Source organism: Pan troglodytes, chromosome 22 (assembly GCF_028858775.2).
Source record: "Pan troglodytes isolate AG18354 chromosome 22, NHGRI_mPanTro3-v2.0_pri, whole genome shotgun sequence".
Classification (NCBI taxonomy): Eukaryota; Metazoa; Chordata; class Mammalia; order Primates; family Hominidae; genus Pan; species Pan troglodytes.
In genome coordinates this window covers 4,301,638-4,445,816 of record NC_072420.2, presented here as the reverse complement: position 1 = coordinate 4,445,816, position 144,179 = coordinate 4,301,638, and the positions used below count along the sequence as shown (strand labels likewise).

Sequence of the window (144,179 nt, the reverse complement as noted above, 5' to 3'; positions counted from 1 at the left end):
GAAAGAAGGACGAAAGGAAGGAGAAAACACCCGGTGTTACTGCAACCCCCCAAAAAATGGTTTCCCCCTGTGGGTAAGCCTACAATGTGGATGAATCTTGAAAATATTGTGCTACGTGTTGTGTCAGTCATAACAGCTCACCTACTGTGCAATTCCGTTGATAGGAAATGTCCACAATATGGAAATCTATGCATATGGGATTGATCGCACTAGGTAGTTGCTACCTAGGGCTGAGGGTCAAGGAGAGGGTTTGAGACAGAATGAGGAGTGACTAATGTCTACAGGGATTTTCTCTGGTCGGGGGTGATAAGACGTTCTACAATGGATTGCGAATTATAATTGAATGTGCACAACCACAGGTATACTAAAAGCCACTCAATTCATGACTTTTAATGGGGGAATCTTATGTGGCGCACTCTCATGGAGACCACGGCAGACATAGTGAGAGAGAAAAAGGTGAGTAAATATCTGAAACGGAGGCAGAAACAGAGAGAATGCAAAGCCCTGTGAATGGAAGGGAGAGCGCAAAGGGAAAATGGTCCTATTTACAAATGACAGATGTGAAACTGGGGTTCACATCAACAGTGTCACTGCCAGGAAGGAGGGTCATGCTAGCCATGTCACCGGTAGTGTGGCCCGCAGGGACGCCGACCTGCTGGAGCGTGGTGCCAGCATGGGCTCTGGCAGCCACGTGGGCCAGCAGGAGGGTCCCGCTGCACAGCTGTGGGGTGAGGATAGACTGGGTGGTGTTATCGGCCGTTACAGGGGCCTCTTCTGCTGGCAAGAGTGTGACAGTAGCAAGTAGATGGACAGGCCTGCGTGTGAGGACGGAATGCAGGAGGGGCTCTTGTGCGGCTGGGTGTGGGGCCCTCACGGGAACCGTGGAGAAATGGCCAGGTAACTGCGTCATGTGGGCTAGTAGATTGGCCAGGGCTTCGAACTGAAGGACAATAACGGGGAGTAGCTGTCAGGCCCTGGGAGTGTCTGAGTGTAAGTGGAGATGGGTTTGGGGTCACTGAGGGATGCGTGGGAGCCATCCCTGTATAGGTACAGGTCATAGGGAGATAGCCTCGTGAGGCCTGTGAGTGTCTAGGGTTGTCCTGGGTGCCTGGGGCTGACTGTGGCAGAAATCTGGGGAAGGCTGGAGAGAAGCTGGGAGACCCAGGAGAGTCCCTGAAGGCAGGGGGTGAAGAGGTGAAAGAAATGGGGGAGGGTTGCAGTAAGGTCCGTGAGTTTGTAGGTGATTCCTGGGTGCGGGAAGCTGACTCCAGGTGAAATCTGGAGATGGTTGGAGAGTAGCTGAGAGAGACAGAAGAGTCCCTGAGGGCTGGGGGTGAGAACATGAGGGAGACTGGGGAGTAAGTCAGTGAAATTCGTGAGTTCGGTGGTGTATCGTGGGTGCCTGGAACTGACTCCAGCTGGAATCTAGCGAAGTTTGGAGAGTAGCTGAAAGAGACACAAGAGTCCCTGTGGGCTGAGGGCAAAGACCTGAGAGAGACCAGGGAGGACCTCAGTGAAGTCTGTGAGTCTGTAGGTGATTCCGGAGTGTGGGAGGCTGACTCCCGCTGAAATCTGGGCGTGGTGGGAGAGTAGCTGGGACAGACAGGAGAGTCCCAGGGGGCTGGGGGTGAAGACATGAGAGAGACTGGGGAGTAACTCAGCGAAACTGCTGAGTTTGGTGGTGATACCTGGGTGCCTGGAACTGACTCCCGCTGAAATCTGGGCATGGTTGGAGAGTAGCTGGGACACACAGGAGAGTCCCTGAGGGCTGGGGGTGAAGACATGAGAGAGACCGGGGAGTACCTCAGTGAAACTGGTGAGTTTGGTGGTGACTCCGGGGTGCCTGGAACTGACTCCAGCTGAAATGTGGGCGTGGTTGGAGAGTAGCTGGGACACACAGGAGAGTCCCTGAGGGCTGGTGAAGACATGAGAGAGACTGGAGAGTAAGTGAGTGAAATTGGTGAGTTTGGTGGTGCTTCCTGGGTGCCTGGAAGTGACTCCCGCTGAAGTGTGGGCGTGGTTGGAGAGTAGCTGGGACACACAGGAGAGTCCCTGAGGGTTGGAGATAAAGACGTGCTAGAGACTGAGGAGTAACTGAGTGAAATTGGTGAGTTTGGTGGTGATTCCGGGGTGCCTGGAACTGACTGCAGCTGAAATGTGGGCGTGGTTGGAGAGTAGCTGGGACAGACGGGAGAGTCCCTGAGGGATGGTGAAGACATGAGAGAGACTGGGGAGTAACGCAGTGAAATTGGTGAGCTTGGTGGTGATTTCTGGGTGCCTGCAACGGACTCCCGCTGAAGTGTGGGCGTGTTTGGAGAGTAGCTGGGACAGACAGGCGAGTCCCTGAGGGTTGGAGATAAAGACGTGCTAGAGACTGGGGAGTAACTCAGTGAAAGTGGTGGGCTTGGTGGTGATCCCTGGGTTCCTGGAACTGAGCCGCGCTGAAATGTGGGCGTGGTTGGAGAGTAGCTGGGACAGACTGGAGGGTCCGTAAGGGCTGGGGGTGAAGACGTGAGAGAGACTGGCGAGGATCTCACTGAGGTCTGTGAGTTTGTAGGTGTTTCTGGGGTGTGGGGTAGAGACTCCCGCTGAAATCTGGGCGTAGTTGGAGAGTAGCTGGGACAGACAGAAGAGTCATGGGTGGCTGGGGGTGAGCTGCTGGATGATGGCAGTAAGAACATATGGTATATTATTGATGAATGAGGTAACTGTGAAGAATCTCCAGAGGAGGACTCGGGAGAACACAATGACATGAGTGACTGTCCTGCTTGGTTAGGAAAGGGAAACGTAAAGTTGTGGAATTGTGTTGATGGTGGATGTGAGAGTGGTGAAGCCCTGCGGGGTGATGTAGAGTACTTCCACATCCCTGGTGAGGAGCTGCCCCTTGGGTCTGAGTTTCTGGGAGGGGAGAGGGAGAAGCTGGGTGAGGCAGGCATGAATCTTGAGGAGTCAGGGCTGGGGGACCGCTGATATTCTCCCGAGACCTGTGAGTCTCTGGGGGACCCCTGGGTGCATGGGGCTGACTCCCGCAGGAACCTGGGGATGGCTGGAGAGTAACTGGGAGCCACAGGAGAGTCCCTGAGGCCTGGGGGTGAAGAGATGAAAGACACAGGGGTGGAGCACCGTGAGGCTCGTGAGTTTGTAGGTGATTCCCGGGTGTGGGGGGCTGACTCCAGCTGAAATCTGGGGTTGTTTGGAGAGTAGCTGGGAGACACAGGAGATCCCCCGAGAGCTGGGGGTGAGCTGCTGGGTGATGGCAGTAAGAACATGTGGTATATTATTGATGAACGTGGGGACTCTGAGGAATCCTCAGAGGAGGACACGGGAGAGCCCAATGGCTTCATTGATTGCCCATCACGGTGAGGACAGGGAAATGGGAGCTTGTGGGATTCTGGTGATGACAGAGGTGAGTGTGGTGAAGCCCTAGGGGATGGTGAATGGTAGCTCCGGATCCCTGGTGAGGAGCTTCCCCTTAAGCCTGAGTTTCTGAGAGGGGAGAGGGAGAAGCTGGGTGAGGCTCGCATGGAGCTTGGGGAGTCCGGGCTGGGGGACCGTTCATAAGAAGAGCCAGACAAGACCCTACTGTTCTTAGGTGCAGACAGGATTAGGAAACCTGCAGCTCCCAGGGGCCCCTACTAATTTTCTAACTCGCAGAAGGAAGGAGTGTGTGTGCGTGTGTGTGTGTGTGCGGTGTGAGGTATGTGCCCCTTAAGAAAATGGAAATCAACCAACCAATGAGACAGACAGACAGACAGACAGACAGACAGACAGAGATTCACTTGCCCAAGTGTTCTGTCCTGTCCTCTGAATCTGCTTCCAAGTCGCAAGACGCTGTGAGCTCCAAGTCCACGCAGAGTCCGCCAAACGCTCCGGCCGCTGATCCGCTCCGCGAAGATCTGAGTACAGGCCAGCCGGGGTGGGTTTAAATAGCCCCGGGCGCAGCCTAGCAGCGGAAAGGGCGGAGCTTCACTCCTCCTTTCCATCAGTCACCCCCAACTTTCCCAGGCTACCCCTCGTAGGAAACTGTTCTCCTGCTTTGATTTCATGCGCCACCTTTGGGACAATCTAAGAACTTACAAGTTTTCTTGGCCAGATATATTAGGAATTGTATGCACTGAAACACTGAAAAGCAACTAGTGGTTCTGTGGTTCCCACGTTGTGGTTTTGACACCAGCAGCATCCTTGCCACAGTCAAACCCCGGAGATCCACAGATCTGTGTTGTAACAAGACCTCTCCCTGACCCTGATGCATGGCAGTTTAAGAAGTCTTTCCGTGTAAGCGAAAAGACTTTGAAGAAAAGGTGGAGATATGCGTTGTATAAACTTTCTTTTGCTCTGGAACCACGTAGAGACTTGGGAGCCAGTTGGGTGGAGCATTCGTTGGATGCGGGTGCTCGGGTTGGGAATATCAAGGTGTGGCTCCAGATAATCCAATCATCTAATTAAGATTCCAGTTATGCTCATCTGTTTTAAAATTCCGTTTGGGTAAATTCTTTTAGTCAGACTGAGAATGGCAAAGCCTCAACCCCAATTTCCAGGGAGGGTTGAGAGCCTCAGGTGGAGTTGATCACCAATAGCCTATGGTTTAACCCATCATGCCTATAGAATGAGGTCTCCATAAAAACCCAAAAGGACTGGGTTCAGAGAGCTTGTGGATAACACTTCCTGGAAGGTAGTGCGCCCCTCCCCACAGGCCGGGCCCCACATTTATTTCTGAACTTTTTGCAATGTCCGCTAAAATACAACGGCAAATGTAAGTGTTTCCCTGCGTGCTGTGAGCTCTTCCAGCAAATGAATGCAATTAAATCTGGGAGTGGTGGCAACCTGATTTATAGCCAGTTGCTGAGAAGCACAGGTAAAACAACGTAGGGCTTCCCATTGTTATTAGTGTGGGAGGCCTGTCTGGCGGGACTCGGCCCTTTGGAATCTAATGCTATGTCCCGGTAGATAGCGTCACCATTGAATTAGAAGACACACATATGTTGAGAATAATCTTTCTGGTCATTTGCTGCATGTCTTATTTACAATATGTAATCAAATTCTTTATCCTGACCTTATGGCACCTGGGTTGAGAACCAAGATTTGAACCAAACATTGGTCTGTCACGTTCTGAGTTTGAAACTTTAGTTTGCCTTTAGCGTTTTGCTATTGCTTTTTCGTTTTCTTTTGTTTCGTTTCGTTTCTAAGTTCTGGGGTATATGTGCAGGATGTGCAGATTTGTTACTAAGGTAAACGTGTGCCATGGTGGTTTGCTGCACCTGTCAACCCATCACCTAGGTATTAAGCCCAGCATGCAGTAGCTGTTTTTCTTAACGCTCTGCCTCCCGAAAGGCCCCAGTGTGTGTTGTTCCCCTTCCTGTGTCCATGTGATCTCATTTTTCAGCTCCCATTATAAGTGAGAATGTGGCGTTTGGTTTTCTTTCCCTGGATTAGTTTGCTGAGGATAATGACCACACATCACCACTGTTTTTGTTTTTTAGTATAAAGAGTAGTATTTTATTGAATAAGATTTGCTCACAGAAAAATAAGCTTAAATCTACAATGCATGCCAGACTCTACAGCAGAAAGCAATTTTCTCACTTTTCCACACACAATGGTTCCTCCTAAGTGAAAAAACTTCATTCACAAATGTACTACTCTGTCTCAAAACATCTCACATAATCATGCACTGTACTAAAGCCATTAGATCAGTTCTTCAGTCAGGTTACAGAAGTATCCCTCTAATAACTGACATTTATAATGCTATCAATATCCACTCCCAATCAGTCTGCCATTGTTAATGGTGTACAGCATTACTGAATACAATGGAATTGATGACGCCCATATCCACGGACACACCGTGACTTATGGTGGTTTGATTTATGATTTTTCAACATTATGATGGGTTTATTGAAATATTAGATGCGTTTCTGAGTTACAGTGGGTTTATGAGTATGCAACCCTATACTCCAGAAACAGCTGTATAAGGAAAAACAGGTGTACCTAATAAAAATATGCTTAGTGACTTGGGATAAACCAATAGATGTTCACAACTGATGGAGAGCCGTGAAAGAGAGATAGCGGTAAATAGTTACAATAACACAATTTTCATGCACCTGTCGAGGATTTCCCCCAAAAAACGCAGAATGTGGGATGCACCTAAGGCATATGAAAGAGAGAGGGCAGAAAGAGTAAGAGAGAAATAGGAGGAAGGAAGGAAGGAAGGAAGGAAGGAAAGAAGGAAGGTAGGAAGGAAGGAAGGAAGGAAAGAAGGAAGGAAAGAAGGACGAAAGGAAGGAGAAAACACCCGGTGTTACTGCAACACCCCCAAAAATGGTTTCCCCCTGTGGGTAAGCCTACAATGTGGATGAATCTTGAAAATATGGTGCTACGTGTTGTGTCAGTCATAACAGCTCACCTACTGTGCAATTCCGTTGATAGGAAATGTCCACAATATGGAAATCTATGCATATGGGATTGATCGCACTAGGTAGTTGCTACCTAGGGCTGAGGGTGAGGGAGAGGGTTTGAGACAGAATGAGGAGTGACTAATGTCTACAGGGATTTTCTCTGGTCGGGGGTGATAAGACGTTCTACAATGGATTGCGAATTAAAATTGAATGTGCACAACCACAGGTATACTAAAAGCCACTCAATTCATGACTTTTAATGGGGGAATCTTATGTGGCGCACTCTCATGGAGACCACGGCAGACATAGTGAGAGAGAAAAAGGTGAGTAAATATCTGAAACGGAGGCAGAAACAGAGAGAATGCAAAGCCCTGTGAATGGAAGGGAGAGCGCAAAGGGAAAATGGTCCTATTTACAAATGACAGATGTGAAACTGGGGTTCACATCAACAGTGTCACTGCCAGGAAGGAGGGTCATGCTAGCCATGTCACCGGTAGTGTGGCCCGCAGGGACGCCGACCTGCTGGAGCGTGGTGCCAGCATGGGCTCTGGCAGCCACGTGGGCCAGCAGGAGGGTCCCGCTGCACAGCTGTGGGGTGAGGATAGACTGGGTGGTGTTATCGGCCGTTACAGGGGCCTCTTCTGCTGGCAAGAGTGTGACAGTAGCAAGTAGATGGACAGGCCTGCGTGTGAGGACGGAATGCAGGAGGGGCTCTTGTGCGGCTGGGTGTGGGGCCCTCACGGGAACCGTGGAGAAATGGCCAGGTAACTGCGTCATGTGGGCTAGTAGATTGGCCAGGGCTTCGAACTGAAGGACAATAACGGGGAGTAGCTGTCAGGCCCTGGGAGTGTCTGAGTGTAAGTGGAGATGGGTTTGGGGTCACTGAGGGATGCGTGGGAGCCATCCCTGTATAGGTACAGGTCATAGGGAGATAGCCTCGTGAGGCCTGTGAGTGTCTAGGGTTGTCCTGGGTGCCTGGGGCTGACTGTGGCAGAAATCTGGGGAAGGCTGGAGAGAAGCTGGGAGACCCAGGAGAGTCCCTGAAGGCAGGGGGTGAAGAGGTGAAAGAAATGGGGGAGGGTTGCAGTAAGGTCCGTGAGTTTGTAGGTGATTCCTGGGTGCGGGAAGCTGACTCCAGGTGAAATCTGGAGATGGTTGGAGAGTAGCTGAGAGAGACAGAAGAGTCCCTGAGGGCTGGGGGTGAGAACATGAGGGAGACTGGGGAGTAAGTCAGTGAAATTCGTGAGTTCGGTGGTGTATCGTGGGTGCCTGGAACTGACTCCAGCTGGAATCTAGCGAAGTTTGGAGAGTAGCTGAAAGAGACACAAGAGTCCCTGTGGGCTGAGGGCAAAGACCTGAGAGAGACCAGGGAGGACCTCAGTGAAGTCTGTGAGTCTGTAGGTGATTCCGGAGTGTGGGAGGCTGACTCCCGCTGAAATCTGGGCGTGGTGGGAGAGTAGCTGGGACAGACAGGAGAGTCCCAGGGGGCTGGGGGTGAAGACATGAGAGAGACTGGGGAGTAACTCAGCGAAACTGCTGAGTTTGGTGGTGATACCTGGGTGCCTGGAACTGACTCCCGCTGAAATCTGGGCATGGTTGGAGAGTAGCTGGGACACACAGGAGAGTCCCTGAGGGCTGGGGGTGAAGACATGAGAGAGACTGGGGAGTACCTCAGTGAAACTGGTGAGTTTGGTGGTGACTCCGGGGTGCCTGGAACTGACTCCAGCTGAAATGTGGGCGTGGTTGGAGAGTAGCTGGGACACACAGGAGAGTCCCTGAGGGCTGGTGAAGACATGAGAGAGACTGGAGAGTAAGTGAGTGAAATTGGTGAGTTTGGTGGTGCTTCCTGGGTGCCTGGAAGTGACTCCCGCTGAAGTGTGGGCGTGGTTGGAGAGTAGCTGGGACACACAGGAGAGTCCCTGAGGGTTGGAGATAAAGACGTGCTAGAGACTGAGGAGTAACTGAGTGAAATTGGTGAGTTTGGTGGTGATTCCGGGGTGCCTGGAACTGACTGCAGCTGAAATGTGGGCGTGGTTGGAGAGTAGCTGGGACAGACGGGAGAGTCCCTGAGGGATGGTGAAGACATGAGAGAGACTGGGGAGTAACGCAGTGAAATTGGTGAGCTTGGTGGTGATTTCTGGGTGCCTGCAACGGACTCCCGCTGAAGTGTGGGCGTGTTTGGAGAGTAGCTGGGACAGACAGGCGAGTCCCTGAGGGTTGGAGATAAAGACGTGCTAGAGACTGGGGAGTAACTCAGTGAAAGTGGTGGGCTTGGTGGTGATCCCTGGGTTCCTGGAACTGAGCCGCGCTGAAATGTGGGCGTGGTTGGAGAGTAGCTGGGACAGACTGGAGGGTCCGTAAGGGCTGGGGGTGAAGACGTGAGAGAGACTGGCGAGGATCTCACTGAGGTCTGTGAGTTTGTAGGTGTTTCTGGGGTGTGGGGTAGAGACTCCCACTGAAATCTGGGCGTAGTTGGAGAGTAGCTGGGACAGACAGAAGAGTCATGGGTGGCTGGGGGTGAGCTGCTGGATGATGGCAGTAAGAACATATGGTATATTATTGATGAATGAGGTAACTGTGAAGAATCTCCAGAGGAGGACTCGGGAGAACACAATGACATGAGTGACTGTCCTGCTTGGTTAGGAAAGGGAAACGTAAAGTTGTGGAATTGTGTTGATGATGGATGTGAGAGTGGTGAAGCCCTGCGGGGTGATGTAGAGTACTTCCACATCCCTGGTGAGGAGCTGCCCCTTGGGTCTGAGTTTCTGGGAGGGGAGAGGGAGAAGCTGGGTGAGGCAGGCATGAATCTTGAGGAGTCAGGGCTGGGGGACCGCTGATATTCTCCCGAGACCTGTGAGTCTCTGGGGGACCCCTGGGTGCATGGGGCTGACTCCCGCAGGAACCTGGGGATGGCTGGAGAGTAACTGGGAGCCACAGGAGAGTCCCTGAGGCCTGGGGGTGAAGAGATGAAAGACACAGGGGTGGAGCACCGTGAGGCTCGTGAGTTTGTAGGTGATTCCCGGGTGTGGGGGGCTGACTCCAGCTGAAATCTGGGGTTGTTTGGAGAGTAGCTGGGAGACACAGGAGATCCCCCGAGAGCTGGGGGTGAGCTGCTGGGTGATGGCAGTAAGAACATGTGGTATATTATTGATGAACGTGGGGACTCTGAGGAATCCTCAGAGGAGGACACGGGAGAGCCCAATGGCTTCATTGATTGCCCATCACGGTGAGGACAGGGAAATGGGAGCTTGTGGGATTCTGGTGATGACAGAGGTGAGTGTGGTGAAGCCCTAGGGGATGGTGAATGGTAGCTCCGGATCCCTGGTGAGGAGCTTCCCCTTAAGCCTGAGTTTCTGAGAGGGGAGAGGGAGAAGCTGGGTGAGGCTCGCATGGAGCTTGGGGAGTCCGGGCTGGGGGACCGTTCATAAGAAGAGCCAGACAAGACCCTACTGTTCTTAGGTGCAGACAGGATTAGGAAACCTGCAGCTCCCAGGGGCCCCTACTAATTTTCTAACTCGCAGAAGGAAGGAGTGTGTGTGCGTGTGTGTGTGTGTGCGGTGTGAGGTATGTGCCCCTTAAGAAAATGGAAATCAACCAACCAATGAGACAGACAGACAGACAGACAGACAGACAGACAGAGATTCACTTGCCCAAGTGTTCTGTCCTGTCCTCTGAATCTGCTTCCAAGTCGCAAGACGCTGTGAGCTCCAAGTCCACGCAGAGTCCGCCAAACGCTCCGGCCGCTGATCCGCTCCGCGAAGATCTGAGTACAGGCCAGCCGGGGTGGGTTTAAATAGCCCCGGGCACAGCCTAGCAGCGGAAAGGGCGGAGCTTCACTCCTCCTTTCCATCAGTCACCCCCAACTTTCCCAGGCTACCCCTCGTAGGAAACTGTTCTCCTGCTTTGATTTCATGCGCCACCTTTGGGACAATCTAAGAACTTACAAGTTTTCTTGGCCAGATATATTAGGAATTGTATGCACTGAAACACTGAAAAGCAACTAGTGGTTCTGTGGTTCCCACGTTGTGGTTTTGACACCAGCAGCATCCTTGCCACAGTCAAACCCCGGAGATCCACAGATCTGTGTTGTAACAAGACCTCTCCCTGACCCTGATGCATGGCAGTTTAAGAAGTCTTTCCGTGTAAGCGAAAAGACTTTGAAGAAAAGGTGGAGATATGCGTTGTATAAACTTTCTTTTGCTCTGGAACCACGTAGAGACTTGGGAGCCAGTTGGGTGGAGCATTCGTTGGATGCGGGTGCTCGGGTTGGGAATATCAAGGTGTGGCTCCAGATAATCCAATCATCTAATTAAGATTCCAGTTATGCTCATCTGTTTTAAAATTCCGTTTGGGTAAATTCTTTTAGTCAGACTGAGAATGGCAAAGCCTCAACCCCAATTTCCAGGGAGGGTTGAGAGCCTCAGGTGGAGTTGATCACCAATAGCCTATGGTTTAACCCATCATGCCTATAGAATGAGGTCTCCATAAAAACCCAAAAGGACTGGGTTCAGAGAGCTTGTGGATAACACTTCCTGGAAGGTAGTGCGCCCCTCCCCACAGGCCGGGCCCCACATTTATTTCTGAACTTTTTGCAATGTCCGCTAAAATACAACGGCAAATGTAAGTGTTTCCCTGCGTGCTGTGAGCTCTTCCAGCAAATGAATGCAATTAAATCTGGGAGTGGTGGCAACCTGATTTATAGCCAGTTGCTGAGAAGCACAGGTAAAACAACGTAGGGCTTCCCATTGTTATTAGTGTGGGAGGCCTGTCTGGCGGGACTCGGCCCTTTGGAATCTAATGCTATGTCCCGGTAGATAGCGTCACCATTGAATTAGAAGACACACATATGTTGAGAATAATCTTTCTGGTCATTTGCTGCATGTCTTATTTACAATATGTAATCAAATTCTTTATCCTGACCTTATGGCACCTGGGTTGAGAACCAAGATTTGAACCAAACATTGGTCTGTCACGTTCTGAGTTTGAAACTTTAGTTTGCCTTTAGCGTTTTGCTATTGCTTTTTCGTTTTCTTTTGTTTCGTTTCGTTTCTAAGTTCTGGGGTATATGTGCAGGATGTGCAGATTTGTTACTAAGGTAAACGTGTGCCATGGTGGTTTGCTGCACCTGTCAACCCATCACCTAGGTATTAAGCCCAGCATGCAGTAGCTGTTTTTCTTAACGCTCTGCCTCCCGAAAGGCCCCAGTGTGTGTTGTTCCCCTTCCTGTGTCCATGTGATCTCATTTTTCAGCTCCCATTATAAGTGAGAATGTGGCGTTTGGTTTTCTTTCCCTGGATTAGTTTGCTGAGGATAATGACCACACATCACCACTGTTTTTGTTTTTTAGTATAAAGAGTAGTATTTTATTGAATAAGATTTGCTCACAGAAAAATAAGCTTAAATCTACAATGCATGCCAGACTCTACAGCAGAAAGCAATTTTCTCACTTTTCCACACACAATGGTTCCTCCTAAGTGAAAAAACTTCATTCACAAATGTACTACTCTGTCTCAAAACATCTCACATAATCATGCACTGTACTAAAGCCATTAGATCAGTTCTTCAGTCAGGTTACAGAAGTATCCCTCTAATAACTGACTTTTATAATGCTATCAATATCCACTCCCAATCAGTCTGCCATTGTTAACGGTGTACAGCATTACTGAATACAATGGAATTGATGACGCCCATATCCACGGACACACCGTGACTTATGGTGGTTTGATTTATGATTTTTCAACGTTATGATGGGTTTATTGGAATATTAGATGCGTTTCTGAGTTACAGTGGGTTTATGAGTATGCAACCCTATACTCCAGAAACAGCTGTATAAGGAAAAACAGGTGTACCTAATAAAAATATGCTTAGTGACTTGGGATAAACCAATAGATGTTCACAACTGATGGAGAGCCGTGAAAGAGAGATAGCGGTAAATAGTTACAATAACACAATTTTCCTGCACCTGTCGAGGATTTCCCCCCAAAAACGCAGAATGTGGGATGCACCTAAGGCATATGAAAGAGAGAGGGCAGAAGGAGTAAGAGAGAAATAGGAGGAAGGAAGGAAGGAAGGAAGGAAGGAAGGAAGGAAGGAAGGAAGGAAAGAAGGAAGGTAGGAAGGAAGGAAGGAAGGAAAGAAGGAAGGAAGGAAGGAAAGAAGGACGAAAGGAAGGAGAAAACACCCGGTGTTACTACAACCCCCCCAAAAATGGTTTCCCCCTGTGGGTAAGCCTACAATGTGGATGAATCTTGAAAATATTGTGCTACGTGTTGTGTCAGTCATAACAGCTCACCTACTGTGCAATTCCGTTGATAGGAAATGTCCACAATATGGAAATCTATGCATATGGGATTGATCGCACTAGGTAGTTGCTACCTAGGGCTGAGGGTGAGGGAGAGGGTTTGAGACAGAATGAGGAGTGACTAATGTCTACAGGGATTTTCTCTGGTCGGGGGTGATAAGACGTTCTACAATGGATTGCGAATTAAAATTGAATGTGCACAACCACAGGTATACTAAAAGCCACTCAATTCATGACTTTTAATGGGGGAATCTTATGTGGCGCACTCTCATGGAGACCACGGCAGACATAGTGAGAGAGAAAAAGGTGAGTAAATATCTGAAACGGAGGCAGAAACAGAGAGAATGCAAAGCCCTGTGAATGGAAGGGAGAGCGCAAAGGGAAAATGGTCCTATTTACAAATGACAGATGTGAAACTGGGGTTCACATCAACAGTGTCACTGCCAGGAAGGAGGGTCATGCTAGCCATGTCACCGGTAGTGTGGCCCGCAGGGACGCCGACCTGCTGGAGCGTGGTGCCAGCATGGGCTCTGGCAGCCACGTGGGCCAGCAGGAGGGTCCCGCTGCACAGCTGTGGGGTGAGGATAGACTGGGTGGTGTTATCGGCCGTTACAGGGGCCTCTTCTGCTGGCAAGAGTGTGACAGTAGCAAGTAGATGGACAGGCCTGCGTGTGAGGACGGAATGCAGGAGGGGCTCTTGTGCGGCTGGGTGTGGGGCCCTCACGGGAACCGTGGAGAAATGGCCAGGTAACTGCGTCATGTGGGCTAGTAGATTGGCCAGGGCTTCGAACTGAAGGACAATAACGGGGAGTAGCTGTCAGGCCCTGGGAGTGTCTGAGTGTAAGTGGAGATGGGTTTGGGGTCACTGAGGGATGCGTGGGAGCCATCCCTGTATAGGTACAGGTCATAGGGAGATAGCCTCGTGAGGCCTGTGAGTGTCTAGGGTTGTCCTGGGTGCCTGGGGCTGACTGTGGCAGAAATCTGGGGAAGGCTGCAGAGAAGCTGGGAGACCCAGGAGAGTCCCTGAAGGCAGGGGGTGAAGAGGTGAAAGAAATGGGGGAGGGTTGCAGTAAGGTCCGTGAGTTTGTAGGTGATTCCTGGGTGCGGGAAGCTGACTCCAGGTGAAATCTGGAGATGGTTGGAGAGTAGCTGAGAGCGACAGAAGAGTCCCTGAGGGCTGGGGGTGAGAACATGAGGGAGACTGGGGAGTAAGTCAGTGAAATTCGTGAGTTCGGTGGTGTATCGTGGGTGCCTGGAACTGACTCCAGCTGGAATCTAGCGAAGTTTGGAGAGTAGCTGAAAGAGACACAAGAGTCCCTGTGGGCTGAGGGCAAAGACCTGAGAGAGACCAGGGAGGACCTCAGTGAAGTCTGTGAGTCTGTAGGTGATTCCGGAGTGTGGGAGGCTGACTCCCGCTGAAATCTGGGCGTGGTGGGAGAGTAGCTGGGACAGACAGGAGAGTCCCAGGGGGCTGGGGGTGAAGACATGAGAGAGACTGGGGAGTAACTCAGCGAAACTGCTGAGTTTGGTGGTGATACCTGGGTGCCTGGAACTGACTCCCGCTGAAATCTGGGCATGGTTGGAGAGTAGCTGGGACACACAGGAGAGTCCCTGAGGGCTGGGGGTGAAGACATGAGAGAGACCGGGGAGTACCTCAGTGAAACTGGTGAGTTTGGTGGTGACTCCGGGGTGCCTGGAACTGACTCCAGCTGAAATGTGGGCGTGGTTGGAGAGTAGCTGGGACACACAGGAGAGTCCCTGAGGGCTGGTGAAGACATGAGAGAGACTGGAGAGTAAGTGAGTGAAATTGGTGAGTTTGGTGGTGCTTCCTGGGTGCCTGGAAGTGACTCCCGCTGAAGTGTGGGCGTGGTTGGAGAGTAGCTGGGACACACAGGAGAGTCCCTGAGGGTTGGAGATAAAGACGTGCTAGAGACTGAGGAGTAACTGAGTGAAATTGGTGAGTTTGGTGGTGATTCCGGGGTGCCTGGAACTGACTGCAGCTGAAATGTGGGCGTGGTTGGAGAGTAGCTGGGACAGACGGGAGAGTCCCTGAGGGATGGTGAAGACATGAGAGAGACTGGGGAGTAACGCAGTGAAATTGGTGAGCTTGGTGGTGATTTCTGGGTGCCTGCAACGGACTCCCGCTGAAGTGTGGGCGTGTTTGGAGAGTAGCTGGGACAGACAGGCGAGTCCCTGAGGGTTGGAGATAAAGACGTGCTAGAGACTGGGGAGTAACTCAGTGAAAGTGGTGGGCTTGGTGGTGATCCCTGGGTTCCTGGAACTGAGCCGCGCTGAAATGTGGGCGTGGTTGGAGAGTAGCTGGGACAGACTGGAGGGTCCGTAAGGGCTGGGGGTGAAGACGTGAGAGAGACTGGCGAGGATCTCACTGAGGTCTGTGAGTTTGTAGGTGTTTCTGGGGTGTGGGGTAGAGACTCCCGCTGAAATCTGGGCGTAGTTGGAGAGTAGCTGGGACAGACAGAAGAGTCATGGGTGGCTGGGGGTGAGCTGCTGGATGATGGCAGTAAGAACATATGGTATATTATTGATGAATGAGGTAACTGTGAAGAATCTCCAGAGGAGGACTCGGGAGAACACAATGACATGAGTGACTGTCCTGCTTGGTTAGGAAAGGGAAACGTAAAGTTGTGGAATTGTGTTGATGATGGATGTGAGAGTGGTGAAGCCCTGCGGGGTGATGTAGAGTACTTCCACATCCCTGGTGAGGAGCTGCCCCTTGGGTCTGAGTTTCTGGGAGGGGAGAGGGAGAAGCTGGGTGAGGCAGGCATGAATCTTGAGGAGTCAGGGCTGGGGGACCGCTGATATTCTCCCGAGACCTGTGAGTCTCTGGGGGACCCCTGGGTGCATGGGGCTGACTCCCGCAGGAACCTGGGGATGGCTGGAGAGTAACTGGGAGCCACAGGAGAGTCCCTGAGGCCTGGGGGTGAAGAGATGAAAGACACAGGGGTGGAGCACCGTGAGGCTCGTGAGTTTGTAGGTGATTCCCGGGTGTGGGGGGCTGACTCCAGCTGAAATCTGGGGTTGTTTGGAGAGTAGCTGGGAGACACAGGAGATCCCCCGAGAGCTGGGGGTGAGCTGCTGGGTGATGGCAGTAAGAACATGTGGTATATTATTGATGAACGTGGGGACTCTGAGGAATCCTCAGAGGAGGACACGGGAGAGCCCAATGGCTTCATTGATTGCCCATCACGGTGAGGACAGGGAAATGGGAGCTTGTGGGATTCTGGTGATGACAGAGGTGAGTGTGGTGAAGCCCTAGGGGATGGTGAATGGTAGCTCCGGATCCCTGGTGAGGAGCTTCCCCTTAAGCCTGAGTTTCTGAGAGGGGAGAGGGAGAAGCTGGGTGAGGCTCGCATGGAGCTTGGGGAGTCCGGGCTGGGGGACCGTTCATAAGAAGAGCCAGACAAGACCCTACTGTTCTTAGGTGCAGACAGGATTAGGAAACCTGCAGCTCCCAGGGGCCCCTACTAATTTTCTAACTCGCAGAAGGAAGGAGTGTGTGTGCGTGTGTGTGTGTGTGCGGTGTGAGGTATGTGCCCCTTAAGAAAATGGAAATCAACCAACCAATGAGACAGACAGACAGACAGACAGACAGACAGACAGAGATTCACTTGCCCAAGTGTTCTGTCCTGTCCTCTGAATCTGCTTCCAAGTCGCAAGACGCTGTGAGCTCCAAGTCCACGCAGAGTCCGCCAAACGCTCCGGCCGCTGATCCGCTCCGCGAAGATCTGAGTACAGGCCAGCCAGGGTGGGTTTAAATAGCCTCGGGCACAGCCTAGCAGCGGAAAGGGCGGAGCTTCACTCCTCCTTTCCATCAGTCACCCCCAACTTTCCCAGGCTACACCTCGTAGGAAACTGTTCTCCTGCTTTGATTTCATGCGCCACCTTTGGGACAATCTAAGAACTTACAAGTTTTCTTGGCCAGATATATTAGGAATTGTATGCACTGAAACACTGAAAAGCAACTAGTGGTTCTGTGGTTCCCACGTTGTGGTTTTGACACCAGCAGCATCCTTGCCACAGTCAAACCCCGGAGATCCACAGATCTGTGTTGTAACAAGACCTCTCCCTGACCCTGATGCATGGCAGTTTAAGAAGTCTTTCCGTGTAAGCGAAAAGACTTTGAAGAAAAGGTGGAGATATGCGTTGTATAAACTTTCTTTTGCTCTGGAACCACGTAGAGACTTGGGAGCCAGTTGGGTGGAGCATTCGTTGGATGCGGGTGCTCGGGTTGGGAATATCAAGGTGTGGCTCCAGATAATCCAATCATCTAATTAAGATTCCAGTTATGCTCATCTGTTTTAAAATTCCGTTTGGGTAAATTCTTTTGGTCAGACTGAGAATGGCAAAGCCTCAACCCCAATTTCCAGGGAGGGTTGAGAGCCTCAGGTGGAGTTGATCACCAATAGCCTATGGTTTAACCCATCATGCCTATAGAATGAGGTCTCCATAAAAACCCAAAGGACTGGGTTCAGAGAGCTTGTGGATAACACTTCCTGGAATGTAGTGCGCCCCTCCCCACAGGCCGGGCCCCACATTTATTTCTGAACTTTTTGCAATGTCCGCTAAAATACAACGGCAAATGTAAGTGTTTCCCTGCGTGCTGTGAGCTCTTCCAGCAAATGAATGCAATTAAATCTGGGAGTGGTGGCAACCTGATTTATAGCCAGTTGCTGAGAAGCACAGGTAAAACAACGTAGGGCTTCCCATTGTTATTAGTGTGGGAGGCCTGTGTGGCGGGACTCGGCCCTTTGGAATCTAATGCTATGTCCCGGTAGATAGCGTCACCATTGAATTAGAAGACACACATATGTTGAGAATAATCTTTCTGGTCATTTGCTGCATGTCTTATTTACAATATGTAATCAAATTCTTTATCCTGACCTTATGGCACCTGGGTTGAGAACCAAGATTTGAACCAAACATTGGTCTGTCACGTTCTGAGTTTGAAACTTTAGTTTGCCTTTAGCGTTTTGCTATTGCTTTTTCGTTTTCTTTTGTTTCGTTTCGTTTCTAAGTTCTGGGGTATATGTGCAGGATGTGCAGATTTGTTACTAAGGTAAACGTGTGCCATGGTGGTTTGCTGCACCTGTCAACCCATCACCTAGGTATTAAGCCTAGCATGCAGTAGCTGTTTTTCTTAACGCTCTGCCTCCCGAAAGCCCCCAGTGTGTGTTGTTCCCCTTCCTGTGTCCATGTGATCTCATTTTTCAGCTCCCATTATAAGTGAGAATGTGGCGTTTGGTTTTCTTTCCCTGGATTAGTTTGCTGAGGATAATGACCACACATCACCACTGTTTTTGTTTTTTAGTATAAAGAGTAGTATTTTATTGAATAAGATTTGCTCACAGAAAAATAAGCTTAAATCTACAATGCATGCCAGACTCTACAGCAGAAAGCAATTTTCTCACTTTTCCACACACAATGGTTCCTCCTAAGTGAAAAAACTTCATTCACAAATGTACTACTCTGTCTCAAAACATCTCACATAATCATGCACTGTACTAAAGCCATTAGATCAGTTCTTCAGTCAGGTTACAGAAGTATCCCTCTAATAACTGACATTTATAATGCTATCAAAATCCACTCCCAATCAGTCTGCCATTGTTAATGGTGTACAGCATTACTGAATACAATGGAATTGATGACGCCCATATCCACGGACACACCGTGACTTATGGTGGTTTGATTTATGATTTTTCAACGTTATGATGGGTTTATTGGAATATTAGATGCGTTTCTGAATTACAGTGGGTTTATGAGTATGCAACCCTATACTCCAGAAACAGCTGTATAAGGAAAAACAGGTGTACCTAATAAAAATATGCTTAGTGACTTGGGATAAACCAATAGATGTTCACAACTGATGGAGAGCCGTGAAAGAGAGATAGCGGTAAGTAGTTACAAAAACACAATTTTCCTGCACCTGTCGAGGAGTTCCCCCAAAAAACGCAGAATGTGGGATGCACCTAAGGCATATGAAAGAGAGAGGGCAGAAGGAGTAAGAGAGAAATAGAAGGAAGGAAGGAAGGAAGGAAAGAAGGAAGTTAGGAAGGAAGGTAGGAAGGAAGGAAGGAAAGAAGGACGAAAGGAAGGAGAAAACACCCGGTGTTTCTAAAACCCAACAAAAAATGGTTTCCCCCTGTGGTTAAGCCTACAATGTGGATGAATCTTGAAAATATTGTGCTACGTGTTGCGTCAGTCATAACAACTCACCTATTGTGCAATTCCGTAGATAGGAAATGTCCACAATATGGAAATCTATGCATATGGGATTGATCGCACTAGGTAGTTGCTACCTAGGGCTGAGGGTCAGGGAGAGGGTTTGAGACAGAATGAGGAGTGACTAATGTCTACAGGGTTTTTCTCTGGTCGGGGGTGATAAGACGTTCTACAATGGATTGCGAATTAAAATTGAATGTGCACAACCACAGGTATACTAAAAGCCACTCAATTCATGACTTTTAATGGGGGAATCTTATGTGGCGCACTCTCATGGAGACCACGGCAGACATAGTGAGAGAGAAAAAGGTGAGTAAATATCTGAAACGGAGGCAGAAACAGAGAGAATGCAAAGCCCTGTGAATGGAAGGGAGAGCGAAAAGGGAAAATGGTCCTATTTACAAATGACAGATGTGAAACTGGGGTTCACATCAACAGTGTCACTGCCAGGAAGGAGCGTCATGCTAGCCATGTCACCGATAGTGTGGCCCGCAGGGACGCCGACCTGCTGGAGCGTCGTGCCAGCATGGGCTCTGGCAGCCACGTGGGCCAGCAGGAGGGTCCCCCTGCACAGCTGTGGGGTGAGGATAGACTGGGTGGTGATATCGGCCCTTACAGGGGCCTCTTCTGCTGGCAAGAATGTGACAGTAGCAAGTGGATGGACAGGCCTGCGTGTGAGGACGGAATGCAGGAGGGGCTCTTGTGCGGCTGGGTGTGGGGCCCTCACGGGAACCGTGGAGAAATGGCCAGGTAACTGCGTCATGTGGGCTAGTAGATTGGCCAGGGCTTCGAACTGAAGGACAATAACGGGGAGTAGCTGTCAGGCCCTGGGAGTGTCTGAGTGTAAGTGGAGATGGGTTTGGGGTCACTGAGGGATGCGTGGGAGCCATCCCTGTATAGGTACAGGTCATAGGGAGATAGCCTCGTGAGGCCTGTGAGTGTCTAGGGTTGTCCTGGGTGCCTGGGGCTGACTGTGGCAGAAATCTGGGGAAGGCTGGAGAGAAGCTGGGAGACCCAGGAGAGTTCCTGAAGGCAGGGGGTGAAGAGGTGAAAGAAATGGGGGAGGGTTGCAGTAATGTCTGTGAGTTTGTAGGTGATTTCTGGGTGCGGGAAGCTGACTCCAGGTGAAATCTGGAGATGGCTGGAGAGTAGCTGAGAGCGACAGAAGAGTCCCTGAGGGCTGGGGGTGAGAACATGAGGGAGACTGGGGAGTAAGTCAGTGAAATTCGTGAGTTCGGTGGTGTATCGTGGGTGCCTAGAACTGACTCCAGCTGGAATCTAGCGAAGTTTTGAGAGTAGCTGAAAGAGACACAAGAGTCCCTGTGGGCTGAGGGCAAAGACCTGAGAGAGACCAGGGAGGACCTCAGTGAAGTCTGTGAGTCTGTAGGTGATTCCGGAGTGTGGGAGGCTGACTCCCGCTGAAATCTGGGCGTGGTGGGAGAGTAGCTGGGACAGACAGGAGAGTCCCAGGGGGAGGGGGTTGAAGACATGAGAGAGACTGGGGAGTAACTGAGCGAAACTGCTGAGTTTGGTGGTGATACCTGGGTGCCTGGAACTGACTCCCGCTGAAATCTGGGCATGGTTGGAGAGTAGCTGGGACACACAGGAGAGTCCCTGAGGGCTGGGGGTGAAGACATGAGAGAGACCGGGGAGTACCTCAGTGAAACTGGTGAGTTTGGTGGTGACTCCGGGGTGCCTGGAACTGACTCCAGCTGAAATGTGGGCGTGGTTGGAGTGTAGCTGGGACAGACAGGAGAGTCCCTGAGGGCTGGTGAAGACATGAGAGAGACTGGAGAGTAAGTGAGTGAAATTGGTGAGTTTGGTGGTGCTTCCTGGGTGCCTGGAAGTGACTCCCGCTGAAGTGTGGGCGTGGTTGGAGAGTAGCTGGGACACACAGGAGAGTCCCTGAGGGTTGGAGATAAAGACGTGCTAGAGACTGAGGAGTAACTGAGTGAAATTGGTGAGTTTGGTGGTGATTCCGGGGTGCCTGGAACTGACTGCAGCTGAAATGTGGGCGTGGTTGGAGAGTAGCTGGGACAGACGGGAGAGTCCCTGAGGGATGGTGAAGACATGAGAGAGACTGGGGAGTAACGCAGTGAAATTGGTGAGCTTGGTGGTGATTTCTGGGTGCCTGCAACGGACTCCCGCTGAAGTGTGGGCGTGTTTGGAGAGTAGCTGGGACAGACAGGCGAGTCCCTGAGGGTTGGAGATAAAGACGTGCTAGAGACTGGGGAGTAACTCAGTGAAAGTGGTGGGCTTGGTGGTGATCCCTGGGTTCCTGGAACTGACCCGCGCTGAAACGTGGGCGTGGTTGGAGAGTAGCTGGGACAGACTGGAGGGTCCGTAAGGGCTGGGGGTGAAGGCGTGAGAGATACTGGCGAGGATCTCACTGAGGGCTGTGAGTTTGTAGGTGATTCTGGGGTGTGGGGTAGAGACTCCCGCTGAAATCTTGGCGTAGTTGGAGAGTAGCTGGGACAGACAGGGGAGTCATGGGTGGCTGGGGGTGAGCTGCTGGATGATGGCAGTAAGAACACATGGTATATTATTGATGAATGAGGTGACTGTGAAGAATCTCCAGAGGAGGACACGGGAGAACACAATGACATGAGTGACTGTCCTGCTTGGTTAGGAAAGGGAAACGTAAAGTTGTGGAATTCTGTTGATGATGGATGTGAGAGTGGTGAAGCCCTGCGGGGTGATGTAGAGTACTTCCACATCCCTGGTGAGGAGCTGCCCCTTGGGTCTGAGTTTCTGGGAGGGGAGAGGGAGAAGCTGGGTGAGGCAGGCATGAATCTTGAGGAGTCAGGGCTGGGGGACCGCTGATATTCTCCCGAGACCTGTGAGTCTCTGGGGGACCCCTGGGTGCATGGGGCTGACTCCCGCAGGAACCTGGGGATGGCTGGAGAGTAACTGGGAGCCACAGGAGAGTCCCTGAGGCCTGGGGGTGAAGAGATGAAAGACACAGGGGTGGAGCACCGTGAGGCTCGTGAGTTTGTAGGTGATTCCCGGGTGTGGGGGGCTGACTCCAGCTGAAATCTGGGGTTGTTTGGAGAGTAGCTGGGAGACACAGGAGACCCCCCGAGAGCTGGGGGTGAGCTGCTGGGTGATGGCAGTAAGAACATGTGGTATATTATTGATGAACGTGGGGACTCTGAGGAATCCTCAGAGGAGGACACGGGAGAGCCCAATGGCTTCATTGATTGCCCATCACGGTGAGGACAGGGAAATGGGAGCTTGTGGGATTCTGGTGATGACAGAGGTGAGTGTGGTGAAGCCCTAGGGGATGGTGAATGGTAGCTCCGGATCCCTGGTGAGGAGCTTCCCCTTAAGCCTGAGTTTCTGATAGGGGAGAGGGAGAAGCTGGGTGAAGCTCGCATGGAGCTTGGGGAGTCCGGGCTGGGGGACCGTTCATAAGAAGAGCCAGACAAGACCCTACTGTTCTTAGGTGCAGACATGATTAGGAAACCTGCAGCTCCCAGGGGCCCCTACTAATTTTCTAACTCGCAGAAAGAAGGAGTGTGTGTGCGTGTGTGTGTGTGTGTGTGCGGTGTGAGGTATGTGCCCCTTAAGAAAATGGAAATCAACCAACCAATGAGACAGACAGACAGACAGACAGACAGACAGAGATTCACTTGCCCAAGTGTTCTGTCCTGTCCTCTGAATCCGCTTCCAAGTCGCTAGACGCTGTGAGCTCCAAGTCCACGCAGAGTCCGCCAAACGCTCCGGCCGCTGATCCGCTCCGCGAAGATCTGAGTACAGGCCAGCCAGGGTGGGTTTAAATAGCCTCGGGCGCAGCCTAGCAGCGGAAAGGGCGGAGCTTCACTCCTCCTTTCCATCAGTCACCCCCAACTTTCCCAGGCTACACCTCGTGGGAAACTGTTCTCCTGCTTTGATTTCATGCGCCACCTTTGGGACAATCTAAGAACTTACAAGTTTTCTTGGCCAGATATGTTAGGAATTGTATGCACTGAAACACTGAAAACCAACTAGTGGTTCTGTGGTTCCCACGTTGTGGTTTTGACACCAGCAGCATCCTTGCCACAATCAAAACCCGGAGATCCACAGATCTGCGTTGTAACAAGACCTCCCCCTGACCCTGATGCATGGCAGTTTAAGAAGTCTTTCCGTGTAAGCGAAAAGACTTTGAAGAAAAGGTGGAGATATGCGTTGTATAAACATTCTTTTGCTCTGGAACCACGTAGAGACTTGGGAGCCAGTTGGGTGGAGCATTCGTTGGATGAGGGTGCTCGGGTTAGGAATATCAAGGTGTGGCTCCAGATAATCCAATCATCTAATTAAGATTCCAGTTATGCTCATCTGTTTCAAAATTCCGTTTGGGTAAATTCTTTTAGTCAGACTGAGAATGGCAAAGCCTCAACCCCAATTTCCAGGGAGGGTTGAGAGCCTCAGGTGGAGTTGATCACCAATAGCCTATGGTTTAACCCATCATGCCTATAGAATGAGGTCTCCATAAAAACCCAAAAGGACTGGGATCAGAGAGCTTCTGGATAACACTTCCTGGAAGGTAGTGCGCCCCTCCCCACATGCCGGGCCCCACATTAATTTCTGAACTTTTTGCAATGTCCGCTAAAATACAACGGCAAATGTAAGTGCTTCCCTGCGTGCTGTGAGCTCTTCCAGCAAATGAATGCAACTAAATCTGGGAGTGGTGGCAACCTGATTTATAGCCAGTTGCTGAGAAGCACAGGTAAAACCACGTAGGGCTTCCCATTGTTATTAGTGTGGGAGGCCTGTGTGGCGGGACCCGGCCCTTTGGAATCTAATGCTATGTCCCGGTAGGTAGCGTCACCATTGAATTAGAAGACACACATATGTTGAGAATAATCTTTCTGGTCATTTGCTGCATGTCTTATTTACAATATGTAATCAAATTCTTTATCCTGACCTTATGGCACCTGGGTTGAGAACCATGATTTGAACCAAACATTGGTCTGTCACGTTCTGAGTTTGAAACTTTAGTTTGCCTTTAGCGTTTTGCTATTGCTTTTTCGTTTTCTTTTGTTTCGTTTCGTTTCTAAGTTCTGGGGTATATGTGCAGGATGTGCAGATTTGTTACTAAGGTAAACGTGTGCCATGGTGGTTTGCTGCACCTGTCAACCCATCACCTAGGCATTAAGCCCAGCATGCAGTAGCTGTTCTTCTTAACGCTCTGCCCCCCGAAAGGCCCCAGTGTGTGTTGTTCCCCTTCCTGTGTCCATGTGATCTCCTTTTTCAGCTCCCATTATAAGTGAGAATGTGGCGTTTGGTTTTCTTTCCCTGGATTATTTTGCTGAGGATAATGACCACACATCACCACTGTTTTTGTTTCTTAGTATAAAGAGTAGTATTTTATTGAATAAGATTTGCTCCCAGAAAAATAAGCTTAAATCTACAATGAATGCCAGACTCTACAGCAGAAAGCAATTTTCTCACTTTTCCACACACAATGGTTCCTACTAAGTGAAAAAAAGCCATAAAATTTCATTCACAAATGTACTACTCTGTCTCAAAACATCTCACATAATCATGCACTCGACTAAAGCCATTAGATCAGTTCTTCAGTCAGGTTAAAGAAGTATCCCTCTAATAACTGACTTTTATAATGGTATCAATATCCACTCCCAGTCAGTCTGCCGTGGTTAATGGTGTACAGCATGACTGAATACAATGGAATTGATGACGCCCATATCCACGGACAAACCGTGACTTATGATGGTTTGATTTATGATTTTTCAACGTTATGATGGGTTTATTGGACTATTAGATGCGTTTCTGAGTTACACTGGGTTTATGAGCATGCGACCCTAGACTCCAGAAACAGCTGTATAAGGAAAAACAGGTGTACCTAATAAACATATGCTTAGTGACTTGGGATAAACCAATAGATGTTCACAACTGATGGAGAGCCGTGAAAGAGAGACAGCGGTAAATAGTTACAATAACACAATTTTGCTGCACCTGTCATGGATTTCCCCAAAAAAATGCAGAATGTGGGATGCACCTAAGGCATATGAAAGAGAGAGGGCAGAAGGAGTAAGAGAGAAGTAGGAGGAAGGGAGGAAGGAAGGAAGGAAGCAAGGAAGGAAGGAAGGAAGGAAAGAAGGAAGGAAGGAAGGAAGGAAGGAAGGAAGGAAGGAAAGAAGGACGAAAGGAAGGAGAAAACACCCGGTGTTACTAAAACCCCCCAAAAAAATGGTTTCCCCCTGTGGGTAAGCCTACAATGTGGATGAATCTTGAAAATATTGTGCTACGTGTTATGTCAGTCATAACAGCTCACCTATTGTGCAATTCCGTTTATAGGAAATGTCTACAATATGGAAATCTATGCATATGGGATTGATGGCACTAGGTAGTTGCTACCTAGGGCTGAGGGTCAGGGAGAGGGTTTGAGACAGAATGAGGAGTGACTAATGTCTACAGGGTTTTTCTCTGGTCGGGGGTGATAAGACGTTCTACAATGGATTGCGAATTATAATTGAATGTGCACAACCACAGGTATACTAAAAGCCACTCAATTCATGACTTTTAATGGGGGAATCTTAAGTGGCGCACTCTCATGGAGACCACGGCAGGCATAGTGAGAGAGAAAAAGGTGAGTAAATATCTGAAACGGAGGCAGAAACAGACAGAACGAAAAGCCCTGTGAAAGGAAGGGAGAGCGAAAAGGGAAAATGGTCCTATTTACAAATGACAGATGTGAAACTGGGGTTCACATCAACAGTGTCACTGCCAGGAAGGAGGGTCATGCTAGCCATGTCACCGGTAGTGTGGCCCGCAGGGACGCCGACCTGCTGGAGCGTCGTGCCAGCATGGGCTCTGGCAGCCACTTGGGCCAGCAGGAGGGACCCGCTGCACAGCTGTGGGGTGAGGATAGACTGGGTGGTGATATCGGCCATTACAGGGGCCTCTTCTGCTGGCAAGAGTGTGACAGTAGCAAGTAGATGGACAGGCCTGCGTGTGAGGACGGAATGCAGGAGGGGCTCTTGTGCGGCTGGGCGTGGGGCCCTCACGGGAACCGTGGAGAAATGGCCAGGTAACTGCGTCATGTGGGCTAGTAGATTGGCCAGGGCTTCGAACTGAAGGACAATAACGGGGAGTAGCTGTCAGGCCCTGGGAGTGTCTGAGTGTAAGTGGAGATGGGTTTGGGGTCACTGAGGGATGCGTGAGAGCCATCCCTGTGTAGGTACAGGTCATAGGGAGATAGTCTCGTGAGGCCTGTGAGTGTCTATGGTTGCCCTGGGTGCCTGGGGCTGACTGTGGCAGAAATCTGGGGAAGGCTGGAGAGAAGCTGGGAGGCCCAGGAGAGTCCCTTAAGGCAGGGGGTGAAGAGGTGAAAGAAATGGGGGAGGGTGGCAGTAAGGTCCGTGAGTTTGTAGATGATTCCTGGGTGCGGGAAGCTGACTCCAGGTGCAATCTGGAGATGGTTGGAGAGTAGCAGAGAGAGACAGAAGAGTCCCTGAGGGCTGGGGGTGAGAACATGAGGGAGACTGGGGAGTAAGTCAGTGAAATTCGTGAGTTCGGTGGTGTATCGTGGGTGCCTGGAACTGACTCCAGCTGGAATCTAGAGAAGTTTTGAGAGTAGCTGAAAGAGACACAAGAGTCCCTGTGGGCTGAGGGCAAAGACCTGAGAGAGACCAGGGAGGACCTCAGTGAAGTCTGTGAGTCTGTAGGTGATTCCGGAGTGTGGGAGGCTGACTCCCGCTGAAATCTGGGCGTGGTGGGAGAGTAGCTGGGACAGACAGGAGAGTCCCAGGGGGCTGGGGGTGAAGACATGAGAGAGACTGGGGAGTAACTCAGCGAAACTGCTGAGTTTGGTGGTGATACCTGGGTGCCTGGAACGGACTCCCGCTGAAATCTGGGCATGGATGGAGAGTAGCTGGGACACACAGGAGAGTCCCTGAGGGCTGGGGGTGAAGACATGAGAGAGACCGGGGAGTACCTCAGTGAAACTGGTGAGTTTGGTGGTGACTCCGGGGTGCCTGGAACTGACCCCAGCTGAAATGTGGGCGTGGTTGGAGAGTAGCTGGGACAGACGGGAGAGTCCCTGAGGGATGGTGAAGACATGAGAGAGACTGGGGAGTAACGCAGTGAAATTTGTGTGTTTGATGGTGATTCCTGGGTGCCTGGAACTGACTCCCGCTGAAGTGTGGGCGTGGTTGGAGAGTAGCTGGGACACACAGGAGAGTCCCTGAGGGTTGGAGATAAAGACGTGCTAGAGACTGAGGAGTAACTGAGTGAAATTGGTGAGTATGGTGGTGTGTCCGGGGTGCCTGGAACTGACTCCAGCTGAAATGTGGGCGTGGTTGGAGAGTAGCTGGGACAGAAGGGAGAGTCCCTGAGGGATGGTGAAGACATGAGAGAGACTGGGGAGTAACGAAGTGAAATTGGTGAGTTTGGTGGTGATTTCTGGGTGCCTGCAACGAACTCCCGCTGAAGTGTTGGCGTGTTTGGAGAGTAGCTGGGACAGACAGGCGAGTCCCTGAGGGTTGTAGATGAAGACGTGCTGGAGACTGGGGAGTAACTCAGTGAAAGTGGTGGGCTTGGTGGTGATCCCTGGGTTCCTGGAACTGAGCCGCGCTGAAATGTGGGCGTGGTTGGAGAGTAGCTGGGACAGACTGGAGGGTCCGTAAGGGCTGGGGGTGAAGACGTGAGAGAGACTGGCGAGGATCCCACTGAGGTCTGTGAGTTTGTAGGTGTTTCTGGGGTGTGGGGTAGAGACTACCGCTGAAATCTGGGTGTAGTTGGAGATTAGCTGGGACAGACAGGCGAGTCATGGGTGGCTGGGGGTTAGCTGCTGGATGATGGCAGTAAGAACATATGGTATATTATTGATGAATGAGGTGACTGTGGAGAATCTCCAGAGGAGGACACGGGAGAACACAATGACATGAGTGACTGTCCTGCTTGGTTAGGAAAGGGAAACGTAAAGTTGTGGAGTTCTGTTGATGATGGATGTGAGAGTGGTGAAGCCCTGCGGGGTGATGTAAAGTACTTCGACATCCCTGGTGAGGAGCTGCCCCTTGGGTCTGAGTTTCTGGGAGGGGAGAGGGAGAAGCTGGGTGAGGCAGGCATGAATCTTGAGGAGTCAGGGCTGGGGGACCGCTCATATTCTCCCGAGACGTGTGAGTCTCTGGGGGACTCCTGGGTGCATGGGGCTGACTCCCGCAGGAACCTGGGGATGGCTGGAGAGTAACTGGGAGCCACAGGAGAGTCCCTGAGGCCTGGGGGTGAAGAGATGAAAGACACAGGGGTGGAGCACCGTGAGGCTCGTGAGTTTGTAGGTGATTCCCGGGTGTGGGGGGCTGACTCCAGCTGAAATCTGGGGTTGTTTGGAGAGTAGCTGGGAGACACAGGAGACCCCCCGAGAGCTGGGGGTGAGCTGCTGGGTGATGGCAGTAAGAACATGTGGTATATTATTGATGAACGTGGGGACTCTGAGGAATCCTCAGAGGAGGACACGGGAGAGCCCAATGGCTTCATTGATTGCCCATCACGGTGAGGACAGGGAAATGGGAGCTTGTGGGATTCTGGTGATGACAGAGGTGAGTGTGGTGAAGCCCTAGGGGATGGTGAATGGTAGCTCCGGATCCCTGGTGAGGAGCTTCCCCTTAAGCCTGAGTTTCTGATAGGGGAGAGGGAGAAGCTGGGTGAAGCTCGCATGGACCTTGGGGAGTCCGGGCTGGGGGACCGTTCATAAGAAGAGCCAGACAAGACCCTACTGTTCTTAGGTGCAGACATGATTAGGAAACCTGCAGCTCCCAGGGGCCCCTACTAATTTTCTAACTCGCAGAAAGAAGGAGTGTGTGTGCGTGTGTGTGCGTGTGTGTGTGTGTGTGTGTGTGTGTGTGTGCGGTGTGAGGTATGTGCCCCTTAAGAAAATGGAAATCAACCAACCAATGAGACAGACAGACAGACAGACAGACAGACAGACAGACAGACAGAGATTCACTTGCCCAAGTGTTCTGTCCTGTCCTCTGAATCCGCTTCCAAGTCGCAAGACGCTGTGAGCTCCAAGTCCACGCAGAGTCCGCCAAACGCTCCGGCCGCTGATCCGCTCCGCGAAGATCCGAGTACAGGCCAGCCAGGGTGGGTTTAAATAGCCTCGGGCGCAGCCTAGCAGCGGAAAGGGCGGAGCTTCACTCCTCCTTTCCATCAGTCACCCCCAACTTTCCCAGGCTACACCTCGTGGGAAACTGTTCTCCTGCTTTGATTTCATGCGCCACCTTTGGGACAATCTAAGAACTTACAAGTTTTCTTGGCCAGATATGTTAGGAATTGTATGCACTGAAACACTGAAAACCAACTAGTGGTTCTGTGGTTCCCACGTTGTGGTTTTGACACCAGCAGCATCCTTGCCACAATCAAACCCCGGAGATCCACAGATCTGCGTTGTAACAAGACCTCCCCCTGACCCTGATGCATGGCAGTTTAAGAAGTCTTTCCGTGTAAGCGAAAAGACTTTGAAGAAAAGGTGGAGATATGCGTTGTATAAACATTCTTTTGCTCTGGAACCACGTAGAGACTTGGGAGCCAGTTGGGTGGAGCATTCGTTGGATGAGGGTGCTCGGGTTAGGAATATCAAGGTGTGGCTCCAGATAATCCAATCATCTAATTAAGATTCCAGTTATGCTCATCTGTTTCAAAATTCCGTTTGGGTAAATTCTTTTAGTCAGACTGAGAATGGCAAAGCCTCAACCCCAATTTCCAGGGAGGGTTGAGAGCCTCAGGTGGAGTTGATCACCAATAGCCTATGGTTTAACCCATCATGCCTATAGAATGAGGTCTCCATAAAAACCCAAAAGGACTGGGATCAGAGAGCTTCTGGATAACACTTCCTGGAAGGTAGTGCGCCCCTCCCCACATGCCGGGCCCCACATTAATTTCTGAACTTTTTGCAATGTCCGCTAAAATACAACGGCAAATGTAAGTGCTTCCCTGCGTGCTGTGAGCTCTTCCAGCAAATGAATGCAACTAAATCTGGGAGTGGTGGCAACCTGATTTATAGCCAGTTGCTGAGAAGCACAGGTAAAACCACGTAGGGCTTCCCATTGTTATTAGTGTGGGAGGCCTGTGTGGCGGGACCCGGCCCTTTGGAATCTAATGCTATGTCCCGGTAGGTAGCGTCACCATTGAATTAGAAGACACACATATGTTGAGAATAATCTTTCTGGTCATTTGCTGCATGTCTTATTTACAATATGTAATCAAATTCTTTATCCTGACCTTATGGCACCTGGGTTGAGAACCATGATTTGAACCAAACATTGGTCTGTCACGTTCTGAGTTTGAAACTTTAGTTTGCCTTTAGCGTTTTGCTATTGCTTTTTCGTTTTCTTTTGTTTCGTTTCGTTTCTAAGTTCTGGGGTATATGTGCAGGATGTGCAGATTTGTTACTAAGGTAAACGTGTGCCATGGTGGTTTGCTGCACCTGTCAACCCATCACCTAGGCATTAAGCCCAGCATGCAGTAGCTGTTCTTCTTAACGCTCTGCCCCCCGAAAGGCCCCAGTGTGTGTTGTTCCCCTTCCTGTGTCCATGTGATCTCCTTTTTCAGCTCCCATTATAAGTGAGAATGTGGCGTTTGGTTTTCTTTCCCTGGATTAGTTTGCTGAGGATAATGACCACACATCACCACTGTTTTTGTTTTTTAGTATAAAGAGTAGTATTTCATTGAATAAGATTTGCTCCCAGAAAAATAAGCTTAAATCTACAATGAATGCCAGACTCTACAGCAGAAAGCAATTTTCTCACTTTTCCACACACAATGGTTACTACTAAGTGAAAAAAAGCCAGAAAATTTCATTCACAGATGTACTACTCTGTCTCAAAACGTCTCATATAATCATGCACTCGACTAAAGCCATTAGATCAGTTCTTCAGTCAGGTTAAAGAAGTATCCCTCTAATAACTGACTTTTATAATGGTATCAATATCCACTCCCAGTCAGTCTGCCGTGGTTAATGGTGTACAGCATGACTGAATACAATGGAATTGATGACGCCCATATCCACGGACAAACCGTGACTTATGATGGTTTGATTTATGATTTTTCAACGTTATGAAGGGTTTATTGGACTATTAGATGCGTTTCTGAGTTACACTGGGTTTATGATCATGCGACCCTAGACTCCAGAAACAGCTGTATAAGGAAAAACAGGTGTACCTAATAAACATATGCTTAGTGACTTGGGATAAACCAATAGATGTTCACAACTGACGGAGAGCCGTGAAAGAGAGATAGCGGTAAATAGTTACAATAACACAATTTTCCTGCACCTGTCGTGGATTTCCCCAAAAAATGCGGAATGTGGGATGCACCTAAGGCATATGAAAGAGAGAGGGCAGAAGGAGTAAGAGAGAAGTAGGAGGAAGGAAGGAAGGAAGGAAGGAAGGTAGGAAAGAAGGAAGGTAGGAAAGAAGGAAGGAAGGAAGGAAGGAAGGAAGGAAGGAAAGAAGGAAGTTAGGAAGGAAGGAAGGAAGGAAGGAAAGAAGGACGAAAGGAAGGAGAAAACACCCGGTGTTACTAAAACCCCCCAAAAAGTGGTTTCCTCCTGTGGGTAAGCCTACAATGTGGATGAATCTTGAAAATATTGTGCTACGTGTTGCGTCAGTCATAACAGATCACCTATTGTGCAATTCCGTTGATAGGAAATGTCCACAATATGGAAATCTATGCATATGGGATTGATCGCACTATGTAGTTGCTACCTAGGGCTGAGGGTCAGGGAGAGGGTTTGAGACAGAATGAGGAGTGACCAATGTCTACAGGGTTTTTCTCTGGTCGGGGTGATAAGACGTTCTACAATGGATTGCGAATTAAAATTGAATGTGCACAACCACAGGTATACTGAAAGCCACTCAATTCATGACTTTTAATGGGGGATTCTTATGTGGCGCACTCTCATGGAGACCTCGGCAGACATAGTGAGAGAAAAAAAGGTGAATAAATATCTGAAACGGAGGCAGAAACAGAGAGAATGAAAAGCCCTGTGAATGGAAGGGAGAGCGAAAAGGGAAAATGGTCCTATTTACAAATGACAGATGTGAAACTGGGGTTCACATCAACAGTGTCACTGCCAGGAAGGAGGGTCATGCTAGCCATGTCACCGGTAATGTGGCCCGCAGGGACGCCGACCTGCTGGAGCGTCGTGCCAGCATGGGCTCTGGCAGCCACGTGGGCCAGCAGGAGGGTCTCGCTGCACAGCTGTGGGGTGAGGATAGACTGGGTGGTGATATCGGCCATTACAGGGGCCTCTTCTGCTGGCAAGAGTGTGACAGTAGCAAGTAGATGGACAGGCCTGCGTGTGAGGACGGAATGCAGGAGGGGCTCTTGTGCGGCTGGGTGTGGGGCCCTCACGGGAACCGTGGAGAAATGTCCAGGTAACTGCGTCATGTGGGCTAGTAGATTGGCCAGGGCTTCGAACTGAAGGACAATAACGGGGAGTAGCTGTCAGGCCCTGGGAGTGTCTGAGTGTAAGTGGAGATGGGTTTGGGGTCACTGAGGGATGCGTGGGAGCCATCCCTGTATAGGTACAGGTCATAGGGAGATAGCCTCGTGAGGCCTGTGAGTGTCTAGGGTTGTCCTGGGTGCCTGGGGCTGACTGTGGCAGAAATCTGGGGAAGGCTGGAGAGAAGCTGGGAGACCCAGGAGAGTCCCTGAAGGCAGGGGGTGAAGAGGTGAAAGAAATGGGGGAGGGTTGCAGTAAGGTCCGTGAGTTTGTAGGTGATTCCTGGGTGCGGGAAGCTGACTCCAGGTGAAATCTGGAGATGGTTGGAGAGTAGCTGAGAGAGACAGAAGAGTCCCTGAGGGCTGGGGGTGAGAACATGAGGGAGACTGGGGAGTAAGTCAGTGAAATTCGTGAGTTCGGTGGTGTATCGTGGGTGCCTGGAACTGACTCCAGCTGGAATCTAGCGAAGTTTGGAGAGTAGCTGAAAGAGACACAAGAGTCCCTGTGGGCTGAGGGCAAAGACCTGAGAGAGACCAGGGAGGACCTCAGTGAAGTCTGTGAGTCTGTAGGTGATTCCGGAGTGTGGGAGGCTGACTCCCGCTGAAATCTGGGCGTGGTGGGAGAGTAGCTGGGACAGACAGGAGAGTCCCAGGGGGCTGGGGGTGAAGACATGAGAGAGACTGGGGAGTAACTCAGCGAAACTGCTGAGTTTGGTGGTGATACCTGGGTGCCTGGAACTGACTCCCGCTGAAATCTGGGCATGGTTGGAGAGTAGCTGGGACACACAGGAGAGTCCCTGAGGGCTGGGGGTGAAGACATGAGAGAGACCGGGGAGTACCTCAGTGAAACTGGTGAGTTTGGTGGTGACTCCGGGGTGCCTGGAACTGACTCCAGCTGAAATGTGGGCGTGGTTGGAGTGTAGCTGGGACACACAGGAGAGTCCCTGAGGGCTGGTGAAGACATGAGAGAGACTGGAGAGTAAGTGAGTGAAATTGGTGAGTTTGGTGGTGCTTCCTGGGTGCCTGGAAGTGACTCCCGATGAAGTGTGGGCGTGGTTGGAGAGTAGCTGGGACAGACAGGAGAGTCCCTGAGGTTTGGAGATAAAGACGTGCTAGAGACTGAGGAGTAACTGAGTGAAATTGGTGAGTTTGGTGGTGATTCCGGGGTGCCTGGAACTGACTGCAGCTGAAACGTGGGCGTGGTTGGAGAGTAGCTGGGACAGATGGGAGAGTCCTGAGGGATGGTGAAGACATGAGAGAGACTGGGGAGTAACGCCGTGAAATTGGTGAGTTTGGTGGTGATTTCTGGGTGCCTGCAACGGACTCCCGCTGAAGTGTGGGCGTGTTTGGAGAGTAGCTGGGACAGACAGGCGAGTCCCTGAGGGTTGGAGATAAAGACGTGCTAGAAACTGGGGAGTAACTCAGTGAAAGTGGTGGGCTTGGTGGTGATCCCTGGGTTCCTGGAACTGAGACGCGCTGAAATGTGGGCGTGGTTGGAGAGTAGCTGGGACAGACTGGAGGGTCCGTAAGGGCTGGGGGTGAAGACGTGAGAGAGACTGGCGAGGATCTCACTGAGGTCTGTGAGTTTGTAGGTGTTTCTGGGGTGTGGGGTAGAGACTCCCGCTGAAATCTGGGCGTAGTTGGAGAGTAGCTGGGACAGACAGGAGAGTCATGGGTGGCTGGGGGTGAGCTGCTGGATGATGGCAGTAAGAACATATGGTATATTATTGATGAATGAGGTGACTGTGGAGAATCTCCAGAGGAGGACACGGGAGAACACAATGACATGAGTGACTGTCCTGCTTGGCCAGTGCCCATGCTGGCACGACGCTCCAGCAGGTCGGCGTCCCTGCGCGCCACACTACCGGTGACATGGCTAGCATGACCCTCCTTCCTGGCAGTGACACTGTTGATGTGAACCCCAGTTTCACATCTGTCATTTGTAAATAGGACCATTTTCCCTTTGCGCTCTCCCTTCCATTCACAGGGCTTTGCATTCTCTCTGTTTCTGCCTCCGTTTCAGATATTTACTCACCTTTTTCTCTCTCACTATGTCTGCCGTGGTCTCCATGAGAGTGCGCCACATAGGATTCCCCCATTAAAAGTCATGAATTGAGTGGCTTTTAGTATACCTGTGGTTGTGCACATTCAATTTTAATTCGCAATCCATTGTGGAACGTCTTATCACCCCCGACCAGAGAAAAACCCTGTAGACATTAGTCACTCCTCATTCTGTCTCAAACCCTCAGGGCCTGATGGAAAGGCAGTTTCGTCTGTTGGGAACCCATTCCCTGCTTCTCCGTGGCGTGTTTTTTTTTTTTTTCCTGCCATAGATGCCTCACTCTCCTTCCTCAAATCTCACCTTCCCCTCATGGGCCCTCTGTCTGCCTTGGGGTATACCTAGAGGCCCGAAGTTCACTGTAGGCTCTAACCAGGGACTCCAGGGTCCCTGAGGCCCAGCGCAAGGCCCGATGGGAAGACACTTTCGTCCTTGTGGAGGACCCAGTCCCCGCTTCTCCGCGGCTGGGTTTTTTTTTCTCTTCCCCAAGTGCCTCACCTTCCCCTCTTGTGCCTTCTGCACGCTTTGGGCTACCCCTAGCGGCCCGAGGCACACCCTGGGCTCGAACCATGGAAGCCATCTTCCACAGGGCCAAGAGCAGTGGCTGATGGGAAGTCCTGTTCTTCCTTGGGGACCCAGGGTCTGCTTCTCTGTGACGTTTTTTTTTTGTCTTTTCCCCATGTGCCTCACTTTCCCTTCATGGGCTTTCTGCCCGCCTTGAGGTACCCCTAGCCGGCCAGAGGCGCACCCTTGTTTTGAGCCCGGGATGCTAGTGTCTCCGGGGCCCAGTGCAGGGCTTATGGGTAGGGACGTTCGTCCATGGGGGACCCAGGCCCCACTTCTGCGCGGCGCAGTTTTTTATTTTGTTCTCTGCCCCAGGTGTCTCACCTTTCCCTCATGGGCCTTCTGTCTGTCTTGGGGTACCCCTAGCAGGCCGAGGCGCACGCTGGGCTCGAGCCAGCGATACCAGGGTCCCCGGGGCGCAGTGCAAGGGCTGATGGGAAGACAGTTTCTTCTGTGGGGGAGCCAGGCCCCGCTTATCCGCGGCACGGTTGTTGTTTTTTTTTTCTCTGCCCCACGTGCGTCACCTTCCCCTCATGGGCCTTCTGCCCGCTTTGGGTACCCCTAGCGGCCTGACGCGCACCCTGATCTCGAACCAGGAATGCCAGGGTCCCCTGGGCCCAGCGCAAGGGCTGATGGGAAGACACTTTCATCCGTTGGGGACCCAGGCTCCGCTTCTCTGTGGTGCAGTTTTTTTTTCTGCCACAGGTGCCTCACCTCTCCTTCCTCAAACCTCAACTGCCACTCATGGGATTTCTGCCCGCCTTGTGGTACCCCTAGCGGGCCCGAGGCGCACCCGGGGCTCGAACCGGGGTCTCCAGCGTCCACAGGGCCCAGCGCAGGGACTGATGGGAAGGCATTTTCATCCTTGGGGGACCCAGGCCCAGCTTCTCCTAGGCGCGGCTTGTTTTCTTTTTTTTTTCTGCCACTGGTTCCTCACCTCTCCTCCCTCAAACGTCAACTTCCCATCATGGGCTTTCTGCTCGACTTGGGGTACCCCTAGCGGCGCAAGGCGCTCCCTGGACTCGAACCAGGGATGCCAGGGTCGCCGGGGCCCAACGCAGGGGCTGATGGGAAGGTACCTTCATCCGTGGGTACCCAGGCCCCGCTTCTCAAAGCTGCGGTTTTTTTCCTCTGCCCCAGGTGCCTCACCTTCCCCTCAGTGGCCTTCTGCCTGCTTTGGGGTACCACGAGCAGGCCCGAGGCGCTCCCGGGTCTCCAATCAGGGTCGCCAGGTTCTCGGGGCTAGCGCAGGGGCTGATCAGAAGGCACTTTCATCAGTGGGGACCCAGGCCCGGCTTCTCCGAGGTGCTGATATATATATATATATATATATATATATATATATATATATATATATATGTCTATATATATATGTCTATATATATATGTCTATATATATATATATGTCTATATATATATATATATATTTTTTTTTTTTTTTCCTGCCACAGGTGACTCACCTCTCCTCCCTTAAATCTCGCCTTCCCCTCATGGGCTTTCTGGCTTCCTTAGGGTACCCTAGCATGCCGGAGTCTCTTCTGGTCCTTGAACTAGGGTCTCCAGAGTCCAGGGGGCCCAGCGCAGGGGCTGATGAGAAGGCACTTTCGTCTGTGGGAGACCCAGGCCCCGCTCCTCTTCCGCACGGTTTTTTTTTTTTCTGCCGCAGGTGCCTCACTTCTCTTCCCTCAAACCTCACCTTCCCCTCATGGGCCTTCTGCCCGCTTTTGGGTACACCTAGCGGGCCCGAGGTGCACCCAGGCCTAGAACCAGGGTCGCCTGGTTCCACGGGTCCCAGCTCAGGGACTGATGGGAAGGCACTTTTTTTCCATGGGAGACCCAGGCCCCACTTCTCCGTGGCACGGTTTCTTTTTCTTTTCTGCCACAAGTGCCTCACCTCTCCTCCCTCACAGCTCACCTTCCTCTCATGGGCTTTCCACCGCGTTGGGGTACCCCTAGTGGCCCGAGGCTCTCCCTGAGCTCGAACCAGGGACTCTAGGTTCCCCGGGGCCCAGTGCAGAGGCTGATGGGAAGGCACTTTCATCCTTGGGGTTCCCAGGCCCCACCTCTCCGCGGCGCGGGTTTCTTTTTTTTCTTTTTCTGTGACAGGTGCCTCACCTCTCCTCCCTCAAAACTCACCTTTCCCTCACGGGCTTTGTGTCCCCAAAGCCCCCCTTGGGGTGCACTTAGCGGCCGAGGCACAGCCTGAGCACGAACGAGGGACACTGGGGTCCCTGGGTCCCAGTGCAGGGACTGATGGGAAGACACTTTCGTCTGTGGGGCACCCAGGCCGTGCTTCTCTGCGGCGAAGTTTTTCTTTTTTCTCTGCCCCAGGTGCCTCACCTTCCCCTTAGGGGCTTTCTGCCCACCTTGGGGTACCCCTACTGTCCCAAGGCATACCCCAGGGTCAAACCAGGGACGCCAGGGTCCCCAGGGCCCAGCGAAGGGGCTGATGGGATGGCACTTTCATCCGTGGGGGACCCAGGCACTGCTTCTCGGCTGAACTTTTATTTTTTTTTCTGCCTCAGGTGCCTCACCTTCCCCTCATGGACCTTTTGTTCGCTTTGTGGTACCCCAAGCTGTCCCGAGGTGCACACTGGGCTCGAACCAGGGTCGCCAGGGTCCACCAGGCCCAGCATAGGGCCTGATGGGAAGGCACTTTCATCCGTGGGGGACCCAGGCCCCGCTTCTCTGAGACGCGGTCCTCTTTTTTTTTTTTTTTTCTGCCCCTGGTGCCTCACCTCTCCTCCCACAAACTTCAACTTCCACTCATGGGCCTTCTGTCCAAGTTGGGGTACCCCTAGTCGCCTGAGGCACACCCTGGGCATGAACCAGGGATGCCAGGGTCCCTGGGGCCCAGCGCAAGGGCTGATGGGAAAAAACTTTCGTCCCTGGATGACCCAGACACCGCTTCGCGGCGCATTTTTTTTTCTTCTTTGCCCCAGGTGTCTCACCTTCCCCTCATGGGCCTTCTGCCTCTCTGCGCCTGCGCCGGCGCTGTGGGCCTCTCTGCGCCTGCTCCGGCGCTGTGCGCCTTTGCGAGGGCGGAGCTGCGTTCTTCCCAGCACAGACAAGGAGAGTATCGCCAGGGCGGAGCTGAGTTCTCCTCTGCACAGACTGCAGAGATACAGCGAAGGTGGAGCAGTGTTCTCCTCAGCACAGACCCAGGCGGGCCGGGGGCACCGCGAGGGCGGAGCTGCGTTCTGCTCAGCACAGACCCGGGGGACACCGCTAAGGCAGAGCAGCGTTCTCCTCAGCACAGACCTTTGGGGCACTGCCTCGCTTTGGGACAACTTGGGACCGCATAGACGGTGAATAAAATCCTTCCCTTTTGCAGCCCTGAATAATCAGGGTCAGAGACCAGTTAGAAGGGCTCAGTGTGGAAAAGGGAAACCAAAAGCCCCTCTGAATCTTGCCAACCGAGGTTCTCCCCAGCCAAGCCGAGGCGGCCGCAGTGCGAGATCCACACCGCAGCCTCGGAAGACAAATGCAGCATTCCTAATGCAGACATGACACCCAAAATATGACACTCCCATTGCTCATGTAACAAGCACCTGTAATGCTAATGCACTGCCTCAATACAAAAATATTAATATAAGATCCGCAATCCCCTTGCTGCCATGCAGTCCTAAGACAGAGATCATAATAATCAACATTGACATAGTACAAACGTAGTAACGAGCCTAAGGTTAAGGTTGGTGTTAGGGTTAGGGGTTAGGGGTTAAGTTTAGGGTTAGGGGTTGGAGATAGGGGTTGGGGTCAGAGTTAAGAGTTAAGAGTCAACGTTTAGAGTTAGAGGTTAAGAGAGGTTAGGGGTTAGGGATAAGGGGTTAGGGTTGGATTAGTGTGAGGGTGAGGGTTGTGGTTAGGGGTTAGGCTTAGGGGTTACGGTTAAGGGTTAGGGTTAGGGGTTAGGGTTAGGGTTAGGGGTTAGGGGTCAGGGGTTAGGGATCAGGGTCAGGTTCAGGGGTCCCACTCTTTGAGTTGTCCATTTACTCTGCTGACTGTTCCCTTTGCCATGCAAAAGCTGTTTAGTTTAATTAAGTCCCAGCTATTTATCTTTGTTTTTATTGCATTTGCATTTGGGTTCTTGGTCATGAAATCCTTGCGTACGTCAATGTCTAGAAGGGTTTATCCAGTGTTATCTTCTAGATTTTTTATAGTTCAGGAATTAGATTTAAGTTCTTAATCCATCTTGAGTAGATTTTTGTATAAGATGAGAGATGAGAATCCAGTTTTATTCCCCTACATGTGGCTCGCCAATTATCCCAACATCATGTGTTGAAAAGGGGGTCCTTTCCCCACTTTATGTTTTTGTTTACTTTGTCGAAGATCAGTTGGCTGTAAGTAATTGGGTTAATTTCTGGATTCTCTCTTCTGTTCCATTGGTCTATGTTCCTATTTTTAAACCAGTACGTTGGTGTTTTGGTAACTATGGCCTTATTGTACAGTTTGAAATCAAGTAGTGTGATACCTCCAGGTTCTTTTTGCTTAGGCTTGGTTTGGTTACATGGCTCTCTTTTGGTTCCATATTAATTTTGGAATTGTTTTTGTAATTCTGTGAAGAATGATGGTGGCATTCAGATGGGGATTGCATTGAATTTGTAGATTGCCTTTAACAGAATGATAATTTTCACAATATTGGTTCTACCCATCCATGAGCATGGGGATGCATTTCCATTTGTTTGTGTCATCTATGACTTCTTTTCTTTCTTATTTTTTTTTTCCAGAGGGAGTTTTGCTCTTGTCGCTGAGGTGGGAGTGCAATGGTGTGATCTCGGCTCACTACAACTTCTGCCTCCCGGGTTCAAGCGATTCTCCTGCCTCAGCTTCCCGAGTAGCTCGGATTATAGGCATGTGCCACCGTGCTTGGCTCCATCTATGATTTCTTTCAGTAGTGTTTTGTAATTTTCATTGTAGCGGTCCTTTGATTCCTTTGCTAGGTATATTCCTAAGTTTTGTTCTTTTGTTGTTGTTGTTTGTCGCAGCTATTGTAAAAGGGGTTGAGTTCTTGATGTGATTCTCTGCTTGGTAGCTGTTGATGTATGGAAGAGCTACTGATTTGTGTCCATTAATCTTGTATCTGGAAACTTTGCTGAATTCTTTTATCAGTTCTAGGAGGTTTCTAGAGGAGTCCGTAGGGTTTTCTAGGCAAAAGATTATATCATCAGCAACAAGTGACAGTTTGACTTCCTCTTTACCGATTTGGATTTCCTCTATTTCCTTCTTTTGTCTGATTGCTCTGGCTAGGATTTCCAGTACTATGTTGAAGAGGAGTGGTGAGAGTAGGCTCCTCGTCTTGTTCCAGTTCTCAAAGGGAATGCTTTCACCGTTTCCCCATTCAGTATTATGTTGGCTGTGGGTTTGTCATAGATGGCTTTTATTACATTAAGATATGTCCCTTGTATGCCTATTTTGCTGAGAGCTTTAATCATAAAGCAATGCTAGATTTTGTCAAATGTTTTTTCTGCACCTGTTGATATAATCATATTAGATTTTTTTTAATTCTGTTTATTTGGTGTATCACACTTATTGACTTGCATCTGTGAAACCACTCCTATATCATTGGTGTAAAACCCACTTGGTCATGGTGGATTATTTTTTGATATGTTGTCGGATTCAGTTAGATAGTATTTCGTTAAGGATTTTGGCATCTGCGTTCATCAAGGATATTGGTCTGTAGTTTTCTTTTTTGGTTATGTCCTTCCATGGTTTTGGTATTAGGGTGATGCTGGCTTCATAGAATGAATAAGGGAGGGTTTCTTCTTTCTCTGTCTTGTGGAATAGTATGAAAAGATTGGTATCATCTCTTCCTTGAATGAAAGAAGACATTCTTTGAATGTCTGGTAGAATTCTGCTGTGAATCTGTCTGGCCCTCCGCTTTTTTTTGCTGGTAATTTTAAAATCACCATTTCAATCTTGCTGCTTGCTTTATTGGTCTGCTTGGGGTATCTAATTCTTCCTGATTTAAGCTAGGAGAGTTGTATTTTTCCAGGAATTTATCCAACTCTTCTATGTTTTGTAGTTTATGTGCCAAAAGGAGTTCATAGTACCCTTGAATAATCTTTAATATTTCAGTGGTGTCAGTTGTAACATCCCCTGTTTCATTTCTTAGTGAGGTTATTTGGATTTTCTCTCTTCTTTCCTTGGTTAATCTTGCTAATGGTCTATCAATTTTATTTATCTTTTCAAATAGCCAACTTTTTGTTTTATTTATGTTTTGTATTTGTTGTTGTTGTTGTTGTGTCAATTTCATTTAGTTCTGCTCTGATCTTTGTTATTTCCTGTGTTTGCTGGGATTGGGTTTCGCTTGTTCCTGCTTCTCCAGTTCCCTGAGATGTGAACTTAGATTGTCTGTTTGTGCTCTTTCAGACTTTTTGATGTAGGTTTTTAGGACTACAAACTTTGCTCTTAGCAGTGCCTTTGCTGTATCCCAGAGGTCTTGATAGGTTGTGTCATCCAGTTCAAAGAAATGTTTTACATTTCCATCTTGATTTCATTTTTCACCCAATGCTCATTCTGTGAGGAACAACCAAATTGTTTTCCGCAGCAAGGGCATCATTTTCTATTCCTAGCAGCCAGATCATGAGGGCTCCAACTTCTCCACCTCCTTAGCAACATTTATTTTCTGTGTCATTGTTATGAAAGCCTTACTTGTGGATGCAGAGTGGCATGAATGAAGTCAATTAACACGTTTATTACCTCACAGAATAGTCACCTTTTTGTGTGCATGGGTGGGATAAGAAAACTTAACTCTATCCCCTGTGATGGAATAGTGGCCATTCCAGCTGCTCCAGGCTCCAGCAGAGGAAGACCGGGGTATGTGGCCCCACCAGGGTGACCCTCGGGCCTGGCGCGCACGCATTCCAGAGGCCACCCAAACCATGCTCCGCCATCTGGGCGCCCAAGCTGCCGTCGCCCTCTGTGTGCAGGCAGCAGCTGCCTGGCAACCCCCGAGCCCGCTCGCGCTCCTAGCATCACAGAAGCAGGGCCACGTGTCCCAGTGGCTGCAGCCAAGCCAGGCATTCTGCCCTGCGGCAGCAGCTGCACAGGAGCGAGAACTGAGAACCCACCGCTCAACCCCACACGAGGTGACTGCCGAGTGCCCATACAAACGGCTCCGATCTGCCTCAGGTGGAGGAGTGGTCGGGAGGCACGGCCTGGGGGCCCTCAGGCTGGGAGCGCTGGCGATCCCAAGGCCGACCAGGCCATGCACCTCCAGCCCGCCTGGGCACCCGAGCTGCAGCCGCCTTCTGCGTGCAGGCAGCAGCCTCCAGGCAACTCCCGAGCCCGCCCACACTCCCCACATCTCGGAAGCAGGGCCAAATGTCCCTGTGGCTGTGGCCAACCCTGGCGGTCTGTCCTGCAGCAGCTGCACAGGGGCGGGAACCGGCCCTCAGCCCCATCCCCCGTGGCTGCAGAGGGCCCCTGGATAGAGATCTGGAGCTCTGACAGAGGAGGAGCCGGGCCGGGGCAGGGTCTGGCAGGCTCTCAGGCCAGGGGCACCCGCGATCCAGAGGCCGCCCAGGGCATGCTCCACCACCTGGGCGCCCAGCTACAGGCGCCGGGCGACTCCCAAGCTGGCTGGCGCGCCCAGCCTCGCAGAACCAGGGCTAGATGTCGCCGTGGCTGCGACCAAGCCAGGCGGTCTGCCCAGGGGCGGCTGCACCGGGGCAGGAACGGACCCTCAACCCCATCCCTGGTGGCTGCAGACGGCCCCTGGGGCGGCCCCGATCTCTCTTCGGAGGAGGAGAGGGGCGGGAGTCACGGCCAGGCGGGCCCTCAGGCGGGAAGGAATGCGCGCCTGCGATTCCGGGACGTCCCGCGACAGCCCAGGAGAACCCGCAAGCCAGCGGCGCCTGTTTCTCTGTGTCATTCTTTGAGGAACCACCAAACTGTTTTCCACAGCAAGTGCATCATTTTCTATTCCTAGCAGCCAGTTCATGAGGGCTCCAGTTTCTCCACCTCCTTAGCAATATGATTTTCTGTGTCGTTGTTATGAAAGCCTTACTAGTGGATGCAAAGTGGCATCTCATTTGGGTTTTGCCTTGCATTTTATTAATGAATAATGGTGTTTAGCATCTTTTCTTTTCCTTCTTAGACATTTGTGTATCTTCTTTGGAGAAATGTCTGTTCAAGTCCTTTGCCTGTTTTTTAATTGGGATCTTAGAAATTCTGTTGTTGAGTTGTGGGATATTAAGCTTTTATCAGATACACATTTTGATTTTATCAGATACATATTTTCTCACATATTATGGGTTGTCTTTTCACTCCCTTGATAGTATCCTTTGATGCATAAAGGGTTTTTTATTTTGATTAAATCTAATTTTCGTGTATTTTCTTTTGTTATCTGTGCTTTTCGGTCATATTTCAAAATACACTTAAAACTCAAAGGTCATAAAGGTTTACCGTGTGTTTTCTTCTAAGAATTACATATTTTTAGTCCTTACATTTAAGTCTTTTATTAATTTAGAATTAATTTTTGTATATACTGCAAGGTAGGGGTCTAACTTCTCTCTTGTGCACTGACATCCAGCTGTTGAAGAGACTGTTCTTTCCTCTCTTGACTAGACTTGGCCACCTTGTTGAACAGTCATTGACCATATATGTGCGGACTAACTTGTAGGATCTCAAATCTGTTCTATTGTATTGGTCTGAAAGTCTATTGGTCTTATTCCAGTACCACACTCTCTTGATTACTGTAGATTTGTAGTAGGCTGTGAAACTGAAAAATGTGAGTTTTCCAGTGTTCTTTTTCAAGACTGTTTTGTCTGTCAGATCCTTTGAATTTTTGTATGATTTTAGAATGAGTTTCTTTGTTTCTGCAAAAATGCCTTTGGGATTTTGATGGTATTGCATTGAATCTGTAGATTACTTTAGATGGTATTGTCATCTTAACAATATTGTCTTACAACCCGTGAACACAGAATGTCTTTCCACTTATTTCCACTCTCTTTAGTTTTTTTGCAGCAATGTTTTGTGTATACCACCATGGTTAGATTTATGCCTGAATAACGTATTCTTTGATGTCATTATAAATGGAATTTTTAAAATGTTTTCATAGTTCTTTACAACTATATAGAAATATAGCCCATTTGCCTACGTTTGTTTGCATCCTGCCTCTTTTATTAGTTATAATCGGTTTTGTGTTTTGTTTGGAGCTTTATACCCATAAGATCATGTGTAGATATAATTTTACACCTATTTTTTATTTCTAATTTAGATGCCTTTTATTTCTTTGTCTTGCCTAATTGCTCTGGCTAGAACTGCCAGTGCTACGTTGAATACAAGTGGCAAATGCACCATCCTTTTCTTCTAGATGTTAGGAAAACAGCTTTCAGTGTTTCATCATTGATCATGATATTAACTGTTGGGTTTTTGTACATCCCATTGTCATGTTGCAGAAGATCTCTTCTATGCCTAGTTTATTGAGTATTTTTATTATAGAAGGGTGTTGTATTTCATCAATGTTTTCTCTGCATCAATTGAAATAATCACGTGCTTATTCATTTTACTGTTACAGCATATTACACTGATTGATTTTTTATATGTTGAACCACCCTTGCATTTTGGGGATAAATCTCAAAGGGTGATAGTTTACAATCGTTTGATTATACAGTATTGCTGCTAGTATTTTGCTAGTATTGCTAGTATTTTGCTGAGATTTTTGCTTATATATTCATAAGGGATATAGTGCTGTATTTCTCTCTTTTGTGCTCTCTTCGTCTTTGGTATAAGGATAATGCTGTTATCAAAAAATGAATTAGCAAGTATTCCTTCTTCATATATTTTGTCAGAAGAGTTTGAGAAGAAATGGTATTAATTCTTCTTTAAATGTTAGGTTGACTCACCAGTTAATGCAGCTATTTGGTCATAAATCTTTCTTTGTTAATCGCTTTCGATTACTAATTCAATCTCCTAGGTTATAGGTCTATTCAGATTTTCTGTTTCTTCTTGAGCCACTTTGGTAGTTTGTGTCTTTCTAGCGATTCATCCATTTCATCCAGGGCACCTAATTTGTTGCTAGACAGTTGTTCACAGTATACTCCTGTAATCCTTTTGTATTTCTGTAAAGTTGGTAGTAATGGCTCTGCTTTCATTTACTATTTTAATAATTAGTCTTCCATCTTTTGCTCAGTCAATATAGTGAAAGGCTTGATCTTTCAAAGAATCTACATTTTTTCATTCTACTGCTCTCCAACCTTCTATTTTATTGATTTATGCTCTAATTATGCTCTTTATTATTTCTTTCCTTCTGCTAGCTTTGGATTTAGTCTTCCACCTGGATTTATTTTGGGAGTGATATTGATGTAACTTCATGGAAATAATACTAGATAGAAAGTTAGAGGATAGATTCTCTATCTGATGAGAGTTTGGGGCAAGTCGAGTACCAGGTTACCAAGTTTTATTTTTTTCTCTGACCCAAAAAACAATTTGGCAGCCGGTGAGAAACTCTCACAGCTCTGGATGTGAGTTTAGGACACTGCATTTCTACCATTCAATTTCTTACTACTTTTTTGCACAGGGATCATGGCACAAATTGCAGTTTCCACCCTGCCCATGGAAGATGAGGAGTCCATGGAAGATGAGGAGTCCATTGAAGATGAGGAGTCTGTTGAAGATGATTCCGTGGAGAGCAGGATGGTGGTGACATTTCTCATATCAGCTCTCGAGTCCATGGTGAGACCTTCTGTTCTAACATGATATAATTGGGTAGAACTGGGTGGTAGATAAGGTTGATTTGTTTTTGTAGAACTTATAATTTTATGATTTGTAGTTCTAATGAGTAGATCTTTTTCTGGAATAGTAGTTATGGTCAAACACTTCTAACCAAATGTGCCATGTTGTCCAGTCTGGTCTCAAAATATGGGGCTCAAGAGACCTGCCCACCTTGGCCTCCCAAAATACTGGGATTACAGGTGTAAGCCCCTGAATCTGGCCAGATATTTTTCTTTTTATGGCTGAATAATACTCTGTGTATGTATATATTACATTTTCTTTATCTATTCACCTACTGATGGGCATTAGGTTTGGGCTACCTTTTGGCCACTGTGAATAATGCTGCTGTTAATCGGGTGTACAAATACCTGTTTGAGTCCCTGCTCTCAGTTCTTTTGGTTATATACGCTTAAAGGGTGTTGATGGATCATATAATTCTATGCTTCATATTTTTAAGGAGCTGCTAAACCATTTTCCACAGTGGGCTGTACCATTTTACGTTCCAAAAAGCAATGCATACAGCTTCCAATTTCCCTATAGCACTGCTGACAGTTAATATTTTCTGTTTATGTATTGTATTTTTATAGTGTTTGAAATTAATCTGACGCTTTTTGCTGATACCAAAATATTAGGAAAGGTTTTCCAAAAATAATACTGCTTATTATAAAGGATTTTACGTGTTACTTGATGCCCTGTGATCTGTTTTCTAAGTAAGAAGAGGAAATTCTTGGCTGGGCACAGCAGCTCATGCCTGTAATCCTAGCACTTTTGGAGGCCGAGGTGGGTAGATCACCTAAGGTCAGGAGTTCAAGACCAGCCTGGCCAACATAGTGAAACCCAGTCTCCACTAAAAAAAAAAAAAAAACAAAATTAGCTCGGTGTGGTGGGGGGTGCCTCTAATCCCAGGTATTCGGAAGGCTGAGGCAGAGAATTGATTAAACCCATAAGGCAGAGGTTACAATGACCGAGATTGCACCACTGCACCCCAGCCTGTGTGACAGAGCGAGAGTCCATCTCAAAAAAAAAAAAAAAAGGAAAGAAAGAAGAGGAACTTCTCTCCATCCAGCCTCATTCCACTGCACCAACTCTTCTGTGTCGGGTTGTGCAGGGGAGAAAAGGAGCTTGGCAACTCTTTGCTGTGTTGAGTTGTGGTAGCCCATCACTGGGTTGTAAAGTGCCTTGCCTCCTTTCCTCCCCTCCTTTTTTTTGAGACAGAGTCTCACTCTGTCGTCCAGGCTGAGGTACAGTGGTGCGATCTCTGCTCACTGCAACCTCAGCCTCCTGGGTTCAAGTGATTCTCCTGCCTCAGCCTCCCAAGAAGCTGGGACTACAGGCACATGCCACCACACCTGGCTAACTTTTTTTATTTTTAGTAGAGACAGGGTATCACCATGTTGGCCAGGCTGGTCTTGAACTCCTGACTTCAGGTGATCCACCCACCTTGGCCTCCCAAAGTGCTGGGGTTAAAGGCATGAGACACTGCGCCCGTCCACCTCCTCTTTTACTTGGGAGAAATGCACAGATTCTGGGTGCCATGTGCATTTGTTTTGGGAGTGATAATTGATCTAACTTATGGAAATAATACTAGATAGTTAGCGGATGGATTCTGTATCTGATGAGAGTTTTGGGCAAAACGAATTCCTAGTTTCTGAGTCTTATTTTTCCCCTGATTTAAGAAAACTGTGAATTATCCAGCCGGTAAAAATCTCTCACAGCTCTGGATGTGAGTTTAGGACACTGGATTTCTACCACTCATTTTCTTACTACTTTTCTTGCGCAAGGATCATGGCACAAGTTGCAGTTTCCACCCTGCCCATTGAAAATGAGGAGTCTGTTGAAGATGAGGAGTCCTTGGAGAGCAGGATGGTGGTGACATTCCTGTCAGCTCTCGACTCCATGGTCAGACCTTCTGTTCTCACATTCTGCAGTTCGGTAGGACTGGGCGGTAGATAAGGTTGATTTGTTTTTGTAGAACTTACAATTTTGTGATTTTTAGTTCTAATGAGTAGACCTTTTTCGTGAATAGTAGTTACGGTCAAACACCTCTGACCAAATGTGCATGTGGAGTTTCTACACTGATTTTCAGACAATCTGGATCCCAACTGGGTATCCCAAAATTCCATCCTGACACTCCCTGGAGTTAGTGCAGACCCCGCAGGATGGGAGCTCAGTCCCAGGAGTCTACCCTCACTCCACATGCCAATTGCAAGTCTTGGGTTGTTACATGTAGTTTTGACCAACCAGTTAGAAAACAGGGTTTCATGACCCCCATTGGTGGGTGGAATCATTTGCTCGGACAGCTTGCAGAACTCAGAAAAACAGATTGTTTTCTTTTTTTTCTGAGATACAGGGTCTCAGTCTGTTGCCAGGCTGGAATGCAGTGGTGTGATCAAAGCTCACTGTAGCATGGGACTCCTGGGCTCAAGTGATCCTCCCACCTCAGCCTCCCAAATAGCTGAGATTATAGGCCTGTACCAGCATATCTGGCTATGTTCTTTTACTTTTTGTAGAGATGGGGTCTTGTTATGTTGCCCAGGCTGGTCTCAAATTTCTGGGCTCACGTGATCCTCCCACCTCAACTTCACAGAATGCTGGGATTATGGGCATGAACCATTGCATCTCACCAATTTACTTTCTTTTACTGGTTCATTTTAAAGGCTAAATCTCAGAAACAGCCAGTGAAAGAGATGTACATGCTGGGCACAGTGGCTCATGCCTGTAATTTCAGCACTTTGGGAGACTGAGGCGGGAGCATCGCTTAAGTGCTCAGGAGATTAAGACCAGCCTGGGTAACAAGGTGAAAATGCATCTCTACAAAAAGATTTTTCTAAAAATTAGCCAGGCACAGTTATCTATAGTTCTAGCTACTCAGTGCCTATAATTCTAGCTACTCAGGAGGCTGAGGTGAGAGGATGAGAGGATGGGGCTTGAGATACGGAGGCATAGTTCGCAGTGAGCCACGATTGTGCCATGGCACTCTAGGCTGGGAGACAGAGCCAGACTCTGTCTCAAAAAAAAAAAAAAAAAAAAACCACACAGGGCAAGGTATGTCGAGAGGGGTACAGAACTTCCATGTCCTCTATTGTGCATGTTACCTTCCTGGTATCTCCCTTGTGTTCAGCAACCCAGACATTCTCCAACTCCAGTTGTTGAGGGCGCTTATGAACGCTTCATTATGCAGGCATGATTGATGAAGTCATTGACCATTGGTGATTAAGTCAGTCTTCGGCCACTATTTCTTCCTGGAGCCCAGGGGGTGAGGCTGACAGTTCCAAGCCTCTAGTCACATGGTTTGTTCTTCTGACTACAACCACCCCTTTTTCTGAAGCTGTCTAGGAGCTTTCAGTCACCCAGTCATCTCAGTAACATCACCAAATGCATTCTTACTATGGTGATCCCAAAGGTCTTAGAGGCTCTTGTGTTAGAAACCTGGGACTAAGACCAAATATTGAAACAGAAGATGCCCCATCACCTTCATCACCAAGGCCTTTATAAGAGCTTGAGAAGCTCTGTGCCAGGATGAGGGGCAGAAACCGAATGTGTATTTCTTTTGTTTTCTTTTGAACACTGAGTCTCTGTTTCACCCAATCTGGAGTGCAGTGATGGTGTTGTAGCTAACTGCAGCCTCAACGACCTGTGCTCAAGCAATTCTCCCACCTCAGCCTTCCAAGCATCTGGGACTACAGGTGCACACCATCCATGCCCAGCTAATTTTTGTGGTTTTTTTTGTAGAGATAGGATCTTGTTATATTGCCGAGGCTGGTCTTGAACTCTGGGGCTAAAGCGATCCTTTCACCACAACCTCTGAAGTAGCTGAAACTACAGATGCATACTACCATGCCCAGCTAATTTTTTCTTATTTCTTTTTGTTGTTTAATTGAGGGGGTCTCGCTGTGTTTCCCAGGCTGGTCCTGAAGTTTTGGCCTCAAGCGTTTCTCCTGCTTTGAACTCCTAAACTGTTGGAATTATGGTTGTGAGCCACGGCCTCTGTGTCCAGCAATCACAAGAGGTCTTTATAAGTGAAAGAGGGAAGTAAGAGAGTCCGAATTGAAGGAGATTTGATGATGGAAGCACAGGTCACAGAGGGAGATTCGAATATGCTTTGCTTCTGGCTTTGAAGATGCAGTTAGGGGCCATGAGCCAAAGAATAGGAGTGGCTTTAGCAACTGGGAAAGGCAAGGGAACATATTCTCTCCAGAACCTCCAGAAGGGATGCAGTCCTGCTGTCACTTTGACTTTAGCCTTAATAGACCTATTTTGGACTTCTGGCCCCCAGACCTGTTAGTTAGTAGATTTGTGGTGTATTAAGCCACTCAATGTAGGGTAGTTTGTAACAGCAGCAAGAAGAAATGAACATGAAGCCAGAATTGGTGGCCCACACCTATAATTCCAGCTATTTAGGAGACTGAGGCAGGATGGTTGCTTTGGCCCAGGAGTTCACGATAAGTCTGGGCAACAAAATGATACCCGGTCTACATGGAAAAAAAAAAATTAGCGGGTGTGGTGGCATGCACTTGTAGTCTTAGCTACTAGAGGCCCTGAGGCAGGACAATTTCTTGACCTAGGAGCTCCAGGTCTCAGTGCATTGTGATCGTGCCATGGCACCCCAGTCTGAGTGACACAGCGAGATTATATCTTAGAAAAAAAAAAGAAAAAAGAAATGAGTGAGCATGGCAGGAATAGGAACAGATAGCAATATTAAATAGAGTGGTCAGGGTTGGCCTCCTAAGTGAAAATTGAGCAAAGACTTGAAGGAGGGGAAGGAGCTGGCCAAGGTACTGAGGGAAGAGCATTGTAGGCAGAAACAACAGAATAATGATGCTAAGAGGGAACTCCATGGTGTGTCTGAAGCTCAGGAAAGAGGTCTGTGGAGTAGAGAGAGGGAGAGAAGTAGGGAAGGAGGCCAGGGAGTTGTTGGACTCAGATCAGTACAGATTGTGTAAGCCCTGGGAGGCTATTGCTGGGGCTTTGGTTTTTATTCTGTCTGATATGGGAGATGCGGAAGGGTTCTGAGCAGAGAGGTGACACGAACTGTCTACTGATTTAAAAGCATCCCATGGCAGCTGAGTTGAGAAAGATTGTGGGAAGATTTGGGTAGAAGCAGGGAGGCCATGCTGTGGCAACCTCCAGGTGGGAGATGATAGTGGTTCTGACCAGGGCCCTGGCAATGGTGAGAGATGGTTGATTCTTGTTGAAATACTAAGTAATTTAAAAAAAAACCACTACTGCTTTTCCCAATTATATGAAGTATGGGATGCTAGATTACAGAAATCTTAAGTCGGGCCAGGTGCAGTGGCTTATGCCCAGAGCTTCAGCACTTTGGGAGGCAGAGATGGGAGAATGGTTTGAGTCCAGGAGTTTGAGACCACCCTGGGCAACACAGCTAGACCTCCTGTCTATGCAAATAAAAATTAATAAAATATAATTATCCCGGCATGGTGGTATTTTCCTGTAGAACCTGTTACTTAGGTTGTTGAGGTGGGCAGATCTCTTGAGGGTGGGAGTTTGAGGCCAGCTTGGGCAACATAGCAAGGCTCCTCTTTCTACAAAAAAAAAAAAAAAAAAAAATAGCTGGGTGTTTTGGTGCTCATCTGTAGCCGTAGCTATGGTGAGGGTGAGGCAGGAGGATCCCCGGAGCCCAGGAGGTCACGGCTGCAGTTAGCTATGAGTGCACCCCTGCATTGCAGCCAGAGTGACAGAGTGAGACCCGGTCTCAGAATACAGATACAAGTAAAGAAATCTCAGCTCAGAGCAGTCTGTTTGTCACTATGCAGCCTTTGCAACCCCATAGCTGCGCGATTGGGTTTGTGTTGCTGGAGGTGAGGAGACCCGTGCCCAGGTGTTGTTGCCTGTCTAATCAGTTTATTTTAAAATATATTAATGAAATTTATTTCATCATACTTTATGGCCTCATACCTGAGTGGTTTTTTGAATTCTCCTTTGAATAGCTTGTAACTATTCAAACCTCTTATTGGTTCTATAATTAATTCTTTATCTAATTAGCTTTTTAAAAATCAGAATTGATATTAGACTAATCAGTTATTAATGAGGAGATGAAATTGAGTTGTTTGTACACTTTATCTAAGATAGTGTTATATTGGCTAACTCAAATCAGTAGTTCAGCAAATGCAGAATCAGAGCTTCTTCAGCGTGGAACTGTCTTGTGGTTCTTGAAGATGCCATTTCTTTCTTTTTTTTTTTTTTGAGACAGCATCTTCCTCTGTCACCAGGCTCGAGTGCAGTGGCACAATCTCAATTCACAGCAACTTCTGCCTCCCAGGTTCAAGCATTTCTTTTGCCTCAGCCTCTGAAGTAGCTGGGACTACAGGCACATGTCTCCATGCCCGGCTAAGCTTTGTATTTTCTGTAGATACGGGGTTTCAGCATGTTGGACAGGCTGGTCTTGAACTCCTGACCTTGTGATCCACTGGCCTTGGACTCCTAAAGTGCTGGGATTACAGGTGTGAGCCACCGTGCCTGGCCTCTTTTTTCAGTCTTTAATAAACTGCTGCCATCATTTCAGACCACTTGCTATTTTAGGCACTTAGAAATTTTTCACTGGAATTCATGTAAAGAAAGACCATGGATGTTTGTACTGGATTTAGTATTCATCCTTCGACTGCATGACTCACCCCTAGTGCCATAATTTTACTAATGAATTTTTCAGATACTACTCAGCTGGCCACTGAACCTAACCAGCAACCCACCCTCAACCATTCAGTGGTCTTTTGTTCTTCTCTGTTCCTCCTGAATGTTGATTACTCTCAGAAAGTGATAAAAACTTGGATTTCTTTTTTTTCTTTCTAGAGACAGGGTTTTGTTCTGTCACCCAGGCTGCAGTGTGGTGGCATGATCATGGTTCACTGCAGCCTGAAACCCCGGGCTCAAACAGTCCTCCCACCTCAGCCTCCCAAGTAGCTGGGACTACATACATTTGCCCCTATGCCCAGCTAACTTCTTTATTTTTTATTGTACAGATGGGATCTTGCTGTGTTGCTCAGGATGTTGTCAGACTCCTGGCCTCAAGTGATCATTCTGCCTCAGCTTCCCAAAGTGCTTGGATTATATGTAGGTGGGAGCCACCTGTGTTCAATGCCCATTTTCTTTTTCTTTCTTTCTTTTGGAGACGGACTGTCACTCTGTCATGCAGGCTGGAATGCAGTGGTGTGATCTCAGCTGACTGCAACCTCCACCTCCCTGGTTCAAGCAACTCCCCTGCCTCAGCCTCCCGACTAGCTGGAATTACAGGCACATGTCACCACTCTCAGCTAATATTTTTGTATTTTTAGTAGAGACAGGGTTTCAGTATGTTGGCCAGACTGGTCTCGAACTCCTGAAATCAGGCAATCCACCCACCTTGGCCTCCCAGTGTGCTGAGATCAGAGGCGTGAGTCACCACGCCATGCCCAGCCATTTTTAAAATAATAACGTTATTGAAATATGATTAACGTATCATGCAATTCATTTATCAAAGTACGCAATTCAGGCCAGGTGCAGTGGCTAATTCCTATAACGCTAAGACTTTGGGCACCTGAGGCAGGTGGATCGCTTGTGTTCAGGAGTTTGCGACTAGCCTGGGCAACATGGCAAAACAGCATCTCTAGCAAAAATACAAAAATTAGCTGGGTGTGGTGGCTCATGCCTGTAGTCCCAACTACTTGGGGGACATGAGACTGGAAGATCATTTGAGCCTGAAGCCATAGGTTGCAGTGAGACCAGATGGCACCACTGCACTACAGCATGGGTGACAAAAGGAGACCCTGTCTTTAAATAACTAAAGATAAAAAGAAAGTATACAATTGAGTGGTTTTTAGAATATTCAAGAAGCTGTGCATCCATCACCACAGTCTTTCTTAGAAGTGATTACCCACTTGTGAGTTACCCACTTATGAGTGAGAAACCCTCACCTCTTAGCCGCTACCTCCTACGTACCCCATGTTCATAGGCAACCACTGATTTATTTTCTGTCATTGTAGTTTTGCCTAATCTGGACCTTTTATAGAAATAGAATTGTACAATGTGTGATCTTTTGTAATTTGCTTTTTTTTCTCTTAGCAGAATGTTTTCAAATTTCTTTCATGTTATAGTGTGTATCAGGATTTCTTTCCTTTTGTAGCTGAGTAATAGTTTATGTTTATCCATTCATTAGTTGATGGACATTTGTGTTGTTTTTGCGTATTCACCATCATGAGTCAGGCTGCTATGAACACTCGTACGTAAGTTTTAGTGTGAACATATATTTTTATTTCTCTTGGATTTACACTCAGGAGTGAAATTGTTGCATTATGTGATTACTATACATTTAGCCTTTGAGAAACTGCCACGTTGCTTTTCAAAGTGGTTACACTGGTCAGGCACAGTGGCTCACACCTTTAATCTCAGATATTTGAGACGCTGAGTTTGGAGGATTTTCTTAGCTCGGGAGTTCAGGACAACCCTGTGCAACATAGGGAAACAATGTCTTGATTTTTTAAAAAAATCAAATGCCAAGAAAACACCCAAATTGATTACACCATTTTATGTTCCCACCAGTCATGTATGTGAGTTCCAATTATTCCAATTGTCACCAACTTTTTTTTTTTGAGACAAAATCTTGCTCTGTTGCCCAGGCTGGAGTGCAGTGACATGAACATGGCCAGTGCAGCTGTGACCTTCCAGGCACAAGTGATCCTCTCACCTCAGCCTCCTAAGTAGCTGGGACTTACAGGTGCATGCTATCATGTGCAGCTGATTTTTACAGTTTTTGGTAGAAATGGGGTGTTGTCATGTAGCCCAGGTTTGTGTCAAACTCCTGAGCTCAAGTGATCTGCCTGCTTCAGCTTCCGGAAGTGTTGAGATTACAGGTGTGTGCCACCATGCCCGACTGGTGTAACCACTTTGGAAAGCAGCCACTGAGCCCGGCCTTCACCAGTATACCAATATTTGTTAATATCGTTTTATTTTTTACAATTTTTCCATTTTTAAAAACTTATTCTTTTACCTGTATTATTGATTATAATGAACAACGAATAATTTTGTAGTAGAGTTGAGTCCCCCCAAAAAGGATTTATTGTTTAACTGAAGTAGTTTTTTTTTTAACCTGGATATATATTTTTTCATTTTCACTTTATTTTTAGTGTTTATTTTTAAAAATTATTCATATGTATTTTTATTTTAATAGGTGTTTGAGAAACAGGTGGTGTTTGGTTCCATGAATAAGTTCTTCAGTGTTGATTTCTGAAATGTAGTACCCCTCATTACTCATTAAATTATATATTAAGTCATTATAAAATCATTAATAAACCAAGGACTTTAGTAAAATGGGAATTTTATTTTAACTTGCAACCTGGGACATAAATGTCAAAAAAATTAGAGAAATTACCACATTAAGGTTTTAAAATCTTGAACTGAAAAATGAAAACCTTGGTGCACCTAAGAAGCACCAGCCCACTGTTCAAAGTGAACAAAACTAAATGAAAAAATAAAACCAAGAAAACCAAACTCAGGATTATTAGGTATTCTGTAATGATATTTTATCTTTGGACTCACAGAAAATAGTTATTATTATTATTACTATTATTATTATTATTATTTTGATATGGAGCCTCACTCTGTCACCCAGGCTGGAGTGCAGTGGCGCAATCTTGGCTCACTGCAACCTCTGCCTCCTGGGTTCAAGTGATTCTCCTGCCTCAGCCTTCAGAGTAGTTGGGATTACAGGCAGGTTCCACCATGCCTGGCTAACTTGTATTTTTGGTAGAGACAGGGTTTCACCATGTTGGCCAGGCTGGTCTGAAACTCCTGATCTCAAGCAATCTTCCTACCTCAGCCTCCCAAAGTGCTGGAATTACAGGCATGAGCCACTGTGCTCAGCTGAAAATAGTTAATTTTATGTATATTCCAAGTCAGAATACATCCTATTTTTGAATATTTGATGACTTTAGGATACTATATTAACTCTTAATTGAATTAATACAAGTTTAGGTGTAAAGATGATGTTTACGTTGACAAAAATTATTAATGTTTTACATATATGAAAGTAACAATATCATATATTTTTCATACTTGTAGAATACTTTGAAATCTATTATTAGCTAATATTTTATATTCATTTTGGGTTTTCACATTATTGTTAGATCCAGAGAAAAGTAATATTTTGTGAATACTCAAATCATAAACATTTTGCTGGATGCATTCATAGATACTTTATTTAAAAAGTACACTAATTGAAGTTTTACACCATTTTATGATTCATCAAACACAGCAACTGAATACTGGTGTATAGCAACATTACAGATGATGTTAGTCTAAGATAAAACTCATAACACATTTTAAAAAGGGTAAAAGGAAGGAAAGGAAAAAGGATACAAGGCTGTAGAAAGATTTTAAAAACAAACGTCGTATGTCTGAACCTTTGCCTGGAGTTTCATATTTTGTGAAAAGCAGTTTGTAAGTAGAGGACTTGTAAGTGCACCTAGTACACTGCAATGGCACAGACACGGCAGATAGTCAATAAAATGATCTTTAACTTCTGATCTAGGTTATTTTTGTTGTTGTTCATGTATTAACCTAGTGAAACTCAGCCAATAGATGGAGTGGCATTGACCTGTACAACTTCCAAAATCCCATCCAACCTTAGTGTCCTCTGAAGTTCTCCATAACTTATTGTCTGTTTCAACCAACATTTAGCATAAGCTACAGCTTATATTGTTAATAATTCTTCTATGTTTATGTGCTGATTTGCAAATAAATGGGCCTATATAGTCTTTATCTAGTGTTGGATTGGGATCAAAAGTTTCATGAAATCATTGTTTTTAGTATACATACAGATGGATAATTGTATAAATAAGTACAGATGTGTATAAATGTGTGAGTATACATACATATATTTTCTAGCTCATCTAACAAAAGGGCCTAGAAACAACATCATCCCAGTAACAATGAGAACACCATTCTCCAATTAAAGGAACCAAGGCTCCTTGGGGACATATTTGATATCAGGATTGGGCAGGGAAAATACAAGATTAGTTTGAAATATTTTGTCATGTTAGAAAGTAAGGAAATGCTCACAAAATGGGGAAAATGTGAAAGGGAAACAGATCCACTTTGAATAAACTTCCGTAGCCAAATTTGAGAAAATTGGGGCAATAAAATAAATAACAATAGTAATATATTACAATCTACAGAAGAAAATTTTCAATTAATCCACGCCGGGTGCGGTTGCTCATGCCTGTATTCCCAGCACTTTGGGAGGCAGAGGCGGGCAGATCACTTGAGGTCAGGAGTTCGAGACCAGCCTGACCAATGTGGTGAATCCCTGCCTCTACTAAAAATACAAAAATTAGCCGGGCATGGTGACACATGCCTGTAGTCCCAGCTACTCCGGAGGCTGAGGCAGGAGAATGGCTTGAATCCCGGAAGGTGGAAGTGCAGTGAGTGGAAATTGCACCATTGCACACCAGCCTGGATGACAAAACAAGACTCCATCTCAAAAAAAAAATCCATATTGACATAAATAATAAACCAAAGATTGAGAATGGGTAATATTTTATTACAGTAAGATTTCATTAAGTGTAGGAGACATAAAATATAAGAATCATCACTTTGCAAATATCATAGTAATAATTGTTGCAAGAAAGAACCTTGGAGGGATGCTAAGATTAGTGGTGAATATATGTTGGGAAAGAACATATTTGCATAATATGAAAGTATCTTCCCACAAGATAATTATAGAATAGTAACTTCAAAGTGGAGATGTCAACTTAGCCAAGTGATCAAAGTTAAACATTAATAATAATAAGATAAATGAACTTCATGTAACTTCTTATATGATGCACTGAGTAGGACAAAACATCAATTCTATGGTATTCTTAGACAAAATGTGTAACTTTAGTCCTAATCGTGAGAAAACATCAGACTAACTGAAATTGAGGAGGGACATTCTACAAAATAACTGCCAGTATTCATCAAAAGCATTTTAGAAAGACTGAGGAATTCTCCAGAGACATGGAGACATGTTATCTAAGTGCAATGGAGAACATGCATTGTATCATGAACCAGAGATGGACAACAGTAGGATATATACAATAACACCCCAACATTTGAACATTAAACAAAATACTTCAGAAAAACCCATTGGCCAAGAAAAGTTTCACACACAAAAAAAATAGTTTAAACTGAAAGAAAAATTTTTAAAAACTTAATAAAATGTGGGATGCAGATAAATCATTTCTTAAAGGTACATTTATAGATGTAATATATTGAAAATAAAAGGCTTCAATCAATGACCTTTAGGTTCTTTTTTAAGAGGCTAAAAAATGAGCAAAGTATATCCAAATTAAGAAGAAGGAAGATGATAAAGATAAAAATGTAAACCAACAACATAGCAAATAACAAAAGGTGGAGCTAATTAATATACCCACAAATTGGTTCTTTGAAGAAATTTTTTTTAATAAACAATGGCTAGCAAGATTTATCTTGAAAAAAATTAGAGAAGCTACATAATGTAGATAATGGGAATTAAATAGAGGATGTAACTAGAGAACCTACAGACATCAATATAATTATGGAAACTTTAGGCCAATACATTTGACAATTAAAATAACATGGGAAATTATTTGTAAAACTAATTCTTAAAACTGATGCAAAATGAAATAGAAAAAGTAATAGCTTCTCTATGTATTGAAGAATTTTTTTAATTTAAAAAGATTTCTATAATTACAGGCTACATGCTTTCTTAGGTGAATTCTATCAAACATTTAAGAAAGTACAGAGAGTCCTCAACTTACGGTGGTTTGACTTGTGCTCTTCTGACTTGATAATGGTGCTTTTATCTGTGTACATTAATGATGAGCATCAATATGACCAGTTTTTCACTATCAGTATAGTTTTCAATAAATTTCATGAGATACTCAATATTTTAAAATGGGCTTTGTGGTAGATGATTTTGCCCAATTGTAGGATAATGTAAGTGTTCTGAGCAAGTTTAAGGTAGGCAAGGCTAAGTCATGATATTCAGTAGGTTAAATATGTTAAATGCGTTTTAGACTTACAATATTTTCAATTTAGGATGAGTTCATTAAGACATAAGACAATTGTAAGTTGAGGAGTATCTATAATATCAATCTTGAACGGACTCTTTTTAAGAAATAGAATTTAAGGGCCGGGCACAGTGGCTCACACCTGTAATCCCAGCACTTTGGGAGGCCAAGATGGGCAGATCACCTGGGGTCAGGAGTTTGAGACCAACCTGACCAGCATGGAGAAACCCCCGTCTCTACTAAAAGTACATAATTAGCAGGGCATGGTGGCGCTTACCTGTAATCCCAGCTCCTCGGTAGACAGAGGCAGGAGAATAGCTTGAATCTGGGAGGCAGAGATTGTGGAGAGCCGAAATTGTGCCATTGCACTCCAGCCTGGGCAACAAGAGTGAATCTCCGTCTCAAAAAAAAAAAAAAAATTAAAGGGACATTTCCTATCTTATTTTATGAACCCAGTATTGCCGATTCCAAATCGAGACAAAGGCATTATACAACTTTGATGTTTATCCCTCATAAACATAGACTCAAAAGTCCTTAAAACATGATAACCAATTGAATGTAGCAGTACATAGAATGGATAATAAACTGTGAACAAATTAAATTTCTAGCAAGATTGCAAAGTTAATTTATTATTTGAAAGGTCAGTTTAATCAATTTTATTCACCTGGATGGTTACATCTGGCAAAACTCAGCAAACTATGCACTTTAAAATAGTATTTATTTTATGTAAATTATGTTTCAATACAACTGGTTTTTTAAGAAAAAACGTTTCCCAGAGTGATCAAAGTGGAGGGCAGGGAACAGTAAACATCAGTGCTTATGTTATAGCTACTAGAAGCCTCCCAATACCAACGACATGCTTTCAAGCAGGTCTGATCCTTCCCCTGGAGGATACCTCTGACCCAGGTGTGCTACAAATGCATTGCCCCTAGTTGCTTCTGTCACCTTAGTGATGGAAGTGACAAGAGGGTACTGGAGAAAGAAAAGGTGTACAAGGTTCCAAATGTACATTCTATTTCCAAAGGACATTTGTGAAGCCAGTGGAAAGCGAACAAACAAGCTGCTAAATAAGTCACAAGTGTGTTCTCGTACAGTTTTACGATTAACTAAATAGGACATTCAACAGATAAAATTTGTTTTACATAGTTACTCCTCTAATAGGATGAACACGTGGATTGTGAGATAGGGCTGATATAACCTGTTTTCTCTCTGCCTCTTTTTTTCCCCCAAGTTTTGTGTGCAATACATTGGGAAAAATATAATTGGGCTACAAAGCTACAAAAATGGCTTCCTGGCAGTTCCATGCTTGTTTCCATGTGGTGCCTATGTTTGGCACTGTGTTCTCATTTGCACTTTCCTACTTGATTAGTTAATGTATGAAGGACAAGCCTGATCTCTACTGTGAATTTTTACCAAGGTATTCTAGTAGAAAAATGAGTATGTAATGGTGCTGTGGAATGCTAAAGTGTGTAAAACATTAAGAATCTAAAAATATGCTCATTTCCAAGTTTTGTCCCAGAGCAACTGTGCACTCTGATTATATCGCTACTGCTATTTAAAGTTATCCATTTGCATGTCTAAAAAATAGATTCATACTTATTATCCCATTTTGATCTCAAAAACTCCTGAATACGAGAGTCGTGATCAAGGGATGCTTCATGAAATGTTCCAAAGTTAAAGTGTGCAATGAAACCAGATTTATCATAGCCTTATTTAAAATAATTATTTCTCAAATTGTTATTGTTTAATTATAAACTGTATCCTTTCAGGATACTTGGAAGATCCATAGCAGTGTTTTTATTTTCACAGAACAAGCATAAATTATTTATGAAATAATAACTCAGATACAGAGATTACTTCCTATTGGCCTTACATATGAATATAAATAAATACATATTATGAACATGAGCATACTTATTTTATAATTATGTAAATGTGTGTGTAATGTTATATATAAGTTCAATAAACTCATGCTTATACATGGTTTCAATTCATGCTTCTAAAAACCAGTCAATGTAGTCATTATCATATGTTAATAAATAATTTCTGAAAATGTGCTTCTAGTAGTTGCACAATATCCCATCATAAAGATTGTCATGCTGTTTTTAAGTCATACTTTTCGTTATATAAGTTTTATCTGATATTTTTCTGCTACATATATACTATTATAAATCTATTAGTAGCTGATTTTTTGTCAACACATATGATTGTTTCCTCACAATAGTACAAGAGTTGGTTGTAACTTTATTTCCTTCCAACATTTATTTTAGGTTCAGCGGGTACATGTGCAGGTTTATTATATGGGTAAAATGTGTGTCAATGGGATTTAGTGTACAGATTACATAGTCATCCAGGTAGTGAACGTAGTATCTAATAGGGAGTTTTTTGATCCTCACTCTCCCCACCACCCTCCACCCACAGTAGACCTTGTGTCTATTGTTCCCTTCTCTGTGTCCATGTGGACTCAATGTTTAGCCCCCACTTATAAGTGAGAACATGCAGGGTTTGTTTGGTTTTCTGTTCCTGCATTAATTCACTTAGAATAATGGTATCCAGCTCCATTCATGTTGCTGCAAAAGACATTATTTCATCCTATTTTATAGGTGTGTAGTATTCCATGGTGTATGTACGCTGCATTTTTTTAATCCAGTCTTCTCTTAACAGGCATCTAAGTTGATTCCGTGTCTTTGCTATTGTGAATAGTGTTATAATGAAAATATGCGTGCATATGTCTATGACAGAATGATTTATATTCCTTTGGGTGTATACCCAATAATGGGATTGCTGGGTTGAATGGTAGTTCTGTTTTAAGTTATTTCAGAAATCTCCAAACTGCATTCCACAATGGCTGAACAGATTTACATTCTTGATGAAACTGGAGACTTCCCTGACTCCCCTTGGCAGGATGTGCAACAGGGGTGTGGCTTGTCTGGCCACCGTGTGTGCTGTCAAACCCCTTACTGGGCAGGGGAGCATGCAGACAGCCAGGTGCAAAAGGCAGGGCAAGTGGCCATGGTACTGTCTAGGGGTGGGTTCCTGCGACTCCCACAGCCCAAGTGGGCATGTGTTACAGTGCACTCTTTTAGCTTTGCCATCCACAGACGGCTTAAGTGTTAACCTGTTCAGTGCCCTCTTGGTACCCAGTTCCTTGTCCAGCATCCAGAAAGAATTAAGTTGCACACAGACTTGAGGATGGTGAATGTTGGGGTTTTATTGAGTGGTGGAGGTGGCACTCAATGGGATGGATGGGGAGCTGGAAAGGGGATGGAATGGGAAGATGATCTTCCCCGGGAGCTTTGCCATCCAGAGGCTGATCTCTCCAACCACTGCCAGCCATACTCCTCTTGGCATTCAGATGCTCCTTCTCTTCTTTCTGCCACATCATTCTGCAATTCTGCTCTTCTGTTCATCTCCTCATCTGCTTGTCTGCTTCTGGAGCCTGGGGTCTGGGGCATATATGGGTACAGGACAGGGGGTGCATGGTGAGCTGAAAGACAACTTTTGGGTGCAAAAGCAGGAATGCCTGTTCCCATTTAGGGCCATGGTTTTCCAGGCTTGTGGGCAGGGCTTTGCCAGGGAACCACTCTCTTCTACCCAGTATTTCCCTGTCTCCTTTCTATATCACCACCAGCAGTGTATAAGCATTCCCTTTTTTCCACAAACTCGGCACCGTCTGTTATGTTTTGATTTTTTAATAATAGCCATTCTGACCGGTGGGATATGGTATCTCATGGTTCTGATTTTCTGATGATTAGTGATGTTGAGTATTTTTTCATATGGTTGTTTGCCATACATACGTTGTCTTTTGAAAAAAGAATCCACAGACGGCTTAAGTGTTAACCCGTTCAGTGCCCTCTTGGTACCCAAGTCCTTGTCCAGCATCCAGAAAGAAGTTGCACATGGACTTGAGGATGGTGAATGTGGGGTTTCATGTTCTTTGCCTATTTGTAGTGGGTTTGATTTTTGCTTATTGATTCTTTATACATGCTAAGTATTAGATCTTTTTCAGATATGTAATTTGAAAATATTTTCTTCTGTTCTGTAGGGTGTTCTCTGTTGATAGTTTCTTTTGCTGTGCTGAAGCTCTTTAGTTTCATGAGGTCCCACTCGTCAATTCTTCTTGTTACAATTGTTTTTGGATTCTTCATCATGAAATATTTGCCTGCGTCTATGTCCAGAATGATATTTCCTAAGTTTTCTTCTAGGGTTTATATAGTTTTGGGTCTTACATAAGTCCTTCATCCATCTTGAGTTGATTTTTGTATATGGTGAAAGGAAGGGAGTGTACATGCCCCTGTGATATTGTTCCTAATATCCAGGTTGGGAGAGGATATTATACTCAATATTGCAGGAAGTGTCGACCACCCTGAATATTGCTTTTAATATCCGGGGAGAGAGGATGATATTACTCCCAATATCATCCTCTCCCCCCACACCCTGCATAGTACAAGCAATATCAAAGGGGGTCTGTGCAACACGTGCAATATTGGGAGTAATATCCTCCCCCAACATGGATATTAGAAACAGTATCACAAGGGGTTGTACACCACATGTGATATTGTGGAGTACTATCATTTTCTTTCCCCATGGATATGTAGAACAATATCATAAAGGTGGTGTACAACCCCTGCTATATTGGGAGTAATACTGTACTTTCCCCACCTAGATATTAGGAACAATATCACGGGGGGTTATACACCACTGCAACATTGGGAGTAATATCATCCTTTCCCTCCCTGGATATTAGGAACAATACCTCATGGGTGTGTACACCCTGTTCCATATTGGGAGTAATATTTTCTCCCTTGCTGGACATAAGGAACAATATAACGGGGGGTATACACTCCTTATGATATTGCCAGTAATATTATAGACTCCCCCCCAGGGATATTAGAAAGAGTATCAGAGAGGGGTGTACATCCCCTGCGATATTGGGAATAATATTCTTTCTTTCCCTGGATATTAGGAATAATATCACAAAGGGGTTGTATACCCCCCGTGACATTTTAATTAATATCATCTTCCCCACTGAATATTAGGAACAAATTCCCAGGGGGTTGTACACCACCTGCAATATGGACAGCTATATCATTGTCTCTGCCCCGAATATAAGGAACAATATCACAAGGGGGTTGTACAACCCCTGTGATATTGGGAGTAACTTTATACCCTTTCCACATGGATATTAGGAACAATATCACAGGGTGGGTGTACACCCACTGCGATATTGGGAGTAATATCATCCTCTACCCCCTGGGTATTATGAACAATATCATGGGGAGGGGGTGTATGCCTTCTGTGATATTGGGAGTAATACCATCCTGTCCCCTCTGGATATTAGGAATGATATCACAGCAGGGCTGTACCTTTTCTGCCCTATTGGGAGTGGTATCACCCTCGCCCCCTATGGATATTAGGAACAATATCACAGGCGGAGTGTACACCCCCTGCTATTTTACCTGTAATATTATTCTCCCCCAACCTGGATATTAGGAATAATATAACAGGAGGGGTGTACACCCCCTGTGATATTGGGAGTAATATCATTCTCTCCCCCCATGGATATTGAGAACAATATCACAGGGGCGGTTTACACCTCCTGCGACATTTAGAGTAATATCATCCTTTTCCCCCATGGATATTAGGAACGATATCGCATGGGAAGTGTACACCCCCGCCATATTGGGAGTAATATTTTCTCCCTTGCTGGACATTAGGAACAATATCACGGGAATGCACACACCCTGCGATATTGCCAGTAATATCGTAGTCTCCTCCCAGGATATTAGGAACAATATCACAAGGGGGGTGTACATGCCCTGTGATATTGGAAGTAATATCATCGACTCCCCCCACGGATATTAGTAACAATATCAGAAGGGGTGTACACCCCTTGCGATATTTATAGTACTATCATCCTATACCCCCTGGATATTAGGAACAATACCACGGGGGGGTGTATACCCACTGTGATATTGGGAGTAATTTCATCCTCTACCCCTTGGATGTTAGGAGCAGTATCACAAGGGGGGTGTGCACCCTCTGTGATATTAAAAATAATACCATTCTCTCCTTCTCTGGATACTGCGAATAATATCACAGTGCTGGTGTGCACCCTTTACACTATTTGGAGCAATATCACCCTCTCCCCAACTTGATATTAGAGACAATATCATGGGGGGTGGCGTGTAACACCCTGCACTGTTGGGAGTACTATCATCTAGTCTTCCCCTGGATATAAGAAACAGTATCACAGAAGGGGTCTACACCTCCTGAGATTTTGGGAGTAATATCATCCTCTCCAAATCTGGATATTAAGAACAGTATAATGGGGTGTGGGGAGTAATATGGTGGGAGTAATACAATCCTCCTCCCCACTTGATATTAGGAACAATATCGCAAAACGTGTGTACACCCACTGTGACATTTGGAGTAATATCAACATTTCCCCACCTGGTATCACGGGGAGAGTGTACACTCCTTACGATATTGGAAGTATCATTGTCTCTCACTCTCGATATTAGGAAAAATAGCACAGGGTGTGTATACACTTCCTGTGATTTTGGGAAGAACATCATACCCTTCTGTCTTTGATATTAGGAACAATATCACAGAGGGGGTGTACAACTTCTGTGATATTATAATATTCTTTCTTCCCATGGATATTAGGAATGATATCCCGGGGGGCTTGTTGTACACCCCCTGTGATACGGACAGTAATATCATTGTCCTTCCCCCTACATATTAGAAACAATATCACAAGGGTGGTATACACCCCTGGATATTAGAAACTATCACAGGGGGGCTGTACAACCTCTTTGATACTGTGAGTAATACCATTGTCTCCCCTCCTGGGTATTAATAACAATATCATAGGGTGGGTGTACACCCCCTGCAATATTGGGAATAATATCATCCTCCCTTCCCCAGGATATTAGGAACGGTATCACAGGTGGGGTTTACACCCCCTGCAATTTTGCCAGTAATATTACTTCTGGATGTTATTGAATATATCACAGTGGGGGTGTACACCCCCTGTGATATGGGGAGTAATAGCATCCTCTTTCCCACTGGATACTACAAACAATATCGCAGATTGTGTACAACCTCCTGTGATATTGTTCACAATATTTAGGGAAGGAGAGGATGATATTACTCCACATATCGCAGGGATTGTTACATCCCCTGTAATATTGTTCATAATATTTAGAAGACGACAGGATGATATTACTCCCAATATAGTAGGAAGTATACACTCCCCTGTGATACTGTTCATAATTTTTAGGGGATTAGAGGATGATATTACTTCCAATATCACAGGGAGTGTACAGTGGTGATATTGTTTATAATTTTCAGTGGATTAGAAGATATTATTCCGAATATCACAGGGGTTGTACATCCCCAAGTGATATTGTTAATATCCAGTGGGAAAGAGGATGATATTACTCCCCATATCACGGGGGATGTAAACCCGTTTGTGGTATTGTCACTTACATGCGGGGTGGAGAGGATGATATTACTCTGCATATCATAGAGGGTGCACACGGCTGTAATGTTGTCCATAATAACATCCAGAGGGGAAGAGAATATTATTCCCATGTTTCAGAAGGTGTACACACCCCTGTGATAGTCTCTGTAACATTTAGGGAAGAAGGGGATGATACTACTCCAGATATTGCAGGGGGTGTACACCCCCCTGTGATATTGTTCGTAACGTTTAGGGGGAAGAGGATGATATTACTCCCCATATCGAAGGGATTGTACATCTCCCTATATATTGTCCATAACATCCAGGGCAGGAGAGGATATTACTACTCCCCATATCACAGGGGACACCCCCCTCTAAATATGTCTAACATCCAGGCGGGGACAGGAGGATATTTTTCCCCATAACCCAGAGAAAGTAAACTTCCTGTGATATTGTCCATAACATCCAGTGGGGAGAGGATGATATCACTCCCCATATTGCAGGGAGTGCACACTCCACTCTGATATTGGCCGTAATGTCCGTGGGGGTGAAGTATGAAGTCACTACACATATCGCAGGGATTATTAGTATCAGATTGTTTGAAGGGCTCACAGTAAGGGTAGTAGTAGGGGGAGTTCTAACTCCAATAGGGGAAATGTGATGGCTACTAGAAAGAATTTTATGGAGAAGGGAATGTGGGCAGAGGATAGAGGGTCAAATCTGCATTCATAAGGGCTAGATTTTTCTATATATATTTATTTTATACATATATATATTTTTTCTTCCTCTCTACATATATATATATATTAAGTTGTGGGAGCCAAAATGTAATAATTATTAGTAACAGGGCTAATAGGGTGTTGATTACTAGGGTTAATGTTAGGTGAATTACTGTTTTTCGGATGCTATCAAAACTTTGGAAATCATGGTACTATTTATACTAAAAGAGTAAGATCCTCATCAATAAATAGAAACATACAAGAATAGTCATACTACATCTACAAAGTGTCGATATCAGGCAGCGGCTTCAAAGGCAAAGTGATGACTAGATGTAAAGTGGTATTTTAATTGGCGGAGAAGGCAGACTGAGGAATGTTGATCCAATAATGACGTGAATTCTGTGAAAGCCTGTAGCTATAAAAAAATGATTAGCCATAAACACCATCAGAAATAGCAAAGGGAGCTTTGAAGTATTCTGAGACTTGTAGGAGGGTGAAGTAAATATCTAATATAATTGTAACAAGTAGTGCTTGGATTGTATGTTTTTGATTATTTTTTGTTAGGCTGTGATGGGCTCAAGTAATTGAAACTCCTGATGCAAGTAATACAGATGGATTCAGGAGAGGTACTTCCAGGGGGTCAAGGGGAGAAATACCTGTTGGGGGTCAATGCCCTCCTAATTCTGGAGTAGGGGCTAGGCTAGAATGGTAGAATGCTCAAAAGAATCCAGCGAAGAGAAATATTTCTGAGATAATAAATAGGACTGTCCCATATTGGAGGCCTTTTTGAACAGTTGTTGTATGGTGATCCTGAAATGTACTTTCTCAGATACAGAACACCCTTGGTCAATTGAATACAGATCAATCACTTTAAGTAAGCTAAGTCCTTACTAAGTTGATGAGACTTAAACCCATGAAAACTTAACAGCTAAACTCCCTAGTCAACTGGTTTGAATCTACTTCTCCAGCTGCTGGGGGAAAATAGGTGAGAGAAGCAGGATTGAAGCTGCTTCTTTGAATTTACAATTCAACATGAAAATCACCTTGGGACTGGTAAAAACAGGCGTTGACCTCTGTTTTTAGATGTACAGTCTAATGCCCTACTCAGTCATTTTACCCTTTTTTCTCACTTCATTTATGTTGGCTGACAGTTGACTATTCTCAACCAACCATAAAGATATCGGGACATTATATTTATTATTTGGCACATGAGCAGGGATAGTCAGTACAGCTTTAAGCCTTATTCGATCTGAACTCCACTAGATGATCAAATTTATGTCATTGTTATAGCCTATGCATTTGTCATAATTTTCTTTATAGTAATACTATAATTGGAGGTCTTGGCAACTGATTAGTCCCCCGATAATTGGCGCCCCCGATATAGCATTTCTCTGCATAAATAATATGAGCTTCTGACTCCTCCTACCCTCCTTCCTTTTATTACTTGCATCCACTATAGTAGAAGCCGGCACTGGAACCGGCTGAACAGTCTCTCCTCCCTTAGCAGGAAACCTAACACATGCAGGCGCCTCTGTAGATTTCACTATCTTTTCACTCCACTTGACAGGTGTTTCTTCTACTTCAGGGGCTATTAACTTTATTACCACAATTGTTAATGTAAAACCCCCAGCCATGTCCCAATATCACACACCCCTCTTCATCTGATTAGTCCTAATTACAGCAGTTCTTCTACTCCTTTGTCTCCGAGTCCTAGCCGCCGGCATCACTATATTGTTAACTGACTGCAATCTTAATACTACTTTTTTCTACCTTCCTGGCAGAGGTGATCCTATCTTATTTCAGCATTTATTCAGATTCTTTGGTCACCCTGAAGTCTACATCCTCATCCCACTGGGCTTTGGGATAATTTCCCACGTCGTAACATACTATTCTGGAAAAAAAAGAACCATTCAGGTATATGGGCCTAGTGTGAGCTATAGGATCAGTTGGGTCCTTACGGTTTATTGTATGGGCCCACCATATATTTACGGTAGGGTTAGATGTGGATACATGAGCCTGCTTCACCTCTGCTGTTATAATTATTGCTATTCCTACTAGCGTCAAAGTTTTTAGCTGACTAGCTAGCTACACTTCACGGCGGTAATATCAAATGATCCCCCGCAATGCTGTGAGCCTGGGGATTTATTTTCCTTTTTACAGTAGGAGGCCTAACCGGCATTGTATTGGCTGAGGCTTATATTATGGTTCATTCATATATTTAGAAACCTGAAAGTTCCTAAATAAGTTGTAAAAATGTTGTAAAAAAAGCCCCAGCTGAAATAACTACGAAGGTGCCTTTAATATTCTGAAGACAAAATAGCTAAGATCCAAACTGGGAGTAGATACCCCGCTATGCTTAACTCTAAACTCGAATAGTTAGATCAACAAAACTGTTCGCCAGAACACTACAAGCAACAGCTTAAAACTCAAAGGACTTGGCGGTGCTTTATATCCCTCTAAAGGAGCCTGTTCTATAATCGATAAACCCCAATTTACCTCACCACCTCTTGCCCAGCCTAAATACCTCCATCTTCAGCAAACCCTGGAAAGGCCGCAGAGTAAGCACAAGTATCTACATAAAAACTTTAGGTCAAGGTGTAGCCCATGAGGTGGCAAGAAATGGGAACGTTTTCTACATCCAGAAAAATGTCGCGACAACCGTTATGAAATCTAAGGGCTCAAGGAGGATTTAACAATAAATTGAGAGCAGAGTGTTTAATTGAAAAAGGCCATGAAGCATGCACACACCGCCCGTCACCCTCCTCAAATATATTCTAGAAACTCATTGTACACCCCCCTGTGATATTGTCCATAATATCCAGGGAGGGAGAGAATGATTTGATTTTTTTTTTTTTTTTTGAGACAGAGCCTTGCTCTGTCGCCCGGGTTGGAGTGCAGTGGCCTGATCTTGGCACACTGCAAGCACCGCCTCCCAGGTTCACACCATTCTCCTGCCTCAGCCTCCCTAGTAGCTGGGACTACAGGCGCCCGCCACCGCGCCCGGCTAATTTTTTGTATTTTTAGTAGAGATAGGGTTTCACCATGTTAGCCAGGATGGTCTCGATCTCCTGACCTCGTGATCCGCCCGCCTCGGCTTCCCAAAGTGCTGGGATTACAGGTGTGAGCCACCGCTCCTGGCCAGAGAGAATGATTTTACTCCCCATATCGCAGGGGATTTACATTCCCCTGCATTATTTTTCGTAATATCCAGGGGGAAGATGAAGATGTTACTCCCCATATAGCATGGGAGAACAATTCCCTGCGATATTGTTCATAATATCTCTGGGGGGAAAGAATTATATTTCTCCTTTAATCGCAGGAAGTGTACACCCCCTTGTGATATTGTTTATAATATCTAGTGGGGGAGAAGATGATGCTACTCCCCATATTGCAGGGGGTGTACAACCCCCTAGAATATTGTTCATAATATCCACGCGGGGAGGAGATGATGTTACTACCCATATAGCCAGGGTGTACTTCCCCCTGCCATATTGTTTGTAATATCCAGGCTGGGAAAGGATGATATTACTCCCTGTATCACAGGGGATGTACACACCCCTGTGATATTATTAGTAATATCCATGGGGGAGATAATACTACTTCCAATACCATAAACACCCTGTGTGTACACCCTCTGTGATATTGTTTGTAATATCCAGGGTGGGAGAGGAGTATATTACTCCCTATAAGGCAGAGTGTGTATACACCCCTCTGTGATATTGTTCATAATATCCACTGGGGGATATGATATTACTCCCAATATCGTAAACATCTCACATGTACACCATCTGTGATATTATTTGTAATATCCAGTGGGGGAGAGGATGATATTACTTTCCACATCGCAGGGGGTTTACACCTCTCTGTGATACAGTTTGTAATATCTAGAGGGGGAGAGGGTTATATTACTCCTCATATCTCAGGACATGTACACCCCCTTGTGATATTGTTTGTAATATTGTTCCCAATATCCTTTTCCCCCATGGATATAGGAACAGTATCGCATAGGACGTGTACACCCCCTGCCATATTGGAAGTAGTAGTGTTTTCTCCCTTGCTGGACATTAGGAACAATACCATGGGGGGGTGCACACCCCCTGTGATATTGACAGTAATGTAATCCACTATCCCCTAAATATAGGAACAATATCACAATGGGGATGTACACACTTGGCGATATTGAAAGTGATATGATCCTCTCCCCACCTGGATATTAGGAACAATATCACAGAAAGGGTGTACACCCCCTGCGATATTGACAGTAATGTAATCCACTATCCCCTGAATATAGGAACAATATCACAATGGGGATGTACACACTTGGCGATATTGAAAGTGATATGATCCTCTCCCCACCTGGATATTAGGAACAATATCACAGAAAGGGTGTACACCCCCTGCGATATTGACAGTAATATCCTCTCCCACCCCCGGATATTAGGAGCAATATCACAGAAGGGTTGTACACTCCCTGCGATATTGACAGTAATATCCTCTCCCCCCCGGATATTAGGAAAAATATCACAGAAGAGGTGTACACCCACTGTGATATTGACAGTAATTTCCTCTTCCCCCCCGGATATTAGGAACGATATCACGGGGGGTGTACACCCCCTGCGATATTGACAGTAACATCATCCTCTCCCCCCCAGATATTAGTAACAATATCACTGAAGGGGTCTACACCCCCTGTGATAGTGACAGTAATACCCCCCCCCCAGATATTAGGAACAATACACCGGGAGGATGTACACCCCCTGTGACATTGACAGTAATATCAACCTCTCCCCCCACCCCGGATATTAGGAAGAATACCACGGGGGGTGCACACCCCCTGTGATATTGGGAGTAATATCACCCACTATCCCCTAAATATTAGGAACAATATCACAAGGCGGGGAGTACACCCTCTGCGACATTGGGAGTAATGTCATCCTTTCCCTGCCCCTGCATACTAGGAATAATATCACAGGGGATGTACACCCCCATAAGCTATTGGGAGTAACATCACTCTTTCTTCCCATGGATATTAGGAACAATATCACAGAAGTGGTGTACACACGCTGCCTGTATAGAATAAAGCAGGCGGAGGAAGATGGGATAACCTTGCTGGCTGAAGCTTCTGGCTCTCTTTTTTTCTTCTTCCCGTGCAGGACACTTGCTTCCCTTCTTCCTGCCCTCGGACATGAGACTCCAGGTTCTTATGCCTTTGGACTCTGGGACTTGCACCAGTGGCTTCCCCGAGGCTCTCAGGCCCTCGGCCTCAGACTGAAGACTGCACTGCGGGATTTCCTGGTTTTGAGGCTTTTGGACTTGGACTGAGCCACTACTAGCTTCTCTCTTTCCCTACCAGGCAGACAGCCTATTGTGGGACTGCCTTCTAACCGTGTGAACCAATTCTCTCTCGTAAACTCCCTTATACATATACGTGTATCTTGTTGGATCTGTCCCTCTGGAGAACCCTGACTCATACATTTTGTTTATTTTTTCTCCACTGCCCTTTCCTCTGCTTCTAGGCTTACCTAGACCACCACCATTCTTTCCCCCTTTCTAAAGTAAAAGTTGTTTTTTTCTCACTAAATCCATGGTATTCTGCCCGTTTTCCATGGCTTCCCTCAGCCCTGCTCTGTTTATTCTTGCTATCTTAAGAGGAAATCCCTGCCTCTTCCGTGGCTTTTCCCACTTGGTCTACATACTGGTTTCTGTTGTTCTCAGAGACACACTGAGACCTTTCACATCTCACTGTCACTTCTTGGAAGGGCTCTCTACCTCGTCTGCCTGCTGAGCAACCTCTTGGGGAGACGCAGGCCCTCTTGAGTCACTGAACTTGAGCTATTTGGTGTTGGTATGTTAATTTATCTTCTTAGACCACTTACCACTTCTTTAACTTCAAAAGAGAAGAATAAGTATTATTTTCCATGGTTGATATGAAGAGTAGAAATAACTTATACAAAATGCATTGCAGTTAAGTGATAATAAATGGCCGTGAATGCCCTTATTAATGTTATTCTATCAGTCTCGGCTCAGATACCATCTGCTCTGTAAGCTCTGCTCTGAATCATATCTGCTTCTTCTCTGGGTTCCTTGTGCTCTGTTCTTGACTACTTTAAAGCAGTAATTGTTCTGATTCTAATTAGTGATCCTTCCCAATAAAATTTTAATTTTGTAGATCTCTTCCCCCCACCCCTGCCCCAGCCTAACCAGTGTTTTCTTACTTTTTTGTGTACAGGCTACATCACTGGTCTTTTATTTGTGGCTAAATAAATGTTGTGTTAGAAGAGTAAAGAGTTCCCAGTTACATGGGATCTATAGTTCTACAAAATGAATGTATACATAATCCATGTAAATATTTCACTTATTTTAAAACAATTTTTTAATTTTTAAATTAAATTTAATTTGTGCATGTGTGTGAGACCAGAGTGAGACCAGAGATGGCGGCGGTGAGGGGCGGTGGTCTCACCATGTTGCCCAGGCTGGTCTTGAACTCCCCTTCAAGTGCCCCCCTCCTCACCTGGCCCCCCTCACCTTGCCTCCTCCGCCTCACTCCTATGCCAGCCCCTGCCATTCCCTACCCCCTCTGTTGACCGCAAGACTCAACAAGTGACTTGCTGAGCAAACCCAGCTGAGAAGAGATCTGTTTAGGGACACAGGAGGCCAAGTACACAAAAAAGCAAAAGAACTAGCATGCCTTTTTCAATGGATGTCTATTTTACAGGGCTGGCTTCAGATTATTATTATAGCTTTAAATAAAAGGACCGTTTTGTCATCTCGGCCCATGGCCTACATTATTTCTTTACTGTCCATTGCCCTGGGCGCTTGACTAATAATTTAACAGCAATTTTTTTTTTAAAATTTTAAATCATGATTCATTGCATTGCTGTAAGAGTAATTAGAGGTAAATTAGGGCTTGAAACTGCCTGTAGTGGGTTACTTTCTGAGATTTTAGCATAATTATCAGGTGAGAGGGTGAAGTTTTAATTAGCGCTAAGTGGGATAGAAATTCAATGCACTGAAACTGCAGTGTCCAATTCAGTAGGCGCTAGCCACCTGTAACTGTTGAGCACTTGAAATCCTGGCTAGTCCTAATTGAGATGTGTTGTGTTAAATATACTGGATTTTGTCATTGGAGTGGGAAGAACAGCGTAGAATATCTGCTTGGTAATTTTTTATATTGATTACATGTTAAAATTATTACTATGATTACTATTTGGGACATACTGAGTTAAGTATATTTAAAATTAATTTCACCTTTTCTTTTAATGGGGCTTACCAGTACATTTAAAATTACGTACGTGGCTCACATATTTATTGGACAGCATGGCTCTAGAAGTTTAGGAAGAAATAAGAAAAATATTGAGAATAGGTAGCGACAGTAGGAAGTTTGTCCTCCTGTAAGACTGATTCCAATAAAACTAATAGGTGATAGTTTTAATTGGCTTTTTCCTACTAGAAAAAGTAAGTGTACTTTACATGCCTCTTTGTTCTCCCTCTTTCCCCTTCAATTTAGTGGTTAGCATGTATTTACTACATCAGGCTTAATATTCACTAAGCAGTGTTAAGAAGACTTAGGTAAATGATTCCCTGATGAACACACTTGATTTTCAAAGCACTTTCCTAACCCATTTTTAATAGGAGTAGAGTCAAAGGTAGATGGCTTATTAGTTGTCATCTCATTTAAATCTCATGGAATTTTCCTGCTAAATCTCAAAGTAAACAATTTGTTATAGGCTGTTTTGTCAAGTGTATGGAAGGGACAGCGTAAGACATGTGGTACTTCATTTCCAAATTGCTTGAGATGGTTTTCATTATAATCATACATTATTTGCTTCTGGTTTTCCGGAAAAGCCAGCTAAACCTGTGGTTCATTTAGATATAAATGAAATATCCTCAAAGGATTGCTCAAAGTGACTTATGCAACTTGAATATATATTTTTTTCTGTAGGGTGTTTATTCCAAATTATCTGGCCATTTGTGGCAATTTGCAGTTTTTTAGAAAACACCAAATATTTTTCAAGTTAGAGATGTTTTAATAAAAACAGTCATATTGAACTGGAAGCAGCCAAATAAAATGGCCCTTTATTTCACAGTTGAGAATTTGAAATTGGAAGGTAATTAACATATGTAAGGATGATGTATTTGCTGCCTGGCTTATAGGAATGAGCCAAGTTGTTTTTTGAGGGATGTTGTTGCTGTGTATGTCCCACCTATTTTGCTTCCTTAATGAACAGTGCAAGTTTGAGACAGAAATATTTGAGAACATTTTTATCAGTTGTGACATTTTGATAGTGAACATTTTATATCTTCTGTCAACTTAAAATGTTTACATCTTCTGTCTGCTTAAAATGTTTAATTTGTTATAGCCAAATAATTTGGCTATAATTGATAATTTAATTTATCAAATTAAATTGCTTTTTTTCCCTTTAGACTTTCTTCAGTCACATCTGAATAAATCACTTAGAAGTAAGCTAGATGTAATATAATGAAATGCTTAAAAGGGCTGTGTATCTTCATATTACACTTACAGTGATTTTCTATTATACCCATTATATTCTACCTGCAGCTAGTTGAGGTAAAGAGAGGGCATTTAACTGTCAAGGGAACCTGTGAGGAGACTGTAGAAATCTGGAAAGTCTCTTGGGTCTTTGAGGGATTTTGGGATGCAGAGAGTGGGGCTGGGATCTCTGGCTAGGTTGGAGCCAGCCTGCATTTGTATCTTTATCTTGGAAGCAAACTTAGAATGCAGAGATAGATGTGGCCTGGATGCTGCTAACTCTAGCCAACCACTAAATCTTAAGGTGGGAGAGATGCAGGCTTTGGCTGGGTGCTAAGCTGCTGTAGCTGGTTGAATGTAGAGGTCACTATCTTTTCTGAATACTTGTAAGTAAATTAAATCATTCTCTACTCCTGTATGCCTGCCAACCAAATGGGAAATCGCTATAGAAAAGATGGTTTAAATTTTAGTCTTTGAAGTGGTTAATGCACGTTTCTGGAATCAAGATTTAATGTGGACTTGGATTGGATATTGAATATTTTTGATTTGCCTACTTTTCTCTCCATAGGGAGCTCATAGCTTCATTGCACTGTGTGTGGCATTTGGGTCCTGTTTGGCAGCAATGACTGCCTTTCTGTTTAGTGTCTGTGTGCTATGAAGATTGTACACAGGGGTCCAGATGCATCCTGTTTTGAGAATGTTAATGGATACACCAGCTGCTGCTTTGGATTTCACCCATTGGCGGTTTCTATAAAAACTTTAGACACAGTGAGCCACTCTTCTCAGGGAATGGTGGAAACCCTCCCAATTCCAATTCCCTAAACACCAGCCAAGGGCCAGACTTGCATGCACGCCTTTCTAAGGATGGCAGTCTCTTGCCTGTTATATGAAATCTTTTCTGCACACTTTGTATAGCCCCAACTTAATTTTTGGTGTTGTTTTAAAATTTCATTTTAATAACATAATATTATAAGATAAGGTAACTTGGTACTAATTTCTGTTGTATGATCCATCTTAAGTTGCAGCGCTGGTTACTTTTTTGACTTTCGGTGACAAACAGCTATTTGTACATAAGTTACCATAGCAATGTTAGGTAATTATAATCTGTCCTATTTATCTCATTTACCTTTCAGTAAAATTGTTAAATAAGCAAAATAATTTCTGAGTTAAAATTAGAATAAAAATTGTCTTTTATTTGGATTACATGAATAATCTAGTTTTCATATTGTGCTAAAGCCCTGCTTAGAATTATGAAATAAGATAAAATATTCAATCATTTTTATCAATATTTTCTTACCTAAGCATGCAATTAAATTTATTTATTTTATATATTTTATATACTTCAATTTGAGAAATAATGACCACATGTTGTTACTTTGGTCTTCAATGATCCCTAATTTTTAGGGTCGCCGTGTCTTGCTTAAATATATCATAGTAACAGGTTCAGTGAATATCTTTATTTTTAATTTTATTTACTTATTTTTTTTTGAGACAGAGTTTTGCTCTTGTTGACCAGGCTGCAGTGCAATGACACAATCTTGGATCATTGCAACCTCCACCTCCCAGGTTCAAATGATTCTCCTGCCTCAGCCTCCCAGGTACCTGGAACTACAGGCATGCACCATCATGCCCAGCTAATTTTTTATATTCAGTAGAGATGAGGTTTTACCATGTTAGTCAGGCTGGTCTCGAACTCCTGACCTCAGGTGATCCACCCACCTCAGCCTCTCAAAGTGCTGGGATTACAGACATGAGCCACTGCCCCCAGCCATCTTTTTTATTTATTTATTTTAATTGTTGTTCTGGAGATCCTGGGATGCATAGACAGTGAATATCTTTTGTGTTTTTTGAGACAGAATCTCACTCTGTCTCCCAGGCTGCAGTGCAGTGGTGCAATCTTGGTTAACTGCAACCTCTGCTTTCTAGGCTCAAGCGATTCTCCTGCCTCAGCCTCCCGGGTAGCTGAAATTACAGGTGCCAGCTACCATGCCCAGCTAATTTTTGTATTTTTATTAGAGATGAGGTTTTGCCATGTTGGCCAGGCTGGTCTTGAACTCCTGACCTCAGGTGATCCACCCACCTTTGCCTCCCAAAGTGCTGAGATTACAGGCATGAGCCACTGAGCCCAGCTGAATATTTTTTTTAAATCAATAACCTTATTTCTTAGAGTAGTTTTAGGTTCACAGCAAAATTGAGAGGAAGGTACAGAGATTTCTCATATATCCCATGCCTCCCACACATGCATAGCCTCCCCCATTATTAGTATTTTCCACCAGAGAGTGGTCCATTTGTTACAACTGATGAACTTACATTGACACATTATAATCACTTGAAGTTCATAGTTTACATAAGGCCTCATTCTTGATGCTGTACATTCTGTGAATTTGGACAAATGTATAATGACATGACATGTATCTATTACTGTAATATTATCGACAGAACGGTTTCACTGCCCTAAAAATTCTCTATGCTATGCCTGTTCATCTCTCCCTTTCTCCCTAGCAACTCGTGACAACCATTGATGTTTACTCTGTCTTCATAGTTTTACTTTTTTCAGAAGAGTCATATAGTTGGAATAAGAAGAGTGGATATCTTTTTGAGTAGTTAAAAAATTAAAGATCCATGGCAGTTGAATGTAGTCATTTAAGATGTTCTTTGTCCTTTTGTTTTTCTTTTGCTTCTTTATCTTTGTAAAGAATGATGTATTCTGATGAGATATGATTTACATACTTAGAAAACATGATTTGTATAGATATGTGGCACATAATAGAAAGGGTTGAGGAAAAGGACACCACACCGTACTACACAGCACAACCTGGAGCATCTTGCTCTGTGAGGTGGGTCCAGATAGACTCTTTAGCAATGGAAGGGGACAAGTGCAAAGGGTTGTGCTTTATAAAACTGGAATCACAAAGTCTTTCATACTTAACTTCTTTTGGAAATAAGACCAGGCAGTGAATGCTATTAGGTAAATACATAAGTTCCTCACTGATCCTCTTCTTTTGAGGGATGAGGTTGACAACAGCCTGTATTATGATGACACGACTCACCTACAACTAGATTCTGTCATGAGAGATGACAAGGGAGTTTTGCTTTATGCGAGGTGAAAAAAATTTTTTCTCCTACTAGGGAGATGGGCAAGCATTAGAACATTCTGGTAGTAAAAGGGCATTGATAGTTTTCTTTCTATATATTTTTTCACATCAGATAATATTGCCCGGCAGCCTGCCATACCTCCCCAGTGTTTATTCAGCTTCTCTCTGAATGTGGATAAGCTCTTAAAGGAGTGATCTTTCCAGTGGTTCTTTCTGTGGGAGGTAAAATGGCAGGTGAATTTGGGCCTTGTTATACGTAGGCCAGAGCAAATAGCCACAACTAAGGAAACCACCCAGCACCTTACCCAGAAAAGTATTAGACAGAGTAACACACTGATCTCTCTTGAGATCTTCTCCACTGGTGGCTCGAAAGTCTTTTCAAGGATTCCTGTTTCTGGTCTGCTTCCTATGTTTTGTTGGTTTCTGGCGATAGCATGTTTTATTCTAAACTAAACAGTTTGAACTGAAGAGCTAGAGAAGCTGTGTTGTGTTATAACAAAATAAGTGCAGTAACTACACCTTAACTGTGGGAGATACATTCCAAGACCCCCAGTGCATGCATGAAACCATGAATAGTACTGAATCACAAGCTGTTTTTCCCTATACATACATATCTATGACAAAGTTTAATTTATAAATTAAATTAAATCTGATGTTATCTGTAGATAGGGTGTGAGAATTGAATTGTGTCATCAGCAGGAATGATTGCTTGTTTGTTGGGGGGAAAAACTCTCCACACATTTGGTCACAGAAGCCTTCTTTGTTGATGATTGTTGCTGTGGTGTGACAGCAGAGAAAAACGTGTCAAATATGTCTTTCTGTGCATATAGTGGATAAGGGGTACTAGTGTATACTCTGTTGTAATGGCCCCTCATATTTCGGTCCAGAAATCATGCTCTTTGACACTGTTGACTCATCACACCTGTTCTGCTAACAATACCATCTTTACTCAATCTCATAGGCTTTGGCTAGGATGACTTGTATACTGCAGTTCACTTGTAGATACCAAATTTTAATAAATTTATTCTTCTTTTCATCTAATAAATACAGAGGGAAGAGTTCTTACTGCATTAATTACCTACCAATACATATAATGAATGTTAATTCTAATAAGGTCCCAGGCATGCTCCCAAAGGAATGCTTTGTAACAAAGCGTCAGTCTTATGCTTTAAAAAACCAAACCAAACCAAAACAACAACAACAACAACAACAAAAAACAGGATCTAAAGCATACACACAAGTGTGCACAATTTTTTTTATGAAGGTAGAGTCTTACTATGTTTCCCAAGCTGGTCTCAAACTTCTGGGCTCCTCAAGTGATCCTCCTGCCTCATCCTCCCAAGTAGTTTGGATTAGAGGCATGCATCACTGTGCATTCTTATGATTTTAATATTTTGTATATTTATTATTGATTTAAAATGCATTTTACCTTTTTCTTTAATAGATGTTGGAATTTCTGATGAATCTGCAGTCAGGTAAGATTTCATAGATTTAAAAAATTATGTTAACTAAGAAAATATAGATGGAAGAAACTAATATCTGTTGAGTGTTGTATTCTGGGCTAGACATCCTAATATGTTCTATGCATTTATCATCTCGTAAAGCCATCATAACATCTGTGTTCCTATAACCTACTGTTAAATAAACAACTATGGATTAGAGCTGATTAATTGCCTCATGATCCCATAGTTAACAAAGTAGCTGGCCTACAGTTTGACCATCAGCCTGCCTGCCTTCCAAATCCTTTCTCTTGCTCCTCAGCATAGATTGATAGATATCTGTGCAGCCCTTGGATCAAGGTATAGGTCTGAATCAGATCAATCGGATTCATTAATTTGATTAACTTCTAAATTAATGAGAGTTTAAATACCTTGAACTCTCATTTAAGTTTATTGTTAGAATGTTGTTAGTCCTAATAAATTTGACGATTTCGGTGGTAGCCAGTATCTTATGTTTACCTTCAAAGGCTCTAGGGCAGATCTGACTTAGCTTTGGCCATAAGACTGTAAGTTTTACCAAAGCAAGTTTAGGCAAGTCTTAGAGACAAATTATTTGACTTCCCAGTTTGGTTTTCCATTTAGGCAAGTATTTCTGCTTATTTCCATAATACTTTTTTTAGTCTTGTTGCTTTTTCCATGACTTTTATATAATCTTGTCTTCATTTTTAAAAACTTTCTTCTCTGTTTTTCTTGGTGTTTCTTTTGTTCTATTATTTTTTCAAACTCTGCTGCCTATGCATTCCAAGTTTTTCTATAGACAGAATCAAGAGGACATAGAATTACAGAATTTTAAGGAATCTTGGAATGAATTAAAATACCTTCTAGTATTTTTATCTGCGTTGAACATTCTGGTCAAGTGATTCTCTAGATAGAGAATGTGAGGCTCAAAGAGATTAGGAAGCTTTTTTTTTTAGACATAGGAATTGGCAGAAATGAGATTTGAACTCATGGTAAAGCCCAGTACTCTTGCTTCTTTTTATGTCCTATTGGCGTGTGTTTTAATAATGCAAAGGGGAGTGAGTCTGTGGATAGAATGAGAATGGAATTAGCTGGTGAACCCAATGGAAGTAGATAAGAATGGAATGAGCAGGGGAAGTCCAAGTTTGAAGATAAACAACACTGGATTGGATAGGAGTATGGACTCTTCTACAAGAGATCAAAGTATTGGGGTTTATGACAAGTTTGATAAAGATAAATTATAAAAATGAAGGACACAAGATGTTGGGAATTATCTACAAAGGCACATTAAAATAGAAGGTTCAAGGGAGCTCTAAAAATTTTGCTGCTTTTTTTTTTTTAAATCAAGGACTGACAAACTTGAAGATTTTTACTGATAGATGCCAAAACATTTTGAGACACTGGGAAGAATGTCTACAGCAGATAGAAATGTGGTGTCATCTACTTCCATCCTGACTTACAAAGGGGTGGCTTAGAGCCCCTGGAGTACTAAGGGGCTGGAAATTGTTGAACTACATAGATGTGTGGCACAGGACAGGTGTCTCCTCACCTCTGCCTCTTTTCACAGTTCACTGATGTCCTTCCCATGTCCATGTGGGCTGGGTCAGGGACATGATTAGCTGGCAAATCAGTCATGGAGTTCAGTTGGGTAGTTGATAGTGTGTATAGCTGGTGGCAGGTGATGGAGACTCCAGTTAGCTTGTTTTTCAGGAGCAGGGATATAGAGAGCTCCTACTCCTGGTCATTTGAGGCCATTCTTTCAGGAATCTGTGCTTTCATACACTGAAGATTTGAAGATTGGAGACGTCTGTGGAACCCTGCAGAAGCAGAATCTGGAAGTGGGTGTCCATAGGAAGAAATATACTTAGATAGTACTTAGGGAAATAGAGGTACAACTATCATGACTCTGTTTCTTTTCTGGCAGTCTCTCTCCTTGGGTGTCTGAGTGCCTATGAAAATTTTTAAGGGCTTGCTAGTTTATGTGGACCTGAATAAGGTGGGACCTATAGAGTGAAAATAATGGGATTTTATAATTGTTAATATTTTAATCTTTCTGGGAAAAGTATTCTCAATAAGAACATACACCTTTGTTATTTGACTTCTGTACATTTAGCTTTCATACATTTCAAATATTGTGGGGGCTTTCCTGTACCAATTTAGGGTAAAGGAAAGCAATAGGACCTTCCTAAGTTGGATCCATGCTGAGGAATCAAGACTACCATTTTGAAGTGATGTAGATTAGTCTTTTATCCAGAGACAGATCATGGAAAAGAGACAGTGGATCTTTCTACCTTGTTTTAGGTCATCAGTTTTATTCCAGTTTAGGGAACAAAATTTATGTCATCCTTTAATTGAATTTTAAGTTCAGCTTCAGGACAGATAATTTGTGAGGGCACATTATTGTCAGGCTCTGCCAATATATTGACTGTCACTATTTGTTATAAACCTCAAGGTTAGTTTTCATTGAATATTTTATAGATTTAGACAGGTGGAGGCAGAAATAGGTAACTAAAATCTATTTTTAGAACAGGGGACATATTTTAATTATATCAAGAATCATAATTTAATATATAGATCACTGACCTTTCCCCAGATTATGTTTTCCTTTTTTTGAGGGGGAAGCTGGATATAAACTGGCAGTTAAAAAAATTGTAAAGAAATCAACTTGCTCATTTTCATTGTGTATTTTTGCTCTCAAGCATTTTGCATGAACTGTGTGTGGATTCATTGCCTACATTGGATGATGAAGACTTGAGTGTTGCTACTAAGGTAAAGTGGTCTCTTGTAAAATTAATTTTCTCACTCTGAGTGTAGTTTTGCATAGTATTTACTTTTCAAATTTCACCGTGGTTTACCTATCATTGTTTTATGGTGGTAATGGAAAGCTGGTCAGGGAAAAACATACACATGGCTAGTTGATTCAAAAAATGTGTTTAACTTTGGTAACTAATAAAGATTGGTAAGTACTGTGACAGGGTGGGAGCTGAAAAATAAATGAACTGGAAAATAAGTAGTCACAGGAAAATCACATTAGGAAATGCTTTCTCTAATAGAGGAAATATGAAATTTGGTTAAAGTTTATTTGGATAAATACTAATACTTTGACTTTTAAATCATACAAGTGTGACTTTCTTAATATTTATTCCTGTATAAATCTTCAGCGGATCAAATTGTTTGCAGTAATCATGGAATCCTCCTGGTAATTTTTAGTGGCAGAAATGTTCAGCACATAGCATATAGCTTTTGTTCTTGGAAACTTATCATTTTGGTGTCATATAGTTTTTAGGAGAGATTGTTTCTCTACTTATATTATTGGTTCTGTAGTGAGACTAAAAAAGTATTAAAAATTGTAGAAAAATAGCTGAGTTTGGTGGTGTACACCTGTAGTCCCTGCTACTTGGGAGTTTGAGACAGTAAGATTGCTTGAACACAGGAGTTTGAGAACAGCCTGGGCAACATTACATCTGATTTAAAAATATAAATTGTGGAAATGTAGAAATTTAAATTTATGTTCTCAAGATTTGTATTGCAAAGGGATTTTTATGTGATTTATAAGTTGTCCATGAAGAGTTTATATAAAACACTTCATCTAATTGAATAACATGTATTTTCCTGCAAATAACCAGTTCTAGAAGCAGAGACTCTTAATACCAATATGGTAAGTCTTTATCATCATAATTTTGTCATTGTAGTTTATTTAAAATATTTACTTGGCCAGGCGTGGTGGCTCACACCTGTAATCCCAGCACTTTTGGAGGCCGAGGTGGGTAGATCACCTGAGGTCAGGAGTTCAAGATCAGTCTGGCCAACATGGTGAAACCGTGTCTCTAAAAAAAAAAAAAAAAAAAAAAAGCACACAAATTATCCAGGCATGATAGTGCATGCCTGTAATCCCAGTTGCTCAGGAGGCCAAGGCAGGAGAATCGCTTGAACCCAGGAGGCAAAGATAGCAGTAAGCCAAGATCGCATCATTGCACTGTAGGCTTAGGCTGGGTGACAGAGCAAGACTACATCTTAAAAAATAAAATAAAATAAAATAACCACTCAAAGTCCTTATATCATATTCTGAAAGTTTGAATGTTAGAAGGTTTTCTATTTAGTTTTTAAAATGATCATTGGAAGCTCCTGCATACCATAAGCTACTGGAGGTCAGTAAACATATTTGTGTGTATCCTGGAGTACCTAGAATACAGTCTTCCATGTAAGAAGCATTTTACTTGTTGTTTTTTGAGATGGGGTTTCACTCTGTCACCCAGGCTGGAGGGCACTGGTGAGATCTTGGCCCACTCTGATCTCCATTTCCTAGGCTCAGGTGATCCTCACACCTCAGCCATCCAAGTAGTTGAAACAATAGAGCTATGTCACCATAGACCTGTGTCACCATGCTGGGCTGAGTTTTGTAGAGATAGGGTTTTGCCTTGTTGCCCAGGCTCTTCTTTAACTGTTGGGCTCAAGTGTTCTGCTCGCCTCAGCCTCTCAAAGTGCTGGGGTTACAGACATGAGACATTCAGCCTTAATAGTTGTTTAATCTGAATAAATAAACAAATGAATTTTTATATAATGGAATGTTATAAGTAATATAATAAACCTAATGTATCTAATCATTAAATATTGTATTTAAAATATTGCTTACATTGTATTATTTTTTAATATTTAAGGGTGTATAAGTTTTGACATGTTATGTTGAGAAATTATGCCATAATTAAAAAGGAAATAAAATAGAAATAGGTCATCGGTAGCAAAGAGGGTTACAATATATTTTGTAGTATCATTCAACTGGAATCTTAACATTGAGATTTTAGATTAACATTTCTTAAGCTTTTTATTAGACCCAACTCATGTTCCATTAAATATACCGTTTCAAGCCATACATTACTCTTTATTATTATTATTATACTTTAAGTTCTAGGGTACATGTGCACAACGTGCAGGTTTGTTAAATATGTATACATGTGCCATGTTGGTGTGCTGCACCCATTAACTCGTCATTTATATTAGGTATATCTCCTAATGCTATTCCTCCCCTCTCCCCCCACCCCATGACAGGCCCTGGTGTGTGATGTTCCCCATCCTGTGTCCAAGTGTTCTCATTGTTCAGTTCCCACCTATGAGTGAGAACATGTGGTGTTTGGTTTTCTGTCCTTGCAACAGTTTGCTCAGAATGATGGTTTCCAGCTTCATCCGTGTCCCTACAAAGGACATGAACTCATCAGTTTTTATGCTGCATAGTATTCCATGGTGTGTAAGTGCCACATTTTCTTAATCCAGTCTATCATTGATGGGCATATGGGTTGGTTCCAAGTCTTTGCTATTGTGAATAGTGCCACAATAAACATACATGTGCATGTGTCTTTATAGCAGCATGATTTATAATCCTTTGCATATATATCCAGTAATGGGATGGCTGGATCAAATGGTATTTCTAATTCTTGATCCTTGAGGAATCTCCACACGTCTTCCACAATGGTTGAACTAGTTTACAGTCCCACCAACAGTGTAAAAGTGTTCCTATTTCTCCACATCCTCTCCAGCACCTGTTGTTTCCTGACTTTTTAATGATTGCCATTCTAACTGGTGTGAAATGATATCTCACAGTGGTTTCGATTTGCATTTCTCTGATGGCCAGTGATGATGAGCATTTTTTCATGTGTCTGCCATACATTACTCTTTAGAATTCTGGTGACCAATTCTTTTTCTGGGTGGAAAGTTGATGGAAAGCTCCAGTTTTCTCTCTCTGTTATAATAATGTTCTTTCAGGTAATGGGAGATGACCATATTTAGCTAATTGAATGTCTTATAGTAAGAAACACTATCACAGAAGTACTTACAAAAAACTAATTGCAGCATAAATATTAATTAGTATTATCAGAGTTATGAAAGACCGAAGGCTCTGTTATAGATCTATTTCCCCATGTACTTTATTGTACTTCATGTTTTTCGTTTTCTTTCTTGGCTTAAGCTCATATTTCATTGACTAATTAGGCTTGTTTTTTGTTTGTATCTCTCTTTGTTCTCACATTTTAAATGGAAATTTTTGGGGAGGCAGGGTCTTGCTCTGTTGTCCATGCTGCAGTGTAGTGGCATGATCTTGGCTCACTGCTGTATCCACCTCTCAGGCTCAAGTGATCCTCCCACATCAGCTTCCCAAGCAGCTGGGACTACAGGCACACACCATCATGCCTGACTCCTTTTGGTATTTTTTGTGTAGAGATGTGTTCTCATTATGTTGCCCAGGCTGGTCTCCAACTCCTGAACTCAAGCAATCCACCCACCTTGGCCTTGCAAAGGGCTGAGATTACAGGTGTGAGCCACCATGCCTGGGCAACATTGAGATTGATTTAAAGAAATTGATTAGGGCTGGGTGTGGTGGTGCACACTGCTTATCTCAACATTTTGGGAGGCAGAAGTGGAAGATTTGCTGGAGCCCAGGAGCTTGAGACCAGCCTGGGAGGTATAATGAGGCCTTGTCTCTACAAAGATAACAATAAAAACATTAGCATGACATGATGGTATGCACCTGTAGTTCCAGCTATTCAGGAAGTTGAGGTGGGAAGATTGCTTGAGGTCAGGAGTTTGAGACCACAGTGAGCCATAATCAGGCCCCTGCATTCTAGCCCTGGGTTGACAGAGTGAGACCCAGTTTCATAAAAAGAGATTGATAAGAAACTCTTGATGCAACTCATTATAATTTTAAATGGAAACTAATTCTTGATATTACCTTAGCAGTGTGTCCCCGAGAAAGTGTCAGAGCCTTTACGTGGACCTTCTCATGAAAAAGGAAACAGAATAGTCAATGGAAAAGGAAAAGGTGAGAACCGTATTTTATTTAAAAAGTCATTTGATGGAGACCAGGCGCGGTGGCTCACGCCTGTAATTCCAGCACTTTGGGAGCCCGAGGTGGGCGGGTAATGAGGTCAGGAGATCAAGACCATCCTGGCTAACATGGTGAAACCCCATCTCTACTAAAAACACAAAAAATTAGCTGGGCATGGTGGCGGGTGCCTGTAGTCCCAGCAACTCAGGAGGCTGAGGCAGGAGGATGGTGTGAACCTGGGAGGTGGAGCTTGCATTGAGCGGAGATCGTGCCACTGCACTCCAGCCTGGGTAACAGAGTGAGACTCCATCTCAAAAAAAAAAAAAGGCAATGATGGAATGTTTCTTTTAAAATATGAGCACTAATAGAGTTTAATAGCTAAAGAAAATGTCCTATTAACTGTATCATAAGTAAAAGAGAAATGAAATGGTGATAAGTGGTGTCTCTAACCAAGGTCAGCAGTTGATTCTATTGGAAGTACCACTAAAGGAGCTGAGTTATGAGTTCTATTTTAACATACTCTAAGACCTGAGGCAAGTCAGGAGAGAGGGAAGAGGAAATGAATAAAAGAGAAAGAAAGAATGAGGAGAGCAGAGTGTACATGGAATAAATTTAAAAAAGTGGATGTATGTAATGGAGGGTAGTAAAGTCAAATTGAGCTGTAGAAGAAGGAAGAACAGGGTGTTAGAAATAGGAAGGAAGATAAAGTGAGCTTCCAGTACCAAAATGTGTCATATAATTACAGTAACATTTTCCTTCTCTTGCTGTCATTCTCGCTACTGGGGAGGCATTAAGGATTGAGGTACTTTACCATGCAGACCTGTGTTTTATCTACCATAGATGAACATCACCGTAAATGGTTAGCCATGTATGGCTATAATTTGTTTTTATAGAAAATGTTGTAACTTCACAGGATAGTATCATATTAACATAATTGAAAAGAATAGTGTTGGGTGATTTATTGGGAAGAAATTAATTAGAGAAGCTTTGCCTGACTAAAAGTTCATTAGAAACATTATGGCTTATAACGTAGTATTAAATTCAGGGACATAATAGGAAAGAAGTTGAGGCTAGGCCAAAAATGCCAATTAGGGTAAACCTATATGGAAGCACACCAGTGTAGAACAGGGCATTCAAATTGTCATGAATTCGTTGAGGAGCTTCTGGAAAGTGCACATTCTGACTCAGCAGGTATTGGAGTCTGCATTTCTCATGAGCACTCAGGTGATGTTTGTGCTGGTCCTTGGACACAGCTCTGAATAGCAAGGGAATAGCCTTCCTTTAGAGAAATCTGGAAAAAGAACCACTGGAGAGCAATTTAAAAAATAACAGAATCCAGGGAAAGCTTTAATATCCTTTTATTTCTGAGCATGATTCTAGCCACAGGGGAAGGAAAATGAGATGAAAAAAGAGAGATGACAGGTGTATACTACTGCTGAATACAGATGAAAAAAGTGGTCACAATCATCCATAAAAAGCAGTTAGGAAGGGAAGCATCAGGATGACAGTTCTGATAATCATTTTTTCAAAGGAAGAGGGATGGTGAAAGGGCACAAAAGGAGGAAAGAAAGACATTTTCTGGGGTCTTGGGAGTTAAAGCCAAGTAAACTTGAGACAACTCACTTCCAGTTGCTTCAGCATATGCCCAGTCTCACAAAAGAGGTTATTGCTGTGGAGAGTACTGGAGACAGGAGGGAGTGCTAGAGTTGGGGTAAACCACAGCAGCTCATTTCACTTGATAACTGTCAGGCCTCAGGGAGAAAAGTTTCACTGACATGAGTGAATAAGATATGATTAAGTTGCATATAGATGCTTTGGCAAAATTTTTTTGAGACAGCCAGTTCTTTTATATGATAGCTGTTTTATAAAAGTCCTTTACAGTGTAAGATAATATACCAAACTTAGTTAATTTTAGAAGTAATCATAAAATTCATTCCATGAAAACCAAAATTCTCATTTTCAATAAATACTGCATTGATTTTGAAATATAAATATGTATTAATATCCAGAAAGTCTGTGGTCATTCAATGTTTTCTTTTTTGATAAATATTTTGATATCAGAAGCTTATTCGACATGGTTTATTTGATGTGTTTTATGGACCACCTTGCATGAGTGGATCAAGGAGCTCTAATTCAAGGCCAAATGAGGGGATAGGAGAAATGTAGGTGCTGCAGTAGCCCATGTGATCATGGGAAAAATGAGTAGTTTGATTAGCTGTTATTTCATAAGTGTGTATCCTAGCTGATCAATGTAGAACCCTTTCTTTGATGAGAGGTGAATCACACATTCACCTGAACTGTCATCCCAACTGTGTATTTCCTCAGTGACAAGACAAGGGGAATTTATTTGTGCTGTGCTGGCAGCAATGCCTCTGGTGTGTGGAGTTAAGATTCTCTGTACATTCACCATCAGCTTTGACATTGATTCTCTCAGGTTTGATTTACCCCTCCGTTTAATAGTCCCTTTTCTCCTCATCAGTCCACGTGTTCACGGTTATATCAATGCTTTTCTATTTTAAGTATAGGCATTTGAAACATAATCTCACTACTGAAATGTAAACTGTGCATTTTGGGAATCCTATATTCCTATTTTCCTCATTGTGTTTCTGTCATGTTGCTGTCCTAGGCAATGAAAAGAAGAAGCCAAGAAGAACCCTCAAAACCTTAAGTAATTATTTTTATAGCCAGGCCTGAGAATTCAGCTCGACAGTAACACTGCATGAATGTTTGGTTGGCCCTGTCATACTTACATATAATTGATGACATATCCCCTTTGCTCTGTAGGGCCTCCTGCAAAACATCCTTCCTTGAAGGTAATTAATTATGTATATTTTTGAATCACAAACTCCATGTTGTATAAAATATATATGATTTATGAATCGTTTTCTTTTAAAACCCATTCAGCCTAGCACTGAAGTGGAAGATCCTGCTGTGAAAGGAGCAGTACAAAGAAAGAATGTACAGACATTGAGAGCAGGTACATTTAATGGAATACTGGAAATAAAGTACATTCAATGATTGGATGTACTCATATTATTCTTATTCCTAATTCTATTTGTTCAATATTGAACAGAAGGCATTGGCATAAATGTTATTGCTGGTATCCATATTTGAATAAAAACAAATTTAGAAGCATAAAAAAGATTTTAAAAATGTAAGCTTTAAGTCAGATGTTTCTGTTTTAATGTTTTGAATAGCATGAAGTTTTCAGTATAAAATTTTTATACTTGTCAGGGATTCAAAGCAGTGAATTTTGAGACTCTTAAGATATTTCCAGTGAGTTAAGTGCTAGTTGGAGTTCTGATCTTTACCTAGAGGAAAGCTTTACTTATTAAAGTGTCAGTTTCTGTTTTAACTTCAGAGGCTTGCTGCTAGTGTTATTACACTGATGATCTGAAGCCTATCAGATGTTCTAATGAGCAAGACTGTGTGTGTAGGTGTATATATAGATGTGTGTATGCGTGCGCTTGTGGCATCTTTGACTATTACAAATGATGAAAGTAATGATTCATTTATGACTGGTAGACACAGTCTTTTAAAATGGTGATTTTGAGCCTTTTTGGTGTTAAAGTTTTTAAAACATGATTGCATAGAGGCTACCAACATCATAAGTTGGTTGTTTTTCATTTCAATGCCCTTTTGAAATCTTTAAATACATTGTGATGCTCAGAAATAATATGCAGAATTTTTTGTGTCCTAAAATGGTATGTGAGTGGTTATACACTTTATATACCTTTCTGCCACTTTCTTTGGTGTGTTTTGTATTATATTTTCCACTCGTACCCACATTGGTTTGATTATCTCTGGTTTAATTCATTTTACACTGTTCATTGTATTCCCTCATACCACTTTACCACATTTAGTTAGACTCTCCTGTTGCTGATAAATGAAGAAATAAAAAGAAAAATAATGTCAGATTAAGAAGGCTTTTCTTTAATCGGTTTGTACCTATTAGCATTTACTATATGAGAGTTTAAACCTGAAAAGTTCAGAATACAAGCATGCACCACCATATTTTATTAATGCCCTTAGAACTATGACTCATGAGCCTTTAGCCTATGAAGTTAGGACAATTCATTTCTCTGAAGAAGAATGCTGGGCTGTTCTCAGAAAAGAAAACTGAAAATAGCAAATGATATTGTCTTATTTTACCTCTTGGACATCCTTGAATGAAACTGCTACTAAAGGGATACTCGGATCAAATTTCAGATCTAATGTTTTGAACAGTATAGTTTGTGAATGTCCAGTGATCATGAGCCCTTGATGGGGAAATGACCTTTCGAGTTTCACTTTTGCATTTTTTGCTCTTTTTGTTGACTTGTCTTGAAAGCTTAAATTCAACTATTTTATTTTTACAGAAACCAGGAATATAACCTTTAAAATATATGTCTGTCCTGTCTCACGGTGTTGTGTACTCGTCAGATCTTGTATGAACATAGACTTATATGGGAACAATTAGGTTTTTTGTTTGTTTGTTTGTGTTTTTGAGACAAAGTCTTGCTCTGTCACCAAGGCTGGAGTGCAGTGGCTCAGTCTTGGCTCATTACCACCTCTGCCTCTTGGGTTCAAGCAATTCTCCTGCCTCAGCCCCTCGAGTAGCTGATACTACATGCACGTGCTAACATACCCTGCTAATTTTTCTAATTTTAGTAGAGATGGGGTTTCACCAGGTTGGCCAGGCTGCTCTTGAACTCCTGACCTCAGGTGATCTGCCCACCTCGGCTTGCCAATGTGCTGGGATTACAGGTGGGAACCACCGTGCCAGCTACAAATAAGATTTTTAAGGCTATTATATTTTATACAATTCTTTGGTCTATGTGAATTCTGAAGGTATTCATGCATTGAGGGAAGATTATCTCAGTTTAATGAAAGCAGTTTTAATTTAATGTATATTCATTAAAATTTTTTTTGAAGTTTTTGTCTCTAGTACACGAAAACACACAATAATGTCATGGGTATTTGACCTTAATGTGTTTATGCACAAACTTAGTTATTCAAATATTTTCTTATCCCTGAAGAATCTTAATTACTAATAAACAAATTTCTCATGGAAAACAACATATATAACAGAGATGGTTGAGTGATTGAAAGTAAACTGTAGTAAATACCAGAAGCTTAGAACAAGTTAAGTAAACTTGTCTGAGTTAATAGCAATTACAGGACTTTTAAAATACATTGGACCATGGGGGAGTAGTGCATTTGTGGGGTAGAGGACAACATGGTACTGCTTCAGTGAAGAAAGAACTTTTACACCTTGTTACAATTTGTATTATTATTTACATTCTAATAAATAAAAACTTTATTTTCAGATATTTTACATCATGTTTCTACTAGTTGAGCCATCAATAGTAAGACTTTTCAAAGATTTGGGAAGTTGCGAGTTGATGATAAATATCTGTATCACCATCAGTGATCAAAAATCAGACAGCAACTACCACAGATTTTGGACACGCGAACTTCATAGTTAAAGAAAGGATTAATCTTGGAGCTGTGTTTCTATCAAGGAATTACACTCTTCATTACCTGTGTGAATCGCAGTTATTAGAGTAGAAAGAGAGCAAAGAAGGGAAAGAAGCATAGAACATTTTATTCTAGATTACCTCGTTTGGCTTCATGCTACCATAGTTCTGACTTTCAAAAAGTCATTTTGTTGTCAAATGTACTTTATGTTTACTCCCCTTATGCAGCCTACAACCAAACAGAATGGTTCTTAGCAAGGCATTTGTATTCTTCCCTTAAGGAAAGCAACATATAAATAACAAAGAGAATGAGAAGAAAGAGTGAGTTCATTGAGGTTGGTATTTAACATAAATTTGAGTGCAGGTACCATGATTATATTTAGAATTTTGTGGCTGGATGGGAAAACCAGCTAGATGTCTATAGATTTCCTACTCAAACACAATGTGCCTTTGTTTTACTTTTACGTCTCTGATTTAGCAATTATTAGGTACAACTGTATGCAGTGTCACTAAAAATACCTCCCAAAACCAAATATTAAATAATGTCTATGGCTTTCTGTTTTATAGTGTTGATTTTCCCAATATTAATGGGAACCACTGAGCATTTGCCTTGTGGTGTCTCCTCAGCTGTATTCACATATTCCATCACCTTTTCTTAATGGATAATCATGCACTATGAGTAAGGGTTTTCAGAAAAGCTGCGTCATTTAAAGATAACACAGGAGCATCAAATTTAATTCTGCTAGGACGCCTGGTCTACTGATTAACTGCAGCTAATATGAGGTCTACTTCACATCCAAGTTAAATTCAGTGCCCTTAATCAGTCATATGATGAGGTCAACAGTAATAAATTATGCAATATTTTTTCACCCACCCCTATAGTTTTAATTTCTTTTTCCCCTTATGTCTGTGTTTAACATTTTCCTTTGCAAAACATGATAATAATCTTCTAGAGTAGTGAGGACAAGCTATAAATCCAAAGTTTCTTACCTATGCAAATGACTTGTTTGCTCTATTTTCTCATGAGCTTGGTAGATCCAGGAAACAGAACTTTTAAAACAAAATCCCCATATGTTGCTGGGTGCGGTGGCTAGTGCCTGTAATCCCAGCACTTTGGGAGGCTGAGGTGGGCAGATAACCTGAGGTTGGGAGTTTGAGACCAGCCTGACCAACATGGAGAAACCCATCTCTACTAAAAACACAAAATTAGCTGTTCATGGTGTCACATGCCTGTAATTCCAGCTACTTGGGAGGCTGAGGCAGGAGAATCTCTTGAACCCAGGAGGCAGAGGTTGCCATGAGCTGAGATCACACCACTGCACTTCAGACTGGGCAGGAAGAGTGAAATTCCATCTCAAAAAACAAAAACAACCACAACCACAACAACCACCACAAAACCCAAATGCATTTCCTTGGCACAGTAAAACTGAAACAGAAAAAGGGTAAAGTAAATACAAGTAACTGAAAGAGTTTATGTATATTATTTTACTTTTCATTTGATAAAATTTGTAAAGTAATGAGCAGAGTGTATTTCTCCAGGGACCCAGATATATACATTTATTTATTCAATAGAAATTCATTCTTATAATGGCCACTGATACCTATATCCTAAATATTTCTGAAAACATCTCCTCAGGCCTGCATCATCTTTGCAACATTGCCTTATATTTTATCTTTGTTCATTGATTTATATGCCTCAGAATTTTATGCTCCTCGCAGTATTTAGAGTGAATTAACCCTAATGCAAATAGATCCGTGAACCACTCCTGAATACCTAATGTCCAAGCATCTTAAAGGTTTATATAAGGATTTCAGAAACTGACTTCTGGGTTGGGCACGGTGGCTCATGTCTGTGATCCCAGCACTTTGGGAGGCTGAGGCAAGTGGATCATTTGAGGTCAGAAGTTCAAGACCAGCCTGGCCAACAAGGTGAAACCCCATCTCTAATAAAATACAAAAATTAGCAGGTGGTAGTGGCACGCGCCTGTAATCTCAGCTACTCAGGAGGCTGAGGCAGGAGAATTACTTGAACCTGGGAGGCCGGGTTGCAGTGAGCTGAGATCATGCCACTGCCCTCCAGTTTGGGAGACAGAGTATAACCTTGTCCCAAAAAAGAAAAGAAAAGGAAACTGATTTCTGCCCAAATCTCCATCTGTATCCCTTTCCCCATCTGCCTTTTTCTCTGGAATTACTGAGCTGCTGGTAATGGCCCTCTCACCTTTCCTCTTCTGTAGAGAAATGCATACTCTCTTGGAGGCTTCTCTTCCTCTCTTGTTGCTGCCTGGCATGTGCTCACCCTTTCCTGCCCTCTGCCTCACTTAATCTGGCTAACCTCACTCTCTAAGTCTCAGCTCATGGATGATCTTTAGGAAAGCCATCCCTGACAGCTTCTATTTTCCTTCCTTATTCCCCAGTGCCTAACACTTAGCAGGAACTCAATAAGTAATTATTTAGCAAAATTAAGACTGTTCATACAAAGATGATTCAAAAGACTGTCCTCTACAGTCTAGCAGCAAAGGGGGTCAACATGTAAAGACATGATGTGCAGGTCAGGTGGTAAAGTGACACTAGAAAAATTGACAAGGTACTAAGGGACCCCAACGAAGCAGACACCTGTGTGTGTGGAGAAAGATAGCTAGAATCAAGGAAGATTTCACATAGCATTCTGAGCCTTTTTTTTCCCTCTATTTGGAGACAAGTTCTTACTCTATCACCCAGAATTGGAGTGCAATGGCATGCTTGAGACTCACTGAAACCTCAGACTCCTGGGCTCAAGGGATCTTCTCATCTAAGCTTCTTGAGTAGCGGGGACAACAGGAACATATCACCATACCTGTCTAATTTTTTGTAGAGTCAAGGTTACCTATGGTTCCCAGGCTGGTCTTAAACTCTTGGCCTTGAGCAATTCTCCCATTTTGGCCTTCCAAAGTGCTGGGATTACAGATGTGAGCTATTATGCCCAGCCTACTTTCTGAGTCTTAAAAGATGAAAATAAATTTTTCAGAATAGCAGGGGAAAACATTTGTGATGTAAAAAATGGGGTGCACACTAATTGAGGTATAAAGAACAATAATTTTGCAAATTATTAGTAACTGCCAACTCAATTAGTGTCTTGTTAAAAAGATACTGTTACAAAGTATAGTAAAGCATTACATTGTATATTTTGACTGTATTTCAAATTTCTGTTTTGTTTCCAACAGTTTTGTTGACTTATGTTGGGTGGAACAATTTGTGAGTGACCCTGAGATTTTGCATGGCTTGAATCTGGTGATATCTGGTGTCTCCCCAAGTGGTTTGTTGAAGTTTGGGATAATTAGAGGTATTTCTTACAGAAGTAAATATTTCAGTAAACATTGTTTCATTCAAACTCTCAAAATATAAAATACAAAGAAATGTTATTCTCTATTTATTTTTATAAAGATTATAGTCTTTATCTAACTCTTCTTAGTTCATTTGAACTAAATCAATGAATTTGTCAACAGAACAAACCTTACCAGTGGCTTTAGAGGAAGAGCAAGAAAGGTGTGAAAGAAGTGAAAAGAAGCAATCACAGGTATATGAAAATTTAAGTTCTTGTTTAATATTAGGTTTTTTTTGCTTTACTAACAAAGCATAGTCCTAATGACATGACCTTTCAGAGTATACCTTTAGAATCCAATAGATCATAATTTTATATTTAATTTTTAAAACATCTTAACCAGTTATGAAACTTAAGATATTCTTACTATCTCTAGTAACTATTAGTTACTCTAGTAATTCTTAGTATCTCTAGTAACTCATAGCTGTCTTTACCCTTGGAATTGAGGCAAGAAATTTTCAGAATTATCTTGCTGTTTTATTTATATAACCTTACTCATAATACACAAGGTAACATGAAGTATTGGGTCATATTACTGAGGAATAGAAATTATGAACAGTTTAACAACAATGGCCACTGAGTTAAACTAGTGTTAAAGGAGTCATCATTGCCAGTGCTTCAGATGTTGCAGTTTTATATTGCTGGTCACCAGTGCCGAGGTTAAAGATTTATTCTGTTTTGTGGTCACCAGTTGACCTCTGTGTCTGTGTTCAGGGAGTGAATGGGGTCATAAAAGTCAACCCAGTTGCCTATTAAGAGAATCCTACCTTGCAGAATGGGACCTTTGGTGTCAGGGTGTGAACAATAACTTTATTTCAACATAAATACATAGTAAACATTACTAAAATTTAAAAAATCCAAACCCTATCACTACTGGAACTTAAAATATATTAGAAGTGAATATAAGCAGAAATTCTATCTAGATACATAACACTATCATAGTATATCATTTGAATTAGAATTTAAAATTTTGCTTCTCTTTCTTATTGGTGTTCAGTTTAGCTCTTAATAATTTAGTGTTTGCCTAGTGCTCTAGTTAATCTTCAGAAATAAACATGCACTGTAGGGGCTCACTCTTTCTGGTATGCTGAGGTAAAGTCTTTGTAAGACAGGAAGCTTTTATAATACTACCTATCATCTTTGAATTCATTTCTGGTAGATTTTACACAAATGCATTAAGTTTAGTCCAAACAGACACTGAGAGTTCAGCTTGCTGGTTCATGTTTCTGTTCTATGTTAAGCCAAGGCAAATTATTTTTGACTTTTTAGTTACAATCCCATAATTTAAGAGTAGCAACACATAGATTAAGTTTCACAGTTAAATTTTAACTATTTTATAATATTTCTTTGTTTATACTTGATTAAAGCTAAGTTTAAAACATGCACTCTGACAGAAAAGACATCTGAGAAACAAAACAAGCAAATTTGTTTTCCATTTTGCACCTGCCCCCCCCCCAAAAAAAGTCTCAAGAACCAGAACTGGGTAAGAACAGTGATAAAGGGAATCAATCTATATATTCATGACTTTCTTTAATATTCATTACAAACAAGTTCAAGCTGAATATTGGTAAAAGTTCTGAAAACTCCAAAATTACTGCTTGCCCTGAGGAAGAGCTCCTACATGGTAACTCTAAAGAGGGATGAACAAAAAAGGAGTGCCCTCTAGTCTGATGAATCGTGTCCCTGATTGTGAGGAGAAAAATGTATCTGGATTGTCTAGCTCTGTGGCAGTCCAGGCAGCGCCTGAACAGAGGAAGCCCATGTCAAATGTCTTTTTATTCCATTCACACTCCAGGTCCCTGAAATACACTTACCAGTCATTTCTAAGGTTCATTTAAATTAAAATAAATCAGACTATAAAAATGATAACAAACCAGACACACAGCTTGTTTCTAACACAGATGATGGAAATTTTTGTTATGATATAGAAACTGCAAAAGTAAGGAACCCAGTAATTATGATTGAAATGAAAGATGATTAAGAGTTTGACATGCAAATGGAAAAATATATAAACCCAAATACCACTAATTGGAAATTAGACATTAGGCATTGGTCTCAGTCTAGAGATCCAGAAAGTCTTTTTGATTTGTGGTTTACCCACCCCAAAGAAATGAAGCACATGATTCAGATAGAAAGCCACAGTATTTCTGCTGCTACAGATACTTATAAAAACAGAAAACCAACACAGTGCTTATTCCAGAAGCTGCTGTATGACAATCCCAGTGTTAATAACTACAAAACCATGAATCTTGAATTATAAAATGCGGGTTATTCTTTGCCACATAGTGAGAGAACATCAAAAATATAGCTAGAAGACTTACAGCAAGATATTCCAAGGTCGCTAACATAGCACATGTATACATATGTAACAAACCTGCACATTGTGCACATGTACCAGAACTTAAAGTATAATAATAGTAAAAAGAATGAGGTAGGCATGTTACAAGTAGAGTTTCTGGCTTTGGAGAAAGAGAAAGTCCAACTTCAAAAAGACAGAGGTTCACTTGCTGCTTCTTTTTTCTCTTTATCAATTATTTGATTTAGTCAAATTTTCTATTCAAGAAAATCTCATGTGTACAGTTACAGCGGGGTTTTCTAAATGTGTAATTATGTGTCAAAGTAGATTAGTCCTGCTATCTAAACAACAGCTCTGGAGAATGTTCTCATAATGTTTCTTCATTAATCAACCTAAGTCTCACTCTCAGTCTTCCAAGTGGCATATGAGCTGGGAAACTAATTCAGCCATATACCATGTGACCTTCTGAACCAGATCAACATAAAGAAATTGCTAAAGAAATAAGCTTTAGATTCTAGATTATTTTTTCTGTATTCATTTAGGGATGAATTACATTTATTTAATGATAGAATGGGAATACAATGGGAGGGAAGCAATGACTGAGATGAGCCACAAAAACACGTCTAGCCTTGAGAGTTGCAATGAATATTCCCAGCCAAATGAGTCTGTTTAATGTGTTTTCATGCACGCCAGTTTATCTGCTTAGCTCAAACTGTTTGAATTTATAGTTTCATCATGGTTATTTCCAATATTTTGAAAACAAATATATACTTCCACATATTTTTAAAAATCAGCACTCCAATATTTCTGTTGAATCAGACCTTACATTATGTTGTTTAATGAAGTATGGAAAGTTTTGACATGTCTGATTTTTATCATGTAAGAAAGAAGCATAATTTCTTAGCTAAAAATTTAGCCTTTGACTCTTTAGTAGAAAGTTGAGTTCTGTACATTGTGTTCTAAAGATAGACAAAAATCTAGAGATTTTCTTCTTTCAAAGTAAAAGCAGATGAGGCCTTTTTCCACCCTCTGAGGTGTTAAATTGCTTTGCTCAAGTTAGACTTTTAATATATCTGACTAATTTGATAAATTTATCTGGTAATTTATGTAATTCAGCAATATGGAATTGTATCATGTTATTTGGTGCCGTGAAATGCTAGGGAATGCCACCTCAAGAGCTCTGGATGAAACATTTCATATGTCTTGGTTGGTTTGACTCCCATTTTCAGTAGATAATGGGGCTAAAGTAGATAACTGTACCGTATGTTTTCCACCTATAAACGTTTGTGGTAATTGAATGTGAAATCTGGGAAGCATCTCGTTTTCCAGAATTCTGCACTAGAAACTCAGCAGTTTCACTCTGCTTCTTGTGTTGTGGCAAACATTGGTTCCCATAGTTCAGGGAGAACTTTCACTTTTTTGATATCCCAGGATCCAAAAAAAAAAAAAAAGAGAGAGAGATAAAAGGCAGTGGGGAAAAGAATAGCTCAGTGCAGAAAAGGGAAAACTTCTTTACTCTTCCTGAAGGCCTACAAGGTCACATCCTCTTAATCTGGCTATTTCATGTAAAATCCAGGTGGCAATGACAGAAGATATATGTTATGCCTGTGTCTTTTTATTTCTCTGTTTCTGCCAGTCAGATAGCATAAACATTTATATCAGATAGCAAAGAGTGGATGCGAATAAAAGCACAAAATGGAGAAGAGTCCTTTTGAAATTTTGGAAAATTATTCCATTCACTCAAACAGAAATGAGCAGACTTGACAAAAATTTCAATGATAAAATGATAAGTATCTTATAATTATTATGTATAATGATAAAATTAAAGTAAGCACAAAATACTTTTATCATTAAAATGGTGATAGTTAACCTGAATCAAGTGAAAAAATCAGGGAAAAAGTTTTTTTATTGAATAAAATAATAATTATTATTCATATTACTTTTATTAAAGGTCAAAGAAGGAAATAATACAAACAAAAGTAAAAAAATACATCTATCAGAAAATGTATGTCATAGTACATCTTCTGCTGCTGCTGACAGATTAACCAAACAAAGAAAGGTTGGGAAAACGTATCCTCAGCAATTTCCCAAGAAACTGAAGGAAGAGCAAGATAGGTAAGTAAGCCTACAGCAGTGTGTTTTTGTTTTTGTTTTTCTTTTTGTTTTTGTCTGAGATGGAGTTTCTCTCTTGTTGCCCAAGCTGGAGTGCAATGGTGTGTTCTCACCTCACTGCAACCTATGCATACTGGGTTCAAGTGATTCTCCTGACTCAGCCTCCCTAGTACTGAGATTACAGACATGTGCCACCATGCCCAGCTAATTTTCTGTATTTTTAGTAGAAATGAGGTTTCACCATGTTATCCAGGCTTGTCTCGAACTCCTGACCTCCGGTGTTCTGCCCACCTCGGCCTCCCAAAGTGCTGGGTTTACAGGAGTGAGCCACCGTGCCTAGCCACCTATAGCAGTATTTCTCAGCAGATAATTGTCATTGTGCTATAAACTAATTCAAAATTGGACTAATGTTCCTTATGATTAACAAGTTTTATAGTTTTACCAGGGATATTTAGCCCTGCCTGGTAATCAGAAAAATGCAAATTAACATAAAATAAGATATATTTTGTAAAGTCATGCTGATATTGAAAAAGTAATTACTACCATTGAAAATGTGAGGAAAAAGGCATTCTCATACACTGCTGGTATATGAAATTGGTAAATTATTTCTGAAGGGTAACTTAGTGCTGTGTATCAAAATTTCAAATAACCTGACATCCCTTTAACTCAACAACTCCACTTCTGGGACTAGATTTCACAGGAAAACATAACTTGTGTAAACATACACACACTTATTAAGGGCATTAATTATATATTACACATAATGAACAATAGCTTAATAAATATATAAAATATATGTAATAAGAAGATGAATTGGAAGTATTAAGAAAGAATTATAAAAAGTGTGGGGTAACAGATGTTAGACTCTTTAGCCTAGTTTTAGATGACAATCATCTGCAGATATAGTTTGTGAAAGAGACATCTTACTCTGTAAATCATTTGGAGAGACACCTACAATATTTCATAGAGATGAAAATTTATTTCTAGTGAACTTATACGCTTGTCAACAAATAGTAACTTTAAAAATTTAGTTGATTGTAAATGATCTTTTCTAATTGGGGAGTAATTATGACTGTGTGAATTGAAAAGGTAATTTTGAACTTCTAACTATACTGAATCATTTCCAGTATCCTTTTTTGTAATACATACTAGAGTGACTAGTAACAAAAACTTTAGCAGAATATTCTTTCCTTACTACTTTTCAAGTATATACATTCGTTTGAATATGTTGAAGTGAGAAATTAAATATCTGAGAACTACAAAGGAAAAATAATCCAGAACATAGAAATTTTATTAGGACGATAAAGAGCATCTGCAGAGGTAGATCACAGGATGATCTCTTTGTTTTTTAACAAAATGAATTTTAAGATAAATGTCTTTATCTGCAGATGCATCTTAAGACAAGAAAGTGAAGAAAAAACAAATGTTAATATGCTGTACAAAAAAATAGAGAAGAATTAGAAAGGAAAGAGAAACAATATAAGAAAGAAGTTGAAGCAAAACCACTTGAACCAACTGTTCAATCACTAGAGATGAAACTGAAAACTACAAGAAATACTCCAAATCAGATAAATCAATCTTTGGTAAAAATTCTATATTTTAAACTTTATTTTATCAATGTTACTTATAATATCCCCTTAATTTAATATATAATATTTTGGTCTAAAACAAACCAGAAATGTTATCTCATTTTCAAAAAATGAATGATGACACTTACAGGTACAATTATTAATATTTATTATAAATCTTGGCATCCACATAGGATATTATTTTATTACAAAGAGCTTTTGAAAACAATAATATGCCATAATATATACTTAGTGATAACCTATTGATAAAGATTTTTTCCCAGTAAAATTTTCCTTGTACTTCCCGCTATTTCATATTGATTACTGTACCTAATACTATAAAGAGGAAACAAATTATTGCAATCACAAATAATCTCATGATATTCTAAGAAGAGCTCTATAAATTTTATCTTATTTACCATTGGTGTTTTGAAATAAAAGTTTTCTTTCGTATTGATACATTTACACCACAGAAGTAACTGTGATCTGTCAGAGAACTAGAAGTAGAGTCAGAAGTCCTGGGGAAAATCCTGTAGCTTGCTTATATTTTTAACATTTCTTTTTCAAAATTGTGGTAACTAGATGAGTTCATCAATGAATGTATATAGGAGTGACTAGTATAATGTCTAGATTTATTATTTAGTAAATGTAATTCTTGCAACTGACTATAAAAGTGTTAAAAGAGTCAAATTGAAATAGAATGTTATCAGGGAAACAGAACTGTAGTAACTCTGGGAAATTTTATCTGTCCAAATACGTGTGAAGTAAGGTTCTTACTATAGGGTGGTGTATGGGTTAGATATCAAAGTGTAAATGCAATTTTTTGATATACTTTAATTTAGTCAAATTTGTTAATGCTTTAATTTATGCTTTTGAGTTTGTTGTAATTCAGGGAAAGGCTTTTCCAATTCTGAAATTCTTAAAAATTCTCTGGTGTGCGTGTGTGTGTGTGTGTGTTTACTTTTATAAATTCATTGACTTTAAATAAATTTCTGAACTTTTTGGAACTTATGCTCTATAAGGTTCAAAGTTTTGCTTCAACTTTTTCTCCAGTTGGATATCCACTTACAGTAACCTTTTTAGTATATGGAAGTGCAGGTTATTCTTTAACTTCATAGGTAATCATGATATGTTATTTTATTGAGTACTAGCTAAAACTTTCTTTTGTTTTATTTAGGATTTTCATAATCACGAAGAAATGAAAGATCTGATGGATGAAAATTGCATTTTGAAGACAGATATTGCTATACTCAGACAGGAAATATGCACAATGAAAAATGACAACCTGGAAAAAGAAAATAAATATCTTAAGGACGTTAAAATTGTGAAAAAAATAAATGCTGCCCTTGAAAAGAATATAAAACTCAATGAGGAATTGATAACAAAAACAGAATTCCGGTATCAACGAGAGCTTAATGATCTCAAAGCTGAGAATACAAGGCTCAATTCCGAACTGTTGAAGGAAGAAGAAAGCAACAAAAGACTGGAAGCTGAAATTGAATCATCAGTCTAGACTGACTGCTGCTATAAGTAAACACAGTGAAAATGTGAAAACAGAAAGAAACCTAAAACTTGCATTAGAGTGAACACAAGATGTTTCCGTACAAGTAAAAATGAGTTCTGATATTTCCGAAGTAGAAGATAAGAATGAGTTTCTTACTGAACAACTTTCTAAAACGCAAATTAAATTCAATACCTTAAAAGATAAGTTCCGTAAGAAAAGAGATACTCTCAGAAAAAAGTAATTGGCTTTAGAAACTCTCCAAACGACCTAAGCCAAACACAGCAGCAAATAAAGGAAATGAAAGAGACGTATGAAAATGCAGAAGCTAAAGTGAATAATTCCACTGGAAAGTGGAGCTGTGTAGAAGAGAGGATATGTCAACTCCAACATGAAAATCCGTGCATTGAACAGCAACTAGATGATGTTCATCAGAAAGAGGATCATAAAGAGATAGTAACTAATATCCAAAGAGGCTTTATTGAGAGTGGAAAGAAAGACCTCATGCTAGAAGAGAAAAATAAGAAGGTAATTAATGAATGTGATCATTTAAAAGAAAGTCTCTTTCAATATGAGAGAAAGAAAGCAGAAAGAGTAGTAAGTATCAAGGAAGATAAATATGTTCAAACTTTTAGAAAGAAAATTTAAACATTTGGTTCTGGATACATGTTGAACTTAGTTGAATATAAAAATCAATGGATAAAAAGTGTGTTTACCATACTGTATAATTCCATTTACATGAAGCATCCAGAAAAGATAAACGTATAGGGACAAAAAGTAGACTAATGTTTGCAAAGGGCTGGGGCTGAAAGCTGGTAGTGACTGCTAATGGGCGTGAGGGATCTTGCAGTGATGGAAATGCTGTAAAGTTGGATTGTAGAGATGGCTGCACAACTCAGTAAATGGACTAAAAAATCTTTTAACTTTAAGTTAAAACAGATACATTCTATAGTATGTAAATTATATTTCAACAAAGCTGTTTTAATTTAAAAAAAAAAGGAAAACCGTGTTTACTATACCAGCTTAGAAACGTGCCTCATTTCTAGGAAATAAAAGGTAGAGGTGAGAGATGATTTACTTTGAGAAAAGACATTGTGTCACCTATGAAATTTTATTAGGCACAGAGTCATATTTTAAGGTAGATAGTTCTGTACTGCTGAAATAATAATTTTAATGACTTTATGTTGCCACATGTTAAGACCATAATGTAAGTATAAATGGAAATGTTTACACCTGAAATGAGTATTTTCAAATTAAAATTTAATTGATTTTCTTTGACACTTAATTCTAGATTTCCCAGATGAACTGAAGTGTATTGCTGTGTCTTGTAATACCTTGCTTTAAGTAGCTTTTTATGTATTTTAGTTGGTATATCTTTGTTATTAATCATATTAATTTAACAAATCTGAAAATATGTCAAATTACATATTTTTTGACTATGTAATGTTTTAAAGGCACCTACTTGTTATAAAATCATAATTTAGGATACATGTGGTAATATTTAGCAAAACTATATTTGGTTTAGTCTTCCCACTGGTATTTATAGTTTACTTTGAATATTTATATTAATAATTAGCTCCTAATTTTTATTTCAAGGCTCAATGACTATCATTGGAATATAATTTTATTCAGTACAAAGATACTTGTAGCTGCCTGTGATTTATGAGTAAGGCATTAGATCCCTATTTTCAGACTGAGGGGTGGCAGGCTTCACGTACAGTGGGAATGGAGTAATTACAGGAGGGAGTTGTAGGAGCTTTGAAGTCAGAGAGGGAGGTAGAGACCTGTTTACCTAGGACCTCAAAGGCCTTTGGAATTTTACTTTTATTCTGAGATAGGAATCTGTTGGAAGGATTTGAACAGGTGATTGAATATGTCAGGAACTTTGAGGTTGAGTTGAGCTTCTAAGATGATTGAATGGTGGGATGAATCTGTTATGTAAGTAAGAGAATACCAACTTGGCAGGAAGAGAACATATTGGGCATCCCTCACTGAATTCAGTAATAAATACAAATGTGTACATGTGATTAAAAGAAGGTGAATTGATATGTGTGGTGATAATTTTCAAAGTAGGTATGTTAGAGTTAAATATTATTAACATAATTTAATAATAAGGCAATTTATAAAATCAGTAACAAAAATATTTTCTCAGGTGGTTGTGAGACAACTTCAACAAGAAGCGGCTGACAGCCTAAAAAAATTAACTATGTTAGAGTCTCCACTGGAAGGTATATCACATTATCACATTAATTTGGATGAGACACAGGTCCCAAAGAAGAAATTATTTCAAGTGGAAAGTCAAGTATGTATGGAACTTAGCATGTCAACTGTTATTCTGTAGCTAGTTGAATTACATAACATGTTTTAGGATACTAATTATGGCAGAAGCTTGATTTTTTATTTTCATTACAATGAATTATTTCCATTTTACTATCTCTATAATGTACTTTTTTTATATATAGTGACTTTCATTCTACCATTTTGAAAAACCATTGCATACCTTTTCTCTTACAATATGTACCCTTGGAAAAGTTGAGAATTATACATCATTCCTCATAGAAAACTGACTTTTGTCCTGTTAAAACAGTATTTTTAAGTAATTTTTGTATTGCTCTGATGAGGCAGGCCAGATTAAATCAGAGAAGAATGTTTCATGGAATGTTCCAGAAAATTGTCTTATTTCTTCACTTTTGTGAGTGGACACAGAATCTGTGTCTATTTATTTCACAGATTCTAGGTTAACTTGTACAGAAAGGCCATTATACTATTCTTTTAAAAGTGCATGTTTTAGGTTAATTTACAAACTATTTGAAAAGTTAGGCATTTTCTTTATTTATCTTTTATTTAAAATATACTATAAAACTGTGGAAATATTTAAATTTGAGATAACATGTACATCAAAAATTGAGAGTTGAGAAAATTATCTTGATCCTGCCTTTGGATTTTAAAAACAGTTTCACTGAGATATCATTCACATTTCAGAGAGTTCAACCATTTAAAATGTACAACTCAGTATCTATTAGTATATTCACAGCATTTTCATCACCCTGAAAAGCAACCCTACATCTCCTAGGCATGACTGCAGCCTTCCTCCATGTCCCTCCACCTACCTCTGTTGTAGGCGACCACCATCTATCTACTTTTGTCTCCATATGTTTGCCTGTTCTGCTTATTTCATATACATAGAGTTATACAATACGTAGTCCTTTGTGACTGGCTTTTTCACTTAGCATAATGTTTTCAGAATTCACTTAGCATAATGTTTTAGCACACATTGGTAGTTTATTTCTTCTTATAGTTAAATGATATTCTATTCCATGGCTACACTGGTTTTCCATTCTTTCATCAGTTGATGGACCTTTAGGTTAGTTTCCACTTTTTAGCTTTTATGAAAAATGCTGCTGTGAACATTCACTTACAGGTTATTATGTGGACACGGGTTTTTATTTCTCTGCCATTGGACTTTATCCTCAGAGTTAAGTGGGCAGATTTCAGCACTTGTCTTGCTCATGCTATTCTTTCTACCTTCTCAGTTTCTGTTCATCTAGCCTCATTCACTCAGACGTGGCAGACAATTTATTGTTTTCATGAAGCTTTCTCTGACTGTTCTCTCATTGACCTTATGTGTTAGCAATCATTGTCTAGTCTGTGCAGAAAAACTTAGTTCTTAATTTTACATGGCTTTTTTTTACGGAAGATAATTTTCTCTCATTATAAATTTGCTTAATGGGGGAATAATATATAATATGTATGCCACCTATCCTTGCATACATTGAAAATATTTTAGCTTAGAAGTTTGTAGCATACAATTCAATACTTTATACCATACCAATTATTTCTTCTTTGAGACCTTGACACAGTAAGGTTTATATTCTAAGTGTGTTTTTAGCAATTATATATCAAATCTAAACCAATTAGTTTAATACAGGAGACTTGTTAAATCACATATTTATGTTTTTCTCTCTATGAAAAAGAATCTAAATTGGCCTTTTTTCACTATGCAGCAGAACTGTATTTCTGGACTGCTACCAGTTTGTCAGCTGAACAGTTCTGGATGCAGCTTGTCCGATGACAGATAGCAGAGCACCTCAATCTGAGTGCTCAGCAGAGTGCTTGTGAAGGCAGCACCACAGCAACAGTTGCTCAGAGGGAACGGATTCAGGAGCCTTGATTTAGCAATAGAGTCCAGGGTTTTCAGCTCAGTGCCTTTAGCCTGTCTCTGCTGGTCATGTCAGTTATGTACTATTCAATCCAGGAGGTGCTGTTTACATTGTAGTACATACATAGTCATTGCCTAATGAGTCATACAGAGAGAAAAGTAAGTTATAAATTATGTCCCCCATTTGCTGCAACTCTCAGTGGTAAGAATGATTCAGTGCAGCTATAGGAGAGTACTTCCATTGGCATGCCACCTGCCTAAAATACACAATTTTGTTAAGATATACGATAAAATTATTATGCTAATAGCAAATATTTTATGTAGCTCACTATGTTCCACGTAGTCTTCTAAGTGTTTCATGTTAGTCCCCAGTTAAACACCTGGTTTTGGAAGGCTGAAGCAGGAGGATCGTTTGAGCCCATGAGTTTGAGACCAGCCAGAGCAATATAGTGAGATCCTGTCTCAAAAAAAAAAAAAAATTAAACACTTATCTGAGGCATGGTGGTGCACGCCTGTAGTCCCAGCTACATTGGGAGGCCGTGGTAGGAGGGTCGTTTGAGCTTGGCATATTGAGGCTGTAGTGAACAGTGATCAAGCCACTGCACTCCAGGCTGGGTAACAGAGGGAGACTCTGTCTCATAAATAAAACGTTTTGTATAGATTCCCATAGAAGTGAGTTAGACATCAGTCAGAGAATTATTAGCCACTTTGATGTCTACCTTGGGAGTAAAACATATAATAAGGGGCAGCGTTAAACCATCTCAATCAATAGCCTCCAACTTCTCGAGAAGGTTCTTATTTCCTGAATTTCTAAACAAGCGACTACCTGGATTAAGACATTTGGTGGACACCATTTTGAGATGAAGAATCTTGAGTGAGAAGAAGGGAGATCTCTACTTACTGAAGCTTCCCAATGACATAGTTCAGTGTCCCCCAAAAGAAACTTTAGAAGAAGACTTTCATCATGCCATATCTCTATGGAAAAGGAATTTCTTTAAAAGAAAACAAAGGCAAACAATTGATAATATGATTCTCATGGGAAAGTTTTCATCATAAAAGAAAAAGAGGGCTGGGTGCCGTGGCTCACGTCTGTAATCCCAACACTTTGGGAGGCTGAGGTGCGTGGATTACCTGAGGTCAGCAGTTCAAAAACAGCCTGGCCAACATGGTGAAACCCTGTCTCTACTGAAAATACAAAAATTAGCCAGGTGTGGTGGTGTGCACCTGTAGTCCCAGCTACTTGGGAGGCCGAGGCAGGAGAATCACTTGAACCCAGGAGGTGGAAGTTGCAGTAAGCCGAGATGGTGCCACTGCACTCCAGCCTGGATGACACAGTGTGACTCCATCTCAAAAAAAAGAAAAAAAGAAAAGCAAAAAAGGGACAAAGTATACTGGTCCAAAAAAGAAGAAAGCAAGAAAAAAAGGACAAAGTATACTGGTTACTATCATAACAGTGAGATAGTCCCCCTTTGAGATTAGAAAATAACAGTATACTCAAAGTAACATTAATGAGAACCAACATAAAATAGACAACATTCACTATCTACAAAAGTAATCTGCACCAATTAGCAATGTATGAGTATGTGGTTGAGAATATTTTGTATAACGTGTACTAGAAGGAAGAGACCTCAAGAAAATGGTCAGAGCTGGAAATGTAGATTAGGGAATCTAGGTCAAAGTTTTGACATTTTAGGAGTCCTGAGAGAATTTAAAAAGAGAAATAGCCACCATGCATGGTGGCCACACCTGTAATCCCAGCACTTTGGGAGGCCAAGGCAGGAAGATCATGAGGTCAGGAGTTCAAGACCAGTCTGGCCAACAAGTTTCTTATATAGGTAAACGTGTTCCATGATGGTTTGCTGCACCTATCAATCCATCACCTAGATATTAAGCCCTGTGTACATTAGTTATTGATCTTGATGCTCTCCCTCCTGACCCCAACAGGCCCCAGTGTTTGTTGTTCCCCTCCCCGAGTCCATGTGTTCTTATCGTTCAGCTCCCACTTATAAGTGAGAAGATGCAGTGTTTGGTTTTTTCTTCCTGCATTAGTTTGCTGAAGATATCTGCTTCGGGTTCATCCATATCCCTGCAAAGAGCATGATCTCATTCATTTTTATGGCTCCATAGTATTCCATGGTGTATATATACCACATTTTCTTTATCCCATTATCACTGATAATGTCTATCTGGGTTGATTCCATGTCTTTACTATTGTGAATAGTGCTGCAGTGAACATGCAAATGCATGTATCTTTATAATAGAATAATTTATATTCCAACGTATGGTAATTTTAAATCAGTTTTGGTATTAAAAATCATGCATTTTGGAAAATATTGATAATGGAAAAATCCAAATTCTGCCAAAATATGTTGAGAAAATAGAGGATAAATATATCTTTTCAAACTTTAAATGCCTCAGGCTCTTAGTTAATCTTCCCCAGATCTGGGAAGACCTAGAAGGGGAGAGATTGGGCTACCTTAATGAGGGCCATTTCAATCTCTTGGCCCTGCAGCAGCCATTTCAAAATACGTCAAAAAATATATTTGGGGGTAAAATATTTTGATTTCCTTCAGCTTCTTCTCTCTGTGATGCTGCACCAGAATCAGATTAGAAAGGAAGCCACATTATAAGTGTTAATAAAACCCATCTGATGAGATTTGATAGTTTGAAGGGTGTGTTTCCCAGACCCTTTAGATAGAAATTGGGGCCAAAGAAAACAAGGTCTTATTCCTCTATATAAATCTGTCAGTGCTTTAAGCAGTGAAAGAAAGATTTTTCATTTAATTTTACAGACTTGATACTAATGAAAAGGATAGCTTGTAAAATATAAATCTCTTTTTCTATAAAAAGGACACGTTGTTGATTCTCTTAGACCTTGAACCCTGGCTAGTGATTTGAAACCAAGTAGTACCTATCTCCAGATCTCTAGTACCAAATTAATTTGGGGTGGGGGGGTAACAGTTTTATTGAGAAATAATGAACACGCTATGCAATTCACTCATTTAAAGTATAGAATTCATTGACTTTAGTATTTTCAGAGAGTTATGCCGTCATCATTACAATTAATTTTAGAACATTTTCATCACCCGAAAAACAAACCCCACATCATTTAGCCATCTTCACCAGTTTTCTCATCCTCCGTCAGCCCTAGGGAACCACCCACCTTCTTTGTATACATTTGCCTATAAGTCTCTGAAATAAAAAGCAAGTGGTCTGCTGGGACTGGCTTATTTCACTGAGCATAATTTTTCATGCTGCATCTGTGCTGTAGTAGGTATTCATGCCGGGTTTTTGCTCCTTAGTTCAGCTACATCTGGGTTCTTCTCTCGTGACCAGGAAAAATTAAGCATGCAGACACATTGAGGAGGGCAGAATTTATTATGTGAAAGGACAGCTCTCAGCAAAGAGAGGGGTCTTGCAAAGAGGTTTCCACCTCACAATTGAATACCAGGATCACATGAGCTGAAGCGGCCAGGCTCCTCCTCTGCATAAGGCGTGAATTCCTGGTGACTCCACCCCATCCCCCCACTGCATGTGGGCCTCCGGTCTGCTGTGGGCATGTCCAGGCAAGACAAGTCCAGGTTCCCTTATCTGCACATAATATCTGGTGTAAACACTTGTGGGGCTGGTTGGAGATTCTCCGGGGACCCTTCCATATCTGCCTAGGCATTTTGCTGTCTCCTCCTCATACGGTATCTGTACTTAATTTCTTCTTATTGCTGAGTAATATTCCACTGTATGTATACATCAAACATTTCATTTATCCATTCACCAGGTGATGGACCTTTGGGTTCTCTCCCACCCAAAGGTGACAGACGTTCTGGTTCTTTCCACTTTTTGACTCCTATTAATAATGCTGCTGTAAACATTTATGTATGAGTTTTTGTGCATGCGTATGTTTTTACTTTTCTGGAACATATACTTATGACTGGAATTTCTGTGTCATATGGTAACTTCATGCTTAACCCTTTAAGGAGCTGCCAGTTTGTTTTCCAAAGTGGCTGCATCACTTTACATTCCCAGCAGCATTAGATAAGGGTTTTAATTTCTTTACATTTTTCCTAATACTCTTTTTTCTTGAACAAAGATTTTATCCTGTGGTGTGAAGTGATACCACATGTGGTTTTGATTTACATTTTCCTAATGACTAATTACATTAGGCATCTATTAATGTGCTTATCCATCTTTATATCTTCTTTGCAGATATATCTATTCAAAATCTTTGCCCATTTTTTAAAATTGGCTTATCTTGTTATTTATTAATTGCAAGAGTTATTTATATTTCCTATATATGTAAGTCCCTTATCAGATACACGCTTTTCAAATACTTTCTTCTACTTGGCGTCTTACCTTTTCACTTCTTCATACTGTCTTCTGAGGCACAGCAGTTTTCAATTTTGAAGTCCATTGAATCCATTTTTCCTTTGGAGTCATAGCTAAGAAAACACTGGCAAATGCAGTCACGAAGATTTATGCCAGTGTTTTCTTCTGAGGGTTTTATAGTTTTAGCTTTTACAGTTAACTATTTTATTTTGAGTTAATTATTAAATAAGATATTTGATCGAACTTTATTTATTTTTTGCTTATGGATACCCAGTTGTCCCAGCACCATTTGTTGAAAAGACTATTCTTTTCCCATTTTGTTCTTTTGTTAAGCTTGTATAAAATCAATTGACTGTAAAAGTGCAGGCTTATTTTTAGATTGTCAATTCTTAGCTTGTTTATGTCTATTCTTATGTCAAGGCCCAATCGAATTGAATGAGAAGTTTTTTTCAATCATGTTGCATATTACCAGTTGTCTTATGTCATAATAAAAATTAAATTTAGTGGAATGTCTGTAACTTCACCTTTTGTGTCACAAAGGAGTCTCTGGCCAGCTTATACCTTACTTCCTCTAAGACATGATCAGACGCCAGGCTTACAAGACACACTTAATTTCTTTTTTTCTCCATTCAAGCCTTTAGTCTCTTTTCCATTGCCTCCCACTATAGTTATATTTTCAGTAAGTTTTGGTTACAGGATATGCTGACATAGTCTAATATTCAGTGCATTATGTTTTACTAACTCATTATAATTCATAGAACCTTCCATAGATGTTTACCATCTAGGAAGGAGAAGTTTAAGTCTGAGCCACCAGCTTTTCTCAGTGGAAATCAAGTGAAGTCATCATCTTGCAGTTTACAGACCCTCTTTCCTCTTGGTAGCTGGTTCTCTTGGGTAGCACTGTGGCTAATCCTTTTCTTAGTGCAGATCTTGCATTCTCAGAAACCACAGTTCCCTGTATTGACCTCCCTTTACTGAAACAGAGATGCACAGCTCTGCTTTCTAGCTCAGTAGAGGATTCTTGGAATAAAACGTTTAACTCATTCCAAGAAAAAGTCTTAGGAGTGCAGCACTTCAAAATCAGATAACGTTCAGGCAATTTATCAGAGACACATAGTAGATTAGTATTTTGACTTTCAAAATTTCAGAGCCAAGTTGTGTGCTATAGAGAAGCATTGTGGCATAACATAGAGATGGGATGGTCTTAACTTCTCCATACAAACAAGCTTGGAGTAAGGTAAAGGAGAAATTGCATTTGTGTCTTAACACTCAAAAACACACTATGCTTATTTTACTTCTGTGAAGAATAAAAATCATTCCATAATATTCTCCTTATTTCCTCATTTAGAAAAGAAAATGAAAATTGAATACTAGGTTGATTAATAAATAATCAAAACTTCTTCTTTTAGAATTTTAGTTAATTGAAATCAGGTAAATGTCTGATTTTGCCTATGTCACCCAGTATTTCTAGGTGTTTTTCAAATCATACATCTTCTTGCTTCCCAGTCTTACTTCCTAACTTGAGGGGAAATTGTAAGAAGACACCCTTGCCTTGTTATCAGAGTTCATAATTGAAGGAGTTTTAGGAAAATTCCTCCTCAGCAGCTTATGTCTCTCTCCTGGTTATCTACTGCTTCTCAATAATGTTTGACATCAATAAATAAATATCAACATTTATTAGATCCTGCTTTAAAGGAGACTCTTTTCTGCTGCATAAGTTATGTTTCCTGTTGTCTCTTTTTAAAACTTATTTTCCTAACAATTACCCAGAGTCTTGTGGCTTGAAAGAAAAACATTTATTTTGCTCATGAACCTGTGGTTTGGGAAAAACTTGGCCAGAACAGCTTGTCTCTGCTCCCTTCAGCTTCCCTAGGAACAGCTGATCAGTTGGGGAAATGGAATCCTCTGAAGCTTTGGTCACCCACTTGTTTGATGGTTGATGCTGCCCATCGGCTGTAAACTTGGTTGGGACAGGCAGCATGAACACTGAAACAGGCACTTTCAGGCTCTCTTTGTGGCCTGATGGCTCTCACAATTGGGGCTGGGTTCCAAGGGAAAACAGTCTGAGATAGGGAAGCCACATGGTATCCCTTTCACTACATTCTACTCATTAGAAGGAAGTCAGTAAGGCTGGCCCATATTCTGTTTTTTAAATGGGATGAATGTAGCTTCTCTTTTGTTTTAATTGACACATATATACATAATTATGGGCTATAGAGTGATATTTTTATACACGTTTATAGTGTGTAATGATCAAGCTAACTAGCACATTTACTACTTCAACCATTTTTCATTTCTTTGAATTGTGGACATTCAAAATTTTCTGGCTTTTTAAAAATATACAATAAGTCATAGTTAACCATATTCACCCTAAAATGCCACAGAACACCAGAACTCACTCCTCTTATCTAACTGTAATTCTGTATCCATTAACCAGCCTCCCCTCCCCTACTTCTGTGAGCTTTTTTTTTGTTAAGAGACAGGGTCTTGCTAGTGTAGTCTGGGCTCTGGGCAACTGTAGTCACCCAGACTGGAGACAGTGGTTTGATCATAGTTCACTGCAGCTTCAAACTCTTGGGCCCATCTGATCCTCACACCTCAGCCTCCTAAGCAGCTGGCATTATGGGCATGCACCATTGCACATGTCTGATTTTTGACTTTGTAGAGATATCTCCCTATGTTGCCCAGGGAGCTCTGGAACTTTTGGCCTCAAATGATTCTCTTGCCTTGGTCTTACAAAGAGCTAGGAAATTACAGGCTTCAGCCATATTGCCCAGCCTTCAATTTTCCTTTAGCTCCCTTACATGAGTAAGAATGTGCAGTATTTATCTTTCTGTGTCTGCACTTAACATAACATCCGTCAGACTGATCCATGCGGCCACGAATAACAGGATTTAATTCCTTTATACGGTGAATAGTATTCCACTGTGTTTGTGTGCCACAGTTTTTCATCCACTCATTTGGTGATGGACATGTTGGTTGATTCCATACACAAGCTGTTGTGGATAGAGCTACAGTAAACATATGAGGACAGATATCCTTTTGATCTATTGTTTTCTTTTCTATTGCCTGAATATCTGGTAGTGGGGTTGCTGGATCCCTCGGCAGTCCCATTATTAGTTTTTTTGAGAAAACCTCCTGTTGTTCTCTATTGTGGCTGCACTAATTTACCTTCCCACCAACAGCATGTAAGAGTTTACTGTTCTCTGGAGCCTCACCAGCATTTGTTATTTTTTTGTCTTTTCAATGACAGCAATTTATTCAAATTGAAGCAAGATTATATCACATTGTAGATTTGATTTGTATTTCCCTGAGGATTAGTGATACTGAGCATTTTAAAATTTATTTATTGGATATTTGTATTTCTTTTTCTAAAAAAAAGTATAGTTAGATATTTTACCCAATTTTAAACTCAGATTTTTTTTACTGTGAAGTTGTTTGAGTTTTTTTGTATATTTTGTATATTAGTCCCTTATTAGGTGAATAGCTTGACAATATTTTCTCCTATTCTACAGGTTTTCTCTTCACTCAGTTGTTTGCTGGACAGAAGCTCTTTAGCTTAATGTAGTGTCTTTTGTCTACGATTTGTTGTTTGCCTATGCTTCTAATGTCTTACCCATAAAAATCTTTGTGCAGACTAATGTCCTCAAGCATTTTCCCTATATTTACTTAGAGTAGTTTGATAATTTTGGGCCTTATATTTCAGTCTTCAATTGATTCTGAGTTTATGTTGTTATATGGTGTTACATAGGAAGCTAATATCATTCTTCTCCATATGGATATTTAGTTTTCCCAGTGTCATTCATTTGAAGAGGCTGTCCTTTCCCCAGCGTATGTTCTTGGCATGTTCGTCCAAAATCAGTTGGCTGGAAATATGTGGATTTATTTCTGGGTGCCGTATTCTATGGTCTTTACCCCAAGAATCATTACTTCTTAAAATGCAATTCAAATTAGCATGAAACATTTGCAGTTTAAGGAAAGGCTTATAGCATCAGAGTCCTTAATCACAGATTTCATTATTTTGTGGTTTTTTTTGAGATAGGGTCTTTGTCTGTCATCCAGGCAGAAGTGCAGTGATAATAATTCACTGCAGCCCTGAACTCTGGGTACAATCCATCCTTTCACCTCAGTATCCCAACTAGCTGGGTCTACAGGCATGAACCACCATGCCCGGGTAATTAAAAAAAATTTTTTTTTCTAGAGATGGGGGTCTCACTATGTTGCTCTGGCTGATCTCAAATTCCTGGCCTCAAGTGATCTTTCTGCCACAGCTTTTTAAAGTGCTAGGATTACAGGCATGAGCCACCATGCCTAATATAGAGTGTAATATCATTTTCAAAGTCTTATTCCTAGACCCATTTATTGACTTTGGCCTAAATAACTCAATATGATATCTCTGAAACTTTTTTTGACATACTGTGGGGAATGATAATGAAGGAAGGGGGTTAGACACTTTTTACTAGGAGATAACTTTGGGCCATTTAAGGAGGAACAAAAATGAATTATCAGAAAAATAAAAGTAAAATGAAGTACAAAAATTCTGTCGCAAAGATGATGATAGTAAAGAATATATTTTTATGACTCATGGTAGCTTTAACTTTGTTCTTAAAATTCTGAGTAATTTAAGGGTTCACATTTGAAGAATCTGCTGCATTACAGATAACATTTTATTGCAAGTAAATGCATTTCAAAATTTGCTATTGGTTTTGTATTAGATTATTCTCAGCCTACTTCATTATCAAGCTATACTATTTTATTCATGCAGTTTGATGATCTTATGGCGGAGAAGGAAGCTGTATCTTCAAAATGTGTCAATTTGGCTAAAGAGAATCAAGTTTTTCAACAGGAGTTATTATCTATGAAAAAAGTACAACAGGAATGTGAAAAACTTGAGGAGGATAAAAAGATGTTGGAAGAAGAAATATTAAATCTTAAGACACATATGGAAAACAGTATGGTAGAACTTAGTAAACTACAAGAATATAAATCAGAGCTAGATGAAAGGGCAATGCAGGCAGTAGAAAAATTAGAAGAAATCCATTTACAGGTAAGTTGTTTAAATCAGGTAAGTTTACTTGTAATGTGCTTTCATTTATTTCACTGCAAAGTATATTTTGGATATATATATATATATATATATATATATATATATATATATATATAGTTTCCTCTGCCTCTCTTGTAGCAATCTGCTTTGTAGAGTTCTAGAAAAAAAGATATCTGTTTTTTCTTTTAAATATTTAAATTTCCATTATTATTATTATAACAAAATCAATCTTTCAGAGTAATGATTCTCATTATGGAGTCATTTGATGATTAAGACCAGTTGGCATAGGAAAAAATTGTGATTTAGAAATTATGTGATAATTATGAATTGGTCTTAAGCTACAGTGTTCATTGATCACTTTTTAAAACTATGAATGGATTCTATTACTTTTTATATGACCAGATTACATTAATACTAGCATAATTACGATTTCAAATTTTTACAAATCAGACTTAATTCTGAATTCAGTTATTAGTTTTGATATTGCTGAAATATTTTAAACTTCATCCTCTTTTTTAACATATTCAAAAATACTCTTTGAATCACTGACTCAAAATGAAAGGCAACAAACATAATAATTAGGTTATAATTGTTTTAAAAGTGTATTCTTTTCCTCTGTTTTAGGAACAAGCACAATATAAAAAACAATTAGAGCAGTTAAACAAGGATATAATACAGCTTCACTAAATAAGAAGGAACTCACACTTAAAGATGTGGAATGTAAATTCTACAAAATGAAAACTGCTTATGAAGAGGTTACAACTGAGTTAGAAGAATATAAGGAGGCCTTTGCAGCAGCATTGAAAGCTAACAGTTCCATGTCAAAAAAATTAACTAAGTAAGTCAAAACATACACTCATAGAAAATGAATTAAGCTCATTAATTTGTTTCAAAAGCATAATTTTTAGTGAGATGGCTTCAGGAGATTAGAAGGAAGTGAATGCTAATTTGACAATGTAATTTTGAAAAATAATGTTAGTAAATAATTTTACCTTTAAAATGTTAGTCAAAGATAGTTTTTGTCTCTCCTCTCATTTTTTTTTTTTTGCTTTTGTATGGCTTTTTTTCCTGAAAAGTCTCATGTAATTAACCTGATCTGTTAGTTTTTTTCACTAAGTATTTTTGAAGCTTTATAATTAATGAAGTGATCTTGTTATAAAATTACTTGTCAGAATTTCCCTAAATAGAAATATTAATGTGTTTAATTTACTTTTCAGTGGATCACAACCTAAATGCAAAGTGGTACTGCTACTCTGAGCACAATTGTTTTTGATTGTGATCTTTAGTATCATCACCAGAGGGTGCCTCAAGAAAGACTATTTGTGTAACATATTCAAGATGTTGCAGAAAGGCACCCTTGTGAAATAGGGAATAAATATCACAGGAATTTAAAGAAGTGTAATTCACAAAGCGGTTAAACAATAACACCTTGTTCAGCCTGAAGCGGTGTGTGGAAGGCAGAAAGAACATGCCCCACCTCCAGGGCCTTGGTCACAGTGTTGGGGGCTAATTGCCTTCAGAGATGCTTTTGTTCTTTTTGATCACCAACCAGACAATCTAGTTCTCCCCTAGGAGTTGTTGCTCTGAATTATTCCTCAGTGCCAAATGTTTAATTGGTCCTAGATAATGGGTGAAATGTACAAGAGTGAAATCTAAAACTGGTTTACTAAACACAAGTATTCCTAGATTTTTTTTTCTTTCATTTTAGTTTTCTTAACCTACATTAAGGAGTACAACATGATGTTTTGATATAATTATTTCTAGTGAAGTGGTTCTTATAATCAAGCAAATCAACATATTCATTTTCCCACATTATTACCCTTTAAATACAAGTATTTCTAATGGAATCTTCAGAATCTTACAAGTAGAGCCATTTTAGAAGGCAGGAAGTTTTACCTGTTGAGCCATACATCACTGATAGCGATTTCTCTTCCCTGTCTACTTTGTTTGAACTGCTTGTTCAGTAGAAATCACCTTAGAAACAATGGTGCTTCTTTAGAACGATTTTAAAATTATAATTCCTTACAACAGGTATGCTCTTACACACATCTTCTGTGTGAAAACACTATTTAGTGGGTAATTTTGTTTACTCTCAGGGTAAGTTTTTAAAAACTGCAAGTCATTAAGAATCATTTAAGGAAAAATGAAATATTAAGCATTTGTCTTTGCTATCTTTACAGATCGAATAAGAAAATAGCAATGATTAGTATCAGCTCTTTATGGAGAAAGAGCAGGTGAAATATTTTCTCAGCACTCTTCCTACAAGGCGAGGTCGAGAGTCACCTTGTGTTGAAAATCTTACTAGTATAGGACTCAAGAGAAAATATATTCCCCAAATGCCCGTAAGAATTCCTACTTCAAACCTCAGACATCAAATAACTGCCAGAACTACTTGACTGAGGTTAGTTATATGACCGTTTCTCTTTAGGGTTTCATTTCTCTAGCGTAATTCTTGTTTATAATTTGGAGAAATACTGAGTTGTTCTGTTGACTTTTGCATGTGAAGTAAAGATCATAATTAGCTGTGTTAACACAGAAAGGAAATGGGAACTTTACATTTTTTAATTCCCTGGAGCTCTCATTTTCAAGAGATATCCATTTGCTAACTTTATTCAATAAATGTGACTAAATTGACACGTTTGAAATGTCTTTAAAAGCTGCATTTCAGTTAGGTTTTAGAAAAATTGCATGTTATTGCCTGATAACTGATGATATACTTTGAGATGCTTTGGCTTACTCTCTAATTGATTGTAGTTTAGCTGTGGTTCATACCACATTTTTTTTTTCTTTTTTTTGAGGCAGTGTCTCACTCTGTCACCCAGGCTGGAGTGTCTTGGTGTCATCTCCACTCACTGCAACCTCCACCTCCCGGGTTCAAGTGATTCTCCTGCCTCAGCCTCCTGAGTAGCTGAGACTACAAGCACCCACCATTACACCCAGCTAATGTTTGCATTTTTAGTAGAGACAGGGTGTCACCATATTGGCCAGGCTCTTCTTGAACTCCTGACCTTGCGATCTGCCTGCCTGAACCTCTCAAAGTGCTGGGATTACAGGCATGAGCCACCGCACCCGGCCCATGCCACTTTTAAAGTTTATTTGCACCAGCCAGGTATGGTGGCTCATGCCTGTAATCCCAGCACTTTGGGAGGCTGAGGCAGGTGTATCACGAGGTCAGGAGTTCAAGACCAGCCTGGCCAAGATGGTGAAACCCCATCTCTACTAAAAGTACAAAAAAAAAATATTAGCCTGGTGTGGTGGTGGGCACCTGTAATCCCAGCTACTAGGAAGGCTGAGGCAGAGAATTGCTCGAACCTGGGAGACGGAGGTTGCAGGAGCTGAGATTGCACCACTGCACTCCAGCCTGGGTGACAGGGCAAGACTCCATCTTGAAAATTAAAAAAAATTTAAAAAAGTTTATTTGCACCATCTCAATTCTTCCCACTCATAATCACAACTGAATGATTGGCATCCAAACACTTTGCCACATATGGATGTTTATTATTTAGTAGAATCCAAAATAATTGCATTTTATGAATTAAACAAAACACTAAAATATTCATTTCCATTTTTATGTTAAAAGCTTTGTGCTTGGCCAGGCATGGTGGCTCACACTTGTAATCCCAAAATTTGGGGAGGCCGAGGCAGGTGAATCACCTGACGTCAGGAGTTTGAGACCAGCCTGGCCAACATGATGAAACCTGTCTCTAGTAAAATTACAAAAATTAGCAAGGCGTGTTGGCAGGCAGGTGTAATCTCAGATACTCAGGAGGCTGAGGCAGGAGAATCACTTGAACCCAGGAGACAGAGGTTGCAGTAAGCCAAGATGATACCACTGCACTATAGCCTTGGTGATGCAGACTCTGTCTCAAAACAGAACAAAAAAAAGGTTTGTGCTTTCCTTACATAAGAGTACATCATCTGACTATAAAAATCCTGGAAGAAAACCTAGGAAATACTCTTCTGGCTATCATATTTGTCAATTAATTTGTGGCTAAGTCCTCAAAAGCAATTGCAAGAATAACAAAAATTGACAAGTGTGATCTAATTTAGCTAAATAGCTTCTGCACAGCATGAGAAACTATCACGGGATTAAACAGACAGCCTAAAAGAATGGAAGAAAATATTCACAAAGTATGGATATAGCAAACGCCTATTATCCAGAATCCATAAGAGACCTAAACAAATCAACAAGCGAAAAATATATAAGACCATTAAAAATGGGCAAAGGACATGAACAGACAGTTCTCAAAATAACACACGTAAGTGGCCAACAAACATTAACAAATGCTTACCATTGCTAATCATCAGAAAAATGCCAAACAAAACATCAATGAGATACCATTTCACACCAGTCACAATGACTTTTGTTAAAAACAAATAATAAATTAAAACTTACAAAAGGATGTTGGGGAGGCTGTGGAGAAAAGGGAACACAAACCGTTTGTGGCAATGTAAATTAATTCAGCTACTATGGAGAGCAGTTTGGAAATTAAGAACTAAGAATGACTGTTGGATGCAGCAACCCCATTACTATACTAGGGGTATACCGAAAGGACAATAAATCATTGTAACAAAAGATGTATACACATGTATGTTCATTGCAGCACTATTCACAATAGCAAAGACGTGGAGTCAATCCAGGTACATCCAAGGTAGATTGAAAATCCAAGGTAGATTGGAAAATTCCATATATACCATGGAATACTATGCAGCCATGAAAAGAACAAAATCACGTCATTTGCAGCAACATGAATACAGCTGGAATCCACTATCCTAAGCAAACCAACGCAGAAACAGAAACCAAATATCTCATGTTTTCACTCATGTGGGAGCTACATATTGGGTGCAAATTGTCATAAAGATGGGAATAATAGACACTGGGAAATAAGAACGGGGAGGGACAGAGTGGGCCAGGGTTGAAAAACTACTTCTTGGGTCCTATGCTCACAACCTGTGTGATGGGTTTAATTGTACTGCAAACCTCGGTATCCCTCAATATGCCTTTGGAAGAAACTTACAGAGGTACCACGTTAATTTAGAATACAAACTAGAAAAAAAAAGAAAAGTTTACTATAAGTAGAGAACAGAAATTTCTTTTTAAGATAAAATTTATTGAAGTAAAAAATGGATTAAACTTTTATAAAGGCAGAGTTTTCTAAGAATTTCAAAGCAATGCATTCATTGCAAAAGATGGCTTTAATTACTTAATCTTTTTTTTTTTTTTTTTTTTGTGAGACAGGGTCTCACTCTGTCACCAGGCTGGAGTGCAGTGGTGCAGTCTTGGCTCACTGCAACCTCCACTTCCTGGCTTCAAGCAATTCTCCTGCCTTAGTATCCCAAGTAGCTGGGACTACAGGTGCACATCACCACGCCCAGCTAATTTTTGTATTTTTAGTAGAGATGGGGTTTCCCCATGTTGGCCAGGATGGTCACGATCTCCTGACCTTGTGATCTGCTTGCTTTGGCCTCCCCAAGTGCTGGGATTACAGGTATGAACCACCATGCCTGGCCATTGTTTAACCTTTGTACTAATAAAACACTACCTTTCTAAAATCATGTATATGCAATAGATCAATATTAACTGCATTTTTGTCAGATTACTCTAAACAGCATTACACATATACATCCTCTGTTATCTAAACTTAAAATGAGTAGAAATTTTATTTTATTTATGTGATTATTTTTCTATTTAAGCAAACTTCAAGTTATGTCTAGTCACTAAAAATACTAAAGGCCACATTTTGTAAGTGATACATGATTTTCATGATAATGTTTCTTGTTTAATTTAGACATTATTATTATTTTTACTTATTTTAGATGGGGCCGGACTGTGTAGAATAAATAATTAGAGAAACAAAGAGAAGTACGTTGACAAAATTTATTAATTAAATTTAGGTTTATTTTAGAAATAAAGTGTAAATAGCAAATGGCATTCCTTTTCATTCTTGGGTTAGTAGATACTACATCAATATTTTTTTCTTACACACATCTAATGAAAGATGTGAAAACAAAAACTTTCACAGAGAAGACTGTACTTATGCACCGTAAATTCATCATGTTCCAAAGCTTAAACAGTTCCCAAGAAGTCTGTGCATCTCTTTTTCACTGGCTCTACACTTTCTTAAGTTTTGCCATCCTCTTGGAACTGTCAGCCAGCACACTGAAACGATTCTCAGAAAACAAATGCATCATCAAGTTCTCAGGGTTTCAGTAGAGATTGAAGGCCAACAGACCTAAGACTCATTCAGAAATACTTAGCTGAGCAATAACCCTTCATAAGCAGTCACTTGACAGGTGACATTTTAAATCTCCTCTAATTTACTGTGTCATTGGCTTACACTTGTTCTCAGGAAAAGTTCCAAATTTTTCACCATGAAATAAAAACACCCATGTCAATGTAATTCTTGTCAAGTTACTCAGCCTTGTTTCTCACCACTTACTGCACTCTGCCCTTTGCTCTAGCACCAAACTGGATGGAGTGGAACTCTGCAGGGCTCTTCCTCACCTCAGGCTCTTTGCCTTTGCCTCTTTCCTCTATCTGGGAAGCTTTTCCTTGTCCTTCAGGTATCAACCTATGTTATCTCCTCCACCAGAAAGCCCATGATATTGACATAAAAGTGGGTAGATGTCCCTTCTCTGTGTTCCAGTAGTGCCCTGCTGTATACCTGTCATGGTATCTATGACTCTATATGGACATTGCCTGCCTGTCTGTTTTTTAGGTTATAGCTTATGACTGTTGAGAGGTGGACCATGCCATATTCATCTTGTAATTCCAGTGCTGGTTCTAGTACCTTAGCATGTGGCTGTTGATTACATGAATGAAGACTGAAAAAGCTCTGATATTTAAACACAATTAGAATTAATGCCATGTGTAAATTATTAAATAGTAATTTTGTATTGTAAATGTACATACATATTTCTCATTCTTATTAACTCTGATAAAGTTCTCAAGTCTTTAGTTTTTAAACTCACACTTAGTTAACTGAAGTGTTTTAGGTAAAGAACAAAATTCTTTATTTTTCTTTCCAGCTGTTGCTGTATTGGACACTTGCTCCCATCTACTTTCTTCTCTAGAATCCACGGGTAAGCCACATCTAATGAAGAGAATATTTAACCATAAAGTCTTAAGGAAAAATTGTATGATGATTTAAAAGATTATAAAATTTTATTACTGGGCTATTTACACATTTTAATTGTTTCTCATAAAATATATAACATTCCATTATTTACTGAAGTAGGATATTTTTGTATCATATGTATGATTATAATTTATAGGGTATTTTAAATGATGTTTTTTGGCCTCCTTAAGTTTTAAGTGGATCTTGCAAATGAAAACCAGTATTATTGAGTTTGACATACTCAAATTGCCCAAATGTCAGCTGTTTAAACAACCAAGTCATCACTGATACTTTAGTAAAGGTTAGTAAAGGTCATCGAAGGCTTATTTGCATTTTACAGTTTTTATTACTTAGGAGAGTTAAGGAGTACCTTCCAGGTTTGTCCATGCTAATGTTACAATTTTCTTTCTGTAGTTAAACTGTATTTTGTATGGAGATACTTTGAGGTTCTGTAAATATCTGGTTACTCCTCAGAACCCACTAGATTTAGCATTTCATGGATGACTTGTGTTTGAACAATTATTACTATGATGGTTACCAGATGATTATTTTCTTATTCTCTTCTTTGTTCTACATGGAGAAATAAAACCAATAAATAAGGGAGAAGGAAAGCTCATGATTCTGATGCTCCAATTCCCCAAGATTAGGCCAGTAGTAGACATTCCAAGCTGACTTTATGTCTCTTTGATTTGTCTCCATTACTCTGTCGGTACTTTTTTACTTTCTGGCAGAAGATGTTCTAAGCTCAGCTTGTATTTTCTCTGCGCCAGCTCTGGAATGAGTAATTTTTTTTAGAAGCAGAGGTGGAGCCACTGAGGAAGCACAGGTGAGCCTTCCCCAGTGTGTACTCACTGGTCCCCAACAGAAGAACCACTGCCACATCCACTGAGGTACCAAGAAACTAGCAAAGGGCCTTCTGGCTGTCTGGGGAGAGTCCTCATGTGGACCCTGGCTGTCTCAGAGGTTCTGGATTAGTCTTCCTGTAGCCTCTGTGTTGTGTCTTTAGATCGGGGCTCTGTGGGAAGGGCCCTGAGAGACTCAACAGCACAGCGTGCCTTATCTGCCAAATGTCCCTCCCTTCTTCACACTCTGACACTCAGGAATAGGGTAGATGGTGTGTCCAGGCAGTGTCAGGCCACCTCACTTTCTCCTTTGAGACGGGCCCAGAGGGCCTTTGGGGTGAGTGTGGAGCTGGGAACCTGGAGCCTGAGACCAACTGTCTCTCCCTGTATCTTGGAGGAAAGGCCATGTCCCAAAAAAAAAACCCAGGGCCTGACCTCTGGGCACACATGCAGGGAGGGAGGGTCTATGAGCTGAGGGGGACATTGTAATGAGACTTTGAACCCCGTTGCTCCGGGGCCTGGTCAGTGGACCATGGTCAGAGATGACCTGGTCATCAGGACCTAGTCATTTGGGACCTGATCAGCAGGGGCCTGGTTAGTGGCGGCCTCCTCAGTAAAGGCCTCATCAGTGGGGACCTGGTGACCTAGTCATTGGAAGCCTAGTCAGTGGGGGGACCTAGTCAGTGGTGGCTTTTTTAGTGGGGTCGGATCTGTTTTAACATAAACAATGAAAAACTGGTTGGTGGGGCATACACAATATATCACAGGCCTGGTCAGTGTGGGGCCTTAGTGGCTTGGAGCCTGGTCAGTGAGGGCCTGGTCAGAGAGGGCTCGGTCAGCTGGGTACTCGTTCATGGAGAATTGTTCAGTGGGGGGTCGGGTGGGCAGCAACCTGGTAAATTGTGGTCTTGTCAGTGGGAACCCGGTCTTGTCAATGGGGACCAGGTCAGTGGAAAATTGGTCAGTGGGGTCTGGCCCATGAGGCCTATTAAGTGTGGGCCTGGTTAGGAAGACATGGTCAGTGGGGACTTGATCAGTGGGACCTGGTCAATGGAGGAGTGGTCATTAGGGGCCTCATCACTCATCACTGGGAACCTGGTCAGGGGCAGTTGGTCAGTACCTAGCCTGCTGGCCACTATGTGACCTCAGGCAGGGGGGTTGTCTGTGGAGCCTCCTTGCCTCCATCTGCAGGGAAAGTGAGTCAGGGCACCCTGGAGGGTGGCTGGAAAGAGAAGGTGAGAAGATGTGTTGAATCCAATACTGCTTGGCAGACCTACAACTTTACAAATGACCTGTGTTCCACCTAGAGAGGGTGCCAGCCCTCTCAGCATTATGCAGTGCCCCTCCTCTGTCTGCATCCCCAGGACCACCATGGGTGGAGTGGGCAGAGATTGGGGAGCACCTATAGAGGCTCTAATGCTCTAAGGTGACAGTGATGAGGACCTGGGTGCACCCATGAGTGGAGAAGCTAGGCCTGTCCAGAGAAGCAAGACAAACACACACATACACACACACACACACACACACACACACACACAGGCACACATGCATACACAAATACATTGCATACACACATGTCAGTTCAGGGGATAGAGGACACTGACTCTGGGCCCTGTTGATCGAGGCAGACTCCCATGGTGGTGGGTTGTGTCACCCCACAATGTCACTGTTGCTGAGTCCCCATTGCCTCTGTGTTGTGGAGCAGTTAGAGACACACAGCAGTGTCTGTGAGTAGCTCTGCGTGAAGGACCATTTTCTAGATGAGAGGCACATCTCAACACAGCTCACTGATCAGATTCAGGTGAGTGGGACCTGCTCTTTTCTCTTCCTCCTGGCTTGGGAAAAGTCACTATCAGGTGGGTGGTTTTGGCCTCTGGGCAGCTACTGAGGGTAATCGCTGAACACTCACCAGCTGCCTGTTATGTGCTGACAGTCATCTCATTCATCCTCGCAGCAATTCCATTCTGCACCTTTTCTGATCACCTCCGTGACCACAGAGGGCAACCCCATCAGGGCCCTGTCACCAGGCCCAGTCTAGCTCCATGATAACCAAGACACAGGTCCAGAGACAATCGTCCTACATTGTGCCTGCATCTGACCCCCCTTGGTAGGTAGTGACCAGCACAACATGGAAGAAGCCAGGGCAGCATGCAGCCAGCTGCTCTGCAGCCCTAAATGGCTCCTGGGCCTTGGGAAGTCATTCATAAAGGGGAAGCTGGTCACTTTGAGGTCCCTGAAGGGAAGGGTGAACGTGCATCCCAACAGCCCTGGCAGCCAGCAGCATGCCATACATATTCTCACCCAACGTGTGTGACAGAGGTCCCCTCCTGGGGCACAAGTCCCATACCTAAAGCATCCTGTCCCAGTCGGACCTCATCCTGAGCCCTGGGAGGGGAGGGGCACAATGGGCCCCCCTGCAGCAGCCAGGATTACCACCCAGGGGACTCGGCCTTCTGTGGCCCTGGCCAGACTTAGAATTTGGCCCAAGACAAACTTACTCGGAGCAGCTTCTCAGTACCTGGGGCCTGTGCATGCCAGGCAAGGCCAAGCTGGCTCAAAGAGCAACCAGCCACCTCTGCAAGGGTGTGCCAGGAGCAGGTGGAGCAGTCACCAACCTCACCCACTCAAGGAAACAGGGATGGCCAGTTTCCCACAGTCTGAGTGACCACCACCTGATAGCTGATGGAGTGGAGGCCTGAGGAAAAGCAGATGGCACTGGGGCTCCACCTCCAGGGCAGAATAACTGATTTACCCTGACAGGCAGGGAGTGACGTTGGTGGCTGGTCCACTGGCTCCTGGCACACCCTTGCAGAGGTGGCTGGTTGCTCTTTGAGCCAGCTTGGCTTTGCCTGGCATGCACAGGCCTCAGTGCAACAAATGTGCTGCAAATGGAGCCACATGGAGGAAATGAGCAGCAGGCTCAGAACTGGGGTGTGTGCCACCTTTGGGGCTCCAGTCCAAGCATCGGGGCTTCTACAGCACTGTGGGCTTCTCAGGTGCCAAGAGGCAGACCACAGGCCATCTTGAGTAGGACTCTGGTAAGAGCTTCCTTGTGTATGTGGATGATGTCCAGAATGTTGGCCTGGTGTCCCTGAGACAGCACTAACAGGTCCATGACTGGGTCCAGATCTTGCCTGGGCTGATGAGCAAAGAGCTCTCTGACAGTGTGGAAGGCATCTATGGTGAAGTGGATCTATGTTCAAGTGCAGAAAGGGCCCAATCTTGTAGATGAAGCATACAGCCAGCTTCTGGATGCAGGTGCAGTGCCACATTTTTTGTCACTTCCTGATGTGCCCCACCAGCACTGAAGAGATAGCCTAGAGATAGGGCAAGAGGAAGGCTGAGAAGGATGAGATGGTGAGTGCCAGATTCTTCCTGGCCCTGAGCCCACCCCCAGTGTGACACTCAACTTTTAGGAGTGGGAGAGCAAGATTGACGGCTTCAAGTGCTTCACCAAGAAGATGGACAACAGGGCACTCAGCTCAACTTCACAGCCAATGAGTGGTGGCAGGCTTTGAGAAAGAGCATCAGAAGCCTGACAGTTCTCCTTCAGCCTCAGCCAGGCCTTGGAGCTGGACCAGGCCATCCACTTCAGTATAGATGCCTTCCACTCTGTCAGTGAGCTCTTTGCCGGTCAGTCCAGGAAGGACCTGGACCCAGCCATGGACCTGTTAGTGCTGTCTCAGGGACACCAGACCAACATCCTGGACATCATCCACATACACAAGGAAGCTCTTACCAAAGTCATGGAGAGCAGGCAACACGTGGCAGAAGGGAAGACAGAGGTGCAGAGGCTGATGACGTCAGAATCACAGGAACAGGATTTCTTTGGCCACTTTGGCTGAAATTCACCACTTCCATCCAATTCCAGTGAGAGACATGGACTCACAGATGCAGCATTTCTTGCAACAAGAGATACTACTTTTTCAAAAAGTCACCCAGGAATTGATAGTGTTGAATGACTCGATACTCGATCGTGGACGGTTTCCAGTTCAAGGATACTTTCTACAGCAGAATAATAACACTAGCAAAGAGCTAGTACAAGGATGGTTTTGTGCTCAACTGAAATCCAGCTGAATACAGAATTGTATAGGAAACAGTTAATATGGTGATAGAATAGAAACAGTAGCAATCGTGAACTAAATCATACTGTGAATGCCTAAACTACTGCTGTAACGTTTGGAAAATGATAATACCACTTTATTGCTTTTCGAAGTATAAATATTTTAGTGTACATGCTCTAGACTTCAAACTCTATAAAGAGTCTCAAAGAAGTTGGCTGGGTAAAGCCTGCTGTGGATGTCTTTATATTCAAAGATTGATGATGCAATTTGAATATGTGTCCCCACCGAATCTCATGTTGAATTATATTTCCTAATGTGGAAGGTGGATCCTGGTATAAGGTGATTGAATTATGAAGGCAAATTTCTCATGAATGGTTCAGCACCATCCCCTTGTACCATCCTCACAATAATGAGTGACTTCTCATGAGATGTAGTCACTGAAATCTCTATATCACCTCCCCACTCTCCGTGTTTTCCCCTTGCCATGTGAGACAATTGATTCTTTCTTTGCCTTCCATGATTATTGAAAGATTTCTGAGGCCTAGAAGCAGAAGCACTGTGCTTAGAACCATGAGCCAATTAAACCTCTTTTTCAAAATAAATCATACAGAAAATGGCAAATGAGGACTGGAGCGTTGCTATAAAGATACCTGGAAATGTGGAAGCAGCTTTGGAACCAGGTAATGGATGGAGGTTGGAAGAGTTTGGAGGGCTCAAAAGAAGACAGATGAGAAAACTTTTGGACCATCTTAGAGTCTGGTTCAATGGTTGTGACAAAAATCCTGACAGAAACATGGACAGTGAAGGCCAGGCTGAGGAGGTCTCAGAGAGAAATAAGAAGCTTTCTGGAAAATGTCTTCCTTTTGGATATTGAAAGCTTACACAATGCCTGCTTTTTATTTCAGAGACTCATAGGCAAAAGAGACTGTAGCCTTGACCCAGATGAGACTTTGGACTTTGTAACTTTGAGTTAATCCTGAAATGAGTTAAGACTTTGGGAGACTGCTGGCAAGGCATGTTTGTATTTTGCAATGTGAGAAGGACATGAGATTCATCGGGTCAAGGACAGAATAATACGGTTTTTGTCTATGTCCCTACCAAAACTCATGTGGAATTATATTTTGTAATGTTACAGGCAAGATCTAGGTGGAAAAAGATTTAGTCATAAAATGGTGCAGGTAGATACTTCACGAATGATAAAGAACCATCACCTTGATGCTATCCTCCTGATAATGAGTGAGTTCCCATGAGATCTGGTTGTTTAACAGATCTCATCCTCCTGCTCCTGCTTTAGGAGACATCTCATTGTCCCTTGGCTTTCTGATATAATCAGGAGGCTTCCTGATTCCTCCCAGAAACAGAAGACACTATACTTCCTTCACAGCTTGCAGAACCATGAGTCAATTACACCTCTTTTATTTACAATAATACAGAAAAGTAGAACTGCAGAGAGGAGCTGTGAAATGCCTTCAAGGCCTTTTTCCCTTTGTTTTGGCTATTAGCACAGGGCTTCTTTATATGCAAATTTCTGAAATCTTCTTGAATGTTTCCCCTTAAATGGGATTTTTGTTATTGCTACATAGCCAACCTGCTATACAGATTTCTGAAAAAGTAGAAGCAGGCTCAGTAGTGGGTAGCAAACAAAGATTGGAAGGGTTTGGAGGGATTAGATTATGACAGGGAGTGGGAGGGAGTGATTTAATCATGGATGGGTGGGGGTGGATGTGGAAGGGAAAAAGGGGTGGGTAGGGTGGGAGGGAGTAGACTGGCTGTACGGTGGTGGGAGGGTGGTGGTGGGAGGGTGGTGGGTAGTAGGAAGGGGTAGTAGCCTGCTGCAGAGGCAGAGTCTCATGGAAAATCCCTACTAGGGAAGCGCACCTGTGGCTTTGCAGGTTTGAGCCCCAATGGCTGCTCTCATGGACTGGACTAGTGTTGAGTGCCTGTAGCCTTTCCACACGGAGGGTGCAAGCTGTTCGTGGGTCTATGTATCTGGGGTCTGGAGGGTGGTGGCCCCCTGCATGGGGGCTCCAAGTCCATATTTTCCTTCTGCACTGCCCTAGTAGAGGTTTCCCAAGAATGCTTCATCTGCAGCAGGCTTCTGCCTGGAAACAGTGGGAGGTGGGGGTGGGAGGCAGATCCTTCACCAATGGTTAGGCAACATCTTCTTGATGCTGTCTTCATGATAGTGTGTTCTCATGAGATCTGGTTATATAACAGGGGGTGGCACCTCTTTCCTCTCTCAGTCTTTCTTCTACCCCTGCCATTTGAAACATCTCATTGCCCCTTGGCCTTCTGGTATGATTGGAAGGATTCCTGATCTGATCCTCCCAGAAGCAGAAGCCACTGTGCTTCCTTTACAACCTGCTGGACCGTGAGTCAATTAAACCTCTTTTCTTTATGATCATGCAGAAAATTAGTACTATGAAGTGGAGCCATGAAATGCCTTCAAGGCCCTTTCCCCTTTGTCTTGGCAACCAGCACTCAGCTTCTTTTCATGCAAATATCTGAAGCCTTCATGAACTTTCCCCCTGAAAATGGACTTTTCTGTTTTACCGCATTGCCAGGCTGTGATAAAGATAGCTGACAATGTAGAACCAGGTTCAGAAGTGGGTAAAAGACAGAGGTCAGAAGAGTTGGGAAAGCTTAGAAGACAGCAAGATGAGGAAAATATTGGACCACTATAGAGAATTGTTAAATACTTGTGATAGGAAGGCTGACAAAAGTGTAAACACTGAAGTCCAGACCTAAAAGTTCTCAGAAGAAAATGAGGAATTTCCTATGAACAGGAGCCAAGATTACATTTGATTGGCCTTAGCAAAGAAGCTGGCTGCTTGGGGACCCTGCCCTGGAGATCTGTGAAACTATGAACTTGGGGGTGATGATTTAGGATGTATCTGGTGAAATGAACATCTAGGCAGCATAGCACAAGAGGTGTCCTGCCTGCGTTGAACAGCCTGTGTTCTTATGGGTGACCTAAGAAGTGACTTCAAGTTGGAACTTCAAGTGGAGATCTAAAGTTTGGAAAATTTGGAGCCTGGCTAAGTGGTCAAAATAAAAGCCGATTTTGAGGGGGAAAATTCAAGAAGGCTTAGGGTATTTGTATAAAAAGGAACCCAGTGCAAAAAGCCAAGACAGTGGGAAACTGGCCTTGAAAGCATTTTAGAGATGTCTGCAGCAGCCCTTGCTGTCACAGGCCCTGGGGCCTAGGAGAAAAGAATGGTTTCCTAGGCCAGTCCCATGGCCCTGCTGCTGTGCTCAACCGCAGGACACTGCTGCCGGCATCCGTGCAGCTCCAGCACCAGCCATGGCTGAAAGATGCACAGGTACAGCTTGGGTCATTGCTTCAGAGGTGGCTCAAAGTCTTGATGGTTTCCATATAGTGTTAAGCCAGTAGGTGCACAGAGAAAGAGATTAGAGGCTTGGGAACTCCCATCTAGACTCCAGAAGATGTACAGAAAATCCTGGATGTTCAGGAAGAAGCTTTTCCAAGAGGCAGAGCTTCATGGGGAACCTGTACTAGAGGAGCAAAGAAGGGACCTACAGGGTTGAAGCCCCCACACAGGGAGGCATCATTCTCTAAACCCCAGATTCATAGACCCACAAACAGCTTGCACCCTCAGTGTGGAAAAGCTATGGGCACTCAACAACAGCCCTGTCCATGAGAGACAGCCACGGAGGCTGAACCCTTCCAAGCCACAAGTGCAGATCTGCCAAAGGCCTTGGGAGCTCAGCCCTCACAGCCCTGTGCCATGGATATGGGACAAGGATTCAAAAATGGTGATTTTGGAGCTGTAGCATTAAGTGACTGGTCTGCTGGGTTTTGGACACTTATGTATCCTATGAGTCACCCACTGCCTGTACAATCATTGTACCTTGGAAGTAGTAAACTTGCTTTATAATTCACTGGCTCATGGGCAGGAGGGACTGTAGACTTGTCTCAGATAAGACTCTGGGCTTTGTGCATTTGAGTAAATGCTGGAATGAGTTAAGATTTGAGAGACTCTAGGGAAGGCATCATTACATTTTGCAATGTGAGAAAGACATGAAATTTGGGGGACCAGAGACAGAATAATAGGTTTTGGCTCTGTCTCTACCAAAGCTCATGTGGAATGTTAATGCGAAATGTTAAAGGTGGGGGCTGGTAGAAGGTGATTTAATCATGGTGGAGAGTGGAGGTTGGATGGTTGGGGGCACCGGGAGGGTGGGGGGGATTCTGGGGTGGAGAGGGTTGGAGGGAATCGGGGGTGGGGAGGGTTGGAGGAGATTGTGGTGGGGTTGGGGGTGAAAGGCAGGGGTGGGGGTGGATCCTTCACAAATGGTTAAACACCATCTCCTTAATGCTGTCCTTCTGATAGTGAGTTCTCTTCATGATTTTGGAGCTGTGAGATTGAATGAACACTGACGTACTGGATTTTGGATGTCCATTGGGCCTGTTGTCCCATTTGTGTTATTTTTCTTGGAAATTTCTTCCCTTTGGACTGAGAAAGTTTACCCAGTACCTGTACCATCATTGTACCTTGAAAGAAACAAACACCCTTTTAACTTCAGGGACTCATAGGCAGAAGAGACTGTAGCCTTGTCTCAGATGAGACTTAGAACTTTTTACATTTGAGTTAATGCAGGAAGGAGTTAAGCCTTTTGGAAACCTTTGAAAAGGCATGATTGTATTTTATTCTGTGAAAAGGATATGATATTTGGGGGGTCAAGGTCAGCATAATATGATTTAGCTGTGTGCCCCTGGAAAAACTCATGTGGAATTGTAATCCCAAATTTTGGAGATGGGGCCTGGTGGGAGATTATTTAATCATGGATGGGAGGGGTAGGGGTGGAAGAAAAAAGGGGTGGGTAGGGTGGGGAAGAATAGGCTGGCTGTAGGGCGGTGGGAGGGTGATGGATAGTAGGAATGGGGAGTAGCCTGCTGCAGAGGCCGAGGCTCATGGAAAACTTCTACCAAGGCAGTGCACCTGTGGCTTTGCAGGCTTTAGCCCCCATGGCTGCTCTCATGGGCTGGGCTGGTGTTGAGAGCCTATCACTTTTCCATACTGAGGGTGTGAACTGTTGGTAGGTCTATGAATCTGGGGTCTCGAGGATGGTGGCCTCCTGCATAGTCAGTCAAAGCCCTTATTTTCCTTCTGCACTGCCATAGTACAGGATTCCCAAGAGCCTCTGCCTCTGCAGCAGGCTTCTGTCTGGAACACTAGGAGGTGGAGCTGTGTTGTGGGGCGGATCCTTCACCAATGGTTAAGCACCATCTTCTTGATGCTGACCTAGTGATAGTGAGTTCTCATGAGATCTGGTTATATAACGGTGTGGCACCTCTTTCCTCTCTCAGCCTTGCTCCTACTCCTGCCGTATGAAATATTTCATTGCTGTTTTCCTATTGGTATGATTGGGAGTCTTCCTGAGTCCTCCCGGAAGCAGAAGCCACTATGCTTTCTTTACAGCCTGCAGAACCATGAGCCAATGAAACCCCTTTTCATTATGATCATACAGAAAATAAAGTACTTCGAAGTGGAGCTATGAAATATCTTCAATGACATTTCCCCATCGTCTTGGCTGTTAGCACTGGACTTCTTCTTAATGCATATATCTGAAGCCTTCTTGAAGTTTCCCCCGAAAATGGACTTCATTTTCTTCTACATTGTCAGGCTGCAACAAAGATAGCTGAAAATGTAAAGCAGGTTCAGAAGTGGGTAACAGCCAGAGGTTGGAGAGTTTGGAGAGCTTGAAAGAAGACAGGAAGATGAAAGAAATTTTGGACCATCGTAGGCACTTGTTGAATAGTTGTGATTAAAAGGCTGGCAGAAGGATGGACAGTGAAGGCCAGGCTTACAAGGTCTCAGATGAAAATGAGGAAATTACTGGGAACAGGAGCCAAGGTTACTTTTGTTTTGCTGTAGCAAAGAACATGGCTGCAGGGCGACCTTGCCCTCGAGATCTGTGAAACTTTAAACTTGATGGTGATGATTTAGTGCAAATCTGGTGGAATGAACTTCTAGGCAACATAGCACAAGGGGGACCCTGTCTGCATCAAACAGCCCGTGTTCTTGTGTGACCGAGGTTATGTGTGACTGAGGAAATGACCTCAAGTTGGAACTTATATTTAAATGACAAGCAGAGCTCAAAAGTTTAGAACCATTTGCAGCCTGGCCAAATGGTCAAAAAGAAAAGCTGATTTTCAGGGGGAAAATTCATGAAGGCTCCAGAAATTTGCATAAAATGGAGGCCAGTGCTAATAGCCAAGACAATGGGGGGAAAAAGCCTTGGAAGCATTTCAGAGATGGTTGCAGCAGCCCTTGGTGTCACAGACCCTGGGGCCTAGGAGAGAAGAATGGTTTCTGGGGCCAGCCCCATGGCCCTGCTGCTGTGTGCAGCCTCAGGACACTGCTGCCTGCATCCCAGCAGCCGCAGCTCCTGCTCCGACCTTGGCTGAAAGATGCACAGGTACAGATTGCATCACTGCTTCAGAGGGCACAAGCTATAAGGCTTCACGGCTTCCACATAGTCTTAAGCCAGCAAGTCCATAGAGCACTAGCCCAGAGGCTTCAGAGCCTTCATATAGATTTTGGAAGATGTATGAAAATGCCTGGATGTCCAGACAGAAGGCTGCCAAAAAAGCAGAGCCTCCTGGGAAACCTCTACTAGGGCAGTGCAGAAGGAAAATATGGGGTTGGAGCCCCCACACTGGAGGCCACCATATGCAGACCCCAGACTCATAGACCCACCAAGAGCTTTGTACACTCTGTGGGTAAAAACTACAGGCACTCAACACCAGCACAGCCCATGAGGGCAGCTGTGGGGACTGAAAACTGCAAAGCCACAAGTGCAGAGCTGCCCAAGGCCTTGGGAGTCCAGCCCTCATGCCCTTGTGCCCTGGATGTGGGACAAGGATTAAAAAAGGATGACTTTGGAGCTGTAAGTTTGAGTAACTGGCCTGCTGGGTTTTGGATTTTCCTGGGACCTGTAAGTCCCGTTTGTGTTTCCTTGTTCTCTCTGGCAAAAATCTTCCTTTAGGGTGGGAATTCTTACTCAATGCCTGGACAATCATACCTTGGAAATAGGTAACTTGCTTTGTATTTCAGAGGCTCAGGAACAGAAGGGACTGCATCTTTCTCTCAGATGAGACTTTGGGCTTCAGACATTGAAGTAAATGCTGGAATGAGTTAAGACCTTTGAGGTCTTAGCCAAGACGATGGGGAAAAGTCATTGAAGGTGTTTCATAGCTTCACTTCACAGTACTAATTTTCTGTATGATCATAACAAAAAGGGGTTTAATCGGCTGACGGTTCTGCAGGCTGTAAAAAAAAAGCATAGTGGCTTGGGGAATCGTAAGTAAGGCATCACTGTATTTTGCAAAGTGAGAAGGACATGAGATTTAGGGAGGCAGGGACAGAATAATAAGATTCGGCTGTGTGTCGCTATGGAAACTCATGTGGAATTGTAATCAGAAATGTTAAAATTGGGGCCAGGTGGAAGGTGATTTAATCATGGAGGGCACTGGGTGTTGGAAGCTGGAGATTGTGGAGGATGGGTGGATTATGCTGGGGGTGAGGGGTGAAAAGTGGAGGTGGGGGGATGATCCCTCACAAATAGTTAAACACCATCTCCTTAATCCTTTCCTCATGATGGTGAGTTCTCGTGATGGTTTTGGAGCTGTGAGATGTAATGGATACTGGTCTCCTGGGTTTTGGACTTGCATTGGCCCTGTGATCCCATTTGTGTTATTTTCCTGGCAAACCTCTACCCTTTGGATTGAGAAAACTTACCCAATGCCTGTACCATCATTGTACCTTGAAAGAAAAGAACTCCCTTTTAAATTCAGGGACTTATAGGCAAAAGGGCCTGTAGCCTTTTCTCAGGTGAGACGTGGAACTTTTTACATTCGAGTTAATGCTGAAATGACTTAAGACTTTTGGCAACTTTTGAAAAGGCATGATTGTATTTTACTCTGTGAGAAGGATATGATATTTGGGGGATCAGGGTCAGAATAATATGGTTTAGCTGTGTGTCCCTACCTAAACTCACATGTAATTGTAATCCCGAATGTTGCAGGTGGGGCCTGGTGAGAGGTGATTTATTCATGGATGGGAGAGGGGTGGGGTTGGAAGTAAAAACAGGTGGGTAAGGTGGGGAGGAGTAGGCTGGCTGTAGGGTGGTGTGTAGCAGGAAGGGAGTAGCCTGCCACAGAGGCAGAGGCTCATGGAAAACCTCTACTAAGGCAGTGCACCTGTGGTTTTGCACCTGTGGCTTTGCAGGGTTTAGCACCTGCTGCTGCTCTCATGGGCTGGGCTGGTGTTGAGTACCTGAAGCTTTTCCACACTGGGGGTGTGAGCTGTTGGTGGGTGCATGACTCTTGGGTCTGGAGGATGGTGGCGTGGGGGCTCCAAGCCCATATTTTCCTTCTGTACTGCCCTAGTAGAGGTTTTCCAAGGGGATCTGTCTCTGCCTCAGGCTTCTGCTTGGAAACAGTGGGTGCTGGATATGGGGAGGTGGGCAGATCCTTCACCAACAGTTAACCACAATCTTCTTGATGCTGATCTCCTGATAGTGAGCTCTCATGAGATATAGTTGTATAACAGGATGTCTCACCTCTTTCCTCTCTCTGTCTTGCTTCTACTCCTGCCATATGAAGTATTTCATTGCCGCTTGGCCTTCTGGTATAATTGGGAGGCTTCCTGAGTCCCCCTACAAGCAGAAACCACTATGCTTTCTTTACAGCCTGAAGAACTGTGAGTCAATTAGACCTCTTTTCTTTATGTAGATACAGAAAATTAATGCTGTGAAGTGAAGTTATGAAATGACTTCGAGGAATTTCCCCCATTCTCTTGGCTATTAGCACTGAGCTTTTTTCAGTGCAAATATTGGAGGCCATCTTGATGTTTCCCCCTGATAATGGACTTTTCTTGTTTTACCACATTGCCAGGCTGCAACAAAGATAGCTGACAGTGTAGACGCAGGTTCCAAATTGGGTAGTGGCCAGAGGTTAGAGAGTTTGGAGAGCTTGGAAGAAGACAGGAAGATGAGGGAAAGTTTGGACCATTGCAGAGACTTATTAAATAGTTGTGAGTAAAAGGCTGACAGAAGGATGGACAGTGAAGACCAGCCTTGTAAGGTCTCAGATGAAAATGAGGAACTTACTGGGAAAAGGAGCCAAGGTTTTTTTGTTTTGACTTAGCAAAGTAATTGGCTACACAGTGACCCTTCCCGGGAGATCTGTGAAACTGAACTCGAGGGTGATGATTTAGGGTGTATCTGGTGGAATGAACTTCTAAGCAGCAAAGCTCAAGAGTTGTACTGCCTACATCGAACAGCCTGTGCTCCTATGTGTGATGAAAGAAATGACCATAAGTTGGAACTTATATTTAAATGAGAAACACAGCTTCAACATTTGGAAAATTTGTAATCTGGACAAGTGGTCAAAAAGAAAAGCTGATTTTCAGGGGGAAAATCAAGAAGGCTTAGGATATTTGCATAAAAAGGAGCCCAATGCTAGTAATTCAAGACAATGGGAAAAAGGCCTTGAAGGCATTTCAGAGACCTTTGTAGCAGTCCTTGCTGTCACTGGCCCTGGGGTTTAGGAGAAAAGAATAGTTTCCTGGCCCAGCCCCATGGCTCCACTGCTGTGTGCAGCCTGAGGACACTACTGCCTGCATCCCTGCAGCTCCTTTTCCAGCTTCAGCCATGGATGAAAGATGTACAGGTACAGCTTGCATCACTCCTTCAGAGGATGCAAGCTCCAAGCCTTGGTGGCTTCTACATAGTGTTAAGCCAGCAGGTGCATAAAGCACAGGACTAGAAGCTTCAGAGCCTTCGTCTGGACTCCAGAGGATATATCGGAAAGCCTGAATGTCTAGCCAGAAGCTTTTCCAAGAGGCAGAGCCTCATGGTAAACCTCTACTCAGGTAGTACACAAGGAAAGTATAGGGTTGGAGTCCCCATACAGGGAGGCACCATTTTCCAGACCTCAGTTTCATAGACCCACCAGCTGCTTGCACCCTTAGTGTTGAAAAGCTACAGGCACTCAACGCCAGCCTAGCCAATGAAGTCAGCTGTAGGGGGAAGATTCTGCAATGCCACATGTGCAGAGCTGCCCAAGGCCTTGGGATCCCAGCCATCACACCACCCTGTGCTCTGGATGTGGACATAGATTCCAAAAAGATGATTTGGAGCTGTATGATGGAATGACTGGCCTTCTGTGTTTTTGACGTGCAGGGGGTTTTTAAGTCTCATCTGTGTTTTGTGCTTCTTTCTGACAAATTTCTTCTTTTTGGCTTGGAATGCTTACCCAATGCCTGTACAATCATTGTACCTTGGAAGTGGTTAACTTGCTTTGTATTTCAGAGGCTCAGGGCAGAAGGTATGGCAGCCTTGTCTCAGAAGAGACTTTGGGCTTTAGACATTTGAGTAAATGCTGGGATGAGTTAAGATTTGGGGGACTTTAGGGAAGGCATCATTGCGTTTTGCAATGTGAGAAAGACATGAACTTTGGGGGACCAGGGACAGAATAATATGTTTTGGCTCTGTGTCTCTACCAAAACTCATATGGAATTTTAATGGGAAATGTTAAAGGTGGGGGCTGGTGGAAGGTGATTTAATCATGGTGGAGAGTGGAGGTGGGATGGTTGGGGGGGTGGGGAGAGTGGTGGTGATTAGGGGTTGGGGAGGGTTGGGGTGATTGTGGTGGGGTTGGGGGTGAAAGGCAGGGGCAGGGGGTGGATCCTTCACAAATAGACATTTGAGTAAATGCTGGAATGAGTTCAGACACTGGGGGACTGTAGAGGATGCATCATTGTATTTTGCAGTATGAGAAGGATGTGAGATTGGGGAGCCAAAGGGAGAATAATATGATTTGGCTCTGTGTCCCTACCAAAACTCATGTTGAATTGTAATGAGGAATGTTAAATGTGGGGCTTGGTAGAAGATGATTTAATCATGGTAGAGAATGGGGGTTGGAAGGGGGATGTGGGGGAAGGGAGGTTCATGGTGTGAGTGAAGGTGAAACATGGGGACGGGTGGCAGATCCTTCACAAATGGTTAAATACTATCTCCTTAATGCCGTCTGTGTGATAGTGAGTTCTCATGATAAACGAATGCTGTCCTGCTGGGTTTTGGAGTCGGATTGGGCCTGTGTCCCATTTGTGTTATTTTTCTGGGAAAATCTTCCCTTTGGTTTGAGAACGCTTACCCAGTGCCTGTGCCATCGTTTTAACTTGAAAGAAAAGAATTGTCTTTTACATTCAGGGACATATAGGCAGAGGGATTGGTCTTGTTCTGGATGAGACTTGAACTTACTACATTTGAGTTACTGCTGGAATGAGTTAAGACTTTTTGAAACTTTTGAAAAGGCATGTTTGTATTTTTCTCTGTGAGAAGGACATGAGATGTGGGGGTGTCAGGGTCAGGATAATATGGTTCAGCTGTGTTTCTCTACAAAAACTCATGGGGAATAGCATTCCAGACTGTTGTAGGTGGGGCCTGGTGGGAGGTGATTTAATCACAAACAGGAGGTTGGTAGGGGTGAAAGGGAAAATAAATGGGTAGGGTGGGGAGGAGTAGGCTGGCAGTAGGGTGGTGAGAGGGTGGTGGGCAGTAGGAAGGGGGAGTAGCCTGCTGCAGAGGCAGAGCCTCATGGAAAACCTCTACCAGGGCTGTGCACCTGTGGTTTGCAGGGTGTAGCCGCCGTGGCTGCCCTCATAGGCTGGGCTGGTGTTGAGTGCCTGTAGCTTTTCCATACTGAGAGTGCAAGCTGTTGGTGGGTCTATGAATCTGGGGTCTGAGGATGGTAACTTCCTGCGTGGGGCCTCCAAGCCCATCTATTTTTTCTGCTCTGCCCTAGTAGAGGTTTTCCTAGTGGCTCTGCCTCTGCCTCAGGCTTCTGCCTGGAAACAGTGAGGGGTGTGGGTGGTAGGGGGCAGATTTTCACCAATGGTTAAGCAACATCTTGATACTGACCTTGTGATAGTGAGTTCTCAGGAAATCTGGTTGTATAACAGGGTTATACAACGTGTGGCACCTTTTTCCTCTCTCTGTTTTTTTTCTACTTCTGCCATATAAAACATCCCATTGCTGCTTGGTCTTCTGGTATGATTGGGAGGCTTCCTGAATCCTCCCAGAAGCAGAAGCCTCTATGATTTATTTAAAGCTTGCAGAACCATGAGCCAGTTCAACCTCTTTTCTTTCTGATTATACAAAAAAAAAATGCTATAAAGTGGAACTATGAAATGCCTTCAAGGCCTTTTTCCTAGTCTCTTGGCAATCAGCACTCAGCTTCTTTTCAGGCAAATATGTGAAGCCTGTGTTAATTTTTCTCCTGAAACGGACTTTTCTTCTTTTACCACATTGCCAGGCTGTGACAAACGTAGCTGAAAATGTAGAAGCAGGTTGAGAAGTGTGTAATGGCCAGAGGTTGGAGAGTTTGGAGGTCTTGGAAGAAGACAGGAAGATGAGGAAAACTTTGGTCCAATGTAGAGACTTGTTAAATAGTTATAATTAAAAAGGTGACAGAAGGATGGACAGTGATCACCAGGCTTAGAAGGTCTCACATGAAAATGAGGAGCTTGCTGGGAACAGGAACCAAGGTCACTTTTGTTTTTTCCTTAGCAAAGAACGTTGCTGCATGATGCCCCTAATGTGGAGACCTGTGAAAATTTGAACATCAGGGTGATAATTTAGAGTGTATTTGGTGGAATGAAATTTTAGGCAGCAAAGCTTAAGACGTGTCCAGTCTGTGTCAAACAGCCTGTGGTCCTATATGTGACCAAAGAAATGACCTCAAGCTGAAACATGTTTAAATGAGAAGGAGAGCTTAAAAGTTTGGAAAATTTGCAGCCTGGCCAAGTGGTCAAAAAGAAAAGCTGATTATCAGTGGGAAAGTTCAAAAAGGCTTCAGAAACGTGCATAAAATGGAGTTCAGTGCTAATAGCCAATACAATGTTAAAAAGGTCTTGAAGGCATTTCAGAGACTTTTGCAGCAGCCCTTGCTATCACAGGCCCTGAAGCCTGGGATAAAAGAATGGTTTCCTTCTCCAGCCCAATGGCCCCGCTGCTATGTCCATCCTCAGGACACTGCTGACTGCATTCCTGAAGCTCCAGCTCCAGCCATGGCTGAAAGATGCACAGGTACAGCTTGGGTCACTGCTTCAGAGGGTGCAAGCTGCAAGCCTTGGTGGCTTCCACATAGTGTTAAGCCAGCAGGTGCACAGAGCACAAAACTAGAGGCTGGGGATCCTTTGTCTGGACTCCAGAGCATGTATGGAAAAACCTGGGTGTCCAGGTCAAAACTTTTCCAAGAGGCAGAGCCTCCTTTACTAGGTCAGTAGAGAAGGAACATATAGGGTTGGAACCCCATACAGGGAGGCACCATTCTGCCAACGCCAGATTCATAGACTCACTAGCAGCTTGCACCCTGATTGTGGAAAAGCTATAGGTACTCAACACCAGCCCAGCCCATGAGGGCAACTGTGGAGGTTAGACCCCGCAAAAGTCACAGGTGCAGACCTGCCCAAGGCCTTGGGAGCCCAGGCCTCATACCCTTGTGCTCTGGATGTGGGATCTGGATTCAAAAAAAATGATTTGGAGCTGTAGGATTCAATGACTGGCCTGTTGGGTTTTTGACTTTTATGGGGTCTGTAAGTCCCAAATGTATTTTGTGCTTCTTTCTGGCAAATTTCTTCCTTTTGGCTGGGAATACTTATCCAATGCATGTACAATCATTGTACTTTGGAAGTACTTGCTTGGTATTTCAGAGGCTGAGGGGTAGAACATATGGCAGCCTTGTCTCAGAAGAGACTTTGGGCTTTGGACATTTCAGTAAATGCTGGAATGAGTTAAGAGATTGGGAAACTGTAGAGAAGTCATCATTGTACTTTGCAGTGTGAGAACAACATGAGATATGGAGACCAGGGTCAGAATAATATGATTTGGCTCTGCATCCCTAGCAAACTCATGTGGAATTGTAATAGGGAATGTTGAAGGTGGGGCCTGGTGGGAGGTGATTTAATCATTGAGAAGCATGGGGGTTGGAGGTAAGGGTGTGGAGAGAATGGGGGAGATTATTTTGTGGGTGGGAGTGAAAGATGAGGGTGGGGGGGCAGATCCTTCACAAATGGTTAAGCACACTCTCCTTAATGCTGTTCACATGACAGTGAGTTCTTTTGATGATTTTGGAGCTGTGAGATTGAGTGAATACGGTCCTGCTGGGTTTTGGACTTGCATTGGGCCTGTGGGCCCATTTGTGTTATTTTTCTGGGAAATTTCTTCCCTTTGGACTGAGAAAGCTTACCCAATGCCTCCACCATCATTGTACCTTGAAAGAAAAGAACTCCATTTTAAATTCAGGGACTCATAGGTAGAAGGGACTGTGGCCTTATCTCAGATGAGACTTTGAATTTTTAAAATTTGGAATGAGTTAAGACTTTCGCAAACTTTTGAAAAGTCATGATTGTATTTTGCTCTGTGATAAGGACATAGATTCTGGAATATCAGGGTCAGAATTATATGGTTTGCCTGTGTGTCCCTATGAAACTCATGTGGAATTGTAATCCCTAATGTTGAAGCAGGTGACTTAATTATGGACAGGAGGTTGGTGGTGGTGGAAGGTAAAAGGGATCGGTAGGATGGGGAGGAGCGGGTTGGCAGTAGGGTGGTGGGAGGGTGGGGGGAAGTAGGAAGGGGGAGTAGACTGCTGCAGAGGCAAAGCCTCATGGAAAACCTCCACTAGGGAAGTGCACCTGTGGCTTTGCAGGTTTTAGCCCCTCAGCTGTTCTCGTGGGCTGGGCTGGTATTGAGGGCCTGTAGCTTTTCCACACCAAGTGCGTGAGTTGTTGGTGGGTCTATGAATCTGGGATCTGGAGGTTGATGGCCACCTGTGTGGGGGCTCCAAGCCCATATTTTCTTTCTGCACTTCCATAATAGAGGTTTTCCAAGAGGTTCTGCATCTGAAGGAGGCTTCTGCCTGGAAACAGTGGGAGTTGGGGGTGTGGGTCAGATACTTCACCAATGTTTAAGCACCATCTTCTTGATGCTGACCTTGTGATAGTGAGTTCTCATGAGATCTGCTTGTATAATAGGGCATGACAACATTTTCCTTTCTCTGTCTTGCTCCTACTCTTGCCATATGAGACATTTCCTTGCCCTTTGACATTCTGGTATGATTGGAAGGCTTCCTGAGTCCTGTCAGATGCAGAAGCCACTATGCTTCCTTACAGCCTGCAGAATCATTAACCAATTAAACCTCTTTTCTTTATGATCATGGAGAAAATTATGACTGCAAAGTGGATCTATTAAATGTCTTCAAGGCCTTCTCCCTAACGTCTTGGCAATCAGCACTCAGCTTCTTTTCACTCAAGTATCTGAAGCCTCCTTGACTTCTTCCCCAGGAAATGGGCTTGTCTTCCTTTACCACATGGCCAGCCTGCGACAAAGATAGCTGATAATGTAGAAGCAGGTTCAGAAGTGGGTAGCAGATGGAGTTTGGGAGAGTTTGGAGGACTTCGAAGACAGGGAGATGAGGGAAAGTTTGGATCTTTGTAAAGAATTGTTAAATACTTGTGATC

The 144,179-nt window shown here is 43.0% G+C and overlaps 1 protein-coding gene and 2 pseudogenes across 1 annotated transcript; all 3 read left to right on the top strand.

Moving 5' to 3' along the window:
- The first annotated feature begins 42,206 nt into the window (after positions 1 to 42,206).
- On the top strand, positions 42,207 to 42,946 carry LOC129137924 (uncharacterized). The gene has a single exon (XM_063803483.1). The coding sequence runs from the start codon at positions 42,207 to 42,209 to the stop codon at positions 42,927 to 42,929; it is 723 nt and encodes a 240-aa protein (XP_063659553.1). The 3' UTR covers positions 42,930 to 42,946.
- Positions 42,947 to 64,368: 21,422 nt separating this feature from the next.
- LOC129137027 (putative ankyrin repeat domain-containing protein 20A2) lies at positions 64,369 to 103,720 on the top strand (annotated as a pseudogene).
- A 1,174-nt stretch (positions 103,721 to 104,894) lies between these two features.
- Positions 104,895 to 117,443, top strand: LOC129138335 (putative ankyrin repeat domain-containing protein 20A12; annotated as a pseudogene).
- Positions 117,444 to 144,179: the final 26,736 nt, after the last annotated feature.

Coding starts and splice junctions, on each gene's coding strand:
- LOC129137924 (XM_063803483.1), top strand. CDS start 42,207: ATGCACCTCCAGCCCGCCTGGGCACCCGAGCTGCAGCCGCCTTCTGCG.